We start from the raw sequence: 144,179 nt of genomic DNA, 5'->3' as shown, positions 1-144,179 counted from the left end.
TGCAGTCAGCTAAGCTTAAGGCACTCTCCTTGAAGACTGCCCTCCTGACTGCACTCACTTCCATCAAGAGGGTAGGAGACCTGCAAGCGTTCTCTGTCAGCAAAATGTGCCTGGAGTTCGGTCCGGGCTACTCTCACGTGATCTTGGGAGCCCGACCGGCCTATGTGCCCAAGGTTCCCACAATCCCTTTTAGGGACCAGGTGGTGAACCTGCGAGCTCTGACCCAGGAGGAGGCAGACCCAGCCCTGTCGTTGCTGTGTCCGGTGCGCGCTTTACGCATCTATTTGGATTGCACGCAGAGCTTTAGGATCTCTGAGCAGCTCTTTGTCTGATTTGGTGCACAGCGGAAAGGAAGCGCTGTCTCCAAGCAGAGGATCGCCCACTGGCTCACTGACACCATAGCTATGGCATATCACGCCCAGGACGTGCTGCCCCCAGTAGGGCTACGAGCCCATTCTACCAGGGGTGTAGCAGCCTCCTGGGCCCTGGCCAGGGGTGCCTCTCTAACAGACATTTGCAGAGCGGCGGGCTGGGCAACACCCAACACTTTTGCAAGGTTCTACAACCTCCGGGTGGAACCGGTTTCGTCCCGGATAGTGGCACGCAATACAAGCGGATAAGCTTGAGATAGCCGGCCGGGTGTATCGCTTGCACATAGCGCCTTTCACCTCCTCTGAGATGAAGACGTATGCCATTAACTCCCCGTAGTGTTCACAAACTATGTTCCTTGGTTGACTTCCTCCGAGCCCTGTGTCAGTCGAGTTTTCGGAGAGACTCGCTGCCGGCCCAGTACACGTGCTAAATAAAAGCCCTGTTCTGGGGTAGGTGCTCCGCATGTGGCAGTTCCCTGTAGGCAACCCCATGCGATGTATATCTTCTGCTAATTCATTTCCCTGTTGGCAAACTGCGTCTTCCTTGGGCAGAGGCCCCTCTGCCACAGTCTCCATGTTTGTAGTAACTCCTCCCTCGTTGGGTAGGACCTACCATGAGACTTCTCCACATGAGCGGCAAGACCATGTGATGTATTTTCCACTTAAATATCCCCCCTCTCTCTGGCAAGGTGTGGTCTCCGTGGTGTCCTCCCCTTGGGAGGGACACCCCCCGACTAGACCTGGTCGGCCCAGTCGGATAATCCACTTTTGTTTAGGGAGTGGAAAAAAAGAAGGGGAAAAGTGGCCACGACTGGGCTAGCCTGTCTCTATCTTTTGGGTAGACGATTTGTCCCCAAAGGGCCGTTTGACACTCATAACTATGTTGGGGGAGGTTACGTGTCGGCCTGGTGCACTGGCTATGAGGCACACAGTTGTCTGCCCGTCACACACCGCCAGTTCATGTAAAACAGTTCAGCCAGTTGCGGCATTTTGTATAGGGACCCCTAGTGTCACTACATCGACACAACGTCGAGTGAGTGACAGATAGGAAACATCCTGGTTACTTGCGTAACCTCCGTTCCCTGATGGAAGGAACAAGACGTTGTGTCCCTCCTGCCACAATGCTGAACTACTCGCTGAAATGGCCGGACCTTGTCTCGGCTCCTCAGCATAAAACCTGAATGAGTGGTTGCATACCAGCTCCTTTGATACCCATATGTTCGGGGGAGTGGCATGCAAATACCACTCGCCAATTTTCATTGGCCTTTTATCAAAGACCAGAGGTTCCTCCCAAGAGTGACCCCTAGTGTCACTACATCGACACATGTCTCATTCCCTCCATCAGGGAATGGAGGTTACGCAAGTAACCATGACATTCTGTAGCATAAGATCTAAAAAAGATCAGCGGCAAAGCCGTCTGGCCCCAGAGCCTTGCCTGTAGATAAGGCTTTAATTACCTCGCCAAGCTCCTCCAAGGTTATCAGAATCAAGAGAATTTTTTTGGTCAGTAGTCAGTTTGGGAAGTTCAAATGGTTCCACAAAGTTTCTAATATCCTCATCAGTAGACAAAGACATGGAACTGTAGAGATCAAGATAGAATTATTTAAAAGCATTATTACTATCAATGGCCGAGGTAAATATTTCACTACCAGCAGATTTCACTGAGGGAATGGTAGAAAAAGACTCTCTCTGTTTTATATATCTAGCCAGAGGTTTCCCTGCCTTGTCCCTGACTCAAAGTATGGCTGTCTTGCCCTGAACAGCCAAAACTCCACCTTCCATGACAAAATAGTTTTATATCTGTATTTCAATACGGTCAATTCCCTGAGGCCATTAGACGACATTTGGCACTTCAGCTCTGCCTCTGCACTTTTAATATTCCCTTCCAATTCCACGAGTTCTTGTCCTTTGGATTTTTTGGTGAATTAGGCATACTGTATGATCCGGCCCTTAAAAACTGCCTTAAGTGCTTCCCAAGCCATGCCCACAGAGGACACTGAGGAACAGTTGGTATCCATATAGACATTGATTTCAGCCTTCAGCATTTGTTGGAATTCAGGATTTTGCAAAAGGGATACATTAAAGCACCAACTATATGATTTCTTTTTCTCCATATGTGGCAACATCTCTAAACACACCACGGCATAATCTGAGACTAAAATGTTTCCAATTGAGCAATCAACAACAGATTAAATGAGGGACTTAGATATGAAAAAAACATCTATTCTAGAGTAAATCTTATGGACTGATGAAAAAAATGTATAGTCCCTACCAGATGGGTTCAAAAGTCTCCTCCCAATATTATATCATGAGGGGTGCCAGCAGCTTGCAACCTCCCTTCAAGATCTATAAAAAAACCCTGATCATCAACGTTAGGTGCATAAATATTAGCCAAAATAAGACTTTGTCCCTAAATTTCAGCTAAAACAATAATGACTCTTCCTAATTTATCTTTACTCTGTTTGAGACAGTTGAATTGCAGATGTTTACTTATCAGTGTAATGACTCCCCTGCTCCAAATTTTTCAGCTTCCTAAGGAGAAAGGTGCGTTTCTTGAAGAAACACTATATCATATTACTTATGTTTAAGAAGAGAAATAACCTTCCTTCTTTTTATGGTGTGCCCCAACCCATTCACATTCCACGTGGAGAGAGACAATCCACTCATAATAACATTTTACATTTTGACATATAAGAAAAAATAGATTGTGTGTCAAAAAAAAAAAGATTATAAAGACCACATTCCAACATTAGTGCAATCATCAAAACCTGAACATCCTCCAGAACCAAACAAACAGTAAAAAGAAAAACGTGTGCATTAACCCTGCACACAACAGCGCCAACTGGCGTCCATCCCTCCAAACTCAAACAGTCCATGCACGCCTACGAAAACCCCCATGACAACTCTGCCATCTGATTACTCAAGTCTGGTATTTCTATACAAATTTTGTGAGACAGAATTACATGGCAAAATATAATCTATAAAACAAACTCCAGCCAATAGGCGGAATAAACATAAAGAGCGTGTAGATTCATCCATAAAACTGTCCTGAAGGTGTGTTACTCTACAAAATAAACTCCAGCCAATAGGCGGACTAAACACAAAGAGTGTGTAGATTCATCCCATAAAACTGTCCTGAAGGTTTGTTACTCTACAAAATAAACTCCAGCCGCTTGGCGGACTAAACACAAAGAGTGTGTAGATTCATCCATAAAACTGTCCTGAAGGTGTGTTAAAAATGCACAGATTCATCAAACAGTCAAACGAATGTTCAGTGAGCTGGTCCACTCTGCTGCAACATGACTGCAAACAAATGACTTAATCACTCCAATGTCTTTGCAGGAAAAACTCCACAAAACAAACTCCAGCCAATAGGAGGAATAAGTACAAAGAGCGTGTAGATTCATCCATAAAAGTGTCCTGAATCTTACAAAATAAGCTCCAGCCGCTAAGCGGAACCAGCACAAAAAACAAGCGCTCAGTTTCCTCAAAAAGTCAAGCGAATGTTCATTGAGCCGGTCCATTCGGCTGCAACGTGAGTACCACAAGATGACTTACTCCATTGAGTTTATGAAGGACATCGCTTGCTGTGGGCATGTGAATGTTTTACGGCCATCCTTAGCATCTATTCTCAATTTGGCTGGGAATATCAGTGCAAAAGTGACCTTCCGTTGATGTAAAAGTTTCTTGCATTCCTTGAATTGATCACGTTTCTCTCTTGTCGAATTCGCAAAGTCTGGGAAAAGAAAATGCTGTGGTTTTTCCAAGAAAGCCTTCCATTATACTCACCTTGCATAACACAAGATCTCAGAAATTTGGCCAGAATTGATCAGGGCCTGCCTCTCTCCGCAGATCGCCGAGCAGGAACCCTGTGAGCTCGCTCGATTTCAAGCTTATGGCCTGCTATGTCGAGCATATTCAGAAGGAGCCCATCCAGGAATTTCACCATATCCTGTCCCTCTTTGCCCTCAGGAATTTCAACGATACGGACGTTATTCCGCCGGCTACGGTTCTCTATGTCCTCCAACTTCTCCTAGACATGCTCCAAATCCACCTTGGTCGCTAGTGGATTAGCAGATAATTCCCTCTCCGATGACTCCAGATAATCGTTCCATTTCTCGACATCCCCCACTCTTGTAACCACCTCAGTGAACTTCGCCTCCATGGCAGTGATTGATCGACGTATCACAGAAAGTTCCTCCAAGTCAGCAACGACCTTCGTCAGCATTGCCATCATGTTCAGCATCTCTTGCTGCATTTCCCACACTTCCCCGACTAGAGTGCACCGAATCTCACCAGTTTATGTCAAAGTGTTAAAACTAGCAAAAGTGCGCAGAGCTCACCGTTCACACGTCCGATCCTCGCATGGCGTCACGTGACTGAGTACAAGAGTTTTCAACATGTGGGTGCCTGTCTAGGGAGGGATGAGATAAAGGCCCGCACTCAAGTGAAGTGAAAAATAATTGGAACTTCTGTGAATTATATAAGTCCATATCAATATAATGTATGTGATAACATCCCTTCAGTAACAGTAATGTTTAGAGAGGAAAACCCAATAACAATGCTGAGCGGGACTGCGCGAATCTGTCTGGTTCTTTCTCCTGAATAAATTACATTTCCTAACCGCTGCAGTGTCCGGATACTAATAACTCTGTGCTGATGCGCCAAAAGACCAAGGATTTCTTTATTGATAAATCCTAAACTAAAGTAGGCCTATGATTTAACTACATCCTCCACATCCATCTCTTGCATTAATGAAGCTGCTGGCTCTGCGTCTATTCTATCATTGTGATAATGACGCTCTGTTTAGCCTAATATTGAGATTTTTTTCCCTCTAATATACTACTTTATTCTCACAATGCAACAAATTTATTCTAATAATTTTTTACTTCATTCTAAAAATATTATGATTATAATATCAAAATGCTACGACTTTATTCTAATAATTTTGGCTTTATTCTCATACTAAATTTTATATTATAATGCTACGACTTTATTCTCAAACTATTACAACTTTATTCTCATAATGCTACAACTTTATTCTCGTAATTTTTACTTTATTATCAAAATCGTATTTATTTATTTTTAAAGTGCCAATAAAACACCATTGTGGGATCACAGAGTAAAGTTAAAAATAACATTTATTTTTTCATGATTCCAGGTTGTTTTTAACAAAGCAAAGTAAAGACAGTGTTTTTTCCCTTTTGCTCTGGTGTGTAGATTAAGTACAATAATTAGACAAAATCAAGGCACTCCAAAGAGGCTATTTAATTGCAGCAGTGTATCTCCACGCACATGACATGGAAATGTGAACCAGCACGGGCAGAGCGCATATCCAGGTGAAAGTTTGATCATTTTTGTCTGACTTTAATGTGAGATTTATCATTTTAAGACCTTTGTATTGTGCTATTTAGGCTTATAGCTCACTGTGCTGCTATTTTGAGTTGTGTTTGAGGAAATTCCATTGCAATAAGCATTCTTTATTCCTGCTTCCCGACTAAACCAGAATAACCAAACGATGATTGGTGCATGCATTAAAATCGACTTGGTGTGTGGATTGTTAAAAACAAATGATTAGAAATTAGGTTTATAGATTATATATTTTGAAATAAGGCTTCCTAATAAAACCTCATTGCCTCTGATACAGAAAAGCTGCACCCCGTGAGAGAAAATAGAAAGCTCTCAGCCACTCGAGGCATTCATAATATGTCTGATGAACTTGAGCACGAACAGTGCGTAAAAGTCAAAGTGCGAACAGTCAGTTAATGCAAGTGGGGCTCACTGATCAGAATTCATTTACATTTGAAGCCAGAATTTTGCACCCTGATGTAATGAACATTAAGCCTTACTTTTTTTTTCATCACAAAAAACAAAAAAAACAAAACAAACCAAAAAAAGATCCGGGGCTTTAGCCTTCAGCCAGGGTCTAGTTACACCGCTGGTTTAGGGTGTTCCAGTTAAACCCAGTGGTGGGGACTCAAGCAATGTAAGCAATGACATACATCTGAGTCTGTGAGATGTAGGGAAGTTAGCGAGGGAAGGGCATAAAAATTGGAAGGGGAACGCAACCTTAAAGTTTGAACCGGGCTTGTCAAGAGCCGTCTCCAAACCCAGAAATGGCTATGTGCGTAATAAGATGTATGATGGCCTTCGCTACATGCTAATCTATGCAAGCTAATCTTTGCTACAAGGGCTGAGTATCGCTCTGTACCCTTCATTCGAACATTCTGACGAGATATGTAGTATATAGTACGCCCTATGATGCACGTGAAGGAGGCGGAGCACAAAGCGCTAACTGCCAATTAAAATTGCCATGAATTTTAAAGAGTTTCAGAGATAGGATACAGATAATCCCATAGCGTCAGCAAATGACGCAACATCTCATTACGTCCTTTTCAGAGCACAGGACACTGTAGGTTCGTCAGTGCTCTGCGCGTCGGCTGGTGTTGTGCCGACACCGCAAGTGTGGGCATGTGAGGAACCCCAAATGATGCCTCTAGTAGGTCTATGTTTCCAATGTTTTGTTGTTGTTGTTGCTGTTGCTGTTTTGTAGTGTAGTTACGCCATGTGAAAACTAGCCCCAGTATCCCCCAAATACTATGTAGGCTAAAATATAAGCAATAGCCTACCTATTCCCAGCATGGCCTCTAAGTATAGATATAAAGTCTCCTGCTTTGGTTAAACACCTCATCACTGAGCGATTCACCAGAGCCAAGAGTCAAATGTGAACGTGCAGCCCAGCATGATCCGTTTTACCGTAAATCACTATATATACACCGTGATACAGCGAGCCGTATCGATCTCAGAACACAAGTCAGTTTCACCCGGATTAGACCGCGAAACCTCTTCAGTGTCTTGAATGATAAAGAGCCAATAACCCATTTCACTTGGACATAAGCGTATGACTACAGTACGTCCTGCCGCAACGTTTGTTCTCTGTCAGCAACATGACCGTGCAGAAACGGGTCCAGAATGACTGCACTTCATCTGCGGTTATACGTTGCTCTTTTACGCCATTTAAGAGTCATTGACTTTTATTGTGCACATGGACAATAGGCATTATGGCTGACATCGATTGAAACTGTATTTAACGCTATTCATGTCTGTTTTGTTCTTCATATTGCGGCTCATCGTGGAGTGTGCGAATGTGTGTGCGCGTTTATTAGGAGGATTGTGAGTGTGGGAAGTGTTGAGGGTCTTCTCTGCAAAAAATCTCAAACATAACTGAGGAGGCATTTTAAACTGTTTAACAGGTCTGTTTGGTCTCATCTCACAACTTTCAACTCAAAAACGGAGGTAAGGGTGTATAACTTGGCTACATTGGTAGATTGAGTCGTTCATTTGATCTGTAACAATTCTGCATATTACTACATACTAGTTACTTTATATCATATCGATGAGGTCTCATCTTTAAATAATCTCTTTATTATAATGCATAATATCTGTAGATTAAAGAGTTTTTATTCAGAATATGATCGCTGTCAATTGCTTGGCATGTCTTCACATCCAAACATTATGATCTGAAAGTGCAATTTTTGAGCGTTTGGTGAACTTTAAGTTATACAATAGTGTTTTTATAAGGGTAAACCCCTAATAATAATAATAATAATAATAATAATAATAATAATAACAATAATAATGTGGATGTTTTTTTAATTAATTGCAAGTTTAATGTTTCTAATCTAGCTCTAAAACCATATGATCAGTTTAAATTTCTTTCAGAATTGGTGAGTTAATTATTTGTATTTATTTGTTGTCTTGATCAGCAAATATATAACAGTCTTATGCAATATACTTATTTATATTTAGAAATATACTTTAAATTTAATACCTTTAAATTGAATGACTCACGGATTCGCCATACAGTTTTTTTTTTTTTTTTTTTTTTTTTTTTTGTGTTGGAATAAGAATGCTTTAATTGATCTTTTACAAGATAATGTTATAAGAGCATACACGTGTTAATAGAAACAGTTGTTTTTATTGGTGGAAGTGATGCTAGGGTTTTGCTGATGTTCTGTAGCGGTTGAACAGTTCAGGCACATGCAGATGTTAGGCAGATCCTCTAGAAATATTCTAGAAGATGTCGTCATCTTTCCCATGCTTTCACTACAGAAGCATGTTGAGACTGTAGAAGTCACTCTAGTTTACTGTACTAATAAACTCGATTGAACTAAAAATTTCCTTTGTTGAATTAAAGGAATATTCCGGGTTCAATACAAGTTCAGCTCAATCGACAGCATTTGTGGCATAATGTTGATTACCACAAACATTTATTTCGACTCGTCCCTCTTAAAAAAAAAAAAAAAAAAAGTAAAAGCAAAAATCTGTGTTACAGTGAGGCACTTACAATGGAAGTGAATGGGGCCAACATTGAACACTAAAATCATGTTTACATGCATATTGTTCACGTCTTGTGGCTAAACTTTTGGAACAGTGAGAATTTTAACGTTGAAAAATTGGCCCCCATTCACTTCCATTGTAAGTGCCTCACTGTTACCCAGATTTTTACTTATTTTTTAAAAGAAAAGGAGGGACGAGTCAAAATAAATTTTTTTATGTCTCAAATGCTGTTGATTGAGTTCAACTTGTTCTGAACCCAGAATATTCCTTTAAAGTGCTGAAGTATAAACTCAGCTGAATTCCAAACACTGTACAGATGGACTATATCATTGTTCAAGTGTAAATATGTCCAATTTTCACACTTCAGTTAAAATTCTTTCTGCCTGTCCCACCTCAGAGGTCTCGACCTTCTCGACTGAATCTACAAAATTAAAATTACACAACAAGGCCATCATTTTGAATCTGTCAGGTTATTCTCACGAAACATGGCAAGAAAATGTCCTGTCCAATATTACCCCATAATAATAATAAAAAAAGACAAATAAGAAATTTTATTTTGCATATAGAAAATGAAGCCTATTTTTTGTTAAAAAAAAAATTTTGCCATTAAGATTTTTACGTTTATTATTTTTATATTTTCACTGTTATTGTTTTCACGTCAGTTATGCACATTTTAGCCCAGGATTCTTATTACTGTGACACGAAAAAAAGATGGTCATTTTATATTCTCATTACTGCAAAGTGATATATTGTTAAAATTGTGGAGTATTTATACATCATAGCAGTACTCCCATGGGACTGCCTTTCGTTTTTGCTGATATTAATGTAAGAACTCATTGTACAACAGAGTCTTTTTACTGTAATACAGTATAAATGACTGTTGCAGTAGTGAGAATCTTCATTAAAAACAATAGAAATAGTAAAAGTGAAATTTCTGGACATGTTACAGTAGTAAGAAGCTAATTTTAATGACTGAAGACATAGGTGACACAGGTAATAGGTAATGTTTAGCAGTGACACACATTTTGCATACACCCTGTTACCGCATTTTTTAAACCTTTTTAAAAAGTTTTCTCAGATTTTTACACAAATTGTAGTTTTGACTGCATTCTTATAGCCACTATTGAGGCTAGTTTAATTCAGTGTAATTATGCAACCCTGTTACCCATTCTGGTGTAGTTGTTTATTTATATATTTAAAAAAAAGTTTAGAATTGTTTTTATTGATGGAAAAATACAAAATCACATGAATCGGGTTTAAACTGTATTTGAGACTTTTTTTAAAAAAAAAATTACAAACCTCATATAAAATAAATAGAAGATAAAGCAGCTCATACAGGCCTAACATTTTGTGTGAACTCCTGCACCTTTTTTTGCCTATTTGTTGAAAAAGAAATGTGACTTTTTTTTTCAAGCTCTTTTTTTTTTTTTTTTTTTACTCTATTCGGGAAAAGTATCATTAACACACAAACAGGAGCAGCTGAAGACAGTCAGCTGTTTAAATCGACACTAGATGTGAAGATCATCTGAACGCCTGATGTTTAGAGACTAAATTGAATCTGGCTGTGTATAGTTGTTTAATGGCAAAACTTATGAGACATTGTGAGTTCCTAGCTTAGTTGCACAAGTTTTTCTTAAAGTGGAAAACTATTTTTAAGGTGGATGCTCTTAGTGGTTTCCATTGAGATCTGTGATCAAGTCATTTCACCCACTCCCGCTTCAGTTGTTACTTTGCTAATGATATAGCATCTGACTTTGGCAGGTTAAATTCTCTGACAGTAATGACTGTTCATTAGCTAGGTTAGTGAGTTCCCTCCCTCACGTTTATACTGAAGAGTTTGCGACTCTGACCATTTCCATTTACACTACTATGATTCACTATTAGCAAAAGATGCTCTTCCCCAGAAATTGTGTAACGTGTTAATACCGAAAACAGCCTTAGAGATGGGACTTTGTTTGAATCCCAAACCAGTAAAGGTAATGCTTGGAAAATCTTTAGCTAGGGATGGGAATCGTAAGAAATGTTACCATTACGGTTCTGATTCTAATTTCTCTTGACCATTTAAATTCCTGCTTCCATTTACGATTCTTAATTCTTAAGAAGAAATATTTGGGCAGGACACATAACTTACAGTAAGATTAATCCAGAAAGTTTTCCGACTTAAGTGTTTTTGATTCACTGAAAAGAACCGGCTCATAAGAGTCATTAGTTCGGGAACCGTATGCTGCAGAAGAAAGAAATTGCATGTTCAAGATCGTTAACTGAATCAAAAGCCATTAAAAAAAATATGGTTTCCGTATTTTATATATATATTAGGGCTGAAACAATTAGTCGACATTATCGACAACGTCGACAATAAAAAATTGTCGACAAAAATTTTCATTGTCGAATAGTCGTTTGATCTCATTTAACATAACATGAGATCATACGAAACTCTAATGATGGCGCTAGAGGAGTACGTCAGCTCACGCTTGATTGAGGAGAGGAAGACAACAACTCACAGACGCACTCTAAACTTTCCAAACAGCTTCAGGTTATGTAGATTGCAAAGTATGAGAGAATTATACAAAAATACAAAATAAGTAAATACAGAAGCACTCTTGTTGTGAAATGAAGTGGAGCCGGATCTGCCGTTCCGGTCAAGCAAAACTTGCGCACCCCGCTGTTACATCTTTAATGCATCTGTTATTAAAGTTCAAATAATAAGGAAGCAGGTCATGTAAATAACTACAAAGTCCAAAACTGGCATTTCTCTGTTCTCTGTCAGCACCTCTTCTATGAGTTGAGCGAATGTCCCGATCTAAGGGGGAGAGATTGAAACCGCACTCGGCTGATGCACACTCTGTCACGGGGACTGCGCGCTTGCTGCAGCTAGATTATAACGTGATGGCTCGTGACGTATTGAATCATAATATACAGTATGTGTCACTGTGTGTTTCTTATCAGTTTCTTATCAGCAATAGGCAGCTTTATTAAAAAGAGACAGTTTGTTTTTTGTGAGTTAAAGATGGATTGAAGTGAACAGAAAGGTGAGAGAGGGTAGTCTTCACCCCATTATACACTGCAACAAAATACGTATTTAATTAGTTTTTGTTTTGGCTTGTTTTCCAATATAAATATCTAAAACTCCTTTAAAACAACGTACATTTACTTTAGCAGCTATACTGCAGAAGAAACAATTGTTATCTGAGAATGTTGAATATAATATTAAAAATATAAATATTTTAAAATATCTAAAAATCCTTTAAAAAACGATGCATTCACCTGAGAAGCAGCATACAAGTTATTTAGACTTGCTTTTAGAGAATAGATCTTGAATAGAAGTATATTTTGTCTTTACTGCACTGGCAGAAGTATAAACATACACTTATATTCAAGATACATTCTCTGAAAGCAATTCTTAATATCGGATATGTTGCTTCTAAAGTAAATGTATCTTGTTTTAAGGATTTTTAGATATTTTAAAAGGAAAACAAGACAAAAACACTTGATAACGAGGATGTTTTTTGCAGTGAATTTTTTACTGAATTAAACTTAAAAAGTATTTCTTTCCCTTTAATTCAGTGAATGTCATTTAGAGGTATTTTTAAAAGATGATTTTGTCCTCTTTATTGTTAGAAAGCACATTTAATATAACCTTTTAAGTCAGGCACAAGCTGAATAGTCGGTTAAGAGCTAATGGATTAATCGTTAAATAATCGCCAGAATAGTCGAATAATCGTTCTAATAATCGTTAGATTAGCCGATTATCAAAATAATCGATAGTATCAATAGGAGTTTATAGCATAAAACCAGCTTAAACTGATATTGCACACACTCCTGATACAAATCTGGGACCTTTTCGCATTTACAGTATATGAACACATTTATTAGTAAATGAGACCCAATTTTTTTTTTTTTTTTTTTTTAATACTTTTACTCTAAGTCTGCAGCCGTTCCTTGAGCCGTTTGTGGTTAAACACCAAAGGGCTTTTATAGAGACCATGCCCTACTTGGCTAAGTCATTGATCTCTGTCTTTGGTTGCACACAGGTGTAATCCACATATGCATGCACTTGTAAATCCATATTAAACTGTAATATGACTAACTAAAAAAATTACTGTTGCCTACAACATCTAGTAAAATCTGTTTTTACACAGCCGCTGGAATCTTCAAAGTTTAAACCTTAAATTAAATGAAGTGGCATATATAGTAGCTTATGTGCACATTGCTAAATGTCTGTTTGGTTTCTTTGTAGACCTTGCTTCACAATGGCGATATTTCTGTTGAAAACGGCACTGGCTCTGTCGTGTTTCTTTTCAGCCACACAAGCTGAAGTCTTCACATCAATCGGTAAGAATATATTTTTTCTATTTAAAAGGATAGTTCACCCAAAATGGCAATTCTCTCATCATTTACACACACTCATGCCATCCCAGATGTGTATGACTTTCTTTCTTCTGCAAAACACAAACAAAGATTTGTAGGTCCACACAATGCAAGTGAATGGTGATCAGAAGTTTGAATCACCAAAGGAAATCATAAAAGTCATCCATACGACTCCAGTGGTTAAATCCATATCTTCAGAAGTGATATTACTGGTGTGAGTGAGAAACAGATCAATATTTAAGTCCTTTTTGCTATAAATCTCCACCTTTAACCAGTCCCGACCAGCAGGTGGTGATATACACAAAGAATTCAATAGCCAAAAAAAGAAAAGAAGAAAAATGTGGAAGTGAATGTGGAGATTGATAGTTAAAAAGTACATAAATATTGTTCCGTTTCTTACCCACACTTATCATATCCCTTCTGAAAACAAGTCTTATGGATTACTTTTATGCTGACTTTGTAATTTTTGGGGATTAATTGTTTTGGTCACCATTCACTTGCATTGTGAGGACCTACAGAGCTGAAATATTCTTCTAAAAATCTTCATTTGCGTTCTACAAAAAAAATTAAGTTATACTCATCAGGGATGGAATGAGGGTGAGTAAATAATGAGAATTTTTGGGTGAAATAATCCTTTAAGTCTTCTGAATTCACCTTTTGTGTCTCACAAAAGAAAAAAAAGTCAAATTAGTTTGGAACGAGTGATGAGCATTTTTGGATGAGCTGTTCCCTTAATGGTTTACCTTAAATTTAATATTTTCTATGAAATAGTTGATTTCGCTAAAGAGCTGTGAAGTGTTCTTCTGTAATAATCAACTCAACCAGTACTTAAATGAATGCGCTTTATATTCATATAGTCATTAATGCTGAACTTTTGTCACCTCCATCTATAGGCCAAATGACAGACCTGATATTCACAGAGAGGGAGCTCGTCCAGTCTCTGAAAGAATACATCAAAGCAGAGGAGTCCAAACTTGAAGCTGTGAAGAGGTGAATCTTTCACAAAAGTAAATCTTTTCTGAATCTGAGTCATATCATTTATCTGTAGAACGACACTCAAACCCATGACTCATTTGTGTGGCGATATGTTTTTGATTCCCTCTTCTGCAGCTGGGCTAATAAACTGGATCTGTTGACACTTGTGTCCACTTCGGACCCTGAAGGCTTCCTGGCTCACCCGGTGAACGCCTACAAGCTGGTGAAGAGACTGAACATGGAGTGGTCTGAACTTGAGAGCTTGGTGCTACAGGATCCTTCAGATGGTACATGGCTTTATCACAAAAGAGTCAGCGCAGCTTTAAAGGGATAGTTCACCCAAAACTGAAAATTCAGAAGGACAGTCTGAGTCACTGTGCACTTTCATTGTGTAGAAAAAAGAGCAGCATCAACATTCTTTGAAATTTCTTGTGTTCCACAGAAGAAAGTTGTACAGGTTTGGAACAACATGTGCTTTTAGTAAACAATTAAAGAGTTAAAAATTCAGGTTGAACTATTCCTTTAATACTGGTTTGACTTCACATGAGTGGATGCACTATTAACACTCCACGTGTCAACGTGTTGCAACAAATGCTCACACAAGTTCACATTAGGGTGAGAGAGTGCAGACATGAGCAACTGCAGTGATTGAAATATCTTCACAAATACTCATACACTGCTGCTCTTTTTAACATGCAGAGAACACTACATTCTCCCTGTATTAATAATAATAATAATAAAAACACTAGGTTTATACGTATACCAGGTTCATATTTAATGTTTAATTCAACAAGCAGCTCTTTGGATATCTCAAAATGTTATTTTCATTTCATTATTATAGCAGTCTGGCATAGGAGGTTTTAGGATCATGCCAAAAGATAAAACAAGAATTTAGATTTCTGTACACGAACAGCCACACCCCACACTACACCATGCAATTTCGCTGTGCTAAAACAGTGTGTTTTCATAATGCTACAATCCCATCCAGAAAAATTCCTATATTTTAAATACTTTCAATACTTTTTTATGTGTAACCTCTCAAAGTTAAACTACTTAAAGTTTATTTTGAAAAATGTTAAAAATTAAAAATAAAGTCTGATGATGGCCTCTAATAGCTAATTTATCTAATAGTTATGTAACTGTGTGTGGGACTTTCTCAATTTGATGAGTACAACAAACACAACAATGATGTATACACACTACAAAATTGTACTTGTGTCTTAAAATATATATCCTATTTTTTCGCATTGCAGTAATGAGAATGAGATTCTGCTGTTGTAGCCCATCCGCCTCAAGGTTCGACATGTTGTGCATTCTGAGATGCTATTCTGCTCACTACAATTGTACAGAGGGGTTATCTGAGTTACTGTCGCCTTGCTGTCAGCTCAAACCAGTCTGGCCATTCTCCGTTGACCTCTCTCATCAACAAGGCGTTTTCGTCCGCAGAACTGCCGCTCACTGGATATTTTTTGTTTTTGGCACCATTCTGAGTAAACTCTAGAGACTGTTGTGTGTGAAAATCCCAGAAGATCAGCAGTTACAGAAACACTCTGGCACCAATACTCATGCTTATTAGATAATCGCATGAATTATTAGGTGTACAGGTGTTCTTAACAAAGTGCTCGGTGAGTATATATATTATTTTCTTTTGACTGTGGTGAAATAACCCAGACATTTCTTGACAGTTTTCACAACATGATCACACAGTAGGTCAACAAATTGCTGCTGAATGTACCCTGCTATCAACCTCATTCTGCTGGGTTAAGCCCAAAGTATTTGGTTGCATCTACATACATGGAGCTTGATGCAGATTTCGTCATCAGCAGAGTGCTCGAGCACTGGACGCATGCCGCCTGATTTTTCTAACACTGAATGCACAGTATGCGTATGCGCCTGGAATTATTTGCACTAATTAGTGGGACAGCAAGCACAAGTGGCAACACTCACAACTGAGCCGTTGCTGTCACGAAGAAGTGCTAGAAGATGTAATCGTCACTAAACAACAGGAGACAAAGGTGGAAATACAACAGTGGATTTGTTCGTCAGGAGCGTGTGAGTGAAGAGGTCTGGATACACCTGCATTTGTATAATTCGAATCTGAAGGACTATAAAGACATCTTTATGGGTCTAAACTCCTGAACAAAAATAGTTCAGGATCTCGTAGCAGTCGTAACGCACATTCGCCAACCACCTGTGAATGCCTGCACAGTCAAATGGAGAATACTTTAGAAGCCTGAGTGTTTGACTTTACGCAGGCACTATGCGCTGGTGTCAAAACCAATGTATACTTTGGGCTTTACTGACAAGCATCAGTTCAAATGTGTTTATCATCCTTTACAAAAATCGAGAGTTCTGACAAACTAGCCGCAAACTTGCTGCAAACCTGCCGCAAATTTCCCACTCTTTATTTTTACATGCATATGAGCTTGCCATTCGCTGCAAATGTTTGCCAGAAGTTTGCATGTCTTTACCGGTATTAGTGAACCTGCAGCAAACCTTTGGCATCAATGAAGAGTTTGCCGCAAAGCTCATTTGCATGTGAAAATAATGAGTCCCGAATTTGCAGCTAGTTGGCAGAAAATTTGCCAGAACTCTCGATATTTGTATGGGATTTCCTGTGGTGAGACTGATAGCATTTTGCATCAGCAACCTCAGAGACACAGGTATCCCTTGCACGTTGAAAAATCGTGGTCATTAAATGAATGATCAAAGAGTTTCAGAGAAACTCTGCTAAGACTAATTTTTTACTCCACTAACAGTTAGGTTTATGGTTGGGGTTTGGGATAGGGTGTATGGTTAATAAAATATGCATTACTTTTCACTATATTTAATCATTCACAACTAAAAACAACTTGCAGTTGGCGCTGCTTTGTGGGCATTTCACCCGGAAACTGGAGCTCAATTGTGCCCATACGTTTAATAACACTTCCAGCTTCAACCAATGGGGGCAGTGCTTTGAGTTTCAGGAAGCACACACCGATTTCAGCTGAAGAACTTGCGGTCTATTGTTGCCGAATCCGAAATGTGATCTGTCTGGTTTTTCGGAGATTCACCCAGATACCTACAGAAGTCACGTCTCACAAGAAAAGCCAAAGTAATCTATAATTACACCGATTTAAAAGTATCATTGTGTGAACAGAAAGTTTTGTTTAGGGTAACACATATACGATGCAAAACTTCATATTCTTTCAGTTCTCTGTTCTCTTTTAAAGGCTTCATCTCCAACATGTCAGTGCACAGACAGTATTTCCCTGATGAAGAGGATGAGAAGGGAGCAGCTAAAGCTCTGATGCGTCTGCAGGACACATATCGACTGGACTCGGAGAGCTTCTCTAAAGGCAAACTGCCAGGTCAGGGGCAGCACTCCAATAACTCCAACTCTGTTATTTTGTTTTTCTTTTTTTCCCCCTTCTTTTCCAAACATCTTTAATTTCACCTGCAGTGTGGCTTTGGTCATATTTTATACTGGGCTATATGTTACAATGTTTAAAGACCCCATGAAATCAAAATAGGAGTTTTGTGGCTTTTAGTCCATGTCTTTAATTTGTGTGGTCATCTGTAAGCTACTGTACTCCTAGCAGATTTTTAACAGAAGAAATAATGCAAGTGCTTTTATAAAATTATAAGCGTCATATTTCTGCCTTTAAATCCTCCAAAAATTGGCCCCATTCACTGTAAGTGCCTCATTGAATCATTAATTTTTGTGGTAATCAGTATTATGCCACAAATGCTGTCAATTGAGCTTAACTTGTATTGAACCCAGAATATTCTTTTAAGTTACAGTAATAAACTGTTAAAAAGCATTTTAATGAAAATGTTGTTAAAGAAGCATATTGGCATTTAAAATGTATATAGTAATAAGGGATGTCGAATAAAAACAAAACATGTAAAATAATTAACACAATTTATTATACCGCCTGGCCTGTATGTAAATTCTGCAATAATGATTTTCCTACCGTCAGAGCAATTCAAGCCTGAAGTACAACCTTCATCAACAATATATTGACTTCTAAAGTATGGTTATCTCACGAATCGGTTCGATGTACGATTTAAGGTTCATGATTCAATATAATAACAATTATATGACAAAGTATGACAGAAAATTGTGTTTATTTTTTAGAAAAATGTTTGAGCAAAATGCACATTAGGATTTCTCATCAAAATAAATTTCTTTAATACACGATATATATGCTCGAAGTTAAAATAATAAAGAGTTTCTCATATACAAATTCTACATTCTATCAATTAATATTATATCATGAAATTGTGTAAATATTATAGTGATTTGAACTGTCTCTGTTTAAAAAAATGTGTATAATTTACAAGTATTTACATTGAGTTTACATTCATTTGTATAAAAACGCTAAACGGTATTGTCTCTTCAATGAGCGTCTCATGAATATTCAGCAAAGGTTCAGCGAACATTAATGAGAGAGGAATCTCTTGGTTTCTTTACCACATCCGCGCTATGTGCGATTAAAATTTATGTATACTATGCTGATTAATTATGTAGGAAATATTAAACATGAGCATATACTGTATCTGTGATTATAAGAAATTGATTGTAAATCTGTCTAAATACAGCAGAACTGGTGACATTAACAAGCCTGTAATCTTATATTACACCCTTGAATTAAAAACATGGACAATCCCTTCACATGTTGTAATTTTATTTATTTGTTTAGATGTATTATTTGTAATTTTATTTTATTAGACGTAGATCAGATGTCCAGATATCGAATATGTATCTGATTTAAAAGCAAATTTGGAAGTGGCTCACATCGGATACAAAAAAATCGTGTGCAACAATATTCTATTTGTGTCAAATGTGAGTAAAAAATATGATTTTTTTGTTTTGCTGTGACAGCGTAAACACTGCCCATGTTTCTCCATGTGCTCCAAACACAATCAATCCATCAGCCATCTTGTCTCCTCCCTAGTGGCGGCTGGTTTAAATACACAATTTTTCCCGCCTTTACCAATCGGAACATACCATTTTGTTTAACTTAAAATTAACCCATTCATGTACAGAAAGTCACATTAAATAAATAAATAAATAAGAACGAGAGATAAAATGAGAGTTAAAACATCAATAGATACACCCCAATACCCCAATAAATATTGAACGTGTGAGTAAAACAAGAAACAAGTCCTTTAGGCACATTAAAATCCTGTCATGGAGACCGATTCGCAGACTTAATAGTAATATGTAATATAGTAGCAATTGGAATGCAGGAGCATTTTCTTTATTCAGTAATATGTCATGACAACTCTCGGAATACATTTTAAAGTACTATAGATATATATGACATAGGTTTGGTCTTGATGAACCAAAGAACAAAAACATACATGCTGTGCTGCTGCAGATGCACAATTAAACATACATGCAGTACCCTTTGCAGCAGATCTAGACCAGTGGTGCTGGGGATGAGGAGGGTTGTAGAGAAAAACTCTTAGCATGCTGCAGTGAAACCAGCTTATCTGTCAACAATCTAAGCAATTTAAATGTTGGATAAAAAGAGAGTGTGCTGGTTGAACAGGTGATATGTCAAAGGACCTATCAGCTTGTGGAATTTCATGACTGAACTTAAATCATTTTCTGTCTAGATTAAACTTTTGCACCTGATTACAAGCATTTTCAACTGTCATTCACATTTCCTTAAATGTGAACAAGCCAGAACTTTCAGTTTGTTGGATGGCTGCAAAAGGATTGCAAGATTTAACTACTATTTCAAGTGGAATTAAAACGCTTAACTGAACTTTGTATCATAGTGGTACACATGTAGTATGAACTGGACTAAAAATTTGTCAAAATGGGTTGAAATTAAGTGAGGTAGAAGCTTTTTTTTTTTAATTATTAGTAATTGTTATTCCTGTCAACAAATTTATAAACCTGTTTAAAAATTAAGCTATCCCTGTTGCCACAATAATGTAACAAAAGTACACATTAACTTAATTACTGAAGTAGAAACATCAACTATGTTTAAAACTAAGCAAATATTCAAAGTAATCTAAGAGCGTATTTTATATCATAATTTATTTTATAACATTATCTTACTGCAACTTGGATGATTTCTATTTTACTGTAGTATTTTAAAAGATGTGCCTCATATGTGAAGTTGTACTGTTGTGTAGGAACAAACTTGATCTGAAGGGTGAAAGTGAACCAACTTACAACAATAAAAATCCATGCTGAATAATGTTACGTAATGTCATGTCCACAGGGGTGCGCTACAGTGCTCTACTGACGGTGGATGACTGCTTTGACATGGGGAAACTGGCGTACAATGAGAATGACTATTATCATTCAGTGCTGTGGATGCAACAGGCCCTCAGACAGATGGATGCTGGAGAAGACGCAAAGACTCTGAAGGCTGATATTTTAGATTATCTCAGCTACTCTGTCTATCAGATGGGTGATCTGCAACGAGCCATCGAGCTCACACGACGTCTGGTGGCCATCGGTATGTCATTCGCTCTCTCCGTTGTGTTTATAGCTGAAGTGTGTAATTTATGCAATACTAGCGTCACCAAACAGGAATGCAAAAATTATGACACATTCCAGAAGACTCCCCCGTCTTCCAGTGGCTGTACAAACAGATAGACCCGCCCCAAACTTACACCATTGGTTGAGCTAATGTTGCTGTGTCAGGCTGGACGGGCAGCTCAAACAAACAGAGCAATGTTTTGATAGTCTCACAAAACCACAGTGTTACACTTCAGTGAAATCAACATGTTAATGACTTTTAGTTGACTCTGCAAATTAGGCTGGCATACGAGAAAGAAGTTTAACGCTGAAAAATGACACACACACACACACACACACAGCTGCTTTAAACTTTGTATCTTTTTCATTTATATCTAAAGGATTTGATCAAGGTTTTTAAACTGTTTTTATTACTTATTTAGCTTTTAGAAATTGGTAATACTGTAGAATAAGTTTGTATATACAGTATATATAATAATTAACCTGAACGAACAATGAATGAAACTTCTGCTGCATTTTTTTTAATCTAGGTTAATTTAATACACATTAAAAGTTGTTTGTTAATACTAATGCATCATGAACTAACAATTAACATTTATATATTTATAAATTAACATAAATCATTTATAAATCTTGATTATAAACATTATTGTTCATTGGTTGTTATTAGTAATGATATCTAATGCAATAAAATAATATTCCAGGTTCAGTACAAGTTAAGCTCACCCCCCCACCCCCCACATTTATTAAAAAAAAGCAAAAATCACAGCTACTGTAAGGCACTTGCCATGGAAGTGAATGGGGTTAGTTCATAAACATTCAAATACACACTGTTTCAACAACATAGCAACAACACATAAACACTATACAGTATGTGTTAACATAATTTTAGTGTGATATTTGCTTTCTATCCAAGTTTATGTAAAGTTATATTCAATAATACAACTGCATTGTCATGACAACCCTGTAATTCCTTTATTGGGTATAACTTTATTCAGTCATGTGTAATAAAAATACACTAAAATCATGTGTTGAACCCGAAAACTCCTTGAAAATAAGGCTTTATACCTTGACATATCAGTGGAATAGGAATTACCACTTCTGATTGGAACACACCCATTTGTCAAGTATATGTTACAGGGCAGACAAAGCAGTGAAAACATCTTTTAAATGAATACAGACATTGGCTTTACCCACCCAAAGAGGTGCGGTAACACACCTGCTGCGGGCCACCACAGCGCGATGAGGTTATTGAATGTCTTGCGCTGCACGAGTCTGTGTTTGTAGCTTGATAGCCTGCTTAGCATTGCTTATTCATCTTATACGTTCATCGTTTTATCCTTTGCCATTTTACTGCATGCTTCGGGTTTTTCCGCTTTTCTACTGTTTCAACTGCGTGTATTTTACCACGCGCACCCGTTTTTCTCTTTTTTCTTTTCTTTTTTTTTCTGCTTGTCTACATCTCGCGTCTCGACTACATGCATTCGTTTTCATTTTTGCATCAATCTTAAACATCTTCTGATTAGGAACCATATCCAACCACATCGATCTCAAACCCTCGCAGCTCAAGAAAAACAACAACAAACAATTACGGTAAGTCATGGCATCTGCTCATATTATTTCTTCCTGCATTGCATGTCACATGTTTACTATAGCTTCTTCCGTCAGCAGTGAGGGATTCACATGTGATTAATGTAAGGAATTAATCAGGCTGACGGAGAAGGTTAATGAGTTAGACACGCATCAGAACGCTAGTCGAGGTCAGTGAGAAAGATAAGCCGGTAGATACTGTTTCGGACGTGGGTAGAACAGCGAGCCACACACACATTTTGGTTCTGACTGTAGAGCAGGGTGTTTGGGTGACGTCTCGGTGGCATACTTGCTCAGCAAAGTGATGCCACTCTCCCTTCCCTGTTAGGGTTTCCAATCGATTCGCCCCACTCAGTGATGCACCCACTGAGAATCATGTTGGAAGAGCCTTAATAATTGGTGATTCTATTGTAAGGAACATGGAAATAGTGACTCCAGACACTATTGTTAAATGCAATTCGGGGTCTCGGGCGTCTGACATCAGATCAAATTTACAAGTGTTGGCTAATGCTAAATGTAGATTTTCTAAAATTGTTATTCATGTCAGCACTAACGATATCCGTCTTCGCCAGTCGGAGATCACTAAAGATAATGTTAAAGAGGTGTGTGAACTTGCAAAAAATGTCAGATACTGTAATATGCTCTGGCGTCCTCCTTGCTTGTCGTAGTGACGAGGTTTATAGTAGATTAGTGTCACTGAATGGCTGGATGTCTGAGTGGTGTCTGGAGAATAGCATAGGATTTATAGACAATTGGAAGAGTTTTTGGGGTAGACCTGACCTTCTAAAGAAAGACGGACTCCATCCCTCCAGGGAAGGTGCCGCTGTCCTCTCTATTAATTTGGCTCATAGTCTTAATAGTGATAATATTTGACTAACTGGGGCCCAGGTCAGGAAGCAGACAAATTGGCTAATCCAGACGTCTGCTAGCTGCCTTGAGACATCACACAGGTCACATCAACTACAACACATAGAGACTGTATCACCTAGATATCACATAGAGACTGTGTCTGTTGCCCAAACTACCAAACACAAATCTTTCACTAAATCATTTAGAAAAAATTTGATAAAAAAATTGAAGATAAACATCATATAAAGGTAGGGCTACTAATCATTAGATCTCTTTCTACCAAAGCACTAATCATAGTTTGGATGTGCTCTGTTTGACTGAAACCTGGCTTGAACCTGATGAATATATTAGTTTAAATGAATCTACTCCCCCAGGTTATTGATATAAACATGAACCAAAAAGTCTAGAAGAACTTGATGTAATAACAGAAAATATAAATACAGTCTTCTCTAGCACTCTTGATAGTGTCGCCCTCTTCGATGAAAGAAAATTAGAAAAATATATTCCGTCACAGCACAATAGTAATGACTTCATGAATTTCTTTACTGATAAAATTGAAATAATCAGAAATAAAATTGGAACTATGCAATCAACTGTCACAGCACCTCAGAAAACAGTGTCTCATAATTTTTCTCACAAGCAACTTCAATCCTTCGCTGTCATAGGTCATGAAGAGCTAACAAAACGTATCAAAAAATCAAAAGCCACAACATGTATGTTAGATCCAATACCAACTAAACTCTTAAAAGAGGTATCCCCTGTAATCTCAGAACCTCTTCTTAATTTTATTAACTCCTCGCTATCCTTGGGACATGTCCCAAGAAATGTTAAAATGGCAGTTATCAAACCGCTTATTAAGAAGCCACAGAGAACTGGCTTACTACAGACCAATTTCAAATCTACCATTTATGTCGAAAATACTAGAAAAGGTGTTCTCCCAACTATGTTCATTTCTACAGAGAAATGGTATGTATGAACAATTTCAGTCAGGATTTAGGCCCCATCAAAGTACAGAGACTGCACTTATCAGAGTTACAAATGACTTGCTCTTATCATCTGATCGCAGCTTCACTTCTCTTCTAGTGCTTTTAGATCTTAGTGCTGCCTTAGACACAATAGATCACGACATTCTCTTGAATAGGCTGGAGAATTATGTTGGCATTAGTGGTCTTGCATTTGCATGGTTTAGTTCCTGTTTATCAGACCACTACCACTTTGTATGTGTAAACGAGGAATTGTCAAATCAAACAAAAGTTAAGTATGGACTGCCACAGGGATCAGTTTTAGGGCCTCTGCTTTTCTCTGCTTCCCCTGGGAGATATTTTCAGGAATCATGGAATAAGTTTCCACTGTTATGCCGACGATACCCAACTTATATTTCTTCTAAACCCAACGAAAATTCACAATTCTCCAAATTATCAATGAAATCAAAGATTGGATGGCCAGAAATTTCCTTCTACTCAATTCTGACAAAACAGAGGTACTAATTATTGGACCAAAAACCTCTAAAAATAAGCCGCTAAAATACAATTTGACTCTCGATGGATGTACTGTTATGTCATCTTCTACAGCAAAGAACTTAGGTGTTATATTTGATACCAATCTGTCCTTTGAAAATAAAATTTCCAGTGTTTGTAGAAAAGCATTCTTCCTCCTCAGAAATATTGCTAAGTTATGACACATGCTCTCTGTTGTTGATGTTGAAAAATAATTAATGCGTTCATGACCAAGACTAGATTATTGTAATGCATTACTAGGAGGATGTCCAGCAAGTTCAATAAATAAACTTCAATTGGTTCAAAATGCAGCTGCCAGAGTGCTGACTACAACCAAGAAATATGATCATACTGGCCCAATTTTATCGTCGTTACATTGGCTACCTGTTAAATTTGGTTTAATTTAAAAATTCTGTTAAATACATACAAAGCTTTGAATTGTCTAGCTCCACAGTACTTAAGTGACCTTCTGACACCCTATATTCCGTCACATTTATTATGATCACAAAATTCTACAAAGTTCTTTACGATAATTCCAAGAATATCAAAATCCACAAAAGGAGATAGATCCTTTTCATATTTGACTCCTGAGCTATGGAATAGTCTCCCTAACACTGTTCGGGATGCAGACACACCCACTCAGTCTAGACTAAAGACTCATCTATTTAGCCAGACATACACCTAATTTATCCATCAGCTCACAATTAGGCTGCTTTAGTTAGGTCTGCCGGAACCTGAAACATTGATCATGATCTATAATCCTGCATAAAATGTAATGGCATCTACGCTAATATTATTCTGTTTGTTTCCATGTCTCAACCTAAGGATTCATATCCCGAGGTTACTAGAGCCTTCCAGATCCAGCTCCGTTCCTGCTTGGTGTTGGACTCTACTGCTATGTGCCGCTGAGTGATGACAACAGACTACAGCTGGTGCTAGCCAGAAATCACTTCAGTCTTTTGACTTCAGAGGATGAACTGATGCCAACTCCAACTGTAAGACATCGGATACTTCATATGCCACTGCATGAACCTTGGATTTAGGATGGACCCCACCGAACCTCACCGAAATGACCTGCTGGTTGAACTGCGATGCATCTCATTGATCTCTGCCTGCATCACCTTTGTTTATTGATGGAATACACTCTTGAAATGGAATACATAGACTATAATTGAATTGCCAACAAAAGTCTTCATCAGCCAACTAAAAAAGGACAATGCATCTATGTGAATTTCTGCAGTTAATCCAGGATGGACTTCAAAGTCATTAGTCATTAATCTTAAAGTTCATAAAAAATCGTTTTTTTTTTTTTTTTTTTTTAAACACTGGACCTTAACGCTTACTTAATTTACAAATTTTAAGCCATGACTTGCGCCGCACATAAATAACTAATATTGGCATTATATTCATGTTGTTTTGCCATAGGGGAACTGGCCCCCACAGTGAGCCTGGTTTCTCCCAAGATTATTTTTCTCCATTAACCAACATCTTATGGAGTTTAGTGTTCCTTGCCACAGTCGCTTTCAGCTTGCTCACTGGCGTTCTAAATACAAATATTATTTAATTATTTAATTTGTATACACAATTTACAGTCATATTTCATCAAACTACACAATGATCACTCTAAGACTTAGTAGATATTACAGTTTCATTTTTTTAAATGCATGATTTACTGTAAAGCTGCTTTGAAACGATGTGTGTTGTCAAAAGCGCTATACGAATAAAAATGACTTGACATGTGAAAATGGGATGCTTGAGCATTTTAAGCACTTCAATATGGGACAGGGGTCCACTTAAAGATTCTCGCTTTCCGATCCTTTTATGCTTCAATATGAGGACACAAAACCTTAAATACAGGACATTTCACTACCCACTAAATTACAGGACAATAGGCCTCCCTGTATGGGATAAAATACGGGGTGTCTGGCCAAAATGGGACAAAGCAGCAATAAACATTGCATATGCCACTGCTCCCGTTTTTTAAGTCGTTGTCTGTGACGAATGTGTTATTATTTCTATACTGTCCTCATGAAAAACATCCGTTGCTAAACTCTCATGCATGGTGAACATACTCAATTTGCATCGTTACTATGGCAACTAATGTAGACGTGCTAGCAAAAGTGACTGCAGTCTGAACAGAAAAAAATCCAATCTGTCCACATATAACCAGCAGTTTGAACAGTTAGTATAAAGAATTGGATTTGAGAAAAAATCTGGACTTTCGGCATAAATCTAGTCAAGTTTTCAGCAAAAAGACAAAATTATTCTTAGCAAATTAGGTTTTAAGGGAAATATCGATATTGTCTGGTAATGTTTTTAGTTTTAATTCTTGGCTGCAGTGTATAATCATTGCACAATGTTGTGTATTGTCCTTTCTGTTTGTGCACTTGCAGATCCCAGCCACCAGAGGGCAAGAGGGAACCTGCGCTACTTTGAGCGTTTGCTGTCTAAAGAGTTGAGGGACATAGGTCAGAGCCAACAGGAGCTAGCGGATGAGAGACCCATTCAGCTGGACACCTATGAGCGGCCCAAAGACTACCTGCCTGAGAGAGAGGTGTATGAGGCCCTGTGCAGGGGAGAGGGCATCAAAATGGTGAGGATACACTTCATAACTCAAATGCAGACAAAGAGTGCAAATCATTTCAGGCGCATGCGCATTCTGCACGTTCAGAGTGTGCACGGTTAGATACAGTTGAAGTCAGAAGTTTACATACACTTTGGTTGAAGTCATTAAAACACATTTTTTAACCAATCCACAGATTAAATATTAGCAAACTATAGTTTTGGCAAGTCGTTTAGGGCATCTACTTTGTGCATATGATACGAGTAATTTTTCCCACAATTGTTTACAGATAGATTGTTTCACTTTTAATTGCCTATATCACAATTCCAGTGGGTCCGAAGTTTACATACACTAAGTTAACTGTGCCTTTAAGCAGCTTGGAAAATTCCAGAAAATTATGTCAAGCCTTCAGACAATTAGCCAATTAGCTTCTGATAGGAGGTGTACTGAATTGGAGGTGGACCTGTGGATGTATTTTAAGGCCTACCTTCAAACTCTGTGCCTCTTTGCTTGACATCATGGGAAAATCAAAAGAAATCAGCCCAAAAAAATTGTGGACCTCCACAAGTCTGGTTCATCCTTGGGAGCAATTTTCAAATGCCTGAAGGTACCACGTTCATCTGTACAAACAATAGTGTGCAAGTATAAACACCATGGGACCATGCAGCCATCATACTGCTCAGGAAGGAGATGCATTCTGTCTCTTAGAGGTGAACGTAGTTTGGTGTGAAATGTGCAAATCAATCCCAGAACAACAGCAAAGGACCTTGTGAAGCTGCTGGAGGAAACAGGTAGACAAGTATCTATATCTACAGTAAAACAAGTCCTATATCAACATAACCTGAAAGCCTGCTCAGCAAGGAAGAAGCCACTGCTCCAAAACCGCCATAAAAAAGCCAGACTACAGTTTTCAAGTGCACATGGGGACAAAGATCTTACTTCTTGGAGAAATGTCCTCTGGTCTAATAAAACAAAAATTGAACTGTTTGGCTATAATGACCATCGTTATATTTGGAGGAAAAATGGTAAGGCTTGCAAGCCGGAGAACACCGTCCCAACCGTGAAGCATGGGGGTGGCAGCATCATGTTGTGGGTGTGCTTTGCTGCAGGAGGGACTGGTGTACTTCACAAAATATATGGCATCATGAGGAAGGAAAATTATGTGGATATATTGAAGCAACATCTCAAGACATCAGCCAGGAAGTTAAATCTCGGTTGCAAATGGGTCTTCAAAATGGACAATGACCCTAAGCATACCTCCTAAGTTGTGGCAAAATGGCTTAAGGACAACAAAGTCAAGGTATTGGAGTGGCCATCACAAAGCCCTGACTTCAATCCAATAGAAAATTTGTGGGCAGAACTGAAAAGCATGTGCGAGCAAGGAGGCCTACAAACCTGACTCAGTTACATCAGTTCTGTCTGGAGGAATGGGCCAAAATTCCAGCAACTTACTATGAGAAGCTTGTGGAAGGCTACCCAAAACATTTGACCCAAGTTAAACAATTTAAAGGCAATGCTACCAAATACTAACAAAATGTATGTAAACATCTGACCAACTGGGAATGTGATGAAAGAAATAAAATCTGAAATATATAATTCTTTCTACTATTATTTTGACATTTCACATTCTTATTATTAACCATTTGTATTGATTCCATTCAACAAATTAAATAAACATAACAGAAAATGTGGAATCAAATTAAATAAAATTAACCCCCCACCCCCCGAACACCCGGGGGGTGTATGCTACTCCCAAAAATAGTACAGAGCAGGTGTATCAGCTGTAAATACCTAAAGAACTGAGAACTGGGAATCCCAAAATGTTGAACCATATTTTCAAAGGATCTCAACACTCCACTCTCATACAGGTCACCGAGCGTATTAACCAAATTGCTTGAAATAAGATAGAGGGACCTCTATAGGGAGAGATTCTAGCAGGTAATTACATTTTGGAATACAATGAATTTTAATAACCTTCCCAATTATAGATAAATGTAATGAAGCCCACCTGCCCACATCGCTCAAACCTTTTCAGTAAAGGGTCAAAATTAAATCTAACTAAATCACACAAATTTGCTGGGAATAAAATACCCAAATACTTAGTGCCCTGTTTGGACTACTGGAAGGCACCCGGCTGAAAAGCCGTTATCGGGCAGTACGCTGTCAGAGACAGCCTCGAATTTAGACCAATTCACTCTGTGTCCTGAGAACATAGAAAAGGAATTAATAATTTTGTGGAGGCAATGCATAGATCTAGTAGGACCAGAGACAAATAATAAAATATAATCTGCGTAAAGCAAAAGTTTATGCGCCACACCAAGAAAAACATGTACATTAACCCCACGCACGACGGCGTCAACTGGCGTCCATCCCTCCAAACTCAAACAGTCCATGTACGCCTACGAGGACCCCGTGACATATTTCCCATCAGATTCCTCAAGTCCAGTGTTTCTATACAAATTTTGTGAGACAGAATTACACAGCAAAATATAATCTATAAAACAAATTCCAGCCAGTAGACAGAACAAACTCAAAGAGCATGTAGATTCATCCACAAAACTGTCCCGAAAGTGTGCCACTCTGCAAAATAAACTCCAGCCGCTAGGTGGAGCCAACACAAAAAAAAATGCTCAGTTTCCTCAAACAGTCAAGTGAATGATCAGTGAGTACCACAAATTGACTTACTCCATTGACTTTATGAAAGACATCACTTGCTGTGGGCATGTGAATGTTTTATGGCCCTCCTTAACATCTATTCTTAATTTGGCCGGGAATATCAGTGCAAAAGCGACCTTCCATTGATGTAAAAGTTTCTTGCATTCCTTGAATCGATCACGTTTCTCTCTTGTTGAATTCGCAGTTGGTTTTTCCAAGAAAGCCTTCCTTTACTCCTCGCGTAACACAGGATCTTTATCGGATGATCTCAGAAATTTGGCCAGAATTGATTGGGGCCTGTCTCCCTCATCGGATTGCTGAGCCGGAACCCTGTGAGCTCGCTCGATTTCCTGCTTATGGCCTGTTATGTCAAGCAGATTTGGAAGGAGCCCATCCAGGAATTTCACCATATCCCGACCATTTTCGGCCTCAGGAGTTCCAACAATATGGACATTATTCCGCCGGCTACGGTTCTCTGTGTCCTCCAACTTCTCCCAGACACGCTCCAAATCCACCTTGGTTGCTAGCGGATTAGCAGATAATTCCCTCTCCGATGACTCCAGATAATTGATCCTTTTCTCAACATCCCCCACTCTTGTAACCATCTCAAAGAAATTCGCCTCCATGGCAGTGATCGATCGACGTATCACAGTGAGATCCTCCAAGTCAGCAACAACCTTCGTCAGCATGCCGACATGATCAGCATCTCTTGCCACATTTCCCACACTTCCCCGACTAAATCGGCTCCCTGGCTCACGGCTCTCTCAGGGGTATCAGCTTGAGCACGTAAGTGTCTTTTAATGTCTCCAGAGCCCGAGGATTTTGAATTCTTTGATATTGTCCTCCTAGAACAGTTATGAAACAGAGTGTATCAAATCTCACAGATTTATATCATTAAAAGTGTTAAAACTAGCAAAGTGCGCAGAGCTCACCATTCATATGTCCGATCCTCTCATGGCGTCACATGACTCCCCGACATATTTCACATTCTTTTTTTTTTCTTTTTTTTTTCTCCCCAATTTGGAATGCCCAATTCCCAATGCGATCTAAGTCCTCGTGGGGGCGTAGTGACTCGCCTCAATCCGGGTGGCGGAGGACGAATCTCAGTTGTCTCAGCGTCTGAGACGTCAATCCACGCATTTATCACGTAGCTTGATAAGTTTGTTGAGCGCGTTACCGCGAAGACCTAGCATGTGTGGAGGCTCACACTATTCTCCGTGGCATCCACGCACAACTCACCACGCGCCCCACCGAGAGTGAGAACCACATTATTGCGACCACGAGGAGGTTAACCCAACGTGACTCTACCCACCCTAGCAACCAGGCCAATTGGTTGCTTAGGAAGCCTGACTGAAGTCACTCAGCACGCCCTGGATTCGAACTTGTGACTCAAGGTTTGGACATTTCTCATTCTTAAAATAAAGTAGTGATCCTAACCGACCTAAGACAGGGAATGTTTTTATGATTAAATATCAGGAATTGTGAAAAACAGAGTTTAAATGTATTTGTCTAAGATGTATGTAAACTTCTGACGTCAGCTGTAAATCGGGCCACGCGCGTTCAATGCTCGAGCACCCTGCTGATGATGGAATTAGCCTCAAGCATCCTGTAGGCTGTGCATCACTAGTATGTACAGTTAGTGAATGAGACACATTGTTTTTTTCCAGTGCAAGTTTGCTAAAATGCTTCCTGCACAGTTGGTAATCACGATTGATCCTGAAACAGTTCCTTGAGTTAGTCAAGTAACTTTACAACATTGTCAGTTGCATCTTTAATGACTCGACAGTAACAGTGGAACAGATGATGACAGTATCAAAATGTCTGAAATGTTTTTCTTTAGCTACACTGCAGATTTCAAAGGAATAATCATGGCTGAATACAAGTTAAAGGGATAGTTCACCCAAAAATGAAAATTCTCTCATCATTTAATCACCCTCATGCCATTCCAGATGTGTTTGACTTTCTTTCTTCTGCAGAACACAAATGAAGATATTTAGAAGAATATTTCAGCTCTGTAGGTCCATACAATGCAAGTGAATGGGTGGCAACATTTTGAAGCTCCAAAATCCACATAAGGCAGCATAAAAGTAATTTATATGACACCAGTGGTTAAATCCATGTCTTCAGACACGATATGATAGGTGTAGGTGAGAAACAGATCAATATTGAAGTCATATTTTTATCATAAATTCTCCTCCCTACCCAGTAGGGGGCGATATACATGAAGAATGTGAATCACCAAAAACAGAAGAATGTGAATGTGGAGATTTATAGTAAAAAAGACTTAAATGTTGATCGGTTTCTCACCCACACCTATCATATTACTTCTGAAGATATTGATTAAATCACTAGTCATCTGGAGTTCGTTCTTATAATGAAGTGCATTTTCATGTCTCCATTTAATATGTCTTAATATGTAGGATAAAATATTAAACTCACACTTTTTAAAGATGGAAATAGTATGACTTTTTCTTTTATCACAGTATCACAATAAAAATTGTTTTATTGGAAGATTGTTTTGATTGCTTCTTCAACAGACTCCACGGAGACAGAGCAGACTGTTCTGCCGCTATCAGGATGGAAACCGAAACCCACGTCTGCTGCTCAAGCCCATGAAGGAGGAGGATGAGTGGGACAGTCCTCATATCGTCCGCTTTCTCGAGGCCCTGTCTGATGAAGAGATCGAGAAGATCAAAGAGTTAGCCAAACCCAAGGTGAGTCTGCACACTCGCGGGCCAGAGGGACAGTACAGAGGTCTGATTAGCTTGATGTTTGTAAGCCATTTGGATGAGTTTAAAGAAACAGTTGACTTGAAAATGAAAATTCTGTCATCAGTTACTCACCATCAAATCGTTCCAAACTAATATGACTTTCCTTCTTATATGGAACACAAAAGGAGAGAGTTTAAATAATGTACTTGTCGGCCTTTTCCATGTAATGACGGTGAAAGGGGACTCTGCCTGTCAAACTCCAAAAGGACAAAAAAGCATCATAAAAGTGTTATGAAACATTTCGGTAGCTTTGCTTGAGGAACTGATCAAAATGTATTCTGTTATTTGTTAAAAAACTTCACTGTAGCTCTCAAATGAGGGTAAGTGTTGACAGCATTTTCAACTATATCTTTAAAGGGATAGTTCACCCAAAAATTAAAATTCTCTCATCATTTACTCACCTTCATGCCATCCCGGATGTGTATGACTTTCATTCTTCAGCAGAACACAAAAGAAGATTTTTAAAAGAATATCTCTGCTCTGTAGGTCCGTACAATGCAAGTGAATGGTGAGCAGACCTTTGCAGCTCCAAAAATCACATATAGGCAGCATAAAAGTAATCCAAAAGACTCCAGTGGTTAAGCCATGTCTTCTGGAGCAATATAATTGGTGTGGGTGAGAAACAGATTAATGTTTATGTCCTTTTTTTACTCTAAATTTCCACTTTCACTTTCACATCTGAAATTGAATGTTGGAGATTTATAGTAAAAAAGGACTTAAATATAAATCTGTTTCTCTATTATGTCGCTTTTGAAGATATGGATTTATACACTGGAGTCATATGGATTGCTTTTATTTTTTTAAATGTGATTTTTGAAGCTACAAAGGTCTAATCACATTCACTAGCATTGTATGAACCTGCAGAGCTGAGATATTCTTCTAAAAATCTTCTTTTGTGTTCTGCAGATGAAAAAAAGTCATACACATCTGGGATGGCATGAAGGTGAGTAAATGATGAGAGAATTTTCATTTTTGGGTGAACTATCCCTTTAAGTTTCATAATATAGCTCCATAGTGCTCAGTCATTCAAACTGAAGTGTTTCAATGCTTGTTTTGCTTTTTGGTTCTTTCTCTAATTGTGAGTTTTTCACTGTAGCTTGCAAGGGCCACAGTGAGAGATCCGAAAACAGGTGTCCTGACAGTCGCCCATTATAGAGTTTCCAAAAGGTGAGCACATGTATGTTGTCTACCTTGGTATGAGGTGGGGAACTTTTAGAGTTGGAACTATCTGGTATGACTGTAAATATATAACGTTATTGTGATAAATATTATCTTGGTCACACCCCTAGGTAATACTTAAATAAGTGTGCTTATCTCAGACTGAGGGTGCTTTCACACTGGCAGTTTAGTTCGAAACACAGCACGGTTCGCATGAAAAATTGGTAATGTGAAAGCTGTCATGCAGACCGGGGAGCGCACCGCGGTACCGAACCCGAGACTACCTGTAGGAGGTGGTCTGAGTTCAGTTGCAATGGAACTGTAGCGCGATTTGCGTGAATGTGAAAGCAACTCGGACTCAGGTGCGTACTCGTTCAGGAAGTAAAGTAACCTGCGCATGCGTTATAGCTGATGACGACATCTGTCTATCTATCTATACACCTTATAAATACTATTATAGGTTATAAATACAGGGTATAATAGGAGATGACAGTGGCGATAACTTCACCTTGGACACGAGCATAAGCGTACAGTGTAAACAAAGATGCAAACGAATTCCTTGCAATCAGCTGTCTCCTCAAAAAACGCCATTTGCGAGCAGCAGCAAGCCGCTTTCCCCTGGACATCTGATGAGTTACACCATGAAGCGCACATATACACAGTTGTCGTTCACTCTGCTGTGCATAATGGCACCAAAATAACAAAAAAATAAAAAGTATGATGAGTCGTGTTGTGTTCTCCATGCGTGTTTGTGATGATGTTAGATGAACGCAAATGGACCGGGGTTCGATAGAATCAAGTGAGTGTGAAACCAGACCAAAGCTGCGGGGGGCACCGGGAACAATCACACTCGGAATCGGACAGCAGCAAACGTGCCCATTGTGAAAGCCCTCTGAGATACAGATGTTAAAGAGTATTTATGCCTGTTTTGAGTTTATAAGGGCATAAACATGTCCTGTGTGTGTAGTGCATGGTTGGAAGGGGAGGATGATCCAGTGATCGCACGGGTCAATCAGAGGATAGAGGACATCACTGGATTATCCGTGGACACTGCAGAACTGCTTCAGGTGACTTTCCTAAAACACCCCATGAAATGAAACATCTCATTTATCCCATCATGGTGATAAGGGTCTCAATAGGCTTTGGCCTACACTAGATCCAACATACAATACACACCTGTACTGAATTGTTCATGTGATCTGGGAAGTGTCTGATTACATGATCGTTTTCATTCCTAGGTTTCATGAAAGGAATGCATACATATTAAATTAAGCTGATTTTTCACCTGTTTATCTATTAAATCTTCACACTTGATAACATATATACTGGATTCAGTTTTTTTTTTTTGTATGCTAAAAATAATAATCGGGCTGTCAATTTAATGTGTTAATTTAGTGGAATTAATTAATAATTACATAAAATAACGTGTTAAAAAAAATGAACACAATTAATCATGCCCCCTGACCCGTGCATAAAATCCATAAAAGACTTGCAATATTTGCATTTGCAGTCAACAGCAGCCAGTCAACGCATTTGTGGCGAAAAACGCTAAAACACAAAGCCATCAGAGACAGAAATAAATTTTTACATTTAGTGGCAATATTTGCCCTCTGGATTTGATTTTCAGGGGCACTTTTACCTTTATGAGGGCGTTTTTTTTCCCTAACCATTTAAAACATAAACTGTCTCATCCATTTATATTGAGTACTTTAATCAATTCTTTATTGCAATTTCTCAAGATTAAGAATTTATTGCCTCCTACCTTAAGAATTAAATCAACACATTTTATGCCATATTATGATTAAATAGGGCTATAATAGAATATTAAAAATAACAGTATATTAGCTGTTACAAACAATGTAAAAAAAGATTGCATTATGAATTTCTTTTAATTTGGGGGGCATTTTTTGTCATTTTTGTTTGCATTTTTTGCCTCAAAGCCCCCCTTAAAAGAATAGTTCACCCAAAAATGAAAATGGTCTCACCATGTACTCACCCTCATGCCATCCCAGATGTGTTTGACCGACTTTCTTCTGCAGAACACAAATTAAGATTTTTAGAAGAATATTTCAGCTCTGCTGGTCCTCACAATGCCAGTGAATGGTGACCAAAACATTGAAGCCCCAAAAAGCACATAAAGGCAGCATAAAAGTAATCCATAAAACTCCAGTGGTTTAATCCATGACTTCTAAAGTGATATAATGAGTGTGGAAGAGAAACTTAAATTTTAAGTCCTTTTTTTACTATAAATCTCCACTTTCACTTCCACATTCTTTTGTTTTTTGTCCATTCGCATTCTTCATGCATATTACCAACTACTGGGCAGGGAGGAGAATTAACTGTTTCTCGTCCACACCTATCATATCACTTCTAAAGACATGAATTTAACCACTGGAGTCTTGTTGATTACTTTTATGCTGCCTTTATGTGCTTTTTGGAGCTTACTTTTTTATCACCATTCACTTGCATTGTGAGGACATACAGTGCTGAGATATTCTTCGTTTGTATGATTGTATGAACGTAAATAAGAGAATTAAAATTTTTGGTTGAACTTCTACTTTAATTTCTGACTGTGGATGTCATTAACAGCGAGACGCTCCACGAGTGTCGGTCAGAGGCATGTGTACATACTACACAGACAAACATTTTAAATGGCGCAGATGGAACACGTCCTGTGACGAACTCAATTGAAAATGGATTTCTGTCAAGAGCAGACCAATAATAGGCTTATGTTCAAACATATGAATATAAAACAATATCTTGTCTTCTAAAGCCACTTTTTGTATTGTCTAATTAACACTGTACTCCTCTGACACAATAATGTCATTTATATGAATTATCTGAATTTTTATATTTACTATATATTATATTGATTATAATTTAAATGGTTATGTATTAAATTATCTTTTGGTTAGGTCATTAATTTACCGGCACATCATCTAATTAGTTAATTATTTTTAAAACAATTTAATCGATTGACTGCCCCAATAATTATATTAATAAATAAAATGAATGGCACACAGCATGCAGCTATGAACCATTTAAATTTGTAATGCAATGTCTTCAAATGTCTCTTTTTTTTATTTTTTTAAAGCTAAATAAAAGAAGTTTATGGTGTATAATACACCACCAATGTATTGTATTTTCTGTTGAATCTAAATTGTTGTCTTGTGTCTAAGGTGGCTAACTATGGTGTTGGAGGTCAATATGAACCACATTATGATTTCTCCAGGGTAAGAACATTTTATATCAGTCCATTTTAAAATATACAACTTAAAAGGATTGTTCACCCAAAAATGAAAATTCTCTCATCATTTATTCACTCTCATGCCATCCCAGATGTGTATGACTTTCTTCTGCTGCAGAACACAAATGAAGATTTTTAGAAGAATATTTCAGCTCTGTAGGTCCATACAATGCAAGTAAATGGATGCCAGAACTTTGAAGTTCCAAAAAGCAGATTAAGGGATCATAAAAGTAATCCATAAGAATCCAGTAGTTAAATCCATGTCTTCAGACACAGTATTATATATATATATATATAATTATTTTTTTTTTTCTTCATAAATTCACCTCCCTGCCCAGTAGGGGGCGATATGCATGAATACTGTGAATCACCAAAAACAGAAGAAGAACGTGAAAGTGAAAGTTAAAGTGTAGATTGACTGAGCAGGGAGGAGAATGTATAATAAAAAAAGGCTTAAAAATTGATCATATCACTTCAGAAGATTCAGAAGATACTCACGAGGGTGAGTAAATGATGAGAGAATTTTCATATTTGGGTAAACTATCCCTTTAAGGTTAACCATTTTACTATTTGGAACAACATATGGGTGAGTTCACTTTCGTGTTAATGTCCCTTTAAATGCAATTTTCCCCCATGTACATGGGAAATTTTGTTTTTGCCAAAAGTACTAGCAACTTCCAATAAAAGCATTATAATTAAAGTGTTCTGAGGATTATTTATCATTTTTCTTAATTGATTTGACCAGCACAGTGTCTATTTTATCGAGTGTAAACTAGCGTGCCTTCTGAGGCGGAGATCCTCACTCCTGCAGTTCAGTCTGGTTTAAAAGTTACAAACGTCTGTTGCAGCGTCCTTTTGACAACAACCTCAAAGTTGATGGAAATAGACTTGCCACCTATCTGAACTACGTAAGTACGTGTGTGTGTGTGCTTCCTGCCTGTCTTTACTCTCAAATTTTATCTTCGTAGAAAGATGAACCTGATGCTTTCAAATCATTAGGCACTGGAAATCGTGTGGCTACTTTTTTAAATTATGTAAGTATGTGTATTTTGTAGAGCCTAGTTCCAGAACTCATGTGTTTGTCGTGTGACTTTTCCTCACTTCAGGCATCAGGTCTTCATTTCCGTGTGGGTTTGTGTGGGTTTCCTCCGGGTGCTTCAGTTTCCCCAAAACATCTAATTTGACTCTGAATTGACCCGTAGGTGTGAGGAGAGAGTCCCCCCATTCTTCTACTGTAAAACCAGTAGAAGAATGTGTTAAAAATCAAGTCTGGGTCAGCATGGGGCAGTAAATGCAACTCCAGCTGTACAGGCAAAACGCAGCTATACAGAGAATAAACCACACTTACTGACAGCAGACAGCACAAGGTGGACAGAGCGCAACTCCGCATGCAAAGGTCTCGAGACATGTTTTATTCTAAGTTTCAAACTACGTTAAACTTGACAGCGTCCTATAAATGGTACGTTTATGATGCAACGCAACCAAAGTAAGATGCTCCAAAAGCGTCCGTCTGGCACAGGTGTACATTGATACAAACTTAGAAAAGCCCTTTCAATAAATCTTTCTCAGACAGATTGAAAAATTAAATTGAAAAATGGATTGCTGTGCACCATAGGCCAATGATAGGCTTTGTGCTTAATGCTTTACTCATCAGCCACAATGTAATGCATTTTAATTACCTGAATTATTATATTTATTGCATATATTTCAAATAATTTAAATATAATTATATTATAATTATTAAATTTATATTTATTTAGGGGTCTTTCTCTGCAAATATTGATATTCGATTAATTGTGATTAATTAGATTAATCATCATAAAAAAAAAAATATTGATTGACAGCCCTAATAAATTGCTAAACATTCTAAGATCTCAATGCCAGGCAGTGTCTGGAGAGTATAAAACATAAATATACAGTATAATACTGATTATCAATTTCAGCAGTGTAGTGTTGTTCAGTCTGGTGATTTATTTTTTTTTTTTACAAATTAATGTATCGCTCATTGAATTGTCTTTACAGCTCATTGATGCATTGGTAAAGTCAACATGAAACTGCATTTGCAGTCAGTTAATAATGTGGCATATTTGAGTGAAACAGGATATTTAAAGAGAAACAAAATGTAGGGTGGGTTTTGATTTTATCTATCAGAAATGTATTTGATTGTGAAAAATAGTATATATGATATATGTAATAATATATGACAGGTGATTGGAAGAGAAGGCTTTAAAAATAATAGGGATTCATGACTTCAGCTGAAAAAAAAAAAAAAGGCCATTACATTTTACATTAATGTTCCCTTTTTAAGTTTTATAAAGGGGTTCACTAATGACTAATAACTTGTTTACAAATGCATTCTAAATATTTTTGGTATGCAGTTAGTTATAACAACATGCATAAATGGGCGACCTTAATGCAATACTTACCAAAAAGTGAGCATATTTTAACTTACATGTTATAAAGTAAATGCTTAATAAACACTTCAAATCAAAAAGGTAAAATGCCCTGATTCATGATTTATGTCATAAAGCAGCAAAAGACTATTATTGTGAGATTAACAAGAGGGAATATGTCATATAATTGTTTATTACTGTAATGTCTTGACTCATTTGTGTTGTCACTTTCCTTTGTCACGTTAATGTCAAAAGAATGATGCTACAACGACTGCTGTCCCAACTTACCTAGTCCTAGATACCAAAAGTCAAAAACAATTTTAAGTCTCCATGCTCATTTACAGAATATATCATATAATAAAGCCTGATGACCATTAAATCATACAGAACTTTATATACATAGATTTCTAATGTTGGCAACTCCTTAATAAATGTTAAACAGGTGTCCACTTTACATTACAGTAAATCTGCATAGGTTATTAATGTTGAATAATTGTGCCTTTTTACGCATGTTATAATGGTATATAAATGATTTGTAATGCATTTGTAAATGAATTGTTAGTCATTAATGAACCCTTTATAAACCCCTAAAAAGGGAACATGAATTGAAAGTGCTGCCCAGAGGCAGAGCAAGTTAAATAAATTTATGAAAAAGATAAAGCCGAAATCTTTTTCTTTTTAAATAACGTGCACTGATGCATCGTGCACAAGAAGACCAGCAATCAGGAATGTAAATGGTGTCAATTTGGATTTCATGTTGACTTCAGTAATAAAACGCATGTCAAGAGCTCCACAATCTAAGTATAGTTCTGCATATTCATATTCTCATCACATATGAGTTCTTTGTCATTTAGCAAATGTACTAGTCACAATTTTCATCCAGGACCTTTTAGAGTACACTAACAGCAGTGCCCCTGTCCTGTTTAAGGATAAAATATTCTGCTGCTTCTCTGGTTGGTGACTTCTCTGGTTATTAACTAAACATTTGTAGTTGTGCAAGCCCTACTCCACAGTAGATGTGCTGGCCCAGTTCATTTTCACTTGTCTACTGTATACTTTAACTGGCCCCACCACAAAAATGATAAATTGTATTTTATGTGTGAAAAAAAAAATCTGTTTTTCATTAAATGTTAAAGGAGCAATATGTAACATTGACATCAAGCATTTAAAATGGGTACTGCAGTCCAAATTCAAAATATTGGAGAGAATTGTCTCCCCCGCCCCCTCCTCCCCAGACTCGTAGCTCAAGCGGGTTGTCAGATTGAGGACACGCAACAGGAACGAGCAAACTGACAATGGCAAGCGACGAGCCTTACACTGCAAGTTGATAGCTAATGTATACACATTTGCAATGTTTTTATTGTTTGCAAATTATAAACCAGCTCATGTGGCTTTTTATAACTCTGTCAATGTTAGCTAGATGTATTTCTGGCTTCCATGGCTGCAGCACGCTGTGTTTGCCCGCTAACTTGTTTCAAATCTGGCAACCCGGGGTGTCGAAATACTATTGGGAAATGAGCAGTGGGCGGGATCACATAGGCCAAAACACAAATAGAAATTCCGGCCCGGAACGGAAATTTCAAAGTAGAATATACTGGCTGTACCATTGTTTTCGGAGAAGCCAGTATTTCAGCTTAGCATGTTTCCTAAATCTCTGATAACATATTATGATCATTTTATGCTTTAGTACATTAAATATATTACAATTGCTCCTTTAAGTTTTAGTTACAAAAAGATGGTAAACGATGCAAAAGATTTGATTATACTTTTTAATATCAGCCAGTTAGATAAATTTACCTTGGTGACACATTTAAATCAGCTGAATAGGCAACAAAAAATATTCTAAACCACACCAAACCACATGCTTTATGACATGCAAGACATTAAAACATGCACAGGATAAATGCATGTCATTACTGGAAAAATCAAGCTGTCTCAATTAAACATTACTTGAAATGTCAAGTTTTGGGCTCATAACTCAAATAACTGCTGCTTACATTTTATTTTATTTTTTTGTCCATAGACATCTCAGTTCTCCTTGTGCAAGTGCAACTGAAGTACAGGTGTCTATGCACTTCTGTGGAGAAATAAGTGTATTTAACGATTGACCTAGAGTCAGTTATAATCTTTATTATTTAAGCTTTATTATTGTATGACCTAAATTTTAGTAAATTAACTAGAAACAACAACATTTAAATAGCTAATTTGAATTAAGTCTACTTGCATCTAGTTACCTAGCTAACTTTAATAGTTCAGTTTATTCTATATGATCACCAAGTTAAGTGTCCTTAATTACACAAGTTTTGGAGACGCCATTACTCATCATTTACTCACTCACCATTACTCAAAGTATGAAAATACAGGTGAAAAGAGCATGTTGTATTGAAGTGAAGTGTATGTTCCTGTAACAGTTACAGTATGTCTGCAAATTACAGATGAGTGATGTGGAGGCAGGTGGAGCTACGGTATTCCCAGATTTTGGTGCTGCTATCTGGCCTAGAAAGGTACAGACAACTTTTTAAAACATTTTATAAACCATAAAACAAAAAAATTACAGTCATTCTTCTGTATCTTTAGGGAACAGCAGTATTCTGGTACAACCTCTTTAAAAGTGGAGAAGGAGACTACAGAACGAGACATGCGGCCTGTCCTGTTCTAGTAGGCAGTAAATGGGGTGAGTTGACACTGAGACACACTGTGAATTCTTTCTTTTTTTTTTTCTCCCCAATTTGGAATGCCCAATTCCCAATGCACTCTTAAGTCCTCGTGATGGTGTAGTGACTCGTCTCAATCTGGGTGGCGGAGGACAAATCTCAGTTGCCTCCGTATTTGAGACCGTCAATCTGCGCATCTTATGACATGGCTTGTTGAGCGCGTTACCGCGGAGACATAGCACGTGTGGAGGCTTCACACTATTCTCCGCGGCATCCACGCACAACTCACCACGCCCCCCACCGAGAGCGAGAACCACATTATAGCGACCACGAGGAGGTTACTCCATGTGACTCTACCATCCCTAGCAACCGGGCCAATTTGGTTGCTTTGGAGACCTGGCTGGAGTCACTCAGCACACCCTGGATTCAAACTTGTGACTCCAGGGGTGGTAGTCAGCGTTTTTACTCGCTGAGCTACCCAAGCCCCCAGACACTGTGAATTCTTAAATTATGCTGCCAGTTTCCACAAATAGGCTACAGATTGGTGTCCCATTACTTGTATCCATGCAATAAATGCTTAAATCCCATTATTTGTAGAGAGATCACTTTTGGATCGATTAGATCATTATATGGTGGTTGTTAACTAATAATATTGTCTGAGGTGATACAAATTTGAAATCTTTTAAAAATGACATGTCAACTTTGTAGAATTGTAATTTGTGTCCATGTTGGTTTCATACATTTTTGAAAATTTTTTTATAGCATTTTCTACAAAAATGTTGATTTAATGACTTTAAAAATGTCAGGTGTTGTACCCATGAAGTAAAAGTTATTAAAATACTTTACTTTTACCTTGAATACAAGTGAGCGAACACAACTTAATCAATAATTTAAAAAAAGTTTTCTAACATATTTTTCAAGGGAAAAAAATTATAATAATTGGTAACACTTTACAATAAGGTTCCATTCGTTAATATTAGTTAATGCATTAGGTATCATGAACAAACAATTAACAATATATTTTTACAGCATTCATTATTCTTTGTTAATATTAGTTAATAAAAATACAATTATTGATCATTGTTAGTTCATGTAACTAAAGTTGTTTACTAATGGAACCTTATTGTAAAGTGTAACGTAATAATTTGTGCAAATGTCATGATCAGTTAACAAGTTTTTGAGTCACGATTATCAAGTTTTTCAAGGATTACTACATGTGATATGAACAAAATTTGCCTTGTTTGTAAAACTTCACACAGTCATGAGTGTCTTCTCGTATTTTATTTTTTATTTTTTTTTCTCACACAATATCTGCATGTTGATTACACCACATGATTTTGATTGGTGGATACATTTTTCTCAAATATTAATAATATTAATTATATTTTTTTTTATTGTTAAAATAATAATAATAATTCCAAACTACTTTTGCCAACACTTCTTAATTTTTTTTAAGAATTTCAGTTTTCTATTTATTTATTTATTTATTCTGTCTCCAGATAGTTACACCAATTTTAACTTTTCCTTGCAATATATATAACTCAGAAATTGATAACATGTTCATTATAGTATAGGTGCATTAAAGTTGTTGTTTTGTGTGAATTACACTTTTGGTGCATTTTTGAATAACTTAATAGATCTGGACAAGAAAACTGTGTGCCAATTCATTGACCAATATTAAACGGACTAGTTTTAAATGCAGTATTGTAATTTTTTTTGTTTATTAGGTATTTATTGCTATAAAATAACCAAATCACACAAACCAGGGCTTAAGCTATTCAGACTTGTTGCAAATTATGCACAATTCTGCAAAATTTGCATAATATAAAATAGTTGTACAATAAAACATCTTATATAATATTTAATTTGACATCATGAGATGGAAAAACACAATTTTCTGAAGGTTAAGCATCATTCACTGATATTTAGTTGAAAAAGATGAAAAAGTGGAATTAAGAGTTTAAGCTCTGTTTTGTACCCAACTGGTGAAGGCAAATTTTGTTTATTTATTTATTTTATTTTTTTTGGTTACAAAATATAATTTGTCCTTTTTATAGAAAAAGTTGTAAGGAAACAAAAATTATTAGGATCTTTCAAGGCTTATCATTGTGGAAACACAGTTACAAGTTGTCTTTGTCCTCTGGCAGTTTCAAACAAATGGATTCATGAGAGAGGTCAAGAGTTCAGACGATCATGTGGCCTGACTGAAGTGGAATGATATAGTGATATCAGTGATGAACTCAACAACACCTGCAGTGCCTTGACTGTGCAAACACACACACACAAGACCCCCCAAAAATGTACAGCAGTGCCCATCCGGACCAACAGCGATCAGTGCTATGCAGACTGGGGTTTGTGGGGTGTTCTCTCTGTATGGGATTTCGGTTTTATTTTCAGTGCTTTAATGTTTAATGTTTGTGTTTATGTAATGCATAAATTATTGTCCTGTTTTTGTTTATTTTATATTGCTGTATGGTTTGCAAATAAAAATGTCTGCAAGTTAAACGTCTTTGTCTGCCCTCGATACTTGTTTTTTTTTTTTTTTTTTAGTGAGCATACTGTCCGACTGGGTCCTGCACAGTACATTTGCATAGGTTTTCATGCATGCAGATCATCATATATTTGGAATAGAACTAGACAGTTTTCTTTAGAAATGGTAAAATTACTTCCTTTAAATCCTTTATTCTAGTTTCCAACAAGCGGATTCTTTCTCGTGGACAAGAGTTCAGAAGAATGTGCTCTACATTCAAATCAGACTGAAAAATCCAGTGCAGGTCACTCACAAACCTCTAACTGTCATGAAGAGGATGAGATGGCAAAGAAAATATTGATTCACCTAATCCACTTACCTTTTGTATGAAAAGACATCTACTGCATGCTTTAATGAGACTTGACACTGTTTTTATAAATGTTATACACGATTTTTTGGGGAGTTGCTTGAATATTAAACTTCTATATAGTGATATGAATCGATAAATATAGATGTATTTACTTGTATGTATTCCCATTATTCCCATATATTCCCATATATGAGACAAATATGCAGAAAAATGTATAGCATGTAGTTCTAGCATAAAGTTTCTGCTTTTGACTTTGATATGTCTTTCTTAATGAAATGTATGAAGTTAAACAACCAAAATGATTGACTGACATTTTTACATATACACCAAAACAGTAAAGACACATTTCAGTCAGTCAGAGTCAGTTGAGTTGTGCAGTTTCGTCATAATTTTGGAGTGTTTGGCTTTCCATGCTGTGTGTAAATACCACATACTGTACCATTTTACATCTGAATTGACTCTAAAGAGAGACTAATTATCTAAAAAGATACACAAAAAAATGAGCTTAGCAATATGATTGATTATAATAATAATAATAAAATGCCAGTGACTTCACAACACATGATGATAGGTTACCTATTTTGTAACCCCAGTTCTCTGAAACATCAAGTGGAGAGATCCATCTATGGGATGGACAGATGTACCGAGCCTGTGAAGAAGCATCCAATTGCACCAAGTCTGGCTTGACAGATAGGAGTGCACATCCAATTCCGCTGTAAGACCTCACCTTTACTTGAGGGATCTGTACTTGCTACTTTTCTTCAGTGAGCATATTCACTTCTCTGTCATGATTTGTCATGACGGCCCCCCTCCCTCTGTCTGTCTTCTGTCAGTGCATTTGTTTTTCCCTCTCGTGTCTCACAGGTGCTGCTCAGCAGCCACGATCAGCGTTGCACTGCTCGCTAGCAGATCTGTAGCACCTGTTTCCCCTTGCCTCCCTCTCTGTTTATGCTCTCCTTTGTCTCGTGTTCCCTGCCAGTTTGTTTTGTGTGTTGGAGTGCATATGCCTTGCACCTCACTTAGTCTGTCCGTTCCCTCATTCCCTTTATTGATTGGTCTTCATTTTTCTCTGTTTGTTCATTGTTTTGGTTCTAGCTTTTTCTCCATCGTGAGAGTCTTTGAGAATGTATTTTGTATTTATTGTTTTCTTTAATAAAGCCCTTTGTTCATTGCCTTGCTGTGTTTGGGTCCTTCCCTTACAAACCACTGACGTTCTTGTGCAGCAAGCAGGGCAAGGTTGGTGGATCCACTCGATGTTTCAGTGAATTGGGGTTACAGAATAGGTAATCTTTCACTCTCTTTCATCAACTCGTGTTCGAGATCCATCTATGGGAAATATGGACAACTCCCCAATTGCCCCATACACTCACAGTGAGGCGCTGACAGTCAGAAGGATGGTCTCCTCATAGAGGCGATGCCTGACACATCCTATATAATATAAGCAGGCCATACAACCCATCAACACAGAAAAGCAGGGCTGAGGGGTCATGCATTAAATTTGGCTTGTAACCTGAGTGGTATCAAGTACACAGTGTAAGTGGTCAAGGGCCATAAAAGAACCCATTATGAAGAGTCCACACCCAGAACTGAATGTGCTACTGTTGTCCTGGTAACATCAAATGAGTATTAACTGACAGAAGTGTGGGGCAGAAGCCCAACATGCAGCTGAACAAATGTCCTGCAGTGGGACCCCCCGAAACAGGGCCTAGGATGCAGCCACACCTCTTGTGGAATGTGGCCTAAGGCCTGAGGGAGGCTGTAACCAATGGAAGCTATGCCAAAGATATTGCTTCCACAAGCCAATAGGAAAAGTACTGTTTTGAAATGGGTTTACCGGTGTGAAGGAAAACCCATGACACCAACAGCTGGTCGCCCTTCCTGATAGCCTCAGTCCTACACATATATAGATTGAGCGCATGCACAGGCATAAAGGCTGGATTGGGTCTAAGAAAAACCTTTCGAGTGAAAATACGTCACATGGTCTTACCGTGTCTTGTCGGAAGTATGTCATGTGGAGAAGTCCCATGGTAGGTCCTACCCGAGAGGGGAGGAACTCTACAAACACGGTAACTGGGGGCAGAGGACCCTCTGCCCAAGGAAGACGCAGTTTACTGACAGGGAAACGATTTAGCGGCAGATATATCACATGGGGTCACCAATTGGGAACCAGCACATGTGGAGCACCTACCCCTGTATAGGGCTTAGTTAGCACATGTACTGGGCCAGCAGCGAGTTTCTCTGCAAACTTGTGAACACGAATGGGAGTCAAAAGTGCACATTTTCACCTCAGGGGAGGGGAAAGACACTATGCACAAGCGATACACCCGGCCAGCTGTCCTGGAACTCACCTGCTCGTACCTGACAATATACAGGATGAGACAGGCTCAACCCGGAGATTGTAGAACCTCGCAAATGTGTTGGGTGTTGCCCAGCCCACTGCTCTGCAGATGTCTACCAAAGAGGCGCCATTGGTCAGGGCCCAGGATGCCGCCACACTCCTAGTAGAGTGGGCTCGGGCAAGGGGGACCAAGGGGACAATCTCATCGGACGTACCATTGGGTGGGGCCTTGCGGCGGGGTGGAGCCTGAGGCACCACGTCGAGAGGGCTCATGCCCCGTAGCCTTGCTGTATCCATGGCCATCGAAGCACTTGCCGGGGAGGGGGGAGGAGGAATATCGTCCTCGCAGTCCTTCGGAACCAGCCTGGTGTGGGCGTGTTTGTGCCACGCATGGGCGGGGGGCCGCCCCTGGAGCGCCATACCTGCCATAAAGGAATGGTGGCTGGTGGTTGTGATAACAACAGCCGAGAGACGAGAGCACCAGATATGTGACCCAGGGAATGAGTAAACCACTCCTTTTCTGAACATGTAGTTTCCCCCTCCCCCCTCCCCAATCAACGAAAAGGCAAAGGATTCTCCTCCCGGCCCTCCACCGGGGGATGGAGTGGTCTGCTTACCATCTCTAGGCCTGCAGCAGGTCTCCATGTGCCTGGGTCGCCCGTCTCAGGGGCGCTTCGAGGCCTTCCTCGGGTTCTTGGCAGCCGGCCGTGAGACGCAGGCAGGCTGCTGCGGAGCCGGTGTTGTTGCGGTAGGAGGACGCCCTTGGTGACGAGCAGACGAGGTGCGAGGTCTTGAACCACGCCGATGCAGGATGTACTGAATAGCCTCCATCTGCTGTTTCACCGCCAAGAACTACTGGGTGAAGTCCTCGACGGTGTCACCAAACCGGCTGACTTGGGAGACAGGGGCATCAAGGAACCGTACCATGTCAGCTTCCCACATCTCGACCAAGTTGAGCCATAGATGGCGCTCCTGGACTACCAGGGTGGACATCGCCTGCCCGAGAGTCCACGCCGTGACCTTCGTCGCCCGGAGAGTGCAGCTCCTGCATCAATCTTGGATCAGAACTACCCTTGTGCAGTTCTCTAAGTGCCTTGGCTTGGTGCACTTGCAGGGAGAGCCATGGCATGCAGGGCGGAGGTGGCCTGTCCAGCGGCACCACAAGCCTTAGTTGCCAGAGACGATGTAACCCTACAGGTGCTGGACGGGTATCTCAGGCAGCCCTGCCAGGTGGCGCCATTTTGAGGGCACAGGTGCACCGCAACCGCCTTATCCACCTGGGGAATCGCTGAGTACCCCCTGGCAGCCCCACCATCAAGGGTAGTGAGAGCGGAGGAGCACAGAGACCGGGTCCGGGCAGTGAAAGGTGCCCGCCACGACCTCGTGGGCTCCTCATGCACCTCCGGGAAGAAAGGGACTGGGGTGGGGCGCGGCCGTGAGCAGTGCCCCGGGCCCAGGAACCAATCGTTAGGCTGCGAGGGTTCGGGGGGGTGGAGGTTTCCACTCCAGCCTAACACACGCAGCCGTCCAGGCAAGCATGGCTGCCAGCTGCGCGTCAGGCTGCGACTGGGCGACCGCACCCGAAGGTGGGAGCCCAGTCGAGACCTCAGCATCAGACTGGACAGCCTGCTCTCCGATACTGCAATCAAGAGCTCATCCACTTCGCGAGCGCCGAAACGAGACTGCGAACTCGCCCTGAGACGAGCCAGCGGTCTCATCCCAGCGGGTCAAACGAGTGTACTGGGGAATGGGAGGTCAGTGGGGAGTTACCCGGCAGAGTGGCTCCCATAGGGGCCCCCAAATCACCCCCAGTGCTAACCGATGCGACCTCAAACCCGTAGGTAGAAGGACCAAGGCGGGGAGCCGCTGGGGTGGTCTTTCCCTCTAACGAAGGAAAAACCACGACCGCAACGTTGCCATGGTCACACTCTCACAGTGATAACATGACCCGTCCAGGAACGCTGTCTCCGCGTGGGCAGCGCCCAAGTACGTAAGACCGCGATCGTGGCCATCGGAAGTGGAGAGGTAATGACCGCAACCAGGAAATACACACAAACGGAGAGGCATCTTTAAAAAGATGCTCTCGTTTAATGCTACTCTTTTAGAACGGGAAAATATACTCTTTCAGTAGGAAAAATATACTCTTTTAGCTGCTGAAGCGCCCAGGGGCATTCTCTGCACTTCACCAGTGCAAGAGGGGGAGAAGCCACTGTAATGCGCCGTAAATCCAACAGCTTTTCGAGGTGAATGGATCGGCAGAGTAATTCAGCACGCTGAACACAACCGCTCGGCTCCGAAGAGAAAATCTGAATGAGTGGTTGCGAGCCAGCTCCTTTTATACCCGTATGTCCAGGGGAGTGGCGTGCAAATTCCACTCGCCAATTCCCATTGGCCTTTTTTCAAAATCAGAGGTGTTTGGTGCTCCCAAGAATGACCCCTAGTGTCACTACATCGACACAACGTTGAGTGAGTGACAGATAGGGAACTGCCTCCACCAGCTAGGAGAATAATGATCATTCTAAAAAAAATAAAAACTTTCCTTATATTTATTTTACTTACAAATTCAATAGAGATATGCTAAAATGCTGATATCAACATATGGTCAGGTATGTGACATCTGCTTTTGTAAACCCCCTCCACTCAGGAGCAGCAATCACTCATCACATTATTTTTATGTTCTAACTCATTTCATTGCATGCATACTGAATGTCATTGCATGTACAACATTGTCAACCATTGTGTGCTTCATTCATAGCATGCATATTATCACAAATTGCACTTTAAATACATATTCTTACTCCTTGCATGTAGTAGTAATTTCAGTGAATATCTCTATATAAATTCAAACAGCTCTAAAGTGGGATGGAGGCATCTATCTATCTATCTATCTATCTATCTACACTGACTGCAGTGTGTAAATGTGATGAGGTCATTCCGACAGCAGGAGGAAGAGGAGGGCGGGGTTACGCAGCATCATTCAGACAGCAGGAGGAGGAGGAGGGCGGGGTTACGCAGCATCATTCAGACAGCAGCAGGAGGAGGAGGAGGGCGGGATTACGCAGCATCATCGGAGCTTGTCGTTTCATTGTACGGCTGCTGATGCTGAGAGATCGCGCCGAGAAATATGTAGGACCATGATTGCGGATTTGGGGTTTATAGGCCGTGGCATATCGCTAAGGATTGTTTTCTAGGTAAGCATTGCTTTTTGTTCGGGTTGTTTGATTCGTTACCATATGAACCGTCTTTACGCGCTGTCTGGGAGATAGCGATGCCGAGAGCGTCTGGATAGATTTATAGTAGCCTCTCCAAGGCACGCTTGGATTTAATGCATATGTGAAGAAACAGCTGAGATGAGAATACGCAAATAAAGAAGGCAACACTGTATGATCATGATTAGGTTCCCGATTGATATTGTGTTTTTCTATGGATATATCAATGGGAATTGGTGAGCTTGGCCTGCGCTTTAGGAGGCGTATGATCTCGCGCTGGCAGGCCGTGCGTGTGCATTGATCGCTGCCAGTGCATCACAGAGCATACAGTGCAAATACATAGGATCTTTGATGTTCATGCCTCATACTTTAATGCATGGCAATTACATAAGGTGAACTTTAGGCATACCTATGCAATTCTGTCACATGGCCTTTATAGAGCGTTGACGAGTCAACATGAACTTGTCATGTGATTTAAAACCCTGTTTAGAAACTATATAACAAACTGGACAAAAACAGATAAGCTTGTTTCTGTTTGAAATACTTAACATTTTAATTGAGAAATGAGCTGTCTGTTTTATTGGCTTTTACCCCTAGTCAAAAATCCTAAAGCATGACAGGATTTCTATTGGAATTTCTATCAATCATAATCTGGAACCAATTCGAATGGAAATCCTCAACCAGTAAAATAAGATCCTGTTGGGAAAACTGAAGTTCCGACAGGATTTTTGTTACTGGACAGTTAAAGGAAAATCACAAGGAGTTTTAAAATCCTGAACAATTATTTGTATTCCTTTACATTGGCATTTTGTACCACTTGGAATTATAATAGTTGTATTGGGAAGTATGAAGTATGTATATTTGTTTTCTCTATAGTTATATAATCATACATTTCCTTTTAGGACCCTTTAGGATTGATTCCAAATTATGATAAAAATTCCAATAGGAATCCTCTAGCATTTTTGGACTAGGCACCCAAATCTGAGAATAGAATCCCCCAGGGAATATGTCAAACATTACAAAGCATTAACATTTCCAAAAAAGGACAGCTCTGCTTGGCTGCTAAAGACACTGCAAATAAAGAGGCCTAAAATTGAAATATGAAAAAAATAAAAAAATAAAAATAAATAAAAAAAATAGGCTCCTCAGAATACAAATTTTATTTATGGATAATTCGCCTCTTTTCCATTGTGTGATTTGTTTGCGTATATTCTAAAGAATTCTTAACATCAGTCTTTAAATAATCAAGATATTACAGTACAAAGACCCCAAAATAATTGATAAGAAAATAATGAATCTGTACTATATGTTCTTGTTATTGCTTTTCATGGTATGAAACTTTAGAACCTTATAAGTATACTTACTAACTGCATTACTAACCATTTAACATTGATCACACTTAGAATATCTATTAATTATGCATGTTATGAATCCAAATTTTTCTGTTGAAATGGAACTAAAACATCAACCACACGAATTTTAGAGTGATATGTTTTATTATGCTTTTGGATTAGCAGAGAAGTATTTGTTGGAACAAATGACGTAACCAAGATTATTTTCACCTGCCAAAAAAAGAGACATTATCCCCAAAAATCTAATTCTTGGAAAAGAAATGACATCGACTTACTGGGGAGACTGTAAAGTCTGTTGTGTCGAGGATTGGCATGGGGGGCAGGGTAAAAAGGCTTGATCCCTGAAGTTTGGCAAAACAAGAGGTTGGGGGATCTAAAAAATAATCGTAGAAAGCTTTAATTCTAAATATATTTCGATAGTTCTGTTTGATTTTAAGTTTTATTTTCGACTATGCCTAAAATGGGTTATACCATTGTCATTGCCTGAGTGGACCAAGTAAATGCACTAAAAAGGCGCACCTGTTCACACGAGAAGTCGGCAGGTTTTTCTGATACTTCCAGTACCCTAGGATTGGCCACATTGTGGAGTGACCGGATGTGCGTCACGTCAGCAGCATGAGAGACTCGGGTTTGGATACCATGTTGAAACAAGAAATAAACCGCATACCGCTTTGGCCACTGGGGGCAGTGTTTCGCATTCTGGTAAGCAAAGACCGATTTCAGCTAAAGAAAAGCCAACTTACTGTTTCCATTTTCAGTATGAGATCAGTCTGCCCCCACCCCCAAGGTCACTGTGTAATTCGCACCCTGCATAGAACCACTGCAAAAGTTGATTTTTAAAGAGAAAGAAGTGGAAGAAAAAAACAATTAGAGTTATTTATTTATTTTTTGGTAAATGATACTCGGACACCGCTTTTATTCACAACATATGTTTATTTAAAAATAAATAAACACATTTGGGGGTTATACGGCAGGGCTCTTCAACTACTTTCTTTGGGGGCTAGAGTCTGTAAGTTTGCATTCCCCTTTTGTCTTGTAAGTTTTATATACACCTTTCAGAATTTATACAAATATAAGAGATAAAGATCATTTTTTTATTTAGTACTGGCATTCAGATTCTACATAACAGATATTTACACAAAGTATAGTTTGCATATTGTTTAATGTTGCCTTCTTGAGCATCAATGAATGTTTGCACCATATATATATCCAAGATGCAGTATATTGTGAAACTCCAGTCCCAAATACTCCCTAATAACCAGAAGAAAAAAAAACAAGCATAAGACATAACACTTAGTACATAACACAGGACTTCTAATTATAAAGAAGCCTTAAATACACTTGGGGACACTTATTTTGAAATATTGGCGGGACCTCCAGTCACGTCAGGGCTCTAGGCAGCCACCTATATCGGCTAAAGAATGAGCTGGCCCTGAGTATATATAATGAGGACATAAATAGATACTGTAGAGAGTGGATCAATATGCGTTAGTGTTTGCATTTCAAATAACTGAATCAAGTTTAACTGAATTACACGACTGTTAGTTGAGGGATGTAGAGAAACCCTCTGAAACTCAATCTGATTGTTAGTCACTATGTTGGCCTTCATTTCCCTCTTACCAGAAATGGGATTTTAGGATTTTTGTTCAAACTGACCAATTCTCATCCTCAGACGGCATGACAATGGGACAACAGACCGCCCGCAATCCATCCGGTGCATATTGCGCACAAAACTGCCAAGCATTTTCTCGATCTAATAAACTCTAATCTGATTTCCGGGATTAGGTGCACACAGGGTTTTTTTAATCAGTCTGTGCAACCCATGGTGGCTCTCAGTAGCAAGTAAACTAGATATCCACAAGCATGTATGTTCTGCTTTGTTGTCTGAGTAATCAGTACTTATACTTCAGGACAGAAATTCTGATCACGAAGACTATAGACCTTTTCTGCATTTTCTTTTCAGCAAGCGTATTTACATGCACGATTTTACACCAGTTACACTCACACTGCTCTATTATTGTGGTGTAATCCATTTCGGCTTAACCCACCATAAACATCATGTTAAAAACAAAATGAACTGTGATTGATTAATAATAATAATAATACATTTTATTTATAATGCGCTTTTCTAGTACCCAAAGTGCTACAGACAGATGCAAAAAAGACAAATAAAATAAAAAATTTCTGTAATACAGTACAACACAATAAATCATTCTAAACAATACAATAAAACTAATCAATACAATAAAATACTAGTCATCTCAATCTATATAAGCAATTTTAAAAAGATGGGTTTTTAACAACTTCTTAAAACTGTCTAATGTGGGAGCATCTCTAACAGCAAGAGGAAGTGCATTCCATAATCTAGGTGCAGCAACTGAAAAAGCTTTCTCACCCATAGATTTTAGTCTACAAAGAGGCTGCTGAAGAGTAAAAGAATCAGCAGAACAAAGAGAAGGCATGTAAAAGGTAACTAAGTCACAGAATTAAGAAGGGGCCATTCCATGCACAGCATTGTAAGTTAGAGTGAGAGTTTTAAAATCAATACGCGACTGAACAGGAAGCCAATGCAAACTATAAAGCATGCCTGTGATGTGCTGACGTGATGGAGTAGAAGTGAGAACACGTGCTGCTGAATTCTGAATATACTGTAACCGTTTGATAGACTTAGCAGGTAGACCAACAAATAGTGCGTTACAATAATCAATCCTGGAAGTAACAAACGCGTGAATAAGCCTTTCAGCATCAAGCAATGTAAGGAAAGGCCTAATTTTAGCAATGATACTAAGATGATGGAATGCAGATTTTGTGATACTCTTATTGTGTGAATCTAATGTCAAATGAGCATCAAAAATCACACCAAGGTTACGAGCATGAGTAGATGGAACTACGATACTATCATCCATGAAATAGCTACCTTTGTGAATAGCTGCTGGTGTGCCAATGAGAAGAACCTCTTTCTTTGAACAATTCCGTTTTAAAAAATGATGGTGCATCCACATTTTTATTTCCTGCACACACTCAGAAAAAAGTGTAGAGGTAACATTGATATCGGACTTAGAGCTGATATAGATTTGAGTATCATCAGCATAAAAGTGGAACCCTAAGCCATAATTCCTAATAATTTGCCCCAGAGGAAGCATATAAATGCTAAACAATATAGGACCCAAGACAGATCCCTGAGGAACACCATGACAGACCTGTCCAATGTCAGATTTGTTGTTTCCCAAAACAACAAAATGGGAACGATCAGTTAGGTAAGACTTAAACCATTTAAACACAGTACCAGAGATACCAAGCCAACTCTCATGTCTATTTAGCAGAATGGAGTGGCACACCATGTCAAATGCTGCACTCAGATATAACAACACCAAGATGGTAGAGGCTCCAGAGTCAGCTGATACAAGCAGGTCATTCATGACTCGAACCAAGGCAGTCTCTGTACTGTGTCCCTTTTAAACCCAGATTGGAAAGGCTCAAAAAGCTTGTTGAGTAACAAGTGTGAGTATAGTTGTGTCGCAACGACATGTTCCAAAACCTTAACAAGAAAGGGAAGAATTGAGATAGGCCTGTAATTTGATAGATCCAGGCTTTTTAAGGACTGGTGTAATAGCTGCAACCTTAAGAGCTTCTGGAACAATACCAGTAGTAAGCGAGGTGTTCACAATGTTCAAAATGATGGGAGTTATTGATGGCAGATATTGCTTTACATGTCAGACAAACGGTCTCCTACTGTCTAAGTGGCCGGTTTAATGATAATATTTCTGCGTTGTGGACCAGACCTTATGCCAATACTCAAAGGTTTGGATATCCGAGGTTAAAACTGAACCATGGATAGTAATCTTTGTTGTGACTCTTCTGTAAACCTCTGTAATTGTGTCTGTAGTGACTTAAAAAAACAGCTAATTTTGGAAAGAGTGGAGATAAAACTGGGTCATGATGCCAGTGTGCTGTTGCGGGAACTGGGCCAGTGTGACTGGAAGGAAATCTAACAATGACGTCCCCCTTATTTCAGGAAATATCAGGAATTAGATTACTGATTATTATGTTTATGACATAAAATGAACTTATTAAGTAATTCAAGCTCAAATTAGGGTAAAATTAACGGGCAATATGAAAATGAAACACATAATGTAATTTTATGCATCCATGGCAGTGAGTGCAGCTGTTGTGTTAGAAGATCCTGTAGTAACTGTGGCACTTGCAAGAAAGCAAAGCTCCTAGTTTTGTGTAGATTGTTGGCCAGCAAAAATATCCATCGTGATGGGCACTTCCTATACTTAGCACACATAAACAGTGAAAGCAGAGACATTCAGAGGGATTTATGAGTACTGAACATGTGATTGGCGGTGAAAGCTCGCTGGATGACCTCGGCAGCAGCTAATTCTGAACGTGTGAAGACAGATGGGAGAGGAGAAATCAGATTATTGCTTTGCATGTTTTAAATTTAGCATCCAGAGGCGCATACATGTTTATGTTTTTCTGTAGATTTTGGGTTAATATGGTATTAGTGATCAGTGTTTCCCACAGGATGTTGTGAGACTGTGGCTGGTGGACCTTGGACCCTCTATGGGGGTCTGGGGGTATGCTCCCCCGTAAGAAAATTTTGTACATTTTCAAGTTAAATGCATCAGTCTGGTGAAATTTGAGAGGAAAATTAAGAGGCTATGAAGATATCTATGAAGATCTTTGTGCTCTTGTAAACAATTTTGTGCTCTATTAGTAATTTAGTTTACTACTAGAGTTTAACGCAGTTCACAAATGGTCAAAATACAAATTCGACTAGAGCATACATTTGAGCCAGGGCTCGACATTAAGCACTGTCATGTGATTGTCCTCCGGACAAGTAAATTGGTCATTCACTTGTCCGAGTAAAAAAGTTACTTGTCCGGAGAGAAAAAAGGACATTTAAGTTACATGCTCAAGTAACATGTCAAAGTTTATATTGTATATTTTTCTAAAATTATGACCGATGACCAACCTAATACTGTACCTATGCAATCAACTCAATTCTCTCTGACAGAAATGTAAACTGCACTGGGTAGGGGAGAAGGCTGTTGGTATGGTAGTCAAATAAAGGAAAGCCTCCATTGCCATCATTAACAGCAGGGGTGCTCACACTTCTATGGAATGAGATCTACTTTTTCATCATGTTATTGCAGCAAGATCTACCATGTACAATAAAGGCTATACATTATCACAATACCAAAATTTCAGCAGTCGGTAGTGAAATCTGACGATTCTCAAAACCAGCTTCAATACCACAACAAACTAATATGTTAATTATGGAAGAATGGTTTCAAGTTCTTAAGTAATTATTCAAGAATAGTAAACAGTCAGTAATAAAATAACAATAAAAAACAGCAATGAATAGAAATGGATTAAAAATAATAGAACAAAAAATTGCATTTGGAATGCCCAATTCCCAGTGCGCTCTAAGTCCTCGTGGTGGCATAGTGACTCGCCTCAATCTGGGTGGTGGAGGACGAATCTCAGTTGCCGCCACGTCTGAGACCGTCAATCTGCGCATCTTATCACGTGGCTTGTTGAGCGCATTACCGCGGAGACATAGTGTGTGTGGAGGCTTCACACCATCCATCGCGGCATCCACACACAACTCACCACACGCCCCACCGAGAGCGAGAACCACATTATAGCGACCACGAGGAGGTTACCCCATGTGACTCTACCCTCCCTAGCAACCAGGCCAATTTGTTTGCTAGGAGACCTGGCTGGGGTCACTCAGCACGCCCTGGATTCGAACTCGCAAACTCGAGGGGTGGTAGTCAGCGTCTTTACTCACTGAGCTACCCAGGCCCCATTTTCTTGTTTTCTTGTTCTGGTTGTTTGACTATTATAATGACACACTAACTAGATGGCAGCAGGTCTATTAGCTTACATTTATACATACAAGTCCGACATTTTAATATAAATCTGTTTTTTTCTCAGCTGTTTACGTTCACTTTAGACATCACTCTCTGTGTTTACATGAATACCTCACCAAGATGGGCATTTTGGCCGAATTTTGAAATGTGTTTGACTGTTCAGGTGCGCATTAGCGTGAGCATTCTCAGAACACATGTGCATGTTCAGCACACACACACACACATGCCTGTCAATCAAACAGGGTGCAGCTGTTACTAGATCACTAGTGAATTATAAAATTACATGTTCTGGATTACTTTCAACAGCAGAATAAGAATACAAACTTTATAATAAGTGACAGGCCTAGGCTATCACAAATATAGTCAGTTATTTTTTCGTTATTTACATTTTAATCAGTTTGCTTGTCTGGTTGGGCAAGTAAAATTCTCTTTCACTTGACCCTTCAAAAATCCACTTGTCCCAGACAAGCTGACAAGCGGACAAGTGTTAATGTCGAGCCCTGCATTGATAATTATAAAATTGTGTTTTGACTACTGGATAGCTGCTGTGGATACTGTAACGTCAGTTAACGTTACCTACCTCAAACGATGTAGTGTCCTCAAAATGCCTTGGTGTCTCGGATAGAGCCAGGTGGTTCCAGTGTCTGTGTGTGTGAGCATGCATGCGTACAAGATCTTTTATGTTATTATGAGAAGTATAAAAATATTTTCGGTTCATTATGAAACTGTGGCGGCCCACCACAGTCTAGGTAATTAATGGTAATTAATGAGTGATAGTTGTTTTATAGTGTGTTACAGTGAGGCATCTCATGCCATGTTTAGTCCTGATGTAGCCACTGGTGGAACTTTATTTGCATAAATAAAGTGCATTCCTCTTTCGTGTGCAAAATACATCAGACGGTCAGTTAGTGAACTGTGCCACATGAGGTTGAGACTAAGCTGTTTTGTAATTCTAGCATTTGGGATCAGCTTCCATGGAGGGAAAGAGCATAATCTCAAGGATTTTGCTGTCTAGCATAAACAGCATAATCAAAATATCCGGCCAACATCAAAAAGTTAAATCTCAGACATCAGTGATCAAGAAGATTAACCAAGAAATGAACTGGTACAAATGACATAACCAAGATTATTTTCCTCTGTCAAAAAAACACAGTAAGCAAAAATCAGTGTACTATTTCCCACAATCATATACTCAGGACACATTTGCAACTTGTTTGACAGACTTATGGCAATGTGGAATTTTTTGTGGTGCTGCATATTGAAATAATTGTTTACATTTGCATTTATGCATTTGGTAGGCATGTTTAAATTTATGTGACTTACAGTGATATACATTTTATCTGTTTGATTCCCAAAGAACATGCAAAAACATGATTTTGGGATGCTCTACCAGTTCAGCTTCTACAAATACTTCTAAGGAAGTTTTTGTATCAGTAGTTTTATCCTATTTGAAAGATTTAGATGAAAGATGAAAACTGTGACATGATGAATCCACTCCCTTTATATTCAACCTGAAACCCAATCTGATATTCCTGTGACAAAATTCAAGCATTCCTCTTCCATTTAAATTAAGATGTTGTAATTTCTCCGATGTACAAAATCAAATATGAAGTGACAGGTTATGACTTTTATTCATCAACAACAAACAAAAAGAAACCAGGCCACCATGAGCCATGAAACTCACAGTTTGATCAATCAAAATTTGAGAAAATAAGATGGTGTCTTCAATAAAATAATACACTGATTCTTGAGATAAGGGACAAAACATGCCCTACATAAAAGTCCTCTTAATGTTTAATGGAAATGTGTATACTCAGGACATTAATTAGTTATATAAATGCATGCTCTATATTTGGAAGGACGTGTAACTGAACCTGTCCTCAGCAAGAGGTCACAATGTTAAACTGCCAAACAAAGTGTTTAAAAATGCAATAAATTCATAAATATAAATATCAAATTAAAGGTAGGGATCTGTAGGATATCAAACAATATATAAACTAAACTTTAACTGGTAGTTTCCATTAAAAAAAGTACCCTCCCCCTCCATGGGGCGGCTCCCGATGCCCCAGAACAACAGCAGAACCAGCCATGCGAGGGAGGGCAGGGGAAACCAAGAGGGTGGTGCAAAGGTGGGAATGGGGTCCGGCAGCCAGGGAGGGATCCAGGAAGGGATCGAGGTCCGTAAGCCTAGGAGGAGGCTTGGGTTGTGGAACAGGGCCTGACAAGGCAGAGTGGCATATAGGAATCTCAGGGGGTGGAGCCGCTGGAGACTCAGGGAGCAGAGCCGCAGGGGACGGAGTTGCATTGCACTCAGGAGGCAGGTGCAGAGCATTATGAGGCTCAGGAAGTGGAGCCACAAGTGGGGGAGCCACAGGAGGCAGAGCCACAGGGGGTGGAGCCGAATGCAGCTCAGGATGCAGAGGTGCAGGTGGCAGAACAGTGTGCAGCTCAGGAAGCAGAGCCACAGGTGGCTCAGGGAATGGAGTCTCAGGAAGCAGAGCAGTATATGGCTAAGGAGGCGGAGCCACAGGAGGAGAAGGGGGGAGCCACAGTATGAGCAGCAGACGGAGCCGCAGGAGGATCATCAGAGGGCAGGTGTGGGCACTGCCTCGTGGACCGTGGCAGGCATGGGCGCTGGCTCGTGGACCATGGCAGGAATAATGGGGAACTCAGCTGTGGAATCCACTGTAGGAGTGTTGGCCTCCATCACTCCTACAGTGAAGTCTGATCCGCTCAGCAACAACACCAGATCAATATATTTGTCCAGAGTCTAGGGGCTTTTGCCATAAGGCATGAGAGACTTCACGGACACATTTAATCCAATCCAGAAAAGGTCCTTTAGAGCCACGTCATTGAAGTCCACTTCGTTGGCTAATTCACAAAAGTTCACCACATATTCCTCCAGAGAGTGATTCCCCTGACACAGATAAAGAAGGCTCACTGCTGGGTACATTTCTATCGATCAGGTCTTCTGTCATGCTTTAGATGGAAGGAGAGACAAACACAGGAGTTGGAGTGAACCCAATTGCAGTGTGTTTAATGACAAAACAAAAACTATGTACAAAACTACAAAGAAAACACTGAGCATTATAAAAGGTAAAACAAAGAAAAATAATCATAACAAGGCTAAACAAAGAAGAATAACAACCTCCTCCTCCTCCTCCTACTCCTACTCCTACTCCTACTCCTACTACTACTACTACTACTACTACTACTACTACGCATTAAAGGATGGTGATCTTAAACGAGAGGAGACTCGATAAACAGAGTGAATGAGGGGAGTTTATATAGAGTCCTTGATGAGGTGATTGGGAACAGGTGTGGCTGATTAGAGTGAGGGTGAACTAGAGCAGTTGATGGCTGGAGTGGTGGAGACAGAAAAGGGCGTGACAGACACAAGGTCTGGTAAGTATTATATTTTTTATATTTTAAACAAACAATGTTTAAGTCTCTGTGGTCACGGCTTCAACATGTCAACATCTTCATTCCCATTAAGATAATTTTCTTAATTTTGGCATTTTAGTTTAGGTTATAGAGGCAGCTTCAACTGAGGAAAAAAACAAAAAGTTCCAGTGTACAACACATGGATAAGATGGAAAAATATTCAATTTTGTCAACTCTGTCAGAAATTCCGGAGTAGTGTCCGGAACACAATAGTGTGAAACAGAAAAAAAAATATATAGAATCTATTTTATCCTTTAAATCCTTTACTGAACACTATTATTAGATAATTAAAGACTTTACACTCTTGTTAGATGGATCAAGTGAATAAATGTCCATTTTCAGGAAAAGCATTTAAAAAAAAACTTGTTCGTTAGCCGAGACTTTGTCCACAAATATATCCATTCCGATGAATTTAGTGTTAAAATAATAAAAACTAAGATTTAAAACCTGTGTTGTCCCTTATCTCAAGAATCAGTGATTTTATGTTATTCATGGGCAACCAAGAACCAATCACAGCCCTTCTAGCATAAAGACATGAAAACATGACCTTGAAGGTGAAGTGTGTAATTTCTGCGCTATTAGTGGCACAAATAAAATTTATTTTTATTATATTTTTTTCAAAAATAAAATGTGTTTTCGAACAACATTTGCCAACACCCCTCATTATCATCACACCCTTTCGCACTCTCTGATTCCCTGTGAACAAATAGGCAATACTAAATAAAAGATGATAAACATTTAACGTCGTATTAAACAATACTACTATAACATATACACACTGGACAGAAAGCGTTGCAGAGGAATCTGCTCGTCCGATAACACCGCTGGATTGAACGGCAGCTGGTGTGTGGGGGATCCAGCACAAGAGGTATTATGGTTCTTTGTGACTAGTAAGCATAACGATACATATTCCGAGTATTTTACTAATTTATCTGAAGCTCAACAGTAATGAACTTGAGTGTAGCTTACCTGTTGAGAAGCAACACACCGAGAATCGGACCCCAAAAATTCACTCAAAGTCCTCCACCTTGTAAATGTTCACTCTGGTTTTACTCCGTTCTCTGTTTCTGTCTTTTAGCAAGTCTTTGAATTTTGGTGAATCTAAGTTTTGTTTCCTCTGTAACACGTCTGCCATGGACGTTCATATTCTCCCAGTTGAATCGTTTACAACAAGTAGCCACGCCCCAAACTCATGCTTTAGATTGAGATAGAAAGGGGTGGGTGGAGCTGTGCATGCCGCTCAAAATATAAACATCAATGTTTTGATAGTGCCTTGGAGGCTCAGTGTTTACACTTTTGGTGATATTTTGGTCCTTCAGCTGAGAAGCACTGGCACAGGAAGCATGTTAGAAGTAATGAGTGTGTTTGTGAATAAAACATGACAGTGTAACCTACCATAACCCACCCTAAAGTTTAAATATTCACACTACTGCCTTGGTTTTAGCTCAGTAGTAGAGACTGTAGAGAGTGTTGAGTAAGGGCTTGTGTTCTGCAGCAAATTTTTACTACATGTTGCTGTCCAGATAGATTGCTTACGCTGTTTTTTTTTTGTTTGTTTGTTTTTTTTGCACCATCATGCCAGTTTAGAGCTTGTAGTGTGAGTGGTGAACCAACGGTCCTTAATTTGTTTATTTCCAAATAATGTTTTTTTTTTTTTTTTTTTTCTGTTTTAAAGTGTAATTACATTTTATCATCAAAACACTGTCCAGTTAAATGAATTAAACTTAAAATTAAGTCCCTCCCTACATTTTTTCTCATTGAACATTGCACTAAATACATGCATATACTGTACATATATAGGAAGCCTTATTTACATAAAAAGTGGGTGTGTTTGTGCTGAAAAAAATGACAATGACTTAATATACGTGTGGCACAGCACTACACCAGTACCTGGTTAAACTGAATTGTGCGTGGATACTGAATAAGATGCAAGATTTTGCGCTGCTATACCGCACGCTATAGTGCCTCAATAAACTGTTTAGTGAATTTGTCCATGTATTGACAGCTGTGAGAAGATTATCTGCAGAACTCCTGTCCTGAATCTAGTGACACAATTATCACAGTCTTCATTTACAATCTCTTAATCACCATTATGTCATAATGCCTCTTCATCATCTCATTATGTAATGAAGGTTTATTTGAGTTTATACATTTCACAGTTGAAGACAAACTCTCTGCTCTTGGTGTGTATTCTTTAGAAGCGTTGTGAACACTAGCAACAACTCCTGCTGTTTAGTGTAGTCAACATCCTGGATTTAGCATCTAACCGCTTGTGCGATGCAGTATGTGTGCGTGGGATACTGGTTTACTGCACGTGTTGTCAAGGCAACAGTTGGCAATGCTGTCAATAGCTCCTGCAGGTGACTCATAAATACCATGTGTAATGTGTTCATTGTGCATTCGTCATACTTCATTGCAGTTACAAATGCTGTAGGACATGGAAAAGCACTGTATTCTTCATAATACTACTGTACATATCTGCCTATTCAAGTATTTTTGTCACTAAACATTTTGTTGTGTAAGCATAGGGTAAATATAATTGTTTTTTTTTTTTGTTTTTTTTTTGGTGTTTCTTGAATGGGTGCTTTTGGCCCTGTGGACTCTCTTAATAAACTCTCTTACAATATTCTTTTCACACTCTTGTGGAAATTGCATTTTAAACATTTTAAAAAGAAATTTGCAGACTCCTATATTTAAATTATAATATTTTCACACTTTTTGCATAATTTGACATCCAACTGGAATGTGGACATTGGAAATGATTTAAAAATTGAAATCCAATTAGATCGAAAATAGTTTTGATTGGATGCACGATAAAAAAATATTCTGTTCACAAAGTGATATATGGGTCATTGATAAATAAAGTTGTCTTTGATGATAAAAATGAGAAATCATCCTTAAAATCTAGTTTAAAGTTCATAAAAATAAACTGTGTCCATGTTTGTTTCACACATTTTTGAAAAACATTTGTACTTTTATTATATTTTCTAGCGTAAAAATGTAAACATGAACTTTTTTAAAGGTATATATGTATATATATACACACACACAGTATATAAATTGAGTCACAAATAATAGGAGTGTTTTCTTTGGGTTACTCAATTTGTGCCTTTTTTTATAAAAATGTAAAAATATGGGGGCCTGGGTAGCTCAGCGAGTAAAGACACTGACCACCACCCCTGGAGTCGTGAGTTCAAATCCAGGGGGTGCTGAGTGACTCCAGCCAGGTCTCCTAAGCAACCAAGTTGGCCTGGTTGCTAGGGAGGGTAGAGTCACATGGGGTAACCTCCTCGTGGTCGCTATAATGTGGTTCTCGCTCTCAATGGGGTGCATGGTGGGTTGTGCGTGGATGCCACGGAGAATAGCGTGAAGCCTCCACACGCGCTATGTCTCCGTGGTAACGTGCTCGACAAGCCACGTGATAAGATGCGCAGACTGACTGTCTGAGACGTGGAGGCAACTGAGATTCGTCCTCCACAACCCAGATTGAGGCGAGTCACTACACCACCACGAGGACTTTGAGCGCATTGGGAATTCCAAATTGGGAAGAAAAAGGGGAGAGAATTTTTTTCGAAATATCTGATATTTTTTAAAACATCACACAATCATGAGGGTCTTAAATGGTCCTCTCTCTCTCTATCTCTTTTTTTTGTCACATGAAGCAAAATGGCTTTCTGCATGTTTTTTCACCACTTGAGTTTGATTTGATGGACAAAAGTTTTTCAAATATTTATAATATTTAAAAACAAAATAGTTTCACTGCTTTAAAAAAAAAAAAAAAAAAAAAAAAAAATATTTGAATAAAAAACATTTATTTTTTTCAAGAATTTCAGCTCCAGACAGTTACACCACATGACATTTTTTAACTTTTTATAAACAAATATCAAAATGTATTTGAACTACGGAAAAAAGTAGAGGTGTATTCAAGTAATTATTTTGTGTGAATTGCAATTTGTAATTATTTTAAAATAAATTAATAGATTGAATAACTTAAAAATAATTAAATAACTAAAAAAATTATATTGAAATGGTTTATGATTATTGCACTTTTGTTTAGATTACCATTTAAAAACAGAGTAATATTGTTATGATGGATTTTTATATCTTTAGATTTATTTAAGGCTTTTGAAAAGTAGCTACAATTGATGAAGGCATTGCAAAATGTTTCCAAGATACTTGTAATGTGACCTTCACATAACAAAAAACTTTAATCTGTCACTCTATAAAAATCAACCTTTTTAACATACATGTCTCAATTTAAAGGAGTGTCTACAAGACAGCATGCTTTGCTTGCCCTTTGTCATTACCACTTATGTTAATAATAATGGTAATCTGTGTCGTCTTTTACATCCACAGGTATTCTGACTGCAAGGATAATGAGGAAAAGAAGGAACTGGAAACGACAGTGTAACGTGAAGTGATGGATGAGTGAGAGTGTTTGAAGAACCTCTGCATCTGATCCAATGGCGAAGAAAGCTCGCACTAAGGGCGAGAAGCCTGAGGCGCTCATCTCTGCCTTACAGGCAGCCAATGAAGATCTCAGGTCCAAACTAACTGAAATTCAAATCGAACTGCATCAAGAAAAATGCAAGGTAGGCGTACAACAAAGCATTTTCACTCATCTACACTGGATTATTCAGAATGGATTTTTTGTTTGCCCAGTTACATCACCCTCATGTTGTTCAAAACACATATGACTTTCTTTCTTCCATGGAACACAAAAGGAGATGTTATGCAGAATGCAAGCCTCAGTCACCATTCACTTTCATTGTATGGAAAAAGAGGAGTAAATAATGACAGACTTTTCATTTTCAGTCTCTTTACTTCCTGAACCACTTCACATAAGACTGTTACACCAGGATAGCCACCAATCTTTTCCAATATTCTTGCCTTTTTCTTAGAATTTAGAGCTTGCAACAACTTCTGCACCTTTAGTTTTTGTGATCGCAATGATCCTTCATCAAGGTTGGAAGGTTTAGCACAGAATGTGAACATTACTGGTCAGTTCAAGTGTTGCGAAAGGAATGCAAGCTCACCTACTGAAGAGTACGAGTGGTTCTGAGCTTCTGAAAACCATAAAGAAACCAAACCTGAGCTGAACCAGAACCTTTGAACAACGTTCAAAGTGATCTTTCATGCCCTTTGACATATAGAACACACTTATAAAAACTTCTGTCATTTGAAATGGTGCCTGACTTTGATCCCCTTCGGCTTTCATTTAAGTAACAGCCACATAAGAGTATGTTTAACAAAACACAATGGCCCCAAAAGTATACTTGAATGAATGTCACTGCATTATAAAATATCAAGATGACACAAGCATACTTTCAATCAAAACATTTCACAAAAAGAAGTTTGTTAGGTTTTTTTCAACATATTGTCTAAAATTAAGACAAATAGTGTTGGACAATATGGTTGTCAAATGAAGTTTTCCAAACTAAGTTTGGGAGGAGCTTGTTCATTTAATCCGACCAACCACATGGCCAGAGTGAGCGTATATAAACAGCTGCTTACCTCTTTGCTGCAACGATTCTTCCAGCATTTGGCCCCGCCCACTCACCCACGACAGATCCATGCGACAGTTTTAGATGACCCCCTACTCTGCGTAAAGCATTTGCCCTCATCAGATAAGCTCATCCCTTGCAATCGCTACGCTATTCACCAAGCTGCCGCAGCAGGCACTATTTTCATACTTCGTGGCAACACCAGCTGCCAATTTATCTGTTGTTTTGCTCTGTCTTTCTTTTATCCTCTTCTTTCCTCACCGAAGCAGACCTGGCATCCAGGCTGCCTCTGAACAGGCCACTGCTTTGCTATCTACCTGTCGTACAGCCCCCAATGGCTGTGCATATGTCTTCTCATCCTATTTTTCTGCCCGGAGCAGTCCCTATACAGCGTGAGGCTGTCTCCGCGAATGGCCGCTGCTCTGGCTTCATGCCACCTGAGCTCTATTACAGCTTTAATGTAATGCAGGGGAATCAAAAGAGTAACAATTTAATTCAAACATTATTCCAACGCACTCTAGCATTGCAGTCCGGTTCTCCCGCACAGATGATTCCTGTCAGCCTGATTGCCTCGCTGTGCAGCTCGTTTAGGGCATGTTCCAGTTAGAAGTGATCGTTCCCATGCCCTATTCCCTTCGAAGACTTTACCATCAACTGTGAGATATTTGGAGGGCTAAGAAGTGGGTGGCTCAAAATTCAGAACTCACTTTTAAGCCTTTATTATCTGAAGTTCCGTATGAAGTTATCTTCCAACAAACTATCATGATTGTTCTCCCTTCAAAGTGCCCTTCGGAGTGTGATTTATCCCATTCGGAACACAGGGGCAATCATGCAACAAGCGAACTTCCTTTCAAAATGACCGCTACTCTAATTACAAACATCTTTCCAAACCAGTGCAGACATTTTAGCGTGAGCTCGCTGCCACAGCAGCATCTGTTCTGACCATGCTACAGCTCACTACGGCTTTATACAGCTTCTGTCGGAACAGACCAGGTCACGCTCCACAACTCTTTCATGAATTATTCCGCAAATGTGACTTGCCGCCTCGCAGCATTCGAGCTCACCTCACCACGCAGCTCCGATAACCACGAAGCAAGCGTTTATACAAATTTCTATTCATCTCTAGACCATTACATGACTTTCTCTCCTACTGCCCAGGACAAACATTTCACGCAGGTGAAATCAACCCATCATTGTAATTTTACAGACACATCTTCTCTACTTTGTCCGAATCATTGGATTCAGACTCTTAACAAGCTTGCCCATAGAACCTAATTGCTGTATGACTTTAAAGTGTCTCAGCAGTCTGCCATAATCTCGTGCTCCACCCAAACTTAAAGTAACGGGTTGAAATCAGCACTGGATGATTCGGCCTCGCATTTTGCTTCATCCTCACAATATTTCAGTTATTCTGTAGAATTTATTACAGGCTATTAATATAAATACGTCGTATTTGTTCACTACACTACTGCAAAACGGTGCCCATATAGTATTTATTAAATCCAGTTCTCAGGCACAACCTCCAATGATTTCGTACGTCCTTGTCAGAACTAGACGAGTCACCCCATGCCAATAATACAGAGTTAATTGAAATACTCGCATTATGTTGGAGAACAATCTACAAAGCTCCAAACCATATGCTTAAGTTAAATAAATATCAGACCACAGATTTTCATCTTAGTACTTAGTTTTAGGTGCCATCTAATTCAATGACAAATCACCACTTTAAATGATGTTGTACGTATGCATATGCAAGCATGTATCCTGACATCACTTCACAAATGTTCCAGATATTTAATCTAGCAAACAATTTGTTTAAGGTGTCCGCAGACACTACATTTAATTATGCCTCCCTCAACAAGTGTTTGAACAGGGAAGCTTTGTTTCACATGTGTTCGCAGGTGTCTTGCAAAATCTAATCGTGCAAAAAAAAAAAAACTTTTACTAGAAGTGCTTTTGCAGGGGATTCAACTGCAGTGTAACACAGCAGTGGTTCCACTAGCCCACACTGGAACTCATCTTACCATGTTCTCATTTACCATTCCAGTTCAACCACTCAACTGCTCAGCATTGTTTTAAACTCTGCTCCTGCGGAGCCCTTTTACGATCCTGGCTCAACTATTCATCTAATAATCCAATCGCCAGTGCCATTTAATGCTAGGCATTTCTGCAAATGCATGTTTTAGATATTACTGTTTACATTATCCGTAAATGTCATATTATCCATAAACCCCGTCCCTCTAGGAAGCAGCAAGTAGTGGTAGCCCTACTGCCAATGGTTCCAAAAATGTGCACCTACTATCAGAGTGCTGGGGTCAGCCTTGATCTCAGCAGAACGCAGATACCGGCCCAATCTTGAGCCGCCGCCAAGCTCCAATGTTAGCTGCAGACCGATGCAATCTATGTCCAACCACGCTTCAGGTTCCCTGGCCACATTCACTAATGGTTCTAATACCAATCCACTGAAGCTTCAGCATTTTACCATGCTTCCGCCGAAGCTCCTTTCGTCTATGCCTCACCGCAGCTGTAACAAGCCCCAACTTTGCAACTGCAAGTCCCTTTCTCCTCTAATTCATACTTACCACCCTGGTACCCCACCGCAAATCCTCTCCTCGAGCAGTGCACTCATGCTTGGCTACACTGCAACCGCAGCGCCACTGCTATTGGCTCAATACATCTCCGAAGCGGCGCAAATGCGCCGTACACATGCCCAACCATGGCATGTCTTTCAGGCCATGGGTCTAAGCATCCACGACACCATAACACGATATGTTTTCTGCTTAATCATCTCATATCATGCCACTCATACCAAACAAACCAATACCCACCTAAGTGATTTACAACAAAAGTTTCAGGTCTCCCCCAAACAGTTCACCACAAGCCTACATCTCTGCATCAGTAATTTTAATTCAAATATACTATAAGCTCTCCCGTCGAATGCAGCTCAGGCTCTCCCGTTCAAATGCAGTGAGAGTCACCATGCCCAGACCATGGGCTCTCCCGTTTAAATCACAGTGCGAGCTCTCTCATGCAAACGCTGCACAGGCCCTCCCTTGAGAATCGCAGTAAGGGCCCTCCCGTTTGAATGCAGCACAGGCTTTCCCGTTCGAATCGCATTACCTCAGTAACATGATCAACGCGTCACTACAGCACATTATCAATTTGAGCGACAGCTTTAATTACTGAAGCATCTTTGTATTCAAATAGTGTGTGTTCGGTGTGAAATAGTGCACATTATCCAACATGTGTCCATGTTAACTTGTGCCTCACTTTCACAACGATGAGAAAATGACGTTCAGATTTAATACAATGTCATAATCGGACAAGACCATCAGCTTGTGAATGTGAGGCACAAGTTAACATGGACAAATGTTGGCTAATGCGCACTATTTCACACCAAACACACACTACTTTGAATACAAAGATACTTAAGTATTTAAACACCGCCTAAAATTGATAAAGTGCTGTAGTGGTGCGGTGATCATGTTATTACTGGTCGAGATAAAAAATGATGCCTCAAATTTTTTTTTTCTTTTTTTTTTTCTGCTGTTTGAGCTAATCATGCCATTTATTTCAATCTGTACAAGGATGCCAAAATCATGTAGTAAGTTTAAATTTGTTGGACAGTGAAATGTTGAGTCAGGAGCATGATTTTCAGAATCGACGAATCTGCAGCCAGTCGTTCACATCAGGAGTTGAGGGAGTTAAAATGGAAGGTCACCATTTAACATGAAAACCAGCTGAACTGTAACACCGGCGCTCTCGCTTGCTTCCGGGTGATCCCAAGGGGGGCGTGCATTTAACGATTAAGGAGGAGCCATTTCATCACTATTTTCTGTTAAAGTTGCTATGGAAATGTTAAATTTTAATATGTTCATATTTTCTGGTCATGATATCCCAAATCTGTTAATTGTTTAAGTAGTCTGTTGTTCATTTTGCCATATGATTAATTGTTGGTATTAAGTTGGTATTTTTTTATTTCTCACCCTATTGCCTAATTTGTTTTATTCCTGGGTATGTTGGCGGGAATTTAGACTACTTAATTCAGTCCCTCACAGCCTTTTGGGGAAAGTGCAAGGGGGTAAAGTGAGACAGATCAAACCAGGTTTTGCTGTTTGGAGCAAACTTTATTTATTAAAGTGTAAATGAGCAAAGTGTACGCAGAATATAGTGTTTGTACCTATTTTCTTCTACTGTTTTTTTGTTTTTGTTTATAGCATATCGTTCACTTCAATGTAAATAGCAACCCCTATCCTTGCACTGACCTCAATAAAACACCTTTTGGAAATATATCCATTTGGAACTCTTGCCTATCTATCACCACCCTTGACCCCTCACTGTTACTCTACGACAAGAAAATTGCCCATAATAACACATGCAAGTTGCCATCAGCTACAGGTGGAAAAACCTGTTTAGTGAATTCACCATAGATTATTTTATTAATCATTTCAGTGTAGGTGAACCCCAGAAAAACACTTTGTGACACTATCCCCATGGATTGCAAACTGCATTTTTGATGTGTGTTTCCTGATGAAAACATTCAGATCAGTGTACTGTCAGTTCTTCAGTGTGAAAAGAAGCTCATTGATCCTGTGACAAGACAACAAGATCCCAACCCAACGACTGAATGATTTTTTCAAACACCACGGAAGTGTTTTTCCAGTTGCTAGAGTAATTTACTAAGCAGGGAGTTGAGTCGGTCAAGTAGAGCTGTCACGATAATGAAATTTGGCTGACGATTATTTGTTAAAAAAATAATTGCGATTATGATGATTATTTTTCTGTTTCAGGGCTATGGCGATTAATTGTTTCTTTTAGGGCTTTCACAGTTGTCTCATAAATTAACATATTTCATATTAAACTTCAAAAATATAAATCAAATAATAAAACAGATTTCCTTTAAGACTTTAAAAAGTTATGAATGAAAAATAATGTTTTAAATATCAAAATATTTCTAAATACTTAAAATATGTCTCTCTTTTTGGTCAACTGTAGTTTTGGTCAGCTTTACATTTTACACTGTTGTTTTGGAACTCCTGTATTTTATATTATATATTTTATATTAAAAATAATAAATATATATTATACGTATTATGCATATTATGCAATAATAAAATATTTCTCATGAAGCAAAACTTTTGAGATTTTGTTTAATAATTTTATCACTCCACAGAAATAGAGTAAGATGCAAGGAGCCGCGATCAGACGATTATTTATTTAAAGTCATTAACGCTCTCCCACTGGAAGAAGCAGCCATGAACTCTGAACCTATAGAAAAGTCAGCATGTGAGACACTGGCTTTAAGCAAGTGGTGTCAAGGTGATTTTTAGTGGATGTATGAAGTCAATTTCTCTCAAGTTCACACAGATTTCCTAGCAGAGTAACCACAGGTGGAGTTCAGCACAATAACTACAGACATGTTCCACTAACATTTCAGTAGTTCGCACGCTAATGTAATCCTGAAGAGGATAGTGTAAACTTGTTTTGGCTCGCTGTCCCTGGCGGAGGTATCGAGGCTCGAGACTTGAGTGGGTGAAAGGAAGGAAGAGGGGTGAAACCTCCGCTGCCCATCAGGTCTGCTCCTGATGAGAGCGCCAACCCTATTTTTTAGTTGGGGGTTTTTTTCATCGTTTTTCTTTATAAGGATGCCTTGTGGCCTGTCCCCCAGCCCTGTGTTTCCAATGTTTCCTTGAATGTTAGCAAATTTAGATAAAAAAAAAAAAAAAAAGAAAGAAAGAAAATAAAAAACATTTAAATAAAAGCTAGTACTGTATTTAGTATTTATTCTTTCTATGTATTTTTTAGGACTGTCAATCCATTAACATTTTTAATCAAATTAATTACATGATATTGTCATTATCCTGCCATCTTGGTTTGGTTTTTGTTTTTATATTTATTTTATTTTTGGCTTTTGATCCTGCCCTGTTCTCCTTGTTCTGTTATATGCTGATGTGTCTTTGTTGAGCACACCCCACTGTTAGCACTTGGTTGTGTATGTGTTTCGACTGTTCCCTAATTCCTTTTGTGTATGTATTCCTGCCTCATTTCTCTGTTTGTTCCTGGCTCGTCTTGTGGTTTTTCCCACATGTTCAGGACTCCTCTCTTGTTATTCTCTTGGATTCCGGTCTATTTATTTTTCTTTTTTGCTATGTTTTGTTATTATTTTGTTGTAATAAAGTCCCCGCATTCATCCCATTCTCTGCAATCAAGTCCTTTTTTCCAGTTCCTGACATTACGAACCAACCAGTTTGGATTCAACGGGCATGGGTTTTATTTTTTTATTTTTTATTTTTTGAAGGAAGCTCCCATTCAGAGGTCAGCACCTCCCCACAGCATTTCCATCATGGGCAGGAGGAAAGTTCAATTGAGGAGTTTGCCCAGGAGTTCTTGGAATCTCCTCTGGAAATTTGATGAAGTGGCACTCAACGATCCCTTCAGTGCAGGTCTGAATGAGCCCATCATGTCTCAGATGCCTAGGGGACCTGAGCTGGAGCCTGATGGAGTTTATTTTCATCTACACCCATTTTAGAGACCTTGCTGCTGATAATGATGCCTTGAGTGACCACTTGCTTCTTCTTGAGGAGATTCCTCAGCCGTCCTCTGAGACATGGAGCTCTCCTCCCATTGTCCTCCCTTCTAAAATTGCAAGAAGAGGAGGAGAAGGAGATGGTCTACAGTTCCTACAGGGGTTGCTTTTCGAAAGGTGCCCGCCCTCACTGCTGCAGCCCCCTCAGAGGTGCCCGCCATTGCCACTGCCCCCCTTGGAGGCATCCGGCCAGGTGCCATCTGGCTACTCCAAGGCTGCCTGACTTCGTCCCTGCTCCTGAAACATCTGACCCTGCCCGCTTTGTTGAGCCGCCCACCTGGCCTCCAAACCCCGCTCCCTTCGATATGTGCAGAGAAAGGCCCCCAAATAAAAATAACTTAATATGTAATAATTAAATTATTTATAAATAATTATATTTAAACAATTATAAATATACACATATATACAGATATATATATATATATATATATATATATATATATATATATATATATATATATATATATATATATATATATAATAATTCAGATAATTACGTAAATACATTAAATTATTGTGACTGATGAGTTACGAATTGATTAGACAAAACAATATTTTGTTTATTTCCATATCATTGAGCATAAGCCTATCAATGGCCTGCAGTCCACAGCAATCCATTTTACAATTTAATTAATCAATCTGTCCGAGGTAGACTTATTATAAAGGCTTTCTATATGTACACCTTTTCTATATGTCTCACTTTTCACCGCATCATAAACAAAGTGTTTTAGGATGCTGTGTTAAGTTAAATGTAGTTTGAACCATAGAAAAACACATCTCGATACCACTCCATGCGGAGTTGCGCTTAGTCCAGCTGCGTTTGAACACAAGAACGCATCATCTTGTGCTGTCTGATGTCCGTAAGTGTGGTTTGTTGCCTAACTGTAGTGGCGCTTACTGCTGCCTACTTTCTGGTACTCATAAAAACATGAAGGTGGTACTTCAAGTTAAGTCATTTATATTTGTATAGTGCTTTTCACAACACACATCATTTCAAAGTATATTTCTTTTTATGGTCCGAGGTAATATTAACTGCATATTTTTTTTCCGCATTGAATTAACGGGTTAAATCTATAGCCCTAATATTTTCATGTTTAAGTGGAATAAAACATACCATACAACATGGGATACTCCACTGGCCACTGCCTGAACCTCGGACTTCTCTGCAAATGATCTGCCACAAGCTTCCAGCTGGACTGCAGTACCCCTCACTGACCTCTGCCCACATCATCTTGGTCAAAGGATAGACTACGTTCTCCTTAAATGGAATACGTAGATAATAGATTAATGCCAACTTTCTTCGCCAAATTAAAAAGGACACTGCATCTGCACTTCCGCTGTCATTTCGGAATGGACTTCATGCACTTAATGATTAATCTTACAGTTCATACACAATCCTGTTTCAAACATTGCTCACCAACATCTACTCAGTTTACTTACATAAAACAAGACTTGCATTACACATAGATAACCAGTTTTGGCATTGTATTCATGCTGTTTAGCCAGAGGGGAATTGGCTCCCCCTGTGAGCCTGGTTTTCCCCAGAGGTTATTTTCCTCCATTATCTACATCTCATGGAGTTTTGTGTTCCTTGTCACAGTCGCCTTTGGCTTGCTCACTGGGGGTCTAAAAAAAAATTTTTTTAAAGTATGATTTTCAATCAGGTTTTTCATTTAACTGCTCAGTTAAGACTTTAAGACATTACAGACTTCACAGCATCATTTTCTGTAAAACTGCTTTGAAATGAGTGTGTTGTGAAAAGGGCTATACAAATGAAAAAAAAAAAAATGAAATGAATACATTTTTCTTATTTTTATTAAACTTATGTGTCAACCCTTTTACCATCATAACTCCCTCTTATTAAAATGATCTACATTTCCATAATCAAAACTTTATGTTATGAAGACAGTAAGTGCAAATAAGTTTTTCCTCTTTATTGATCACTTTCTTATTTGTTAGGTTTGTCAGTAGGGGACAATCTTAAATTGTCAAACTTTTTGTACTCAAAACAACTGATAATTAAAAAGTGGATATTTAATGAAATATCAACATTAAATTATCTTTATAATAAACAACTTGTTGTGTCATCATGACCTAGAGCATAAATCTAGCAATGGCTAAATTAACACTAGAACTGTCAACACTGTTGCTGTGAACCCTGTTACCCTGTTACTAAGGCATGAATTTATTCCAACATATATAAAACAATTTCAGTGTAGCTTGAATTGGCACAGTGCAATTTACTAACACTAATTTACTAAAATTTACTAAGACATTCTTTGTCTGATATAATGTTTAAAATCTTAAAGAGATTTACTTTAAAAATCTCCTTTTTGAAATGGAAAAGGAATTGATTTCGGGGAATGACACAAACAGGTGTATTATTTTTTCGTGCAGTATTACAGCACAAAACCTGCATCTTATTCACTAACCACCAGCAATCCAGTATAAATAGGCGCAATCAGTGCTAAAATAGTAATGCTCCATGAGTATCTAAATGAAGTCATTACCAAGCTTTTCAGCATGAACACCTCCTTTAAATTAGACTCATTATAGATTACAAAACTAAATTAAGTGCATGGTAAATTAAGTGCATGGTAATAACTAAATTTGTGTTCAGAACATATTTTGTGGGCCTGTTTGTGACGTTGCCTAATTTACATGATTTGTTTAACGAATCGGACACTAAGGCAGCACAGAAAGTCATGCCAACTTTTTGGAAAAATGGCTCAGAAAAGTGAAGTTAGTTCTGAGAAAAGCTCTAGCATCATTTTCTTTGTAGATGACACATGGTTTGATATATTATTATTTAAAGCAATGGCATTCAGACATTTTTAAGTGTGACTGATATGTTCACATACTTTTTGGGGACAATGTACATGCCATCATAATTTACAATAGCACTTTGTGTGCATCCGCTACAATGCCATCCAAAACTTTACTGAGATGTTGGATGATCTTGGGTACTAATTTCTGGAGTACAACTCCTTAATTGATGTCTCTGCTTTTCTTGCCCTGCTAGAACAGATATTGGCTAAATGCAGTATTTATTACAAAACACACTAGCACGTGTCAAGCATCCATGTTAGTTTGGTTAGTTTGGCCTGGCAGCTACTCATGAATTTGTTTCTTCAGGTGACCAAGCTGGAGCGAGAGAAGGTACAGGAAGGAAAGCGCATCCGTGAGCAGGAGCAGCACAGGCACACTGTGACATTGACGGAGCAGCGCGCCCGCTGGCACGAAGAAAAGCTTAAGGAGCTTGCCTCGCTACGGGAATCGCTAACAAAGCAGCATGAACAGGAACTAGCCCGTACGGCTAAGATCAAAGAAGGCGAGATCCAGCGTTTGCGGACTGCACTTAGTGCACTGCGCGATGGCAGTGGCGAGAAAGTACGTACTGCGCTAACGCTAGAGGCCCGAGAGGAGGCCCGGCGATTCTTCGACCAGGAGCGTGTAAAACTGCTGCAGGAGATAGCGGAGCTGAAGTCCACCAAACGGCAGACGGATGAAGCGCTGAACACGGTTATTTTAGCCGACAAGATGAAGGCGGGTGACTTGCGCTCTGAGCATCATGCACACCAGGAACAAATTACCAAAATTAAGTGGGACTGTGAGCGAGATATTCGACGATTGGTAAGCCATCATTCTCATTCTTGAGGTGCAGAAGCAGAAATACTTAGTAATTTTTTCTTGTTTTCGAGTGAAAATAAAATACATTTACTTGAGAAACAAAATGGCATAAGATATTACAGCTGAAGTATGTAACTTTTTCTGTGTTAAAATGCTTTCTTCTATCCAACCTTAATATGCAGATAAAACTGTAAGTAAGCCATTCATAGGCTAACTTTCTCGAAAATAAGCACTGTGTCTCTGTGGGGCTAAGAAAACCCTCTGTTTGTTTTGAGCGACCCGTCTATACAAACACAATGATATTGACTTGACCAGTGGCATGAGTTGGGGTGGGACTATCTCTTTGATGGGGGGGGGGGGTTGTAGGGACATATTCAGAAAGCTGTTTTGAAAACAAAGTTTATCTTTGCAATTCCATTTGGTGGCACTAGTGGTGCAGGAATTACACACTTCAGCTTTAAGTCTTGTTTTCAGAGATATGCAGTGTTAGGTAAGTTACTCTAAAAAAGTAATTAATTACTTCCTACTAATTACATCTTCTACAGTGTAATTAGATTACTGTACTAATTACTCTGTCTGAAAAGTAATTGCATTAATTATTACTAATTACTTTCTAAAGCCCTGATCAACCTCGACCAGATGAAAAATACAAGGATAGACATGAAACTGTTTTTTTAATTCTTTCAAATAAATCATATAACATCAAATAAATAATTCATGAACTGGCCAAAGAAGTTAAGGGGGCTGCATTAAATTAGAAAACATAAATTTTAAAATTAGACGTTAAATTTACATTTTAAATTCACTATTGTTTTATATAGAATTGTTCAATACTGATACTGTAATACTGTTTTGTCTATACAGTATTAATGCAATTACATCAGAAGTAACTGTAATTAAATTACTTAAAAATTAAGAGTAATCCCTTCACTTTTTTTCAATGAAAAAGTAATTTAATTACAGTAATTTCTTAGTAATGCATTACACCCAACACTGGAGATATCTAACTAAATTTAGTGTATTTAGGGTTATGCTTAAAACAATAAATAACTATTTGCCAATAGGGCTGGAAAAACAAACTCGTTTTCGCTATAAATTAAAGGAATATTCCATGTTCAATACGTTAAATAAGTTAAACTCATTCGACAGCATTTGTGGCATAATGTTGATTACCACAAAAATTAATTTTAGACTCGTCCCCTCTTTTCAAAAATCTGGGTTACAGTGAGACACATACAATGGAAGTGAATGGTGCCAGTCAGTAAACGTTAAAGTACTCACTGTTTCAAAAGCATAGCCACAAGACTTAAACAATATGTGTGTGAACATGATTTTAATGTGATGAAATCGCTTACTACCTTTACTGTGTAAAGTTGTATCCAATTTTACAACGTCGTTACCATGACGATGTAATGACGTAAACCCTAAAATGACCATAAAAATGGTGATTTATGCAACTTTACAGTTCAAATAATACACAAGTTTAAACAGAAGAATTAATGTAAGTCAGTGGCCTCACTACATTATGGGTAAGTGGGGCTGAGGCCCACCAGATGTGGCGCTGTTGTCCAATGTAAATTAATTTTTAGAAATAATATATTTTCTGCATCTTAAACTTGTTTTGTGTCCATTATAAAACACACATAATAATCGATATGTGTAGGGCTAGCCCGTCTTCATCAATATAAGGGAGATTTGCAGAACATCATTCGCATGTGTATAAATAGCCAATAAAAAGCTTTGATCATATCTATGTCAAGCTGACATGATCCTTGGAATTTACCGCTCTTTACTGTAAATCCTAATAGTTATCTCAAATTGTAAAAAAAAAAAAAAATAGTTTACTCTACTTAATCTTAATTTTTTACTATTCTTACTAGTTTTAATTAAGTTACCATTACTCTCTAAACCCTAAAGTTGTCGTTAATAAAAACATTTGTAGTCCTAATTAAACAGTATTTGAAATGTCACATTTTGGAATAATAGCTCAAATATACACAGTACTGTACAAAAGTCTTGGGCACATTAGATGTTTCACAAAACATTTGTCATAAGATGGTTATTTATATCTTCAGCTTTAGTGTGTCAATAGGAAATATAAATGTTAGACTCTCAAACATTACTTTTGCAAATAGAAAAGATTAGAATAGAAGAACAGGGAGCCCTGCAACAGATGTCATGGCCCCCACAAAGCCCCCACTGAACATCGTGTCAGTCTGAGATTACATAAAGAGACAGAAGCAATTGAGACAGCCTAACTATATAGAAGAACTGTGGCAAATTCTCCAAGAAGCTTGGAACATCCTATCTGCCAACAACCAAGAAAAACTGTGTCCAGGTGTACCTAGGAGAATTGGTGCTGTTTTAAAGGCAAAAGTGCTCACACCAAATATTGATTTAGCTCTTTTTCTGTTTACTGGGCTTTGTATGATGTTAACCGGTTAATAAAAACTTGTGAATTTATGTCATAATTTTTTTTAAGAAATCCTCACTTTGAAAGTGTTTCACAAGTGCCTAAAACTTTTGCACAGTGCTGTACATTCTTTAAACTTTGGCTTCAAGTATTACTAAATCAAAATTATCAAGTAAAAATTTGCAGCTGTGTGAAATACCCATAAGCCCTTGCGCTTGAATAAAATATGTCTGTTTGTTCAAAACAAGGGAACTTATGTTGAAAAATATCAATTGTTATTTCAAAATGTATAAAGTTTTAATTCTTATGACTATTGTTGTTGTTTTATTGTGGCTGGTTGATAGTTGAACGGAGGCCCTGAACCGAATTGTGAAAAAAAAATAATAATAATTCACTAGGTGAAACTTTTTTTTTTAGGTGTCTTTGTGCCTTCCTGAGCCTGTCCTACAATTACTTTTTTTGCTGTTGGAACTCAATAAATGGAAAACGAGAATGTGAACTGGAAGTGTTTTAATGGGCACACCATCCTGGTAGCATATATCCAAAAGCAACCCACATTATTATACGATTATTAAGATCTAACAATTTGCTTTGAAAACTCTATTCAGTCTATCATGACCTCATATTGTCGAGCTTCGATTGTGATGAAGTTCCAACGTAAATAAGTCTGCACGACTTGGAATCTGTTAAATTCAAGTCATTCTTCTCTACTCAATAATTGTACTTAGAAGTAATGAGTAGAATTCAGTGTGCCATATGCCTAACTGACATTCCAGTCATAATTTCCCTTATACTATATAAGACGTGCTAGAACTCAATCATTAAATAAAAACAATGATACTTTAATCACAGATGAGTTAAGTTTACTTGTAACTAGTATTTTTCATCCTTTCATTCTCAATCACCTTTTTGCCTATGTATTTTAAATCGCTTTCCACTCTTAATTAATCTACAAACAAACGAAAATTTTGTTATCCTGTCAGAATTTATTCCTTGATGCTTACAAGCAAAGTGTGACAACAGTTTCACAAATCACATGCCCGAAGCAGCGCGTGAGTTTGAGCTCCACCCCCTCAGGCCTTCAGAATTTCCACAGAATCCCTCAACAGTGCAAATGAATGAGCAACTAAAGTCAGATTGTCAGATTCACCAGCCAATCAGATTGACTTATTTGTTCTTGGCGGGTGTGATTATTAGGATATGTCCCGGTTGAGGCCTTCTAGCTGGCCTTAAGTGACGCAATCACGCTTTAAGTGATGTACGTAATTCAAGAGCGAAAAGCGCGAGACCTTGCTGACGAGTTGGCTGTCACCACTATCGTCGTTGAGAAAGAGATCCTTATGGATTTAAAAACACGAGATGTTCTGCATGACCGTGTGATTGCTTAATTTATTAAACAGGAAACGAGGACTGATTTTCACTTCAAGTAAACTGGTAAGTGCTTTTTGCACTGTTATAGCAACATCAGGAGTTTTCTAAGTGTAAATTAGGCTGCTGGAGCATTCAGTGTCGGATCAAGTTTTGAAAAGTAGTGCTGCGTTCCATTCAACTCGGAAAGTCGGATTTTACAGCTTCCTACTAGGAAAAGTGCAATGGAATGCGTCTTGAAGTCAGAATTACAACTTGTAGGCTCATGCAGAAATTCTAAACTCTGATTTTGCCGAGATGCAGGGGCATGATGTCACACAAACATGTCGACAATCAGGGAGATATACAAAGTAAGTGATAAACATTAACTTTATTAAGTAAAATCGATAAATGAGTTTGTTTCCACATTACCTGATATTAAAGCTTGTTTAACAAATGCCTGCAGAAACAGGTGTATGAAACATTATAATCTCTTTTGATAATCGTACACCTGAAGCACAAATGCTAGCACTGCAGCACTGTTTATCAGTTGGGTTGCTAGGAGACATCTCTACTGAGAGTCAAACCCCTGCTAAGCTAACGGGAGCGTTGCAGTTCCGAATATCGGGGAATGGAATGCATTTATGGTCGGAGATATCAAGTAGGAATATCCTACATCCAACTTGAATGGAACGCAGCATAACCATGTACCCTGACGAAACGAAATTTATTGCAAGTAATATTTAAATTGCAAATATTATTAGATATAATTTTCCAGGTATTATAGACCTCCTTGGTAGATTCATATGAACAGTCATGCTGCAGTTAAAATTAGGCTTGCTTGAGCATTAAGTGTCATTTCAAGTTCTGGCTTTCGTGCGTGGACGTGTTTTAAAAATGTCAATTGGTATTAATAGTTAGCTGCGACATAATGTATGATGCCCAAAGGCATAGGGTGTCTTATTCATTATGAAACTCTGTTTTCTTAATGGTATAAATCACACTGAAGGCCTAGACTTTAAATGCACGGCCCGCCACTGGTAGATAGGCTTACTGTATATGATAGATTTTTTGACTCCCCAATGCTTGAGCCTGGTGAAGCCAGTGAGTTCTAGGGTGAAAGTTCTACCTGTCAATCAATAGCTGCGCTAAAGCGAGTTTTTTTTTTTAAATTTTTTTTTTACTTTGCCGCTTACATACATGCACAAGTTCACAGAACTTTTTCAGTGTCCCTGATATCAACATAAAGTGTCACAGGTGAGAAGCGCATTTCTGCAGCTCAGTTCATACAGTTACTCCACTAAAATAACTGACAGTTCACAAGATCGTAGGTACATATATTTCTGCAGCTTATTACGGTAAACATATTTGGCATGCTGTCCATACCGGAGGGGGTCAAGCGCTGGACTGGCCTTGAGCTTTGACCTAATGCCAGTTCTGCTTGCAGTACAATTATAAAGTACAATTACAACTACTAGAAGTATCTTGCTTTCCTTTGCCGCTGGCTTTTTACAGTGCTAACAGAGATGCACTTAGTTAGCATGGCCATTGCCCTCTATTAGCTCTCTGAAACATTCATGTTGTACGGCATCAAAACATTTATATTTTAGAGGCTGTGTAGTACAAGAGTATTTTTTTTATTTTATTTTTTTATTAACAAATGGTCCTTTAATAGAGTAAATAAACTTCTCTATGTAAGAGGTAAACTCAGTGTGACTGTTGAACTGTGCAGGTGGATGAAATCAAGGCAAAAGACAGAACGATCTTTGCTTTGGAGAAGGAGCTGGAAACAGCGGCAGGTTTCATGCAGAAGTTGCAGCTTCAGAAGGATGCGCTCGATGAGCAGCTGTTTCTGGTCAAAGAGGCAGAATGCAACCTAGGAAGCCCGAAGAGAGAGATCCCTGGCCGCGCCGGAGACGGTGCAGAGCATTGCGGGAGTCCGGTAAACAGAAACTTCCTTTGTTTCAATGTTATAGAGGAAGAGATTTCAAGCAGACCCTGTGGACCCTTAGGGGTCCGCTAGGGTACTCCATGGGGGCCATGGATATATTAGGTGTCTTTAACTACTGTGGACTTGCATTGCAAAATAAGCATTTGATGCAATCTACTTACTGTATACTTATATTGTATTTGGGTCAGTGACGTGACACTCGTTGTTTTTTTGTATGGATGTATTAAGTTATTCAAAAATACATGAATATTGTTATTTACACAAAACAATTACCTGGATACACCTGAACATGATGAACATCTTTTCAATTTCTTTGTTATCTCATCTTGTCATGAGAGTTATCTAGATATTTGTTCTCGGGCTTAACATAAAAAAATGCCAAGTTTCTGTAACAATCCGGAGATAGAGGAGAAAAAAAAAAAAGCTGAAATTCTTGAAAATGTTCATAATATAAGTAGTTTATTATTATTTGTTAATAAGTAACCAATTTTGTTTCAAAATAATATTAATATTTGAAAAACCTTTATCCACCAAATCAAGTCAGGTGTGAAGTTATTAAAAAAACAGGATATTTTGACATATATTTGAAAAGACACATTTTGTTAATGTCAAATTGAGTAACCCTGAAAATAATAATAATAATAAAAAAAAATTGCCTTGAACATTTTGTTTGAATACTTTAGCAAAATTGATTGTTTATTTAACACATTTTCTTATGTTGCACTAACATAACTTATTTTGTGCATATTTATCACATCAAACCTTATTTGTCTATGACCCACTTACATTTGAAGTACCTGTATGTAAATAAATCTGTAATTACTCTTTAATTACCTTGTAAATTACCCCTAAACCTAATAGCAGCAAATGAGAATCTTGTGCGAGTTTCAAAGAACAACACAAATTTACGATGTAAATTGTACAAAATGAGTATCAAAAGTACATTGTATCAAATACTTTTTTCTTCATGTAAGTAGGTAGTAGCTAAAGGCACCTATTATGAAATGTGTAGAGCTACTATATAAATAGCTTTGCCTGCTTTTGATTTTAAAATGTTGCCAGAAAATGTGCGATATCCGAATCTCCTTGCTGACTCATAAAATGTGAACATATGCATAGAGGTAAGTGAATCTGTGTTTGATAGCAAACCCTGTGTAAAAGAACATACACTGTAAAAAATTGCCAGGACTTTACAAGATTTAACAGTTACAGTAACATCCTGCTTTCAGAATTGTACTGTAAAATCAATGCAGACTGTGCCATTTTCTGTTATAACACAACAGTAACAATTTTTTGTAAAAAAGAAATAACAATATCACACTGCATTGTGGGATAATTGTGTTTTGTCTGAAGTCACCATTATGGTGTTTAGTGTTCTCTTTGAAGTCCCTTTGACTTATTTAAAGTTAATACATGTTTTTCTTTTTCTTTTTTTATCCCCTTTTCTCCCAATTTGGAATGCCCAATTCCCACTACTTAGTAGGTCCTCGTGGTGGCGTGGTTACTCACCTCAATCCCGGTTGTGGAGGACAAGTCTCAGTTGCCTCCACTTCTGAGACAGTCAATCCACGCATCTTATCACGTGGCTCGCTTTGCATGACACCGCGGAGACTCACAGCATGTGGAGGCTCGTGCTACTCTCCGCGATCCACGCACAACTTACCACATGACCCATTGAGAGCGAGAACCACTTAACTGTGACCACAAGGAGGTTACCCCATGTGACTCTACCCTCCCTAGCAACCGGGCCAATTTGGTTGCTTAGGAGACCTGGCTGGAGTCACTCAGCAAGCCCTGGATTCAAACTCGTGACTCCAGGGGTGGTAGTCAATACTCGCTGAGCTACCCAGGCCCCCATGGTGCATTTCTAAGAAAAAAAAATAGTTGTAATCAAACAATGAGGTTGTGATGCTTGCAATGCCATGATGTGATATGATTGATCTGTTATTGCACATAAACTTTAAGTCGGTAACCAGGTATGCACAGATATCAACTCTCAGCATACAAAATTTAACGATGGTGACAATTAACGAACATTGCAGGTTAAATAATGTACATTTGATAATTGTGGTTCTACAATACAGCACTGCTACATTACAGTAATTTCATGTCCCTGTTCACTGCGAAGTCACAGTATACAGTTGTCTTTTAATTGCAATAAATTGTAAAAATACTACTGTAAAATATTCTGTGAAAGTCATTAAACTAGTTGGCAGGAATTTACTGTAAACTCTAAACACTAAACTTTTTTACAGTGTACAGTAATGTACATTAAGAAATACAGTCTCTTAAAAGAATAGCTCATTTGATATTTTTATTAAGAAATACAGTAAAAACAAACCCCAATCCCCCAGTCCGATTTCTTTTAAGAGAGAAACCTCTGTTGTTATAAATTGTGCATGACCTCTCATTTCTAATGTAATTATTGGCACATATAAATATTGGTCTACCCAAATAAACATAAACAAAAATGTTGAAGCACAGATGTATGTGGTGTGTGTGTTTTTAGGACATGAGAAGAAACCAGAAACGCATCTCTGAACTCAAATCCACCATCCGTAAACTGGAAGACCGCAACACAATCTTAGTGGATGAAAGAAATGAACTGGTACATTTCTGTCTGACAGTAATATCAGTCATTGTTTTTTAAATTGTCATAGGACAGAAAAATCTCAAATGTCTTTAATGTCTGAATTGTTTTTCCTAGACAGCAGTTAGATTAAATGGAAACTTTTCCTTGAGTCAGATGTAATCTCATATGTGTCTTCTCTAGAGATTCAGAAGAGATCTCAACGGCGTCTCAAACTGTGCTCAGATTTGCCAAGAGACCAAAGTACATTTCAAAATGAACAAACATTTCTCATCATTTTCTGAGCTATGCTTTTCACTTTAATTTATAGCTCTATAACTCAGTCTTTTTTCCCCCTCTGGATTGTTCTGTTGTTAATGAAGAGTCATCCTAGAGACAGGCAGCGTGTAGAATCTGTACTTTTATAAAGCAACTTCAACTGTGGAACAATTGTGGGGTTGACAGGGCTGTAAAATCCACTTTTACATGTGAAGTGTGGTCTAGGAAACATAACTCTCTTTATATGTCTTATTTGATGATTTACCTTTTTTATTCATTATAAATAATTCACCCTCAATTTCGTCGCTCTTTCTTTTCGTTGTTCTCTCAGTTGAAGCGTGTGCGGGAAGCAGACAAACAGTGCAAGCCTCTGCTGGAGAAGAACAAATTATTGAGCAAGAAAAATGATGACCTGAGCCATTCGCTCCAGAGGATGGAGGATAAACTCAAATCATTAACCAAGGAGAACTTGGAGATGGTGGGTTTCTCCACCTTTATTTACTTTCACTTTAAGCCAAGTCTCTGAATTTCCAATGTAACGATCTTATCTGCAATTTAAAGTACAGGCGCATAGGATCTCAATTGTTTCTCCTATACAGCAAGGAGATTATATGGAGGGCCTGCTGACAAGTGCCCAAAACTCTTCTAAAACCAGCAAACAAGACCAGTTTGAACAAGCTGGGAGACCAGCTAAGACCAGCAAACAATCTTAGACTGTTTAAAGATGTTTTTTGTTTCAGCAGGGGGGACATTAACAAAAATCTTAGTCTAAACATTAACAAACATGAATTCACAAACCGAATCCTTTCGTTGTTTTGTTATTCTGTGTTTAGAAGGAGAAGATCACGTCTCATCCTCCACTGAAGAAGCTGAAGTCTCTGAACGATCTGGATCAGGCCAATGATGATCAGGAGATCGAGTTCCTCAAGCTGCAGGTTCTGGAGCAGCAAAGCATGATCGATGAGCTCACACGAGTGAGTGATTCCTGTCAACATCAGACACAAGTCAAAAGATCAAGCGCTGGACAGTAATGTTTGTATACAATCTGTCTTTCTCGTGCTCTGTGTTTCAGGATAGAGAAAAACTCTTGAGGAAGAAGAGACATAAACGAAGCAGACCAATAAAGGTGCGCTGACTGCAGATTGCCCTCCTTCATTTCTTGTTAAAGGAATAGTTCACTCACCCTCAGTCAGTTGTTCCAAACCTGTATGACTGTCTTTGTTCAGTGGAACAGGAGGCAGAAATAATTTAAAATAATATTCCAGGTTCAATACAAGTCAAGATCAATCGACAGCATTTGTGGCATAAAGTTGATTACCACAAAAATTAATTTAGACTTGTCCCTCCTTTTCTATAAAAAGAGCAAAAATCGAGGTTACAGTGAGGCACTTACAATGGAAGTGAATGGGACCCATTTTTGAAGGGTTTAAATGTGGAAATGTGAAGCTTATAATTTTATAATAGCACTTGCATTAACACACATATTGTTTATGACATGTGGCTAAACTTATGAAAAAGTGAGTACTTTAACATTCAAAAATGGTCTTCTTCATAAAGCTCTAACTATAGTACATAGTTACCAAGTATAGTGACAAAAAAATAAAAACTCCATAAAATCAGCATTAGTCTTTATAACTTGTGTGCTATATTCCATGCCTTTATTTTTGGGTGAACTATTCCTTTAAATTTCTCGAAAAACTCTATGAACTTCGATAATAAAACATTCATATTAATCTTATTTTCCTCCACCCAGAGGCACATTGTTGTAGATACGTTTTATGGGTATGATGAAGAGTCGATGGATTCAGAGACTTCCTCAGTGGCTTCCCTGCGTGTGGATCGAACTCCAGCCACACCGGATGAAGATTTAGATGAGGTGAACTTTCAGAAACATTTCATAAGAGATGATGGAGAGGGGCATTAGATGTTGTGCTTTTCCTTATCACTGACTTTATTACATGCACAAGAAAACTCAAATTACAAATTACTAGAGTCTCTTAACCTTAAAGGGATAGGTCACCCAAAAATGTAAATGCTCTCATCATTTACTCACCCTCATGCCATCCCAGATGTGTATGACTTTTCTTTCTTCTGCAGAACACAAATTAAGATATTTTTAGAAGAATATTTCAGCTCTGTAGGTCCATACAATGCAAGTGAATGGTGATCAGGCCTTTGAAGCTCCAAAAGCACATAAATGCAGCTAATCCACAAGACTCCAGTGGTTTAATCAATGTCTTCAGAAGCGATATGATAGATGACAGTGAGAAAAAGATCAAAATTTAAGTCCTTTTTTGCTATCAATCTCCACTTTCATTTTTACATTCTTCTTCTTTTGTTTTTGGTGATTCGCATTCTTCGTGCATATCACCACATACTGGGAGGAGAATTTATGGTAAAAACATACTTAAATATTGATCTGTTTCTCACCCATACCTGTAATATCACTTCTGAAAATATGGATTAAACCACTGAGTCTTATGGATTACTTTTATGCTGCCCTTATATCCTTTTTGGAGCTTCAAAGTTTTGGTTACCATTCACTTGCATTGTGTGGACCAGCAGAGCTGAAATATTCTTCTAAAAATCTTAATTTGTGTTCAGCAGAAGAAAGAAAGTCATACACATCTGGGATGGCATGAGGGTGAGTAAATGATGAGAGAATTTTCATTTTTGGGTAAACTATTCCTTTAAGTATCCCTTTAATTTTGCAATTCATTGTGCTCCTGAACATGCCTTAGAATGAATGAACTGATGACATTTACTAAACATGATTTGAAATAATGGCAAGAGCTTCTCCAGTATTTCCACAAGAGTAGAAAAAGAATGTCCATGTGTAAGTTTATTCACAATATGCTGATTACATGTATACAGGAACAGAGGTTGCGCTAGAAAAAATCTTTATCCGTCACTCAGACAGACTGAGCTGTAAAATGTCCGTCATGGTCTGTTTTTAGCCATCATACTTGTTTTAACTTTATAAGTACTACATTCAGGGTGTAGCATCCATTATAATGGCATATAATGCATATGACTATGGGTAGGCTTAAATGGTATATTTTTGACTCCCCAAGCACAAGTCTGGTGAAACAAAGGAGCAATAGGGTGAACGTTCTACCTGTTAAGTAACCACTGCGCTCAATCAGGATAAAAAATAAATAAATGATTTTATCCCCTTTTCTCCCAGTTTGGAATGCCCAAATCCCACTACTTAGTAGGTCCTCGTGGTGGCGCGGTTACTCACCTCAATCCGGGTGGCGGAGGAGTAGTTTCAGTTGCCTCCGCTTCTGAGACAGTCAATCCACGCATCTTATCACATGGCTAATTGTGCATGACACCGCGGAGACTCACAGCATGTGGAGGCTCATGCTACTCTCCGCGATCCATGCACAACTTACCACATGACCCATTGAGAGCGAGAACCCCTAATCATGACCACGAGGAGGTTACCCCATGTGACTCTACCCTCCCTAGCAACCGGCCAATTTGGTTTCTTAGGAGACCTGGCTGGAGTCACTCAGCACGCCCTGGATTTGAACTCGCGACTCCAGGGGTGGTAGTCAATACTCGCTGAGCTACCCAGGCCCCCTCAGACAAGATTTTTAAACTTTGCCGGTTACGTGCAGCTTTCGAAGGAAATAAACAAAAGATCAGAAAATGAGGAAATGCGCATACAAACATGCACAATTTCACAGAACTTTTTCAGTGTGCCTGATATGACAATGAGGTGTCACAGATGAGAAGCACACACATCTCTGAAGATCAAATACAAATACTCCCCTAAAATAACTGACGATTCTGTTCTAAATGGGATGTTTGCACTTAGATTAAAAATAAACAATTGGCAGAAACAGTGCTGCATTTTTTTTCACGCTTTCATTTTGTTATTATACTTTTTCTCACTTTATTATAATAAGGTAACACACTTATCATGCAGTAACACACTAACGTAAAGACTGATGTATGCAGTCATTAATTCAGAGACCCTCTCCTTGAAATCCGAACACAACTGGTCAAAAGAGACACATTCTACCTGGTGTTAATGGTGATGGCGCCTGTTAATACACATCTTAATACTACCAGGCAATAAACAGGGCACACAGACACACACACACACACAGCGGGAGTGTGTGTGAGAGAGACATGAAGTCAAAACTGATGCACTTGGTTCAAATGTTTTTCTTTACTTTTTTTATCTCTTTAATTGATGGACAGCATTTGAAATTATCCGTCAGTGTTTCAATACATCAGTAAATGACGGAGAATTTTCAGTTAACGCAACCCTTATACAGGAACATTCCAATAGCTGTGGAGCTTGCAAACATCTTTTTCAGAATAAAATCTTAACTAGAATATAGACCTTATTCAGAAAATGATGTGCCTGTAAGCATAAGTAAGTTACATTTCTCCATTAACTTCTAATTTCTCACTGAGTGTGCCTCTGTTTTCAGTCTTCCTTGGTGTTTTTTGTTTTGTTAATGTCATTTCTTATACTCTTGTCTTTGTTTCTCGGTTGTGTGTAATCTTCAGGGTCTGGCGGCTGAAGAGTCAGAGTTGCGGTTTAAGCAGTTGACGAGGGAATATCAGGCTCTTCAGAGAGCATACGCTCTGCTACAGGAACAGAAAGGAGGTGTACTGGATGCTGAAATGGAAGCCAAGGTAATCCTAAAATACTGTTAAAAGACTGCAACATTTAAATTTACAAATTTCTTAACATGAAGGTTAGAGCCCGACCGATATGGGATTTTTGAGACTGAGACTGATACCGATACCGATTTTAGAGAGGGAAAATTCACCGATTACCGTTATGGTGGCTGATATAGCAAATTTTTGAGCTGGGATGAAAACAGACATTTTCCATGTGGATTATACACCGATTTTGCACCGAAATGACTATGCAAAGGTACTCAGAAGGCTGCTTTCTTAAACAAAAGAATATTTTACATTATTATTATACATTGTCAACAAATTCTAGAAATGAACACTGAGAAAATAATGAATAAATAAAAACACAACAAATAGCTAAATAATCATCAGTGCTGTTTGGTATCAGTCAAATGCTGACCATTAAAATAAAGAATAAATAAAATACGATAAATAGCTAAATAAACATCAGTACTGTTTAGTATCAGTCAAATGCTGACCATTTAAATAAAGAATAAATAAAAATAAAATAAATAGCTAAATAAACATCAGTACTGTTTAGTATCAGTCAAATGCTGACTATATTAATACTGCCGAGACAAGAGAAAAAGAGCGGCAGTGGTGTTACACTATATTCTGCTATGCAAGTTCAGGGGAAACTTTCAATGGTGGAAAACGAGACTTTTAAATATTACATTTTATAAATGCAACGACTGGAATTGTTCGGTTGAAGGGGGTACCAAACTGTGAATCCTGAACAAAACAGTTTGGTAAATACGTTTACTCATTAGCTTCCACTCAGCTGACAACAATGAAAATAGCTACGTGATTAGCTAGTTAGCTATAAGCTCGTTGTCACGGAGAGTAAAAGACGGACGTTGTTTATTTTATTTTCCGGCATTGTGTCTCATCAACTAGGTAATAATATAGCATGAAATCAACACTCATCAGACACAATCCACCACCGCACCATTGTCTGCTGAGCTGCAAAAAGATGCTCTGACTAACTACAGCTGGCTAATATAGCAAACAATAGCAAAGATAAACATAAGTGACTTGGTTGTCAGGGACAGGGTTAACGTTATATTAGTAATATTGAAAAGGGAAAATGATGGGGTCATTGTTTATTAACTTTCCAGTATGTATTTCACAAACTAGTTAGCAACTTACCCACTGCTTAACTCCGCCCTATCTGCAGAGCCACCATCAGCTCAGCTCTGTAAACAATGGAGTCGGAGTGCGCTCTGCTGGACAAACTACGCTATGACACCAATCCTTAAGCATTGTTTTCTGCATTATATGTTCTGAAAAAAGTTTTCATGTTGGCGCGATAAATCGGTCGTGCACTAATGAAGGTACTTTCTGTTGATAAACTATATGCATCAAACAGTGTTGGGGATTAACTAACTCAAAGAAGTGACAATACTTGCAGTAGTGCTAGTCAGATTGTTCAGACATTTCATTTAAAGGGGTCATGAAATGCTATTTTTTAATAATTTAATTATCTTCGCTGAGGTTTACTGATAATGTCAGTCAAGTTTTAAGCATTAAAAGTTTAATAATAAGTGATACTTTTCCACCCTGTTTCTTGCCCTCTCTCTGAAACACTCAGTTTTAGCCTCAGCGTCTCCTTAAACTTCAGTGTTAACGCACACTGTTCTGACTGGCTAACATCGTGCAGCCCTTCAAATTCAGCCGTATTTGAAACTCAACCGGAAGAGAATAAACAAGTTCTCCACAACATTATAAAACTAAATTCAGGGTTTACACATAACACACATCCAACACATTGCATCCAAATATATTAAACTTAACTCAAGCACATCAGCATCATATCTATTCAACAGTCATGACATTTGAAATTTTACTGTCAAGTCCAAGTGTTTTTAACTGCACCATCCTTCAATAACAGTTCCTTTGCAAAGCATGAATCGTATTATGACTGGTTCAAAAGCAGTCCACACACATACATAGTCCACAGCACGATGGCAAACACACATAGGTGCAATGAGGCGCAGATCACCGGAAACATATCCAAACGGTCAAAGAAGTCCAGATAGTGCATGTTTACACAACACCATCATACACCAATGATTAAAAATAGCGCAGATTGGTGAAAGAACAGTATGTTGAGCAGTTTGTTTTCAGTACAGCAAGAGGCATAGCAGCTGAATGAATCTCTTCTTCCAAGTTGTAACTGACACCGTGTCTTTTAAAAGTAGCGCGACAAACGGTAAAATGTTTAGTCTATGACCAAATCTAAACGCATTTTACCATTGCATTATTTTGATTATATTTTCATTTCATTTAAAATATGATTTGAATTTAGAAATATTTTTGGTTTAATTTTCAGCACAAAAAAAATACCTCATGTCCACTTAATTATTTATTAGTAAGGTGGCTGTGTAATAAGTGGCATAAGGGACAGTCAGCTGGTCATTATTGCAAAATAAACCCTGACAGGGTGATCTGGACCCTGATGCATCTGCATATTGCAAACTCAGCAACTGTGTGTTCATAATTTTTTGTGTGTTTGTAGGCCCAAGAGCAGCTCCATGCAGACGCTCAGAGGCATAAGGCCAAAATTGAGGACTTGGAAAAAGAGCTTGCCTTAAAAGGACAGGTACATTTTTTTTATTAATATATCAGGATGTTAGGGAATGCAAAATTGATACACAATGACTTACAATGACACTGAAGAAACTCATTTGGAGTACAGTAGCTACAGTAAGATCTGTCTGATTGGAATGAGAATTTCTCTGCAATTTCTAATAGATTTTTACTGTGATATGGCTCATTCTGGTGTCAATTCCTGTTTGACTCACAGGACTCTAAATGGGTGGAAGAGAAGCAGTTGTTCCTCAGACGCAATCAAAAGCTGCTGGAGAAGGTGTGTGTACAGGGAGACTGTCTCAAGACTTTTCAGTATCAGCACACTGTGAACATAAGATTTTATAGGGTGGCAAAATGTTGATTGACAAATGAAATCAGCCCCACAGGGAATGCTATCTTCTATGTGAAGATGTCATGAACCTGACCATGGGTTGGGCAACAGGGTAACAGTTGCCACTTTTGCACATGAAACCCATTAATTGCAGTAAAATGGCCAGATTGCATTTTGCACATACTGAGCACCATTCTTAAATGTTTATTTTTGATATTAACCAAGTGTTTTTGGCAGGTTGATAAATTGGAGATTGAGAGTGGAAAGCTTCATCAGGAACTTCAGGACTCTAAAGATCAGAATGAACTGCTGGAGTTTCGCATACTAGAGCTGGAGGTTCGATATACACCCCCCCCTTTCTCAAATCAAAAATAATGGTTTCTCAAAACACAGGATCCAGAAATAAATACCATCATTTTTTTCCATAGAGAAATTGATTTTAACAGCATTTTCTAAACCTTTCTAGACAGACCTATCATGAGCTCTGAGATTGTTAAGTGATGATACAGTATATGCTTCTGAAGAAGCCACAAGTCAAAAAAGAAATTGCTTAATTGCAGAATTCCTGGTGAAGAACTACATTACCCACAATCCTTAAGCCAGATCCACCAATGGGAGAAATCCCTGCTACCAATGCAGTAGAAATCGTGGCAAAAGAGCTCAGCAGTTACCACTCGCTCTCGAAAAGCATTGCGAATGATGCAACCGAGTTGGTCCCCTTATACTCTTCTCAAACTAGTGATATATTAGTGGCCTAATGATGTGATGCTCATTTTTTTGTCTGGATCTATTAAGTTAATCAAAAATACATAAAAAATGCAATTCACACCAAAACATTTTGGTTGACAATGTCTTATTTTGTGTTCTTTCATTTGTTTCTTTATAGTCTTTACTGCACACAGTGTCATTTCACCTCTCTTTAGTATTTATTTTTTGTATTATAAAGCGTCCTTGAGTTGTCAGAAAGGTGCTATATAAATAAACTTGAATGCTCCTCTACTTTCCCATTTCTGGGTGCAAAGTCATGTTTCTGTTGTTTAAAGTCTAAAATGTCTTAGTGGTGTAACCGTCTGGAGACAGTAAAAAAATGTAATTAAAAGTCTCATTAAAAGCTGAAATTCCGAAAAAAAAAAAAAAAAAAAGAAATGTCGGCATAACTAGTTTGGAATAATGTTTCATTTTTATTTCTTTAAAAAATAAGCAGTGACATTTTGCCCACCAAAATCAAAGTCAGGTGGGGTAACCAACATGCAGGAAGCCATTTTGCTTAAAAAACATATATATATATAAAAAAACATATATATATACAGTATATAGACCCTCGTAAATATGACACACGTAAATAAATAAATATATATATATATATCTGATAGGAGCGTGAGAGGAGGTCACCGTTTACCCTACAAATCCACCCTTTTTCTGAGGGAGTGAGTGCCCTACAGATCTACTGTATAAAGGAGGGAGTAAAGGTAAATGAACACATGTCTGACAAAACATTTTCCTTTCGTAACACCGAACTTGTGACTCAGATCTGTTGTGTTCTCCTCTTAACAGGACGTGTGTATACCCGACCTCATCAAACTGTTGGATATACTGGGAGATAACGGGGTACGTCGCTGCCTACAGCCAGTTTAACAAATGGACAATTTATCAATGATCTTGGTCATTTTCTCGATTTTTGTCTGTAATTTGTGCAATACAGAGTCAATTGGAAGTATGCTTGATATATCTGCAAGATGTCAGAATTGCCATTATTACAGCTGTCAGAAGAAAGATGCAAAAGTTAATGTGGCTCCTTCAGCTGCTGCATTTGAAACCCCATCACAGCAGTGTTGACTAGTTTTTTAAACATAATTTTTTTTATATGTCAGTGCATGAGACTTTATACTCACTGAATGCATGTGTTTTGTGTTTCTATACAGAATTTAAGGAATGAGGAGCAGGTGGCCATTATTCAAGCAAGCACTGTTCTGTCTCTTGCTGAGAAGGTATGTTTCAGATTATTTACTGTATATTTATAGTTCAGTGGCCCCAAAAAGTACACTTAAGGCAAACTAGAAAATGTCTGAATGTCATTGCATTAAACTTCATTTTGTGAAATGCTTTGCTTGGAAAAGTGTGCCTGTACTATCTTGTATTTGTACTAAGTAAATGCCACTTAATTTGATATTTTGACATATAGTCCAAGGTAATAATTTTTTAGACCCACTGTATTTTCATATTTAATATATTTATGTACAGTACTGTGCAAAAGTCTTGGGCACATTAGATGTTTCACAAAACATTTGTCATAAGATGGTTATTTATATCTTCAGCTTTAGTGTGTCAATAGGAAATATAAAATGTTAGACTCACAAACATTACTTTTGCAAATAGAAAAGATTAGAATAGAAGAACAGGGAGCCCTGCAATAGATGTCATGGCCCCCACAAAGCCCCCCACTGAACATCGTGTCAGTCTGAGATTACATAAAGAGACAGAAGCAATTGAGACAGCCTAAATAGATAGAAGAACTGTGGCAAATTCTCCAAGAAGCTTGGAACATCCTATCTGCCAACAGCCAAGAAAAACTGTGTCCAGGTGTACCTAGGAGAACTGGTGCTGTTTTAAAGGCAAAGGTGGTCACACCAAATATTGATTTAGCTTTTTTATGTTTACTGGACTTTGTATGACATTAAGTGATAAATGAAAACTATTTATGGCATTATTTTTGAAGACATCCTCACTAAGTGCCTAAAACTTTTGTACAGTACTATATATTTCTTTATAAATACACACACATCGACTGCTATCTATTCACGATCTGTCAGTGAAGGCCAGAAATATTTGAACCACGAGTTTCTATGAACACATCACAGATGTTTCAGATGTGTCAATAACCAGCATGTGTGTGTTTGTGTGTTTGTTGTTTAGTGGATTCAGCAGATTGAAGGTACAGAAGCAGCTCTGCATCAGAAGATGATGGACCTGGAGCTGGAGATGGTACACACCACATGTCTAATCTTATATCTGTCACATATGCATTTAATTTATGAAATTCATTTAAACTCCAAAGAGATTAACTCTTTTTTTTTTTATATGACATCTGCATCTGTGTGTAGTTTTTCTGACATTAAACAATCTCATTTTTGGGTGTTTCGTCAAATTTGGGCAAAGTAAAATCTTGTTAAAACATCTTTCATGCTCTCAATAATTTTTTTAATTTGTCGACTAACAATGTCCAACAGTGTATGTACATGTATCACTGGAGATTTATGTCATTTTTTCTGAAAGTCATGTAAATTCCCATCACAGTGTGATTTCCAGCACATCTCAAATTCTCTTTTGTGTTTAATTGAATTCTGTGCTGGAAATGACGAGGATGGAAATGACATTTTTAATGCTTTTATTGTAAAATGACCAACTCCTTTGTCTTACTAAAGCATATTTAACAGCTAACATTTTATGTTTCCTAAATGCACAAAATTAAATAATATTTTCACACTTTATGCTTAATTTGGAAAAACTACAGCTTGATTGGAAATGACGGCCAATAAAAATATTCTGCTCACAAGTGATATTTACCTTGAATTTTCTTCAAACATCACTTGTCTCATATCTCATCTCAAGCATGCTCTTCACTGACACTTTTGTCCACTTGGTTAACAAGTACACTAACTTTGGAAAAACTTCATTATTACCAAAATTGATTGGTGTGATGAAAATGACATCACAACTGTGCGACAGTTGTCTTTTTTTTTTTTTTTTTTTTAACGGCTTTAAATAATTTTCACATAAAAAATATTGAAATGGTTTATGTTTATTTCACTCTTTGTTTAGATTAGCATAGTTATCAACATATAATAATTTGTATTATTATAAATAATTTTCATAGTTTAATGTTGAAAGTCTGGGACAAGACTAAAACAGTCAAATCTGTAGATAAAATCCATTTGAAAAGAAACAAAAATAAACGATGAAGGCCTGGTTAAAAAAAAAAAAAAAAAAAAAATCTGAAATCTGAAATCTGATCCTTTTGATGAAAATTGAACACCTGGTGTATGAAATGGCCCCAAGTTGAAAAAAGCAAAAAAAAAAAAAAAAAAAAAAAAAAAAAAAAAAAAAACATCTTTATATGAGGAAATAATTTTAGTTGAAGTGTCTTATTTATTAGTGTGGTCTGTGAAATGGAAAATTCCAAGCACATGAAACCATATAACAGATGCAGATAAAATAATATAAATATTTTTTAAAGTTGATAAGTTAGTTGAGATTGGTGTCGATTAAGTTCAAAATATTTCAAATGAGCTCCAGAACAATTTTCAGACAGTTTCATTTTTCAACTTCCCTTTATCTTTTGGATTCGTAAGTGTTGACTACACTGAATAATGAATAATGATTATTTTTAAACTGTCAAGAATTATTATGTATTATTCTCTATGAAAAATAGGTTGTTGGCTGGTATTTGTTAGCATCTATCATCTACATGCTACTTAACGGTTTAGATGACAGTATTTTTAGGATAGTGTGCAATAGTTTGCATTAGATGTAAAGGGGATATCACTGTATAATAATGTAGTAATTTATCCTTAAACTGGACATTGCTACAGTGCTTATTTACTTCCTCAGTGTAATTGTGTATTCTCTATTTATAGCACAAGAATTACATTGCAAGATTGACATAACAATTAAATGAGTCTGGCATTTTATAAGAGTCAAAACAAATGTCTTCAGCACACTAATGGCTGTGTTGATGTGAATGTGTTTCTAAAAGAAATGACTCTGTGATGTGCAGGAGATGTTCTGTAAGCAGAAGGGGTATCTGGAGGAGGAACTGGACTACAGGAAGCAGGCGCTGGACCAGGCCTACATGGTACAAATATTTCTCTATACAGTATCTGCACAGTTCCTTAGTCATTTCAACCATTAATTGTCTTCAGACGTCAATGGACTTCATTTCTTTGATGTTATATCTGTTATCTTAAAGGTGAAGTGTTGAATTTATTGGATATTCAAATGCATTTTCTTTAAGGATCTACCTGATCTAACTCAACAAAAAAAATTATTTAAAAAAAATTGGTGTCACCTAATGTAGTCATATTGATTTAGACATGTTAAAAAAAACAGGACTCGAATCAAACAAGTTACTTTAGATGTTACCACATGAGGCACATTTTTTTAGGTTAACATTTTCTTTTTTCAGTGTAAGTATAAATAAGCCATTCGTCTTTTATGCTATCAAATAACCAATGGCATGAGTTCAGGTTGGGACGATCTTATTTATCCAACTAATGGCAGACGGGGGAGTGTTTGGGAAACCTGTCTGAAAGCAGTCATTATTTCTGCATTGTTTATTGATGCTAGTCATGCAGCAAATTGCACACTTTAATTCTGTTATTTTGTCTTTGCTAGTCTTTGTTTTTGCTTGTCTTTGTTAACTATCCTGGGTAGTTAAAGGTTATATTGCTGATAATGTAGTATTTTATCGTTAAAAATTAATTTTTCCATTGGGTGCCAGGAATAGTGTCTCTTTGCAAACTTCAAATGGATCAGTTGAGTTTTTTATTGTAACTGTATATATGTGTGTATATATGTGTGCATATATGTGTGTGTGTAACAGCAAATCCAGGAGCTGGAGGCGACTCTGTACAACGCATTGCAGCAGGATAAAGTGATAAAGTATGGAGAACCGTTGGATGAGCTGCAGAAGGATGAGTTGCGGATGGCGGTTGAGAAACTGCGCAGACAGATGCTACGGAAGAGCCGAGAGTACGACTGTCAGGTGCTGCAGGAAAGGATGGAGCTGCTCCATCAGGCTCATCAGGTACATGTACAGCTGCAGAATCCTATTACACCAGAACAACATGCTCAGAGACCAGTGAACAGGCAAACTTTCTCTCCAGGTTTGGGCATTTTGTAGTCTGTAAATACATTATACAAATAGTTAAAGGGTTAAATGGAAATGGCAAGTAATATACTTTACACTCTACTTTACTATGTTACACCCTACAAAACAACTTAACAATAACCAATACTGTTTTTGTCATACTTTTTTTTATCATCGTCACATCAAATATCATCTGAACTTTTCACAACTGAATAGTGTGATGAGTTTACAACATTCGTCACTGATAAAATTACCAGCAGTGAATAGATAATATCATTTTTTTTCCTAGTCAAGCTCATCTATTATGTGTTATTAAATATTTATTAGCATATTAAAAGTTATTATCCAATAATTACAAAGGACTAGAAAAGTCATGGAAATTAATTGGTCAGTACCTGTCTTTTACAGAAGGGTGCAGCAGATCTTAAAAGTATTTCAGATAGTGTTTCAAACCTCTAATGAGCCAATGAGCCTGAGTGATATGAGGCAGGTGTAGGGTAATCAGTCTAGGCATGTGGGCACTTGGGAAATGTAGTTCAATGTTAATATTCAGGTGAGTGATACCTCCGGTGGTCGATTGAGGCTCTTCACCGGCGTTCGTGACAGATGACTGTTTTTGTCAGATATGAAAAATTAGGGCTTATCTATCAGTAAGGCTGATCATAAAGTGAATGTATAAAAATATATTAAGACTTACAAGTATATTCAGATTTATATTTATATATTTGGAATTGCAACTATATATTCAGATTTTATATTATTATTTCCTGTTTGGCCCCCCCAATGCATATACACTACCGGTCAAAAGTTTTGAAACACTTGACTGAAATGTTTCTCATGATCTTCAAAATCTTTTGATCTGAAGGCATATGCTTAAATGTTTGAAATCAGTTTTGTAGACAAAAATATAATTGTGCCACCATATTAATTTATTTCATTATAAAACTAAAATTTAATTAAAATTAAAAATAAAAGTGAAATTGATGACTTTGACCAAATAATAAAGAAAAGCAGCCAATAAGTGCCCAACATAGATGGGAACTCCTTCAATACTGTTTAAAAAGCATCCCAGGGTGATACCTCAAGAAGTTGGTTGAGAAAATGTCAAGAGTACATGTCTGCAAATTCTAGGCAAAGGGTGACTACTTTGAAGATGCTAAAATATAACACAGTTTTGATTTATTTTGGAATTTGTTTAGTCACATCATAATTCCCATAGTTCCATTTCTATTATTCCATAGTTTTAATGACTGTACTATTACTCTAAAATGTGAAAAAAAAAAAAAAAAAAAAAATTATAATAAAGAATGAGTAAGTGTTTCAAAACTTTTGACCGGTAGTGTATATATATATATATATATATATATATATTATATGCCGATATCTGAAATGGGCTCACAGTAGCCTTATATTTGCAGTGTGTTGTGTGTAATGTCTAAAGCCAGTTTTTGTCTCAATGCAGAGGATCAGAGATCTGGAGGATAAGACAGATATACAGAAGAGACAGATTAAAGATCTAGAGGAGAAGGTAAGACAGATTTATAACATCTCCATTGCTCTGTTTTTGTTACTAGCTGTCAATTCAAATACAGTATGTCAGCCTAATTATTACTGTACAAAAGATGTTGTGATCACATGAGCATCTCTGCCTGGGTTCTGCAGCAAGTAGAATGTTAATAGTACATACAGTATTTTTGTGATGGGGAGACAAAAACCTGGAGATTTGGGTGAAAGTTTTGACTTTTGTTTTGCACCTTTGGACCTGGCAGCTCATGTGTGCACAAAAATGATCATTCTCTCATCATTCATTCACTCTCATGCCATCTCAAACTTGTATGACTTTCTTTCTTCTGCAAAACACAAAAGAAGATATTTGGAGATTTGAGGTGTTTTTGTCCATGCAATGCAAGTCAATGGGGTCCAATGCTTTTAAGCCCCAAAAAGGACATTACGGCAGCATAAAGGTAATCCATACGACTTGAGTCATTTAATCCATATTTTCTGAAGGTTTTGGGTGAGAAACGGACCAAAAAAAACTATTTTTTTTCACAATAAATCTTGATGTCTGCATTGTCTTTTGCGCAATCATGATTTGAAGCTCGATTACACTTTGTTGTGCTTGACGCATGCGCAGAACACTGTACACATGCGCTGTGCACACTCTCTGAACATGCGTCAAGTGTAAGGAAGTGCAGTCGAGTGTCAAATCATCGCCAAGGATTTTATGTCTTTTTTGAAGCTTGAAAGCATTAGACCCCATTGACTTGTATTGTATGGACAAAAACACCTCATATTTCCATCAAAATATATTTTTTTGTGTTCAGTAGAAGAAGAAAAGTCATACGAGTTTGAGATGGCATAAGGGTGAGTAAATGATGAGAGAATAATAGTTTTTGGGTTAACTTTGTTCTATAACTTGTACTAGTGCTGGATTGTGAAACAGCTGTTGCTCCAGTAAAATAGGGAGCTTAAGCCTGTTATTTGCAATGTTGTTGGAAAACTCAACCTCTATCATTTTTTGTTCTGAAACTGATGTTGCTTTTTTGCACGGTCTTATATTATGTAACCTTAATGTATTTCTCTTACCTTTTCCTCCCTGTACCTCTTTCTTTCTTTCTTTCTTTCTTTCATTCTTTCAGTTTTTATTTCTGTTTTTATTCTTCTCTCTTGCCTTTATTCTTTGGCCTTGATGTCTGTGACATCTTCCACTGCACAGGTGAGTTTACCGACTTTTCAGCGTTTCTATTCTTTCTGTCATTTCACATAGCTGGCTGCCAGTGTTGTAGTCAAGTCACTATATCTCGAGTCCGAGTCGAGTCTCAAGTCCTCACTGCTCAATTCCAAGTCACCAATATGTCTCCAAGTCGAATCCCCCTTAAAATATATACACATCCGAGTTACGAGACCTTGTCTCTGTTGTAAAATAAGCAAAAACTCACAGTGCTGTTGTCATTTCAAGTTATTTGACACAAACTCTCTCACACACACAATTTTTTCTAATGTAATATTTAATTAATAGCCATGTGCTGTATAATGTCACAAATGACAAGCAAGCAATAAGGATATGGGAGTGCAAACAATGAGAAGGTGTACAAAATGATGTTTATTAAAAATAACAGAATTTCATATAAACAATAAGAACAGTTAAACATTTTAACAGTTTAGTGTTCATGATTTATGGATCCAAACATTATAGGAAGCCATTTTATTTTGATTAATAAAACATAACACATAAAGCATTAAAAAAGTAACAAATACAGTGAGGTGCAGCTAGGGCTGAACTCTCTGGAGAATAAAATCTAATTGTGATCATTTTTAAAAATATTGCGTTTTGAACTGCGATGTATTAACATTTGAAGAAAAAAAACTTAGTAAGTGTTCCCTATCTGTCACTCACTCAACGTTGTGTCAATGTAGTGACACTAGGGGTCACTCTTGGGAGCCCAAGACACCTCTGTTCTTTGATAAAAGGCCAATGAAAATTGCCGAGTGGTATTTGCATACTGCCCTGGACATACGGGTATAAAAGGAGTTGGTATGCAACCACTCATTCAGATTTTCTCTTTGGAGCCAAACGGTTGATGTTTACTGAGCTGACTGTTCATTCACCTCTGCTGGATCTGACGGTGCATTTCAGCGGCTTCTCCCTCCTCTGCACTGGTGCACTGCAGAGAATACCCCTGGGCACGTCGGCAGAAAAAGGAGAGTATATTTTCCTAAAAGAGTATATTTCTCTAAAAGAGCGGCACACACGGAACATCTTTTTAAAGATGCATCTTTTTAAAGATGCCTTTCCGTTTGTGTGTTATTCCTGGTTGGGGTCGTTACCTCTCGACTTCTGACGGTCACGATCGCTGTCTTTCGTGTCTGGGCGCGACCCACGCGGAGAGAGCGTTCGTGGATTGATCATGTACTCTCTACGAGAACATGACCATGGCAATGTTGCGGTCGCGGCTCGCTTTCGTAAGAAAGCATGCCACCCCAGCGGCTCCCCGCCTCGGTCTTTCTACCTACGGGTATGAGGCCAGCGCTGCTAGCACTGGAGGCGATTTGGGGACCCCAATGGGACCACTTCCGCTGGGTATCCCCCCACAGACCTCCCATTCCCCAGCACGCTCGTCTGCCCTGATCGGGCTTCCGGATGAGTCCGCCGGCTTGTCTCACGGTGAGTTCGACCTCTTGTTCGGAGCCCGTGAAGCTGTTGAGCTCTCGAGCGCAGCATCGGAGAGCAGACTTGTCCAGTAGGACACAGAAGCCTCAGCTGGGCTCCCCTCCTCGGGTGCGGTTGTCCAGTCACAGGCTGATCCGGAAATGATGGACATGCATTCCCGAGCAGCCGCGAGTGTCGGGCTAGAGTGGAACCCTCCGATCTCCCCTGAACCCTCGTGGCTTGATGATCGGTTCCGCTCAAAGCAGCCAAGCCCTGCTCCAGTCCCTTTTTTCCCGGAAGTGCATGAGGATCTGACAAGATCATGGGAGGCACCTTTTACTGCCCGGTCCCGATTCTTCAGGTTCTGGCCATTGATCCAGGGCAAGCACGTGTTAGTTCAGATAGACAACATGGCAACGGTAGCATATGTCAACCGTCAAGATGGTCTGCACTCCTGTTGTATGTCACAACTCGTCTCCTCCTCTGGAGTCAGCAGCACCTCAAGTCACTGCGAGCCACTCATATCCCGGGCGACCACAACACTGCAGCAGATGCGCTGTCACGGCAGGTTACCCTTAAGGGAGAGTGGAGACTCCACCCTCAGGTGGTACAGCTGATCTGGAGTCGATTCGGACAGGCACAGGTAGACCTGTTCACCTCCCAAAAATCCTCCCTCTACCTGCTCTGGTACGCCCTGACCGAGGCACCTCTCTGTATAGATGCGCTGGCACACAGCTGGCCCCCTGGACTTCGCAAATATGCATTTCCCCCAGTGAGCCTACTTGCACAGACGCTGTGCAAGATCAGGGAGGACGAGGAGCAGGTCATCCTGGTAGCACCCTACTGGCCCACCCAGACATGGTTCTCGGACCTCACGCTCCTCGTGACAGCCCCACGCCCCCCCCCCCCCCCCCCCCCCCCGCAAATTCCCCTGAGGAAGGACCTTCTTTCTCAGGGACGGGGCACCATCTGGCACCCATGACCAGACCTCTGGAATCTCCGTGTCTGGCCCCTGGATGGGACGTGGAAGACCTAAGCGGTCTACCACCCGTGGTGGTAGACACGATCACTCAGGCTAGGACCCCCTCTACGAGGCACCTGTATGCCTTTAAGTGGCATCTGTTCGCTAAGTGGTGTTCTTCCCGACGTGAAGACCCCCAGAGATGCGCAGTCGGATCGGTGCTTTCCTTCCTGCAGGAGAGGTTGGAAGGGCGGCTATCCCCTTCCACCTTTTAAGGTGTATGTAGCCGCTATAGCAGCACACCACGACACAGTGGACGGTAAGTCCTTAGGGAAGCACAACCTGATCATCATGTTCCTGAGAGGCGCAGGAGGTTGAATCCCTTCAGACTGCGCCTCGTTCCCTCATGGGACCTCTCTGTAGTTCTTCAGGGTCAACAGAGAGCCCCCTTTGAGCCTTTGCAGTCAGCAGAGCTTAAAGCACTCTCCTTTAAGACTGCCCTCCTGACTGTGCTCACTTCCATCAAGAGGGTAGGAGACCTGCAAGCGTTTTCTGTCAGCGTGCCTGGAGTTCGGTCCGGGCTACTCTCACATGATCCTGAGACCCCGACCGGGCTATGTGCCCAAGGTTCCCACAACCCCTTTTAGGGACCAGGTGGTGAACCTGCAAGCTCTGCCCCATGAGGAGGCAGACCCAGCCCTGACGTTGCTATGCAGAGTCTCTGAGCAGCTCTTTGTCTGCTTTGGTGGACAGCGGAAAGGAAGCACTGTCTCAAAGCAGAGGATCGCCCACTGGCTCATTGATGCCATAACTATGGCATATCACATCCAGGACGTGCGCCCCGGTAGGGCTATGGGCCCATTCTACCAGGGGTGTAGTGGCCTCCTGGGCCTTGACCAGGGGCACTTCTCTAACAGACATTTGCAGAGCAGCGGGCTGGGCAACTCCCAACACCTTTGCGAGGTTCTACAATCTCTGGGTGGAACCGGTTTCGTCCCGTGTAGTGGCACGCACAAGCAGGTAACAACCTGGTGGGCCCAGTTAGTTAATCCCCCTTTCTTTAGGGAGTGGGGAAAAAAAGGGGATAAGAGGCCATGACTGGGCTAGCCCATCTCTATCTTTTGGGTAGTCAACTTGTCCCAAAGGGCTGTTCGACACTCATAACTGTGTTGGGGGAGGTTACGTGTCAGCCTGGTACGCTGGCTACGAGGCACACAGTGTCTTCCCGTCACACACCGGCAGTTCACGTAACACAGTTCAGCCAGTTGCGGCGTTTTTGTATAGGTACCCCTAGTGTCACTACATCGACACAACGTCAAGTGAGTGACAGATAGGGAACGTCCTGGTTACTTGCGTAACCTCCGTTCCCTGATGGAGGGAACGAGACGTTGTGTCCCTCCTGCCACAATGCTGAACTACCCACTGAAATGGCTGGGACCTTGTCTCGGCTCCTCAGCATAAAACCTGAATGAGTGGTTGCATACCAGCTCCTTTTATACCCGTATATCCGGGGGAGTGGTATGCAAATACCACTCGCCAATTTTCATTGGCCTTTTATCAAAGACCAGAGGTGTCTCTGGCTCCCAAGAGTGACTCCTAGTGTCACTACATCAACACAATATCTCGTTCCCTCCATCTGGGAATGGAGGTTACGCAAGTAACCAGGATGTTTCCTTTTGAATAAAGTTAAAATAAGTCATGGGCAAACATGCTCTACTGCCAATAGAAATACTGTTCACACTCGAGTCCTCTTAAAAAGAACCAGACTAAATAAAAATAAAAACATAAAAATAAAACAAATACAGTGAAACATAGATGGGAAGAAAAACTAATTCACATCATCTTCACATTGTATCTTTTTACTGTGTGCCTGTTTTTGTCCACTTTGTGATGGGGTCTCAGCTCACTTTTCATCATTATTTTTTGGAACCTAATAATAAGTTATTATTATTAAGTTATAACGTCCTTTGGATGAGACATTAAACTGAGGTCCTGACTCTCTGTGGTCATTAAAAATCCTAGAGCACTTCTCGTAAAGAGTAGGGGTGCTAAATTCCCCCCATTGGCCCTTCTCAATCATGGCCTCCTAATAATCCCCATCCACTAATTGGCTCTATCACTCCACTCTCTCCTCTCCACCAGTAGCTGGTGTGTGGTGAGCATACTGCTCACTATGGCTGCCGTCGCATCATCCAGGTGGATGCTGCAGACTGGTGGTGGTTGAGAAGAGTCCCCTGTTCACTATGTAAAGCGCTTTGAGTGTAGTGTCAGAAAAGCGCTATATAAATGTAACGTTCATATTAAGTTAAGAAATTATTTTGGTTAATACTTTTTTATTATTATTATTATTCTTATTGAACAGTACCATATTATTATAAAACAGTACTATATGTACAGTATGTAATATTTTCTTAACCTGTCTGCGGCATTGCTATGCGCTCTGGTTAAGCCCTTAAGTCTTTATTTGGCGGAACACTACAGGAAGACATTTCTGTTTGAAGTAGAGTTGATAATTGCTTTTAATGCAGAGAAATGAACTCATCGAGTCTTCTGTCATCAAAAACCAGGTGTTTTGAGGTCAGTTTAGATTTTGACTAACCAAGCATATTTGGAATTAAACGTGCTTTGAGTATGTGTAATACCTACACTATAGAGAACAGCACTGCACACGTATAGTAAAGCGCAGCAAGCAGTGCATGCAGGCTATTTATTTAATTATTTAAACGGAAGCCTTTGTGGTTTGATAATCGCACTGTCATATCACAATTTTGATTTTATTGTGACAGTTGACAGTTTTGTTTACATGACTATTGAAAGATAATAATAAAAAAGATAAAAAGCAAAGTAAGGTACAGTAATAATATAATATATAATGCAAAATTATAAATCTACATGGTTAAAATGGTAAATCTACGTTGATAATTAGCTATAGTGGGAAATAGCTATATAAAATATAAAGTTATAAAAATAAAAGTATGTCCAGAGATTTTTCTTGTATCATTGTGCAGTAAATAATTTATGACTTGGGACTGACACTATCAGCCTCAGCCAAAAACTATGCCTAATTGACCCTTCACTAAGCCCAGCGCTTCTGACCAATCCTGTCGTAGCAACTGTTGCTGCCACTATTACTCTGACATGCGTTTGCTATTTTCCAATGACAGCTTATGGAAGTAATGTGTGTTTGAGTACTTTTAAGCAGGATTTTATTAAAATAATAATAAAAAAAAAAAATGTAAAGAACGTTGTTGCCAGGACTATTGGTTGCTAACCCATAAAATTCAAATCTCAATGCCAAAATGATGCAAGAATAACCACATGCTATTGACCTGTTTCATGTGACGTCACTGTATGACCGCGCTGCCATGTTTGTGACCAATATTCCATGTACCTTCACTGTGCTGCTCTGTGGAATGTGTAGCGAATTTGGTAGTATAAATGTACACAGGATGGGTTACTGCCTGCATACCTCCACCATTATATGTAGGGAAACAGTATGTGAGCTAGGAATTAAATTAAACTGTCCTTATTCTACATTTTTATGTAAGGAAATTTATAATGGAATTAGTCACGTTCGACAACCATTATAAATTAGATAATTTGTCTGAATAAAATTCTCCACCATTAAAATCGTAATACAATGTCTCGTATCCGCTCACAATTTCTATTGTAAGGAATTAGCTTTAATAAGGGAATTATGATTAATTCACTTATTGGAGTAATATTCTCATGGCTCATTGAAAATAATATTACACATATTTAGGTACAGCTTTGAAGCGAAATCTTTTAAAAACAGGGATGAGATTATTTATCAAAATATAGCACAGTCAAATTATCTTTAAAAGGGGAATATGAATAATTAACCATAACTCATTATAATTAATTATAAATATTTGGATCAGTCAATAGAATTAACTTGATGTAGCTGAATTAATTTTACAATCAATTAATCTGTTCGTCCAGCGAACACTCAGTGTTGATCATCTATCAGTCTCTCAGAAAGTATATTTTTCGTGGCCACAGAAAAATAACTCTTTCTTAGCATGTAGCTGTGATCAAATCGTTAAATTGATGTTGATGTACAAGCAGACCAGAATCAACTCGCAAGAATGTACACAAAAGCTTTATTTAACGAAATCACGAACACATAACTAATCTAAACAAACACATACACACAAATCAGGCATATATGGGAAATGGAAAAGTGAAAGTGAATGAAACCGGAACAGAACAGGGGAATGAAGCTATGAAAAGAGTAATTTAACCAACTGAAAGAACCATCAGTTTCTTACTTCAAAGCACCTTTGTTAACAAAGGGGTTCACAGCTTATACTAAACCTCTGTTTAGTTAGTTAGTTGTACGATACTTGCAATGCCTTGGCTGTTGAGAGAGAGCCCGGATGCTGTCTCAGGAGAAAGTCTTGATGGTTGCTTGAGTCGATGGTGTTGAAGTTGCAATCAATTTCTTCCGTGTTGAATAAAGAAATGATGATGATCTTGCGGTGTTAGTTTGACTCCGTTATGGTCGAGGAAGTTACACATGGCTTGATGTGTTAAGGCCTGCCGGCCCGCGACCTCACGGTTGGACCGGGTGTTTCCGGTCCCACACAAGCAGCAACCATGAGCAGAAGGGAGAAAGAGAAGAAGGAAGAGAGAGAGAGGGAGGTCACTCCGATGGTGCCCTTTAACTCCTGAGGGAGGTTACTCCTCTCGAGTTTGGCTTGACCAATGAGAAAGGTGCAATTTTCCAGCGGGAAAAGTTTCTTTTTTTGGAAGCTGACTCATTTGCATGATTGGAGTAAGCTAGCAGTTTGTGCCCCTTTATGCTCTGATTAATATAACAAGCATACAATGCATGCTATAAGGGGGTGCTATACTCCAATGTTTAGTGCATCACACAAGGATTAATTTGATAGGAAGCATGATACCAATAATTTTACATTATCTAGTGGTTCTGTCATAAAGCATGCACAAAACGGTATACAGTACAAAGGACACTATACTCCTATGTATGTAATCATACCCACAATGTCCTGAGGATATGCATGTTCATTTATAGAACAGTTTGTCTATAAATGAATGAAGAAAAGTCTGTTTTATGGGCTTTATGTGTCTTTCCTATGGGGGAATGGAGTGAGTTACTTCTTCCCACATTCCTTTGCTTTGCGTGTGGCTACCTTCCCCCACCTGGAATGTCTCTGAGGTCCACTAGTTGCTGGACCAGTGTCAGCAAAGGGGGAGTAAGAGCTGATAATGATTAGTGGGAGAGCAGACATCTCGGAGTCTGCTTGGGCCTACTTGGACCTTTGCTTGTTACTGTCTTGAGACATCTGTTGGATTATTCATTAAATAATGAATAATTGTGTGTCTGATTGGTCCAGATGCTAGAGATGCTACAAAAACCTTCTTCAGGATTTAAAAGCAGCTACTACATTCATACAGATGGGATAATCACAGACATTTTTAAATACTGTGACTAAATCAGACCAGAACAACACAAAAACATTTATAACTTCTGAATGAGAGATGTTTATGGTGATGTACCAGTGAGCGTGTGTGTGTACTCACTGGTCACACATCAGACTCGCCGGCGTACAGAGATGAATCATGGATAAAATATCTTTAAATGCCAGCAAAAGTTCATTTTGCCAATTTCTGTGCTGTCTTCAGACCTGTATGAACCTTTCCTGGGACTGGGCATGGACCAAAAGCCATTTTTTGATATCGTTTCTCGGGTGTTTTTCCATTCACTGCCATTGTTTCCTCCCACTGATGGTCACAAATATGGCGGCTGCGGAGAAAAGTGACATCACTGAAACAGGCAAATAAGAGTGACCAAAGCACATGAGAAGCTAAAGAATAAAATCAGACCCAATACACTGAAATACTTATGTATAAACAACTTATATGCATATTGAAACCTCATCCCCCAGTGCAGGAGTCGGTCAGGTATGCAAACGCTGTTGCTTGCAAGTAGGAGAGCCATGTGAAACTGAACTCGACCGCTTGATGCGCGCCACGCTGGTGGAACGCGCTATTCACTAACATGATAGTGAGCACCCAGCACTTTAGGAAATGAACATTACCGCTTGAAAAGCAATATAGATGGAATGCAACGATAAGATGAATGTGGCATTGAGAACATGAATGAGGAAAACCTAGAACCCCAACAATCACTAGCTATTTGTTTTGATGATTGTTCCCCCAAAAGAAGGGTAGACGGATCACTTAGTATATTTCCTGATGGATACCAGCTACGTTGAGGAGCATGAACCTATGGTGAGTAGACCACCATGCGTAATCCAACATGAAACAACTGATGCTTTGAAAGTGAGGCATAGTAGTGTGTGACAAGGTTGTGTGTTCCACTCACATGCATGTGAATGAAAGCGCGCGTCGTACGAGCAAAGGAAGACAGCTGTGGGGCCTTATAAGACATATGCAAGATCATGATTGATGAGATGCCAGAACTAAATGAATGAATAACATAATACTACCATGAGTCCTCCACGAAAATTATTGCTTTCTTTTATTTTAATAATTCTTTAAAAAATCTGGAGAAAGGCATGTTACGGATTAAACGGTGTCAGCTCTCATTCCCAAATGAACATATCACATCTGCAATGACACCAACATTTGCTCCAAGGTAAATTAAAGCTAAAAACTGAATGTAAATTCATTTATGTATTGATTCAAGTCATAATAAAAGTGATTGTAAATAAACAGTTCACAGCATGAAAAATAGTGTTATGAGATCTTATAAACAGCTCTGTTCACATAGGCTAATGTTATTACATGTGTAATCGCTATTAAGTGAAAATTATCTCTTTTCAAGTGACTGAAATAATAATTTGCCTTGATTCTGATTCACAGTCTCCACAGATTTTAATCAAATTACTGTGTAATTTAACAATTTCTCTTATATATATAAAAAAACTTTAGATAAATATGCATTACAATGTCACCCTTCATACCAGCCCACGTAAAAATATTATCCATTCCGTTTATGAGAATATTTTGCCAATAACTGCGTCCTTCATGGCAATCTCCCATTCATTCCAATGGGGAGTTCTGCAGAGCTTGTCAGAGCGAGCAACTGTTACCAAGGGGGCAGAGCTTAGCGAAGGGTCAATTGGCAGAATAACAGAATCAGTAATAATATTTAATAATAGTTCACTCGAAGTAAAAAATTTAAATCATTTACTCACCCTCATGTTGTTCTAAATCCAACAGAAATCTGGTTTCCAATCACACTTTCTTTTCCCTGCGTAACACAAAAGGAGGAATTTTAAAGTGTGTGCTGTTCCCTTATTTCAGTGCAATGGCAGTTGATCTTAAAATCTTAAAAAACTATCATATAAAAGGTCTTTTCTTTAAATTTCTCATATTTGCACAAACTAAAATCACTTCCTTGTCTTTTTTGGTCCACAGGATTTGAAGCAACCAGGAACTGTCGCATGCAACTGCAGTTTTCCGGTTGTAATGACTCAAGGCGTATTAATGGCTGTTTTGTTTAGCTTGTGTGGAAGTGGGAAATTCTGAGTTAATGATTATGGATTTTATTGGGATTATCTGCAACACTGCACAGGATATATCTTCTGGATTATAGATGCAAACCCTTCTGTGGAGTACCAAATGTTTGAAATCACACTTGCAGACCAGGGTGACAAAAACATATAATCATCAACTGGAGCATTATGGATTATCTCTGCCATGCAGGGACCTGCCATAACCCTGTCTCTACTGCATCTACTGTGACTGCTACCAACCACAACCCACAAACTTCCCTCTTTCTCTCCTCCTATTCACACTTTGGGAAATTAAAAGCAAATGGACGCCTTTGTGGACACACACACACATGAGTTATCAGCACTGACTCAGGGCCTGTTAGTGAGGTGACAGTTGCATCTCTGTTGTCAGGACCCATTAGGAGAGGTGTCTTCCTCACTGCCTGAAAACAGAAAGGAAAAAGAGACAGCCTGAGAGAGAAAGAGACCGTCCACTACAAACCATCCACGCAAGCGGTTCTTTTTTTACCACTAGATAGTTGAGGAATTATTTTATTCCTGTCATTGGGCCTCATTCATGAAACAAGAGTGAATCGAATTTCTGTGTAAAACAAATTAACACAAATAAAACCATATGTAACAAGTAAAATCATTCTTCTGTAAATTGTGGCATCATGCGCCAGTTGATGTACTGTAAGTAAAACCAATCTTATGTAAACTGTTGTATCATGCGACAGTTCATGCAAATAAAACCATAAGTTGCCACATCATGCCACAGTTCACAATAGTATATCCATTCTTAAGTAAAGTGCCGTCATATGTAAAATATTACATAAGTAAAACCATTATTTTTTAAATTGTTGCAACATGCGATAGTTCATGCAAGGAAAAGCATTTTTGTGTAAATTGTTGCATGATACGACGGTTCACGCAAGTAAAACAGTTCATACGTAAATTGTCGCATCGTGTAATGGTTCATGCGTGTAAAACAAAATGTACGTAATTTGTTCCATCATGTAATGGTTTACGCAAGTAAAACCATTCTTACGTAAATTGTTGCATCATGTACAGTAAAACCATTTTACTCAAATTGTTGCATCATGCCACAGTTCACTCAAGTAAAACCATTCTTGCATAAATTGTTGTATTATGCGACAGTTCACAGGATTAAAACTTTTTACGTAAGTGGTCGCATCATGCAACAGTTTATGCAAGTAAATTGTTGCATCATGCAACAGTAAAACCATTTTTGCGCAAATTGACGCATCATGTGACAGTTCACACAAGTAAAACCATTCTTATGTAAATGGTCACCAGTTGTTCTACATGGGTTTTTCCAGAATGAGGCCCATTGTCTCATAATATTCCATGTATATGATTAAAGTACCTCTCTATGACTGCAGTGTAATATATATGTTTGTTGATATGTAAATGTGTCTCTATTTCTTCCTAATGTGAATACACTTCTCCTGCAGCTTGAGCAGTAGAATCAATCTGCAGTTTAGAATTTAAGGAATATAAATTGCAATGTATATTGTGGTGATGGCTGCAGATGAAAATGGTTCTGCCTTTCTCGATTGTCCCTGTATTTAATCATTCCCCTGTGCCCTGTTCTTTTCTACTCAGCTGTAGTATACTGTACCAGCAGGACTTTCACTAATTGGTTTGTACTGAATGATCTTTTTAACTCCCTTTAATTGGCTGTGTCTCTGGCTTTTAAATACATTTTGGGGCATTCTGTATACCAGGTTCGACTTCATTACATTAAAGTCTAAATACCTCCTCAGAAATATGTCTTTTTTTTCCTTCTTTTTTCATATTTGCATTCTTAGAAGAGAACAGACTGATCTTTACATCGATCTGATTGTAGTCAGACTGGAATAATATGATCATTTAAATTAAATTATATATATATTCTAGGTTATGTAGTTGCAGTCCCACATTGGAGGATATACATTCTAATATTGTTGTGACATCATTGGAGGGTAAAAGTTCCAATATTGTTGTGGCATCATTGGGGGCTATATATTCCAGTATCATTTTGACTTTAATGCAGGCTACAAATTCCAATATCAGTGTGACATCATTGGAGGCTATATGTTTCATTATCATTGCAACATTATTGAAGGCTAAACATTCCAATATCATTGTGACATCATTGGAGGCTATATGTTTCATTATCATTGCGACATTATTGAAGGCTATAAATTCCAGTATCATTGTGACATGATTGGAGGCTATATGTTTCATTATCATTGCAACATTATTGAAGGCTATACATTCCAATATCATTGTGACATCATTGGAGGCTATATGTTTCATTATCATTGCGACATTATTGAAGGCTATAAATTCCAGTATCATTGTGACATTGTTGGAAGCTATACATTCTAATATCATTGTGACATCATTGGAGGATTTAAATTCCAATATCATTGTGACATCATTGGAGGCAGCAGATTCCAACATCATTGTGACACCATTGGAGGCTTTAAATTCCAATATCATAGTGACTTTGTTGGAGGCTATGTTCTTATACCATTGTGACATCATTGGAGGCTACAAATTCCAAAATCATTGTGACATCATTTAAGTCTATAAATTCAAAAATCATTGTGACAACATTAGAGGCTATAAAATCCAATGTCATGGTGACATTATTGGAGGCGACAAATTCCAATATTATTGTGACATCATTGGAGGCTATGCTGTATGTTCCAATATCATTGTGGCGTCATTGGAGGCGACAAATTCCAACATCATTGTGACATCATTGGAGGCTATAATTTTCAATATCATTGTGACATTGTTGGAGGCTACAAATTCCAATATCATTGTAATATCATTGGAGGCTCTGCATTCTAATAACAGTGTGAAAAAATTGGAGGCTATATGTTCCATTATTATTGTGACATCATTGGAGACTACAAATTCCAATATCATTGCAACATATTTGGAGGCTACAAATTCTAATAACATTGATGCATCATTGGAGGCTATACATACCATTATCACTGCGACATCAATGTCGGCTCTACATGCCAATATCATTGTGTCATCATTGGAGGCTATGAATTCCAATATCATTGTGACATCAATGGAGGCTATGCTGTATGTTCCGATATCATTGTGATGTCATTGGAGGCTATATGTTCCAATATTATTGTGACATCATTGGGGGTTACAAATTCCAATATCATTGTGACATCATTGGAGGCTCTACATTTCAATATCACTGTGACATCATTGGAGGCTATATGTTCCAATATTATTGTGACATCATTGGGGGCTATAAATTCCAATATCATTGTGACCTGATTGGTGGCTACAAATTCCAATATCGTTGTGACATCATTGGATGCTTTAAAATCCAATATTATTGTAATATCAATGGAGATGACAAATTCCAATAGCAATGTGACATTGTTGGAGGCTATTCATTCCAATATCATTGTGACATCATTGGAGGCTCTACATTTCAATATTACTGTGACATCATTGGAGGCTATATGTTCCAATATTATTGTGACATCATTGGGGGCTATAAATTCCAATATCATTGTGACCTGATTGGTGGCTACAAATTCCAATATCGTTGTGACATCATTGGATGCTTTAAAATCCAATATTATTGTAATATCAATGGAGATGACAAATTCCAATAGCAATGTGACATTGTTGGAGGCTATTCATTCCAATATCATTGCGACATCATTGGAGGCTATATATTCCAATATTATTGTGACATAACTGCGGGCTATAAATTCCAATATCATTGTGACCTTATTGGTGGCTACAAATTCCAAGATCATTGTGACATCACTGGAGGTTATACGTTCCATTATCACTGCAACATTGTTGGAGGCTATATGTTCCGTCATCATTGTGACATCACTGGAGACAACAAATTCCAACATCATTGTGACATCATTGGAGGCTATATGTTCCAATACCATTGTAACATCATTGGAGGCTGTAAATTCCAATATCATTGTGTCTTTGTTGGAGGCTATGTTTCAAAACCATTGTGACATCATTGGAGGCAACAAATTCCAACATCATTGTGACATCATTTAAATCTATAAATTACAATATCATTGTGACATCATGAGGAGGCTGAACATTCCAACGTCATCATGAATTGATGAATGACATTGAATAATGCATATACATTAAAAATCATAATGACATTATTCAGGGCTATATATTATAATTTCATTTTCGCTTCTAAAAATATTATAACCTTGGAGTTGGAGGGGATGATATTTTCCAAAATGATTGACTTCAGCTCTCATTTTAAATCCCAATAACATTGTCACTTTATTTAGGTCTATTCATTCTGATGTCATTATTTACTGATTGGAGACTTTTCCAAATACTGTTTTGACTTCATGAAGGGACAATACATCACAAAATCATTATGATCTCAAGTGGGGCTATGCATTTCAATATCATCAACACCACATCGATAATCAATCATTATGACCACAGGGGCCTGTACATTTTAATAAAATTATACACTGGCGGCCAAAAGTTTGGAATAATGTACAGATTTTGCTATTTCGGAAGGAAATTGGTACTTTATTTCACCAATGTGGCATTCATCTGATCACAAAGTATAGTCAGGACATTACTGATGTAAAAAAACAGCACCATCACTATTTGAAAAAAGTCATTTTTTATCAAATCTAGACAGGCCCCATTTCCAGCAGCCATCACTCCAACACCTTATCCTTGAGTAATCATGCTAAATTGATCATCTGGTACTAGAAAATCACTTGCCATTATATCAAACACAGCTGAAAGCTATTTGGTTCATTAAATGAAGCTTAACATTGTCTTTGTGTTTGTTTTTGAGTTGCCACAGTATGCAATAGACTGGCATGTCTTAAGGTCAATATTAGGTCAAAAATGGCAATAAAGAAACAGCTTTCTCTAGAAACTCATCAGTCAATCACTGTTTTGAGGAATGAAGGCTATACAATGCTTGAAATTGCCAAAAAACTGAATATTTCATTCAAAGGTGTACACTACAGTCTTCAAAGACAAAGGACAACTGGCTCTAATAAGGACAGAAAGAGATGTGGAAGGCCAGATGTACAACTAAACAAGAGGATAAGTACATCAGAGTCTCTAGTTTGAGAAATAGACGCCTCACATGTCCTCAGCTGACAGCTTCATTGAATTCTACCCGCTCAACACCAGTTTCATGTACAACAGTAAAGAGAAGACTCAGGGGTGCAGGCCTTATGGGAAGAATTGCAAAGAAAAAGCCACTTTTGAAACAGAAAAACAAAAAGAAAAGGTTAGAGTGGGCAAAGAAACACAGACATTGGACAACAGATAATTGGAAAAGAGTGTTCTGGATCTTAACCCCATTGAGCTTTTGTGGGATCAGCTAGACTGTAAGGTGTGTGAGAAGTGCCCGAAAAGACAGCTACATCTATGGCAAGTGCTACAGGAAGTGTGGGGTGAACTGTCACCTGAATATCTGGACAAACTGACAGCTGGAATGCCAAGGATCTGCAAAGTTATCATTGCTGCACATGGAGGATTTTTGGTGAAATTCTTTGAAGTAGTTTTGAAAATATTTTTCAAACTGTAATAGTAATTTTTCACGTTATTAATGTCCTGACTATACATTGTGTATCAGTTGAATCCCACTTTGGTGAATAAAAGTACCAATTTCTTTCCATAAGAGCAAAATCTGTACATTATTTCAAACTTTTGGCCGCCAGTGTATAATAATTTCAGGGTTCGTACAAGGTGCTTGAAGTGCGTGAAGTATGGAATTAGATTAATTTTTTTTATTTAAGAACTTGAAAACCTTTAAAACAGCCATTTTTTTTACAACAGGTGCTTAAAAAGTGCTTTAAATGTAAAAAAAAAACGAAAAGAAAAAAAACCTAAAATACGTTGCGGAAAGCGTTAAATAACTTAAATGTATTTATTTATTTTAGGAAAACCACGGATACAATCCTATTACAGAAAGACGTACCCCCACTGGTACAGCCAAACACCACATCCTGCTTCTCACACTTCTCGCTCTCACAGACACCTCTTTGTGATTGTGGTTCTCAAATGGCCATTCTTCCGCTGGTGCGGACGGAACAGACATGGGGGAATTCACTAAGGATGAATTGCGCCTGGTAAATGCGCTATTTATTAGCATGCGCTCTCTGCGCTGGTTTAGCGTGCCATTCACTAAAGGAATTATGCAGATCAGGCAACAGCGCAAACGTGCCCGTACAATCTATGCTAAACGCAAATTGCACACGCAATGATCTTGCAGGCCGATTCTGAGCACTGTATAACTGACCACCTTCATATGACGCACTCTGCTGGGACTGCACAGCATTAATCCACTATTGTGATCCAGACAAACGTATCATCTCTTTAACATGCCGAAAGTGCACTGCACATATGGATACATGACAGGTTATAATGCTTTTCTCCATCATCTGATCGTTATTTGATGAATTACTGCTGAAATAATCGATAATAAATGCACACAAACATCTCTTTAAAACAAAATTTTGGTTTACCGCCTTGTTGCTTGCCCAAATGTTGTTGAGCATGGGGGTGGGGGGGAGTTGGTTGTCGCTGTCCTTTTCTGCATATAGCGGCCCCCTTCAGCCAGTCGCAGTCCTTTCTGCATAACGCGGCGGCCCGTTTCAGCTTATCAGAAAGCAAAGTGCATTTTAAGGCTGCGCACTTATGAGTTTTGTTGTAATAAGTGGTATTTAAAAATAAATAAATTAAATGAATAAATATAATGTGTATTTTTTATTTAAAATGAACAAATGAAGAATTTGTTTGAATGTCATATCTTGCATAGTCCTTGAAAAATAAAAATGTGCTTGAAAAGTCCTTGAAAGACCTTAAATTTCACTTTGAAGCATCTGTACCAACCCTTTAATTTCCAAAATGAGATTATTACCTATGGTGTGAAACAAGACGTAGCCCATTCATTGTAATGGTCTTTGTGTAATCAGAGAAAGTTAGTGCAACCTACACCTATTTCTACATCCCTTCCCTTCTCTAACAATAATGCAGTATTAACAACCTCTCTGCTTCCTTTTACTTCAGCCACCCCCACTGAGAGACCGCTGAAAGTATCTCTTTACATACCCTCTGATATGTAAAATAGGGCTCTGCAATGTCCTATTTTTTTACCTTTGTGTACATTACAGCCGTTTCAAGGCTTTCAGTCCATGTCTGTTAGCTTGGTCAAATACATGCTAGTCCACTAAAAGTTGTCAAAACTTAACTTAAAATGAACACCCAGAAAATCCTAGCAACTACCTGTGGGTAATGAGGGTAAACATATTCTGGCACAGAAATACATTCATTTCATTAAAGATTATATAAGTCAATTTGAGCATGAGCAGCTGAGTGCTCGGAGCACACCAGACGGATAGAGCTGTTCTGAAAACAACGGCAGCTTATTTATCAGTCAACACTAAAGTTTGAAGGGATATAAAACAGCAGATGGGCTTCTCAGGCAAGACAGAAGAGACTGTCTGGATACTATCGAGTCTTATTGACGGGGGGTTGTCCAGGGTTTCCAAGCAAAAACATTTTAGTAACACCATTAATTATCTCTTAATGATGTCTGCATTCTCATCCCTTAGGTACCTTCAGGTTTGCTCATGCTTTCTTAAAGGAATAGTTCAACCAAAAATGAAAATTTTGTCATAATTTATTCACCCTCAAATCGTTCCAAAACGAATGCAAAAGGAGATTTTTAGCAGAATGTCCATGCTGCTCTACAATAAAAGTGAATGGAGAGAGAGGTGTCAAGCTATAAAAAATGACAAAAAAGCACCATGAAAGTAGTTCATATCACTAGTGCTCTGTGTTCCAAGTCTTATGATGCTAAACAATTACTTTATGTGAGGAACAGATTGAAATTTAAATCGTTATTCACTGAAAATCTCCTCCGCTCTCAAACTTAAAATCTTGGTAACACTTTACATTAATGTTCCCTTTGTTAAGGGTTTATAAAGAAGTTCATTAGTGACTAATAAGTCATTTACAAAGGCATTATAAATCAATGATATGCAGTTAGCATAACAACACACATAAAAAGTTATATTCAGGTCTTGGCAACTCCTTAATAAATGCTTCATATGTGTTCCCTTTACATTAAAGATTTTCATAGGTTACTAATGATGAATAAGAGCTATTAAGCATTTATAATATGTGGAGTAAAATGGCTCACTATTTGACAAGTATTGCATGAAAGTCTACCTTTTAACAGCATATCAATGATTTATAATGCATTTGTAAGTGATTTATTGGTCATTAATAAACCCCTTTATAAACCCTTAACAAAGAGAACATTAATGTAATCTCATTTGCATACATTCAAATGGCACGTCAGTATGTGTCATGCCAGGTTTGGTGGAATATAACTGTGAACTACGGTGAAGGGGAAGATTTTCAGTGAATGAGTTTTGGTCTGTTCCTCACACAAAGAATATGGGTTCAGAAGACTGGTAATATCACACACAAGTCATATGGACTACTTTTATTATACGTTTATGGTACTTTTTTCAGTTTTGGAGCTTGACAGCCACTGGTCATCTGCTTTCATTATATGGATAAGATCAGCTTGGACATTCTGCTAAATTTCTCTTTTTGTGTTCCACAGAAAAAAACCAAAGTCATATGGGATTGGAATAATATGGAAATATTTTCAATTTTGGATGAGCTATTCATTTAAATGTTTTTAAAACTACAAACTCCAGCCCTGGATTAATGGATAGATGAATGGATGGAGCAACAGCCCTGCAGAGTTTCACGTTGATAAATGATTTATTAACATTTTAATGCTTGCATAGGGACTGGGTCCTATACCCTAATGAAAAGATCTCACATGCTGTTCTAGTTTCATGTCTATTGTTTCACTCCACAATCTCATTCTTATCACATTTTATAAAACAATTTTAATGTTCATTGCAAAGTGCCTTAATCAACTAGATATCCCAATCTTCCTTCCAGTATAAAACCTGTCATTTTGCCGTACACTGCAAACTCAATATTGAATTAACTCTTATATAACTGACACATGATGTTCAAAATATATCTACACCAGCATATAAGCATTTACTAAATATGATAGTGACTGAAATAAAATTGGGTTTTCTCATGAAACCTGTTAAGAAAATGCCCTTGTCCTATTTGACCTCAAAATCAAAGAAAGAAAATAGAAATTACTGTATCTTTTGCATGTAGAAAATGATCCATTTTGTTAGGGCCATTATGATTTTCACATTGTACATTTGACTTTTTTCATTGAAAAACATTATATCATTTCTAATTACAAAATGCAAATTTTACCCCAATTTCAGTTACCACAATGCGAAAACAAAGATTATAATATTGTGTTTACCACAATGTGGAATGAAACAATATTTAAATGATAAAGTATTTAAACATCATAGTAGTACTCCCTTGGTACTGCCTGTCATTTTCGCAGATTAAAATTGGAAAAATAATTGTTCAACAGCATCTTCTTTTACTGTAATACATGACTGTGTTACGGTAACCATCATTGAAAACAACAAGAATAAAGTCAAATGTCCGGACACATTACGGTAATGAGAATTTGGGGGTAAAATGTGCTTAAGTGTTCAGAAAATAGTGTTGCAATGAAAGAAATCGAAATGGTCCTAAATGTTGGCTTAATGTTCTTTATACAAAATATAATTTACTTCCTTTTTTTTTTTTTCTGATTTGAGATTAAAAAAATTTCTAGCCAGGGTTTTTATGAATCGCCCATTTATCTCTTCCAGGAATATCGTTACTAGTTTACATGACCTGATAAAACACAGCATTCAGTCACAAGTTGAGTTCATGCAGAGCTTCATTGTAAGAAATTACTATTTTTGCTTTGATGCTTGAATTCAAAACATGTGATTCATTTGCTCAGTTTTAGTCCCTAACAGATATGAAAAAGATGGGCAATAGTCAAACTAGAGTTGGGGTACTCAAGTTCGTACTCGGACTCGAGTCCGAGTCACGAGTCCAATTTTAATGGACTAGGACTTGTCACAGACTCGAGCCTTTGGGACTCTGGATTTTTTTCAGAGTCCAGCTGAATCCATGACATTTGTGATGCAATAAAAAATAAATTAAAAAATAACAAAACCGAAATTAATGAACACATCTCTGTCTGCGTGCAGCTGTATTAGCCCCTGAAGTCGTAGACATAGCCAGAGTTGTTTCACTGTGTTTAAGCAAACACACACACACACACACACACACATCCGCACATGCACAGGCACACTCATCAGTCAACCAATACGCTTGAAATGTTACTACAGAGACTACTGTATAACATCGACTACTGCGGTGGCTGGCACGACAAAAACATACAAACAATAAAGTTGGGTATGTATCCAATGTAATAGAAACTAAACAAGGCAGTTTCACACGACACGGGACCTGACAACTGGTAAAATTGCGTGTGGCGATTGTGCAATCAAGACGGTGCTCGCATTGCAGTTTCATCGTGGTTAAAAACTTAAAATCAAGAACTTCATTGAGTCAAGTCACCCACATCATGTCTCACAGTTTACTAAAAACAGCAAATCGAAATACAAATACATAAAAATAGTATTAATATTGGATATTAAGTCTTTTTAGGCGAAAATATATCTACACGCATAGGCTTCTGTAGTCTCTTGTGGTCCACGCAGTGTTGTCAGCTTGAACTGGTCCATAATAGCTTGATGAGTTAACTGTGTAACATTTTAAATTGTCGGGGGGAAAAAGCATTATTGCTAAAGCAGACAGCAACTCTAAACAGATAAACAGCACCTATTTATTATTGATTGACTATTTTCAAAGCATTGACATGCTGCTTAAAATACATTCTTTTACAGCATTTGTCCACCATTCACAACATTCAACCATGCACAATAAAATACTAGGATATTTTGGGCAGTGAAATGTTTTGTTAATAATTGAATTATAGACTATAAAATAAATGTATTATTTGATGACAGAGTTTGTGTATGAAGCTAAACTTCGTGTTATGATATTAATTTAATTGGTTATGACACTTTTATTTTAAATGTTTATTTTATTTTTATTGTAAACCACCTGGTAACTTATGCACGTCTTTTTTTAGTCTATATCTCTAACACTTTTGAAGGACAATTCTGTTAAATTTATGACTCAAAATGATTATTCTCCATGTTTTTGCAGTTAAAGAAGAGCTCAATGAAATTTTCTTTGGTTGGTATTTAAAGATTTCAGATTGATTGCAGACTAACGCGGCTGCTGCTCAAGCAATTATCAATTATTATTATTATTATTTTTTTTTTTTATCTTCTGCAGCAGCAGCTGCGAGATGCACACGGACGCATCAGGGATTTAGGTACACGAGCAACACGCAGAACTTCCCTGCATTGTGCGGTTTCCCTCAAATTATCTAGAAAATCATGTCTGTGACGACATGGCCCTAATATTATCAGTGGGCTTTTCCAGTGTTTTTGGATGTAGCATTTGCAGTCAAATCGTGAGACGTAACTTCTCAGCGAGTGCTAATTACAACTGTTGACTCATTTGTACATAATGTATTTTCCCAAATCAGTCTGCAGATAGAGAAAAAAGATTCAGAAAGAAATCTCAGTATAGACTATTATTTCTTTAGATAGAGATCATTTAAAATAAAACTAAATTAAAATTCAAAATAATAATGACTGTGGTTGTAATGACTAACGCAGCTTTCACTTTCTTTAGTCTATGTTTGAGTGGAGGGGAAAAAGCAACAAATAAATTAAATGTCAACAGAACACAATAAGAAGTGTGTTGAAGGACAGTTTTGTCTTCATACACCTAAAGCATATGCTTTCATTCTGAAACCACTTTGAAGTCTGTTCAGCAGGATACTAATCATAAAATGTATATATGAAATGCAACAGAGGTGTTTTTGTTACATTTATATTGACAAACTGTTTTTCTTAGTTGTGAAGTTTAAAATAAGCTTAAAATATTGATGTTGAGTTTAGTTACAATTTTAATTCAGATTCATTCGGACTCGACTCAGACTCGGCTGTTATGGACTCGGTCTTGAGTCCGACTCTGCCCCTTTTGGACTCTGACTCAACTCGGAAGACTCACACTTGACATGAAGGTGGACTCGAACCCAACACTAAGTAAAACGATTGTTGAATTAATATGCTGTTTAACTAATGTCTCATTTGAGCTTGGAAATTATTGGAAATAAAGTTTTCCTAACAAAAACATCTGATTAACAATTCTCTTTCATTTCAGACTGGATAAATGGTGTCTGTAAACCCACAGAACTAGCATGATTACTTTGTTTTTTGTCTGTGTATTGCTCCCTGCTAACATCTATGGTTTGCTACATTTTTTGTTTAATGCATCAGTAATAAAGTGATTCAAGGTTACTGAGATGTCACTCTCCTATACGAAAGAATGCTTTAAGAATGCAAACGTGGGTCAAAAATGTCCTGGCCATTTACTTGTCACCTACTTTTTTTTTATTATAAGAGAATTTGCATCACTACCCCTAGAATGCATTTGCGGGTCCTATTTAACCTATTTGTGTTTCCTCTTGAATTCAATGTATTTAACATTGATATTCTTTTTGTAATGCATTGATTGTTTTCAGTTTCCATTTGTTATGCAATTAAATATACCATGCTCATGTTCATATTTATGTGTAGTATGCAAGTATAGAAAGTTATCATTCAGCCGATGCTGATGAGGTCTTTTTGACACACATATGCATTGAAAGGTTACATATGTGTTATTGTAACGATGGGCTGGCAATGACAGGCAGACGAAGATGAGATGATGTGAAGAACCCAAGTGCAGTTTATTACAAATGTGAAATCCAAAAACCGTAAATCCAAATGTGAACAAAACATAAACATGAACTTGACTTAACTTGACTAAACTTGACTTGACTTGATTTGACTCAACTTGACATGCAAACACCCAACAATGTTACATTAAAAATACAATGGCAAACATGAGGGCTTAAATACACAGACATGGGTAACAAGTAAACAAGACAACCAATCACAAGACTGAACTAATAAACAAGATAACAACACAATGACCATGAATCAATGACATAACAGAACTAACATGGCAACTTGACATGGCTACATGGCATGACGTGGTAACATGGTACGGCAGGATCACTGACTTGGCTATGGTAGGTGTGGATGCTGACTCGTTGGCCGTGGCAGGCATGAGCACTGGCTTGTGGAGCAGAGGCGGGCCTGGACTGTGGAACAGAGGTGGGCCTGGACCTTGGAACAGAGGCTGGCCTGGACCTTGGAACAGAGGCGGGCCTGGACCTTGGAACAGAGGCGGGCCTGGACCTTGGAATAGAGGCGGGCCTGGACCATGGTGCAAAGGCTTGCTTGTTACATGGCATGGAGCAGTCTGGGGCTTGGCTGTGACATGGCATGGAGCAGACTGAGGTTCGGCTGTGACATGGCATGAGGCAGGCCGAGGCGTGACTGTGACATGGCAAGGAGCAGACTCGGACATGGCTGTGACATGGCATAGGGCAGACTGAGGCGTGGCTGTGAAATGGCATGGGGCAGACTGAGGCGTGGCTGTGACATGACATGGAGCAGGCCGAGGCATGGCTGTGACATGGCATGGAGCAGGCCGAGGTGTGGCTGTGACATGGCATGGAGCAGGCCGAGCCGTGGCTGTGACATGGCATGGAGCAGGCTGAGGCGTGGCTGTGACATGGCATGGAGCAGGCTGAGGCGTGGCTGTGACATGTCATGGAGCAGGCCGAGTCGTGGCTGTGACCTGGCATGGGGCAGACTGAGGCGTGGCTGTGACATGGCATGAGGCAGGCCGAGGCGTGACTGTGACATGGCATGGAGCAGACTGAGGAATGGCTGTGACATGGCATGGAGCAGACTCAGGATCCGGGGCAGAAGGTGGCGCAAGCTCTGCGACCATGACGTGGGACGCTGGCTCAGCGGCCGTGACGTGGGACGCTGGCTCGGCGGCCGTGACGTGGGTTGTTGGCTCGGCGGCCGTGACGTGGGACTCTGGCTTGTTATCCGCCTCCCCCACAGTGAACGGTGAACCACTTATCAGTAGGGCAAGGTCGATATACTGAGTTAGACTATAGGTACTCCAACCGTCAGGCATCAGGGAGGAGACCGGCTCATTCAGCCCAAAACGGAAACAGTCCTTGAGGGCAATCTCATTAAAATCGACCCTGCAAAGTGGACGATTCCCCTGACGTAAACGAAGAAGCTGAACTGCTGGGTTCATTTTGCGGTCAGGTATTCTGTAACGATGGGCTGGCAATGACAGGCAGACGAAGACGAGATGATGTTAAGAACCCAAGTACAGTTTATTACAAACGTGAAATCCAAAACCCGTAAATCCAAACGTGAACAAAACATAAACATGAACTTGACTTGACTTGACTTGACAACACCCAACAATGTTACATTAACAATACCTGACCAGAGACAATGGCAAACATGAGGGCTTAAATACACAGACATAGTAAACAAGACAACCAATCACAAGACTGAACTAATAAACAAGATAACAAGACAATGACCATGAACCAATGACATAACAGAACTAATAACAAGACTATAACCAATGGGAACAGGACACATGAACATGAGGAAACAGGATAATCACATGACTTGACATGGAAACAGGGAATCAGATGACATGCCAGGGAAACAGGTAGTAACATGACATGGAAACACTTTTCAAAATAAAAGACATTAACACAAATCATGAACAAAAACACATCTAGACGTGAACACACGAAGACAGTTAAAATCTGGTTTTTCTACCAGGGGTCTGTGGAAAAAAATAAAACTGAATTTTTCATGCCATTTCTAACTATTAACTAATTACTAACTTTCTAACTAATGATCTGTTAAGCATTATGATGCAGCAATGTTTGAAAAGCTTCTAAATGCAAGATGTAATTATAAAGTGCTTTTTATACTATTGCTCCCTGGGTTGGCTGAGATCCTGGGTCTGTATTAAAGGTTGAAAACCCTTTAATTTTTTTTTTAATGTTTTCAAAAATTACCCTGACCCTGTGACATGTGTTGTTTATGATGTTGTGATAGTTGATTCAGTGATTCTCTGTTTGTGTTGTAACTGCATTTTGCAGGTTTGCACTGTGAATTGCCTCTGTCATCGCTGTTTTGGCGTCTCTGTTTCTGGCTAGACTGATGTGTCATTTATATTCACCCCTCCACCAGGACACAGTCTGCCGACAAATAGTTTTGAACTGTTAATCAGCACAGTGCAGAGCAAAGTATTTTGAGTTCTCAGTTAACAATTAAGAACTGAACAATATTGATATTTTTTGAGTGTTTTTGGCAGTTTATTCTAAAATGAAAGTCAAATGAGGACTGCTGGAGTGAGTTTTCCTGATGTCATCAGCACTCACACCATCAGAATCTTGTCATTGTGCTGACTGGAGCCCTTGACACAGCGATAACTGGTTCAAGAGGTTTTTAAAGGTACAGAGTGCTAATTCACACACAAGGCTGAGCTCCAAAAAGGGGCGGGAGCTCCAAACTGTCAGCAGAGACATACCGGCCCCTAACCTAACTGTGTGTGGAAGTTTTACCCCCTTTTGGAGTTGGCCCAACCCCCTTCTGGAGTAACCCTGCCCTCTTTGGAGTAACCCCACCCTCTTTTTGAGATTCTGCCCTTCTGGCTGCAGCTATACCTACTTTGACAGGACTGCTCCGATAAGCAGAACATCCCAGGAAAAAACTAGGAAATTTTTTTAGGGAACAAACTGATAATTACAAGGGTATTATGCTATAAATGTGATTTATGAGGACATTTCTAGTGTCCCCATAATTCAAATCTGTTAAAAAAACATACTAAATGATGTTTTTTTTTGAAAATGTAAAAATGCAGAAAGTTTTTTTTTGTGAGGTTTAGGTTTAGGCGTAGGGTTAGGGGATAGAATCTATAGTTCGAACAGTATAAAAATCATTATGTCTATGGAGAGTCCTCATAATGATAGCCGCACATATGTGTGTGTGTGTGTGTGTGTGTGTGTGTGTGTGTGAAATAAATGGTTAAATAGTTAATAGTTCCCTGTGTGTTTTTATTACAGAGATGTAGTAGTTATACTTAAAATCTGAGTCACAAAATAAAACAATTTTAATCTTAACCAGGGTTTGGAACTGTTTCACCATAAATGCATCACAAATTTCTGTGCGCTGGTGCTCCACCACATGCAGCTAGTGCCCTTTTTATTTTTTTCGCCCCTGCCCCACAGACAGCCTGAGTCCGCCACTGTCATGCTGCATCATTATTAAATTAATTTACATTAATTTGTTTTAACCATCAACACACACAAGAGATGTAGGCTACAATTATTATACTGTAAGTACAGAAAATACACAAATAAAATAGTTAAAAATAAAAAATATATCATCTGTCTTTGTATATGTTAGCTTTTGGGACAATAAAAAAATAGGAAATTAGGAAACTTGGCAAAACCTGTATATAAATGGACTGTGACTGAGTCTATTAAACCAATATGTGAACATCATCAGTATCCTTATTTCATTGTTTGTCAACTGCAGAACTGTCATAAAAAAAAATAAATAAAAAAAAATATATATAGAAAAAGATAAAGTTCCAGATAGTAACACTTTATAACAAATAATATTAAATAACGGGCATTGCTAGGGTATTTTAGTCTAGCCCTCGAATGTTTTGGTTCAGAACTTTTTGGAGTGGAACTGAAGTGAAGTTATCGGGTGAATATTAGTTATTGTTACTCAGAATGTCACTATTTTATAAAGACAAATTATCTACAGTCATCTGTTTAGAAATCTGAACTAGTGATGCCCAATTCACAAATGAATCACTCATTTGAGTTGGTTCTTTGCAATGAATCGCTCGAATGGGTTTGCAAAATGGTCTGAATCAGTTGGTGATTCACTCGAAATCATTCGGACACCTCTCGCACATACTGAATCCTTTGGAGCGGTTTCTCACACTGTAAAACAGAAACAGGATCATTTAGAACATTAATAGGTGTGGGTGAGAAACAGATCAACAATTAATTTTTTGTTTTTACCATAAATCTCCACTTTCACTTTCACATTCTTCTTATTTTGTTTTTGTTAATTCACTTTCTTCGTGTATATCGCCACCTACTTTGCAGGTAGAATTTATTGTAAAAATTACTTAAATATGTATCTGTTTCTCACCCACACATATCATATCGCTTCTGAAGACATGGATTTAAGCACTGGAGTCATGTGGATTACTTTTGTGCTGTCTTTATGTGCTTTTTGGAGCTTCAAAGTTCTGGTCACCATTCACTTGCATTGTATGGACCTACAGAGCTGAGATATTCTTCTAAAAATCTTTATTTGTGTTCTGCAGAAGAAAGAGTAAAGAGTAGACGATGAGATCATTTTCATTTCTGGGTGAACTATCCCTTTAAATACCCAACCCCTTGATGTTTTGGCTTGAGTCCTTGATGTTTTCAATAGAAACGCCCCTGTTCAATAAATAGGCTAAATAATACATAAATAACTTACCTAATGCTTTATAGATCGCAAATATTAATATGAGGCTATGAATCAAAGTTTAATGTCATGACTAACTTTTGAATGTAGGCTGTTTATTTTGAGTCTGAGAGTGAGGCGTGGGCTCATGTAAAGTTTCTCCTCGGGCTCTCAGTGACACCGGCTGAGGGTCATTGACAGTCTCACTCACATCATGGCTGAGAAAACACGCATGCTGGAGCGGGACGAGGATCTGCCGGTGTATCTGGCTCGTCCGGGATCAGCGGACCAGGTGCCCCGACAGACATACGGAGGTTTATTCTGCAATGTTGAAGGAGCGTATGAGAGTAAAACCATCGATTTTGACGCTCTGAGTGTCGGTCAGCGAAGCTTCAGGAGCCCGAGAAACACAAATAGAGAAGAGATGAAACCTCCAAACCACAGAAACTTTCTATCTTCGGACAGTGGATGTGAGACTATAGACACAATACAAATAAAGCATGCGTTTGAGAAGGAAGTGCTACAAAGCCTTGATGATGTTAAGGTAATTAAAAATGTATATATTCTATCTATCTATCTGTCTGTCTGTCTGTCTAAATTATATCTATACATGATTAATATACAGCTTTAACATAGCCTATATTTCCTAAGTTATTACCTACGTCATATATAATACATTTTAATTTAAGTATATAATACAACATAAATTGCATTCAGGTAGTCATACACATCAACAATACTAATATATACAATATAGATCTTATATTAGATTAAAATGCCAACCTTATTTGCATCCTGAAAGGATGTTAAATACTATTTAGTAAATAGTAAATAAATAATGTGAGTAAACAGTAAAAAAGAGTGAAATTTGTAGGCCTGAAATGTGTAGTCTATATGTATATATTAACTACACTCACCCTGCCCATTACCTTTTTGAACTGTTCCCTTCTGGCCGACGCTTCAGAGCTCTGAGCACCAGAACCATCAGGCACAGGAACAGTTTTTCCCCTCAGGCTATCCATCTCATGAACAGTTAAATTGCCCCATTGAGCAATAACTATGTGCAATACACAGTTTAGTCTTTCTTATATTTATCCAACACATCCAACCTCTTCTGCCATTTCATTCCTCTGGAGAGAAAAACAAAAAACAAAAAAAACATTTGCACTGTTCGTAACAGATTTGTATTTACACTGTACATAACAGATTGTATTAGATTTGCACTACCCATGTGTATGTATGCATGTGTGTGTCTGTACGTATGTGTATAATTAGTTTTATTTTTTATTATTATCTATGTCTTGCTGCTGTTTTTGTATTGTTTTTGTATGGTTGTACACTGGAAGCTCCTGTCACCAAGACAAATTCCATGTATGTGTAAGAATACTTGGCAATAAAGCTCATTCTGATATGTAGTCACGCGTCTATAGACACATTTAAAGAATATATTTAGAGAAAGTAAATTTAGGGCTGTATTGAATCCACTACTGATGAAAATGCTTTTTATACAGTAGATGGATGTAAGGAATGAAGGAAGGAAGGATGGATAAATAGATGGATGGATAAATGGATAGATGGATGGATGGATGGATAAGTGGATAGATGGATGGATAAGTTGATAGATGGATGGATGGATAAGTGGATGGACAGATGAGTAAGTGGATGGATGGATAGATGGATAAATGGATGGATAGATGGATGGATGGATGGATAAATGGATAGATGGATGGATAAATGGATGGATGGATGGATAAATGGATGGATGGATGGATGGATGGATAAATGGATGGATGGATAAGTGGATGGATGGATGGATGGATGGATGGATAAATGGATGGATGGATAACCAAATGAGCATGTGATCTTCAGAAAAGGTTGTGATTAAACTAAACATTATATGTGCTGTTATCTATATGTTATATTTAATTAAAACTTTTCAAACCTCATGTATAGTAAAATGTAAATATAACATATAGATAACAGCACATATAATGTTTAGTTTAATCACAACCTTTTCTGAAGATCAAGTGCCTCATTTTTACCGATACTTTGGTGAAAAAGAACAACAAATCAACTTATTGTACCCTATTCATGGAAAGTTTTTTTTATGCCATCAAGTGCTCCGAAATGGAGATGTTAATAGATCACCACACACTTATTGCTGACAGGTGATTTGCCGAATTGATTTATTAGATATGGGTTTGATTTAATCCAAATTTGGCTGAAACCAACCAGCAGAAGAAAAGCTCTTTCATCATTTCAGTTTTCCACATGTAGTAGCTGCAGCAGCTGGTCCTTTGGAGACAGAGTTTAAATATATTAAATAATTTCCTCACATAATCAAATTTCTCCATACTGCACATGCTCATTTGGTTATCCATCCATCCTTTTATCCATTCAACCATTTATCCATCCATCCATTCTTCCTTCCTTCCTTTCTTACATCCATCTACTGTATGAAAAGCATTTTCATCAGTAGTGGATTCAACACAGCCCTAAATTCACTTTCTCTAAATATATTCTTTAAATGTGTCTATAGACGTGTGACTACATATACATATAGACTACACATTTCAGGCCTACAAATTTCACCCTTTTTTACTGTTTACTCACATTATTTATTTACTATTTACTAAATAGTATTTAACATCCTTTCAGGATGCAAAAAAGGTTTGCATTTTAATCTAATGTAAGATCTATATGGTGTCTCATATAATTGACAAGTTGTTTGGGAAAGTATCTTAAATAAAGCCACAGCATATTTGAGAGTGATTGGACAGAAGAAGTGCCTTGTATTGCAATCTAGTGGGCAGACGTTATTACTGCAGTGCTGCAAAGCTGATTCAGCAAGACACCAACACTACAAGAAAGATTAAAGGGATAGTTCACCCAAAAATAAAAATTCTCTCATCATTTACTCACCCTCATGCCATCCCAGATGTGTTTGACTTTATTTCTTCTGCCGAACACAAATGAAGATTTTTAGAAGAATATTTCAGCTCTGCTGGTCCATATAATGCAAGTGAATGGTGACCAGAAGTTTGAAGGTCCAAAAAGCACATAAAGACAAAATAAAAGTAATCTATAAGACTCCAGTGGTTTAATCCATGTCTTCAGAAGCAATATGATAGGTGTGGGTGAGAAATAGATCAATATTTAAGTCATTTTTTTTTATTTTTTTTTTTACTGTAAATCTACACTTTCACTTCCACATTCAACCACACTGTAAAAAGTATTATGTGATAACTACTTAAAAAAAAGGATGGTAACAATATTAGACATAACACACACCCCTACAGTTAAGTGCTGTTTTTATTCTATCAAACAGTAAGCAGTGTACATTACACTAAACACTAAACATAAGTAAAAATAAACACAAATAAAAGCAACATTTATTGAAAAACTAAATTAAGGTCAAGTTTACAAAGGTCAACTTACTGTCGAATTTGTGCTGTAGTCAAAGTCTTATTAGGACAAGCCTGCACTAAATGGAATAGTTCGCCCAAAAATGAAAAAATCTCTCATCATTGATTCACCCTCATGCAATCCCAGATGTGTATGACTGACTTTCTTCTGCAGAATACAAAAAAGATTTGAAGAAATCTTAGCTCTGTAGGTCCATACAATGCAAGTGAACGGTGACCAGACCATTGAAGATTCTAAAAGCACATAAAGACAGCACAAATATAATCTATATGACTCTAGAAGTTTAATTCATGTTTTAAGTAATCCAATCAGTTTGAGGTGAGAAAATACCTAAATATAACTCCTTTTTATACGAATCATGATATCAGCAGTCTCCTTGGCGATCATGAGCAAGGAGTTTTAATTTAGTCTGTTCTTACCTAAAACCGATTAGATAGCTTCAGAAGTGTTTTTAATTGATTTATCATATTTAAAAGGTATTAAAATACTGGAGTGTAATTTTTCAGTGTTTTAATGAATTAAACCACTAGAGTCTTATGGATTACTTCTATGATGTTTTTGTGCTTTTTTGAGTCTTGCATGATTTATGTGCATTGTATGGACCTACAGAGGTGAGATCTGTGATTTGTATGTGTTCTGCAGAAGAAAGTCAGTAAGTGAGTGAGTAAATTATGAGAGAATTTTCATTTTTAGGGGAACTGTTCCTTTTAGCTATAAAACATATCCTAAAAGAACTTTTCAAAAACACATCCATGATATAAAGCTGCTAGGCATTAAACACAAGGTAAAATCTCAAATCTTTAAATGTTTTCCAAAAACATAAATGCCATACATGACACTTGGCTAACTGGACTGGACTATACTCACACTTGCTGATAAACTTATAACATTCTCCAAGAACATGTCTCTAAACAAGACATGAAAAAATAAATAAAAAAATCTATTCTGGAATAAAACTTGGTAATAAACAAACAACTTGTCTTGCAAAACCATTGACAGTTATGCTTGCTATAAGCTTGTATTGTTGTTGAACTTTAAGAACATATCCCTCTATTCAGTGCATTCTGGACCAAAACCTGGTCCAGAAAAACCAAGAACAAAACTCTAAAATAGAAGTTTGTTTTTAAGTGCTTGCACTTTGGTAGATAACTTGCACACATCCAGTTCTAATAAGATCTTCTTAAAGGCTTCAGATGTATACCTCTGTTGTTTGGGATAGCTGAGGTTTAGGGCATATGTGAGTCCCAGAAGAATCGCACAGGCTTTAGCAATATTTTCCAACCCAGTCATGACTTGGACCCCCTCCAAGATGATGCTGAAGTCCTCCTGCTCACCCCTTGTGCTGACAGTGATTTTCATTACGTGCTGCAGGAGATCTTGCTGAACATCTGCATTAGAGCACTATAGAACACAAACACACAAGCATTTAATACTTCTCATGTTGCAAGTATTTCTAACATGTCAGCATTTTAAAAAGTGATGCATGTATTTTTTAATGTTAAAATACTCTTGTATTTCATTTTAATATTCTGAGACAGCTATTAGTAAACCATCTGTTGGCTGATTTCTCTGAAAAGTGAAATCAGCCAAATAAATAAATACAAATATTTGCAAATAAATGTAAAAAAAAAAAAAAAAAGATGTATTATTGTTTTTATTTATTTACACATTCATTTCCAAATGTATGTATTTCCTCATTATTTATGCATTTAATTATTTCCAAATCTATTTATACATGTACATATTTCCACATTTCCAAATTCTTTCTGTATGCTAATGAGGGGGCGTGTTTTCTCCCTCAGACATAGCAATTGAGCTGAGTGCTTCAGAGTGAAGCTTGGAGGCCACAGTGACATCTTGTGGTTGACAGAGGGAAATGCGAGTCTACAGACTTGAAATATAGCCACAGATGGGTGTGGATGTAAATTGTAAAATAAATGAGAAAATACATGTAGAAATAAATATGGAAATAAATAAATAAAATAATTCATAAATAATGAAATAAAAGTATAAATACTCATTTATGTCACATTTGAAAATACATTTATTTATATGTACACATTTTTTCATTTTTTACATTTATTTGGAAATGTATTTATTTATTTATTTATTTTTAATTTAGGCAGTTGTGCTCCTCCATAATCTTCATCAGAGGTTGTGAAGCACATCTTTACATTTTTTAGTCTTTAACAACCACTTTATACCAGGGGTTTTCAATCCTGCTCCTGGGGACCCACAGCTCTGCATATTTTGTAAGTCCCCCTTATCTGACACACCTAGATCATGTCACGGAGCCTTTACTAACGAGCTGATGATTTCAATCAGGTGTGTTAAATAAGGGTTACAAATGTGCAGAGTTGTGTGTCCCCAAGAACATGTTTGAAATATACTGGTTTAAGGTTTACAGACTACCTTTACCTGTTTTTTTCCTCAGGGCATTTTGTAGAAGATTAGAATCTGTAACTTTATCGGCGCGGGAACGCACAGTCCATAAAATGTTTGGGAAAAATACTGTGCTGACAGACAGCAGCAGAAGTGGGAGGGAGCATTGAGGGGGAAGATCAGCACCACTGATTATGAGACACTGATTATTTCTCTCATTAGTTGTTGCAAGTTGCTCAAGATAAATAAAAAAAAGCACAGCAAATGAAGTTCTGTAACTCCATTGGGACGCGGGACATGGCCCATAAAATCTGGACTGTCCCGGTTTTATCAGGAGGTCTGGTCACCCTAGCGTCACTTGAAAAAAGTAAAAGTAAGATAAAGCAAACAGTGACCATTTGTTTAGTCTGATCACATTGGTTTTTAACCCATTTCTGAAGCACATCTTGCATTTTAGTTTTTTAGGTTACAATTAACATGGCATAACCATCCCCACGAATGAGTGGAGAAAGGGGGTAGTATTATAAAACAATCATCGCCCTTTTTTCATCAGACCATCGTCCACATTTTCTCCACAGAACATCACACATTTAGATGTCTCTCTTATTTTACACAACTGATTCAACTAGATCATCAGGACAGGCTTCGACAAAAACTGGGAAATAAAATAAGGGAGCCGTCCAAAATGTGCAATGTTAGTGTTGCTCCAGATCTGGACTGAACACACCTGGTCAACCTTTAACGAGACAATTAAGAAATAAAAGGAAATTACAAATTATAAAGGCTTACCTTTTAGCGTGTACATGGAGCGGCGTAGATTCCAGGGGGAATGGGGGGGAGGTAACAAGCAAGTACAACCCCCCCACCCCCATTATTTATACCATGATCAATGGAAATATGTAAATGCTTCATGCTGAACCCAACACCCAATGTTCAAGCCAAATCTACACCCTTGTGTACACGTGATGACCAGTCTGTCAAAATGAGCATATGTTCATTTTCAAATGAATTGGTGTCTGTAAATCAAACCCAGAAATGTCACAAAATTTCCCAAAATAATAAGGTTGTCTTCTCTCTAATTTATTTGTTGAATTGGTGTCCGTAAATTAAACCACACAATTGCACAAATTTTCCCAAAATATAGTTGTCTTCTCTCTTAAATTTACGAGTAAATGTACCCAATATTTTTTATACAATGCAAAGCCATAATTTCAAATATAAAATATCCATAAAATTATACATTTCATGTTCATTTCTTTTTTTAATCAAATTTACTTGACACGTGAATCACTTTTTACAGTAAACCTACTGGTTGGGGATGGTAATGGTGGAGATTTAAAGAAAAAAAGGACTTAAAAATGTATCTTTTTCTCACCCACACCTATCATATCACTTCTGAAGACATGGTTTAAACCTCTGAAGTCTTATAGATTATTTTATGCTGCTTTTAGGTCCATTTTGGACCTTGTGAGTTCTGATCACCATTCACTTGCATTGTATGGACCTACAGAGCTGAAATATTCTTCTAAAAATCATCAATTGTGTTCTGCTGAAGAAAGAAAGTCATACACATCTGGGATGGCATGAGGGTGAGTAAATCATGAGAGAATTAGTCATTTTTGGGTGAACTGTCCCTTTAAGGGATGCATATATATTCATATTCATATATTCTCATGAGTTTGATCTATACTACAGTATGCATATATACATGCACTTGAATGGCAACTATGTGCAATTGCAATTTTTTTAAAATCTTTTTATGCACCATTATTGATTTATCCACAAAATAATTGTAATTATGATATATTAATTGTTATAACTGGGAGTAATTATGATTGTTATAGTATCATCCACATAGTAGTATGCCTACCTAATAAACTTTAGTAGTGTCTGGTGTGACATATCATATAGTAACTTTGCAGGTGACAAACATGTAGTAGAAGTGAACTAAATATGACAAAATCTGCCTTTGGGGATCGTTTTTATTTTATTTTAATTTTTTTCAGGGGTTAGGGTATGGGTTATGATTAGTCTGTCTGTAGTTATTATAATAAGCTTTACATAAAAAACATAAAAGTCTACTCTATGGTTTGTCCCTATTTACATGTGCACGCGCTTAGGGCCAAAGGGAGGTGTCTGCTCAGACAAAAGAGACACAGGGTGGGACTCAGCAGCTGTTCTCGGGACCACTCTCCCCTTTGTTTACCATCACTGTGACAGTCCATAATGATAATGAGGTTTTTTTTTTTTTTTTTTACCATGGATGCACTTACAAATAAACTAGACAGCATCCTCAATTTACAGCAGTTCTATGAACAAATATTGGACAACATTTAGTTATTAAGAAAACATACTGTTCCCTTGTAGATGACGGAAAGTGTTGTGGTGTGTTAGTAGAAAGAATTGATAGTTTTAGTTATATGGAAAAGTGTTTTACACTAACCTTTTTTTTTAATTATTATTGTTTATATATATATATATATCTTAATATCTTAGATCTTAATAGTCAGAAATCATTTGAAAGTGTGCAAAGGATATATATTGTCTTCAGTGGTGAATGAGAACAGGAACATATATATATATATATATATATATATATATATATATATATAAACACACACATATGACAGGCCTTTTAACACGGCTCGACACCAGTGTTCGGAAGTAGACAATGGACGTCCGATTCATGAACGAATCGTTCTTGTGAGTCGTTCTTTCCGATGACTAAACGATTCGTTCGCGAATCACACTGAGCCGATGACAGCGGATCGCGAGTCGGTCGATTTTTTTAGGTTAAATTAAGTACGCCTCAAAATGAGCACACTACCGCTGAGCAACAGGCCTATGATCATCAGAGCTCGAGTGAAATAAACAGCTATATTTTCCCTCAGACGTTTATTAAAATGGGTTTAAAGCATGTAAAATGTCGCAGGACGTCTAGGAACACGTGATGGCGTAAAAGAACCGATTCATCTTTTTTCGAGCCGGTTCATTGAAATGAACTGTTCAAAAGAATCGGTTCCCTGTAATGATTCTGACTCCCAAACACACTGTGTCGGCGCCCCCTGGTGGTTTAAACCCCACATGACACACAGCAGGACATGGAGGGAGGAGCCCAGCAGTGTGTTTGAGAGACAGCTCAAGTGTGCGCAACAGCAAAAGAACAGTCTCAGCACATACAGACAATAAAGACATCTCGCATCAACGAAGAAAATGTCGTACCAAGGCAAAAAGAACATCCCCAAAATCACCGTAAGTGCATACATTTAAATGAACCATCAGTGATATTCTAATGCATTTTTTTTCTTGATAGAATTATAGATAGAATTGCATGTTAGGCTGCAGATAAGTCATATCTAATATTCTTGAGTTACATTGATAGCCTATTGAGCTCTCAGTTCAGATATATCTGATACATGTTTCAAAGTGCAGTAAATGGTGCCCCAAAATGGTAATGTGGTTGTGTTTTATTGCATTAATTCTTACAGTCCTTTATGCATATTGCGGGAATAATAAAACAAGAAAATATCGTTGGGTTTAATATGAGCCGGTGGACTGCAGCAAGAAAATCACGCCCATAACCGATAGACTATTACATGCATGTTTTATATGACCGGCACATACTAGCAGCAGGCACATTGTTCATTAAAAACGTATGTTTTTATAAAGGTTATGTGCATATGCATGAGTGATAAAGAGGATGTTTTATAACTGGAGTGCTGTGTTGCGGTTTTAGCACGGATGCTCTTTGTCCTGATAGATTATCTTTGGTCCTGATGCTGTGAAACTGCGCAGTCCAGCACAAATGGGCGTGTTATGCGTTGTACGATGTCGTTTAAGCATTTTATTTAGGCTGCAATATTGTTAGTTGGAAATTATTTTCCACAGATACCAAACTTCGCAATAAACCGTGCACTTATTGAACAGATTTTTTGTATAGCAATTACTCAACAGTCTCTGTTCGTGCACCGGCTGTATATGTGCAAGAGCTGTGAGAGGTGAAGGTGTGGTTTTCTCAATCTCTACAGATGCTCACTGCTGTAATATACTGTGAACCGCTGTGGATATCAATATATAAATCAATATACAAATAAAGTATGGTTTGGAAGAAATATATATACAGTATATAACTAGATGAACTAAAATGTATATACACAATACTGAGAGCAGAGGTGCAGGGGCCCGAGCCCAAAATATTATTATTTTTTTTAAATTAATTTTTTTAAGTGTAACTGAAGCGAGAGTTATCGAGTAAATGTTTGGTATTGTTACTCAGTAAGTCGTTATTTCATAAAGATGGATTATTTACTGGCTAACGCGTTAATTTAGTGCGATTACTGATTTAAAAAATAACATGTAAAAAAATGTACTCAATCATGCCTCCAGACCCTTACGTAAATTGCGTAATAAAAGTATGTCTTTTTCTATCATTAAGCAGTTCAAGCTAAAAGAACATGTAACTTCGTATCTTTAAGAGCCACGCCTGAAGGGGGCAGTCAGCACACCTCAACAAACCTCATAACGGCGCAGACACTGGACAAGAGCAAGGACTCTTTGACAGCTGAACAAAGCACAACAGAATGCAGGGGTCTCGAGATGTGATTTCCATAGCTTAGACTTTTTTAAACGCAGTGTTTATGGTGCTGAAAACTAGTGAGACACTTTTAAAACATCCGTCCGATGTATATTTAGATGCATCTTTCTGTTCTTTAGCTTTCTGTTCTTGGCTGACAGAAGTGGAACCTGACGTGGTCTTCTGCTGTTGTAGCTCATCTGCCTCAAGGTTCGACATGTTGTGCATTCTGAGATGCTATTCTGCTCACTACAATTGTACAGAGTGGTTATCTGAGTTACTGTCGCCTTGCTGTCAGCTCAAACCAGTCTGGTCATTCTCCGTTGACCTCTCTCATCAACAAGGTGTTTCCATCCACAGAACTGCCGCTCACTGGATGTTTTTTGTTTTTGGCACCATTCTGAGTAAACTCTAGAGACTGTTGTGCGTGAAAATCCCAGAAGATCAGCAGTTACAGAAATACTCAAACCAGCCCGTCTGGCACCAACAATCATGCCATGGTCGAAATCACTGAGATCACATTTTTTTCCCCATTCTGATGGTTGATGTGAACATTAACTGAAGCTCCTGACCTGTATCTGCATGATTTTATGCATTGCTGCCACATGATTGGCTGATTATATAAATTATATAAATTAAATAAATTACATAAAGATAAGTTAAATAAAGTATGTATATATATACATATATATATATAAATTATTATGGATTATATATATGATTATTTGCGATTAATTCGATTTTTTAACATTTTAATCGGTTTTCAGCCCTAGCTCAAATCCTTTATTATTTTATGTCACCTGTTCAGAATCTAGTGATGCCTGATTCACAAATGAATCACTTGCTTGAGTCGGTTCATTTCAATGAATTGCTCAAAGGTTGGTCTGAATCAGTTCGCAATTCACTCCGAATCATTTGGATGCCTATCGCACAGACTGAATCGTTTGAAGTGGTTTCACACATTGTAAAAGGACATCGATATTTTTGTTCAGCTGTGACCTACCCTATTGAATAATCTATTTCTACACATTAGCATCAGGCCTGTCAGCTAAAGGCGTCCTACCCTACAAAAAGTTCTGTGGCTGATTATAATACAGTATTGTATCGTACAATAACCTTTATGTGTATGGTATTAAATGATTACATTATTCATGTACCATGACATTTACATAGTACTCCAAAATACTTAAAAGAATACGATTGAATGACAATGTTACATGTCCAAATAACATACAGTATTATCCATCTATTTTCTGAACACAGAAGTGTTCCACGATTCATAATGGAAGCCTGTTTTCAATTTCACTCGCATCGGTGTATGTTTTTAGCGGAAAATTAGATTTTTAGTGTATTAAATTTGAAAGTATTGCCAAGTAAAAAAACGGCTCCATGGTGCCGATAATTTGCCGAGTTGTGTTGAGTGTCTTTTGACAGTGCCTCATCCGAGTGGGTAGATGACATGAAATGATGGCCCGGGGTTAGTTACATTGACATAAATAACTACTTTGAGTTGTTATGAGAGCTAACAACTGCACAAATTGAGCCTGAACTCATTTTTACTCCAAATAACACTTAAAATGGTTGTTGTTCTCTGTCTGGATCATTCGTCTTTGAAGTTTTTACATTGCTTCTTACGGAGACCGGAATCAGAAAACAGACCAGCGGAATCAGAATCATCTCATAATTATGGTGCGTTCACGTTATGTTGGAATAAAAGCAATGAGCCACCCCTTTGCGTCGAGGAAGCAAGAGAAAAAAAAAAAAAAACGTATGGCAGTTTCTAAGAAGATCAGGTTTTAGAAACCAGCGGGGATCTCGGTTGCCATAACAACCCAGTTAACTCACTCAAAGGACAGGGTGGATGTGTTGTAGTGTAATAGACGTTGGACATGATGCATTTCGATTGGTAAGTTCCAGTGTTTTGACGTCTTTACTGTCAAAAAAATAAGAAACTGTCTGTGTATGGTAAATATTTTTGGCACCAGGCAACAAGACTGCAGCTCTGGATGCATACAGAGCGGTTTTATCCCAGCTCATTTCTATGAGCGAGCATGGCTAACACTCCACGCCTTAATGTCCTTTGGCCAAGCATTCTTTGGCTGTGTCCTCCCTACCCTCCCCATAAACACACACACACACACACACGATCAGCAACAACAAATGACTGCACTTTCTGTGTGCAGACTGTGCACGGCTTAGATGGGACTCTGGTATTCTTAGAATTTTCTGTCTATACAGCACAGTGAACGCCCACTTTTTCAGAGGCCTTGGTTCCGGTTGTATTTTCCCATTCATGTTCTCCATTAGGATTTAAAAAATTGAGATGATTGGTTCATTGTGGCATACAATACTTAATGTCTTATGCAAAGGAATGAACTACAATCCCATTAAGCACTGTGAATTTAAATAAAATGATGGTAGAGTATAATAATTGTTGATTAAAAGTACAAAACAATGTATTTAAAGTTTATTACAAAATATTCATACACAAATATGAAAGTTATTTAACTGTAATTTGATTCATCTAGGGTAACAGAGACTTCTCTGATTGGTGGATCGCTCTTCAGAATTATGGGTAGTGTAGTTCCATATCTGGAATTCAGCAATTAAACATGATTTTTTTTAAAGAAGGTGAAATCACACTGACTTGTGGCTTATACAAAATCATGTAGGTAAGGGATAATGTACAGTCAGACTGCACATTATGCATCTTATTACAATAATACTTGCCAAATAAATAAATAAGTGGACAAGAAACATTGGTTTTTTATTTTATTTTTATTTTTTGGGGATTTTTTCCCCTTTTTCTCCCAATTTGGAATGCCCAATTCCCAATGCGCTCTAAGTACTCATGGTCGCGTAGTGATTCACCTCAGTCCGGGTGGAGGAGGACAAATCCCAGTTGCCTCCGCATCTGAGACTGTCAACCCTGTGCATCTTATTGTGTGGCTTGTTGAGCGCTTTGGCACGGAGACATAGCACGTGTGGAGGCTTCATGCCATCCACCGCGGCAACCACGCCCAACTCACCACGCGCCCCACCAAGAACGAACCACATTATAGCGACCACGAGGAGATTACCCCATGTGACTCTACCCTCCCTAGCAACCAGGCCAATTTGGTTGCTTAGGAGACCTGGCTGGAGTCACTCAGCACACCCTGAGATTCGAACTTTTTGTAGCGAACTCCAGGGGTGGTAGCCAGCGTATTTTACCTCTGAGCTACCCAGGCCCCCAAGAAACATTGATTTAAGTTGATATTATTTTACTGGCTCATTTGTAGAGATCAAACAGTGATCCGAGAAGTAGGAAAGATGATTCACAATACCCGGATGACGGTGTGAAACGTCTTGATTCCCGGATGTGCAGTTGTTACTCAGAGATGTCAGGCCGCTAGATGGCGCCATTGACCAAGAAGAATCGAGTGTTCCAGAGTGCTGTGCAATAACAATGCTTAACAGCCTTATAACCTATGGTGCAGTAGGTTTTTGTTGCAAGAATATACAATATTGCTGAAAAATTGTTTCTCTAAGAAGAAAATTAATGGGATTTTTACTTCCAGAACCCCAATTTTGCACTCTGTTGGATACAGCCTTGATACAATTCAGTCTTTGCTTTGTCAGCACTCTGACATTATTCTACAGCTTATTGAATATTTATTTTTATTGGAGACTTTCTGATTCATCAGTTTATTTAAACCGATTCTTCAAAAATTACTCATGGAAATGAATTATACTTTTCCAAAGTATGTTTAAAACTATGTAATCATATGAGGTGAAGACTTCAGGCATATTAGTGGGCTAATACAAGCTGTTTTAATTTACATGGAGCGGGTCGGCCCATGGGGGCTGCCATGTTGCCATTGCTTGACCATGTGAATGCATTTCTAAAATGGCATCCGTAACTTAAAGCTATTGGTTTATCTTTATGCTGCATCCATGCTGCTTGTCAGTATTTTAAGTCAAAGATGACTGCCATATCACTCAGCACCGATTGCACCCCCAACACTATTATGCTACCATTAAGACATGGGAAACAGATATTCTACACAGTAAAGTGTTGTATGTCATTGGGTTATGAATAATGTACTTGAAATTATAAGGTTGGATTTGTTGATTTCACAGATCAAAGCGGTCTTTTCCAAACATTGCATTGTGGATTGACAGTGGTGGGATCCTTTGTGTGTCAAAGGGTTTTCGCCCCATGCAGACTTCCTGTTTTCTTGGGTTTTGTCAATGTCAAAAACAGACCCTCAACTTTCCTTCAATAAAGCCTTCATGTTACTGAGCTCATGAAAATATGTTTCTCAGTCACCCTGGTGAGTTTTGGTTGAAATACTAACGCATGTTGTGCAAGATTTACGTGTTTGACACAAATCTAAAGGTTCTCTATCTAAATATTATTATCTAATATTACTTTCTATAAAACATTACAGCTAGAGACAGCTCTAGATGTTTTAAGCTTCAGAAGAAGAACAGCATATGTGTGAATCTCTTGAAAGCTGTGAGGAACATATATCCGGATCATATTTAAACCTAAAATCAAAGAAATTAAGGATATTTTGCTTAAAGAAAATAAAGCCTACTTGTAGTGCCATTATTTTTTCACATTAATTTCACTAAAATTGAACACATTTTCCACCCAAATTCTCATTACCGTTATGATTCCAGACATTTACTTTTGAGTTTTTTATTTTTATTCTCTTTATACTCTAATGGTGATTCTCGTTAGATTATTATTTCCATGATTTAATTTCCATGATTTATAAATACTTTACAATTTAAATTATAAAATAAATGATTATATTTTCACATTACAGTAATGGTAATGATATTTTTGCATTATGGTAATGAGAATCTTGGGAGAAATGTATTGTCATGTATATAATATCACAATGCAAAAAAAAAAAAAAAATAATCT

General features: G+C 38.1%; 3 protein-coding genes across 6 annotated transcripts in view; all 3 read left to right on the top strand.

Annotated features, from left to right (window-relative positions):
• The first annotated feature begins 7,204 nt into the window (after positions 1-7,204).
• Positions 7,205-44,422, top strand: LOC127430662 (prolyl 4-hydroxylase subunit alpha-2-like). Of its 2 annotated transcripts, none has more exons than XM_051680596.1 (15): positions 7,205-7,667; positions 12,949-13,043; positions 13,973-14,069; positions 14,190-14,341; positions 17,267-17,404; positions 20,279-20,518; positions 26,870-27,069; positions 32,232-32,408; positions 33,562-33,632; positions 34,591-34,690; positions 36,803-36,856; positions 37,719-37,778; positions 41,699-41,767; positions 41,841-41,937; positions 44,065-44,422. In XM_051680596.1, exons 2-15 carry the CDS (start codon positions 12,962-12,964, stop codon positions 44,133-44,135), a joined length of 1,608 nt encoding a protein of 535 aa, XP_051536556.1. In that variant the 5' UTR covers positions 7,205-7,667; positions 12,949-12,961; the 3' UTR covers positions 44,136-44,422. The 2 variants fall into 2 exon arrangements, with proteins under 2 accessions (XP_051536556.1, XP_051536555.1); XM_051680595.1 differs by lacking the exon at positions 37,719-37,778 and adding an exon at positions 37,839-37,904 and having other exon boundaries at positions 7,212-7,667.
• Positions 44,423-50,163: 5,741 nt separating this feature from the next.
• Positions 50,164-113,471, top strand: LOC127430652 (janus kinase and microtubule-interacting protein 2-like). Its single transcript, XM_051680579.1, has 22 exons — positions 50,164-50,286; positions 65,342-65,577; positions 76,211-76,708; positions 82,198-82,407; positions 84,926-85,024; positions 85,596-85,742; positions 86,098-86,238; positions 86,337-86,390; positions 87,018-87,140; positions 89,795-89,923; positions 92,448-92,531; positions 92,736-92,798; positions 93,090-93,188; positions 94,226-94,321; positions 94,407-94,460; positions 94,775-94,840; positions 95,766-95,834; positions 97,627-97,704; positions 98,452-98,655; positions 100,181-100,246; positions 101,358-101,434; positions 111,261-113,471. The coding sequence occupies exons 2-21, from the start codon at positions 65,449-65,451 to the stop codon at positions 101,406-101,408; spliced, it is 2,460 nt and encodes an 819-aa protein (XP_051536539.1). The 5' UTR covers positions 50,164-50,286; positions 65,342-65,448; the 3' UTR covers positions 101,409-101,434; positions 111,261-113,471.
• A 15,600-nt stretch (positions 113,472-129,071) lies between these two features.
• Positions 129,072-144,179, top strand: part of LOC127430658 (dihydropyrimidinase-related protein 3) — a 44,816-nt gene continuing 29,708 nt past the window's right edge. The window contains exons 1-2 of one of the 3 annotated variants that reach the window (XM_051680590.1): positions 137,855-137,940; positions 139,402-139,471. Coding sequence is in view for 2 of the 3 variants with exons in the window: in XM_051680591.1 (XP_051536551.1) it covers positions 129,095-129,424 (330 nt within the window). In the remaining variant the exon portion in view is untranslated. Of the gene's footprint in view, positions 129,425-137,804; positions 137,941-139,401; positions 139,472-144,179 lie in introns of those variants that run through there. The other 2 variants (XM_051680591.1, XM_051680589.1) reach the window with 2 other exon arrangements.

The sequence above is a fragment of the Myxocyprinus asiaticus genome, chromosome 40 (assembly GCF_019703515.2).
Source record: "Myxocyprinus asiaticus isolate MX2 ecotype Aquarium Trade chromosome 40, UBuf_Myxa_2, whole genome shotgun sequence".
NCBI lineage: Eukaryota > Metazoa > Chordata > Actinopteri > Cypriniformes > Catostomidae > Myxocyprinus > Myxocyprinus asiaticus.
Note: the sequence above shows the minus strand (reverse complement) of the source record. Positions and strands in the feature narration are given on the sequence as shown.

What these genes read in the sequence shown, in the direction of transcription:
- LOC127430662 (XM_051680595.1), top strand. Translation starts at nt 12,962, where the DNA reads ATGGCGATATTTCTGTTGAAAACGGCACTGGCTCTGTCGTGTTTCTTT. An exon ending in CTCTAAAGGCAAACTGCCAG is followed by an intron (nt 17,405 to 20,278) that starts GTCAGGGGCAGC and finishes TCATGTCCACAG; the next exon opens with GGGTGCGCTACAGTGCTCTA. An exon ending in CACATTATGATTTCTCCAGG is followed by an intron (nt 36,857 to 37,838) that starts GTAAGAACATTT and finishes TTATCTTCGTAG; the next exon opens with AAAGATGAACCTGATGCTTT.
- LOC127430652 (XM_051680579.1), top strand. Translation starts at nt 65,449, where the DNA reads ATGGCGAAGAAAGCTCGCACTAAGGGCGAGAAGCCTGAGGCGCTCATC. An exon ending in CCAAGGAGAACTTGGAGATG is followed by an intron (nt 85,743 to 86,097) that starts GTGGGTTTCTCC and finishes TTCTGTGTTTAG; the next exon opens with AAGGAGAAGATCACGTCTCA. An exon ending in ATATACTGGGAGATAACGGG is followed by an intron (nt 94,461 to 94,774) that starts GTACGTCGCTGC and finishes GTTTCTATACAG; the next exon opens with AATTTAAGGAATGAGGAGCA.